Consider the following 144,179-nt stretch of genomic DNA (forward strand, 5'->3'; position numbering starts at 1 on the left):
ACTGGAAAAAAATATTTTTGCAGAAATGGAAGGCAGCAAAGGAGTGGAGTTCAATTATTTATTGAGCACAGCAAACAAGCAACGTTTCGGGAGTCAACCTCCCTTAATCATGCAATATATTGCATGATTAAGGGAGGTTGACTCCCGAGACGTTGCTTGTTTGCTGTGCTCAATAAATAATTGAACTCCACTCCTTCGCTGCCTTCCATTTCTGCAAAAATATTTGGTTACTTTTGGGTCTCTGTGGTGACCTAGGTTGGCGTGCAGTGGCCTACTGGACTGTGATTCTTTACCTATAAACTGGAAACATCCATGGTGAATAAAATAAATTTTTCACCAATATGTTTCAAACTTCATAATTCAAAAAAGAACTAATTTTTTTTTTTAATACATTAAGATTTTTGGAAATGTATTCACCATGAATGTTTCCAGTTGATATATAGATCAATCAAACACAGTAGTGGGATTGTGGCTGTAGAAAATGTATTGGAAACAAGGGTAATTTCTCAAAGGATGAAATACAATTTTTGCTGGACTTAGTATTAACTTGCATCGTAAATATTTTCTTTTTGCAGATATCTTTTATTTACAAAAACAAGTAACAGCCATGGACTCCATTGTCACCCCGACATACACCAATATCTTCATGAACAGCTTTGAGCAACACTTCGTGTATACCCATAGACTGTTCAATCTCCATGGCACCTGCTGGTAGAGATATATATATGATTTCTTTGGCATGTGGCTGGGTAACATTGGCAGCCTCATGGATTTTGTCCCAGATTTAAATAATTCTCTAATGGGTCTGATAGTTACATAAACAATGAGAGAACAGTCTGTCAATTGTTTGGACATATTAATATATAGAAAAAAAGGTGTACGTAAACGGATTTATATGTAAAGGCGACAGATAAAAACAGTCTACTTGAATATAATCATTTTCATCCACCAAATGTATTTAAGGCCTTACCAAAAAGCCAATTCATACATGTCAAGAGAATATTAATATGAAAACATGTGAGGAAAGACTAGAAGAAATGGTGTATACATTTAAAATCTGGGGTTATCCACAGAAACTGGTGAATATGCAGACATATATAGAACAAGAAAGGAAATTGGAATTAAAAAGACAAAATAAGAGACTGGATCGGCTGTTTTCTTCTAGAAGATATGACGAGTCCACGGATTCATCCTTTACTTGTGGGATATTATCCTCCTGCTAACAGGACGTGGCAAAGAGCACCACAGCAGAGATGTCTATATAGCTAATCCCTTAACTCCACCCCCCAGTCATTCTCTTTGCCTACTCTAAGTACTAGGAAGGGTAAAGTGAAAGAGTTTTTTATTTTAAATGGTACCGTTGTGTACTATTTTCTCTCAGGCAGCAGATGGATAAAGACTTCTGCATGGAGTCTGATGATCTTAGCATTTGTCACTAAGATCCAGAGCAGTTCCCACAGAATGGCTGAGGAGTACTTAAGAAACTTCAGTGTGAGGAACGTTTTTCATGCTATATAGCAGTGAGGTATGTTCAGACATTTTTTTCTGGAGAGACTGTGGTATTTCAGAATTGGCTGACAGTATCCCCATGAGGGAAAGGGTAAGCAGTAATCCTAACAGAAGAGGGGTATTACTAAGCTTGCATATAGGGGCTAAGAAAAAATGGTTGACACTGAGTTTGAATGTTTGTGGGCAAACGTTTATTTAACTGGGAGTTCTGATAACGTTTTTTGAGGATCTGGATCAAGGGACCAGAGACTCTCTTCTTTGGTGGTTGTCACAGGATCATCTGTCCCAGGGAATGTGTTTCCGCAGGCCAGCATGGGTCATAGTGATGACGGACGCCAGCCTACTGGGCTGGGGTGCAGTCTGGAATTCCCTGAAAGCACAGTGTGTAGACTCAGGAGGAGGCTCTCCTCCCGATAAATATTCTAGAACTGAGAGTGATATTCAACGCGCTTTAGGCGTGGCCTCAGTTGGCTTGGGCCAGATTCATAAGATTCCAGTCGGACAATATAACGACTGTGGTATATATCAATCATCAGCGGGGAACAAAGAGTTCTCTAGGGATGATAGAGGTTTCCAAAATAATTCGATGGGCAGAGACTCACTCTTGCCATCTATCAGCAATCTATATCCCAGGAGTGGAGAACTGGGAAGCGGATTTTCTGTCGTCAGACTTTTCATCCGGGGGAGTGGGATCTCCATCCGGAGGTGTTTAAACAATTGATTCGTCAATGGGGCACACCAGAATTGGATCTGATGGCATCTCGTCAGAATGCCAAACTTCCTTGTTACGGGTCCAGATCAAGGGATCCTCAAGCATTACTGATATATGCTCTAGCAGTACCTTGGTAGTTCAACCTGGTTTATGTGTTTCCACCATTTCCTCTCCTTCCTCGTCTGAATGCCAGAATCAAACAGGAGAGAGCTTCAGTGATTTTGATAGCACCTGCGTGGCCACGCAGGACTTGGTATGCAGACCTGGTGGACATGTCATCTCTACCACCATGGACACAGACGCTCAGACAGGACCTTGTCATTCAAGGTCTGTTCCAGCATCCAAATCTAGTTTCTCTGCGGCTTACTGCCTGGAGATTGAACGCTTGATTTTATCCAAGCGGGGATTCTCTGAGTCGGTCATAGATACCTAGATTCAGGCTCGAAAGCCTGTAACTAGGAAAATCATAAGATATGGCATAAATATCTTTATTGGTGTGAATCCAAAGGCTACTCATGGAGTAAGATCAGGATTCCTAGGATTTTGTCCTTTCTCCAAGAAGGATTGGAGAAGGGATTATCAGCTAGTTCCCTAAAGGGACAGATCTCTGCTTTATCAATTTTACTGCACAAGCGTCTGGCAGATGTTCCAGACGTTCAGTCGTTTTGTCAAGCTTTAGTTAGAATCAAGCCTGTGTTCAAACCTGTTGCTCCGCCATGGAGTTTGAATTTAGTTCTTAAAGTTCTTCAAGGGGTTCCGTTTGAACCTATGCATTCCATAGATATTAAGCTTCTATCTTGGAAAGTTCTGTTTTTAGTTGCTATGCGACTCGCCTTATCTTGTTTTTCATTCTGATAAGGTGGTTTTGCGTACCAAACCTGGATTTCTTCCTAAGGTTGTTACTAATAAGAATAGTAATCAGGAAATTGTTGTTCCTTCCCTGTGTCCTAATCCTTCCTCTAAGAAGGAGCGTCTGTTGCACAACTTGGACGTGGTTCGTGCTTTGAAGTTTTACTTGCAAGCAGTGGCGACTCTAGGAACAATAGATAGGGGGGGCACATAAGATACCACAGTCAAAACTGGGGGGCACTAATAATTTTCACCACAAAATAATACCACTGCAAATAACACATACACACACACACACACACGCATGCATATACACATAAACACATACACACACACACAAACACATACATTATATATACATACACAAGCACACACATTATACATACATACACACAGTTGCACACACACAGTTGCACACACATCATACATACACACACATACATAAATACACACACATACATACACAGTTACACACACACACACACAAACACACATTACACATATATACTTACATACACATACATACATACACAGTTACACACATACACAGCTAAACACACATTATACATACACACACAGTTACATACACATACACACACAAAAAGAAAAAAAATATTATGGCTCCCTCACTTCCTATCCTTTAATCACTTCAGTTCTACGCAGTGGTGGCTGGTGACATTTTGATTCAATGGGGCACCTAGGTTCCTCCCAAATTTAACCCTGGTGTGAAAACTCACCCAGTGCTTCCAACATGCAACAAACATGTTTAATATACTTACCTTTTTACATGGTCACACACACACATGTACAAACATACACAATAACATGGACACACACAAATTCTCACAAGCACACTCATACACACATGCTTATGCACACACACATGCTTATGCACGTGTGCACTCTCACACAGGTTTGTGCTCACACATGCACTCATAGTCTTATGCACACAAATGCACTCTTTCACACACATGCACATATACTTAAACACAAAACAGAAGTTATATATCTGGCTCAGGTGATTTGGCCATTAAGTATACTTAAAACTGTACTTGTGTGGGATGTAGTACACCAGCTTTCATTGCATTTCTAGCATCAGTATCAAACAAACTGGGTACCTACCAGTGGTCCTAATGAATAGAGGACACTGGTGCATATACTATATATATATATATATATATATATATATATATATATATATATACACATACATACATACACACACACATATACACACACATATACACACACACATACACATACACATACACACACACACACAGTATATATATATTGGTTAAGGTGCCTCTGCCCAGTCTGCTTAGTTTAACATATTTAATCTTTAAATAGAGCTAGTGTTTAAAAATATGTTCCAGCCCCATTGGAAGCAAGCAGACTAAGCAATGCCTGCTTTCATAGTAAAATAGTTACCAATGGCATTTAGATTATGGTAACCAGTATTGATGTGATAATTGATACCAATCATGTTCATTAACCATGTCTGCCACAAGGTGTTAAACCAACCATTTTAGGAAATAATGAAATTAATACCTCAGTCATCCCCATCTAATCTTTTGATATGAGTCAGTAGCTAATTTCTTCTGGCAGCAAACTAGTTAACACAGGGAGATAAAAAACAACACACTCCCCTTGCCCTGTCCTGGCCATTAGTTTTATGGCTGCACTCAGGAATGTTAGGGCTCATTTTCAAAAGACCTGTGAGAGGCCATCATTACTGTCAGGGGCAGGGGCTGTTTATCATTTGTCAAAGGCAGCGATCGGCATCTTTTCACTAGCTTACTTCTCTGAATGTACTGAACATGCCCGGACTGCACAAGCTCAGCTGCTTCTCTGATTGATTCAAGTCTCCCGCCTGAGAACTGCCTTACTCTGTGACCGGGTGTTGAATATGAGATGCAGTCAGTGAGTCACTGTATAGTGCACTGCACAGGGCAAGCCAGGCTCAGCTACTAGTTTAAAGTAGCGAGTGGAGTTAGTTACACAGTGCTGAGAAGCTGCAGACAGGGGAGCATGAGAGACAGGCAGGTGTTAATAACATAGCAAGCATATGGTGACCTAATTAAGAACTAAAGGAGAGGGAATCCTGGAATATAACAACTCACCCCCAATAGGTCCGCCCCTGCAGTCACTCTATCTAAAACAGTGAATCATCATCATGTATTTTCTCTTACCCCAGAATCAGATGATGATTTTCTCTTCTCTATCACGGACCGGTCTTTCTGTGCCACTGCCAGACACTGTAGTTGAAGACAGTCAGTCAGAGACAGCACAGTGCCAGCCCAGCTCCTTCCCCCGCGCTTCTGCAGAATCTACACAGTCACACACATCACCTGCTGCTGGCTTGCTCCTCCCTCTTCCTCTCCAGAGTCTCCGATCATGTTCCTTCTGCTGTGAAGGAACGTGACCACTGGAGCTGATCTGGAGGAGCAAATAACGCCAGCACAGCATAATACATGCCAATGCCATTACATGGGGTAATATTGGAGTGAGTCAGTGCCACCCGCGGCCCGTCCATGGAGGTGCTGCCGCGTGTTGAGCTGGCATGAGGCACATGCTGTGCTGTGGTGTGCGGGACTTGACTACTTACAAATATGAATAATTTAAATTGAAGCCGGTCGGTCAGGGACTTCACTAGGAGGCGCGCTGCCTTTACACTTTGGCTGCCGCTTAGCCTCATCATCATATCTCTCAGTGAGTCACGTGTCTCAGCAAATCAAATGACTCAAAATAAAAATTGAACAGTAAGTATCATATACACAAAATAAACACAATTTAAAAATAAATACTTTGTCTCTCACACATATACTCCTGACTCTCACTCATCCCAGTCCCTCCTGGTCCTCCAGAATTATAAAAGTGCCGGGGCTTGTAGTTGTGGGGGGGGGGGCAAGCCATTTTTGTGGGGGGGCGAATGCCCCCCCTAGCCCCCCTGTAGTGATGCCACTGCTTGCAAGCACCAAAGATTTCCGTCAAACATCTTCTCTGTTTGTTGTCTATTCTGGAAAACATAGAGGTCAAAAAGCTACGGCTACCTCTCTTTCTTTTTGGCTGAAAAGCATCATCCGTTTGGCATACGAGACTGCTGGACAGCAGCCTCCTGACAGAATTACAGCTCACTCTACTAGAGCGGTGGCTTCCACATGGGCTTTTAAAAATGATGCTTCTGTTGAACAGATTTGTAAGGCTGCGACTTGGTCTTCGCTTCATACCTTTTCCAAATTTTACTAATTTGATACTTTTGCTTCTTCAGAGGCTATTTTTGGGAGAAAAGTTCTTCAAGCAGTGGTGCCTTCTGTTTAGCCATCTGTCTTGTCCCTCCCATTCATCTGTGTCCTGTAGCTTTGGTATTGTATCCCACAAGTAAAGGATGAATCCGTGGACTCGTCGTATCTTATAGAAGAAATGTAAATTTATGATTACCTGATAAATTAATTTCTTCTATGATACGACGAGTCCATGGCCCGCCCTGTCAATTTAAGACAGATTATATTTTTTTGATTTAAAACTTCAGTCACCTCTGCACCTTTTAGTTTCTTCTTTTTCTTCCTGTACCTTCGGTCGAATGACTGGGGGGTGGAGTTAAGGGAGGAGCTATATAGACAGCTCTGCTGTGGTGCTCTTTGTCACTTCCTGTCAGCAGGAGGATAATATCCTACAAGTAAAGGATGAATCCGTGGACTTGTCGTATCATAGAAGAAATTAATTTATCAGGTAAGCATAAATTTACTTTTTTGTTACAATGTATAATACATTCAGTAATAGATTTATGAAAATAATAATATTAATATTAGAACATTGGCATATACTTAGTGAGCTAGATCCTTCAGTGGAATCATTTAGACAATACCCCATTGCCTGCCTACAAAATAAATAGTTATTTAAGGGATAAGTTGATGCAAGCTGATATTGGTAGTAATATGATTAATATACAGAGGACAATATGAGGATCGAGAACAGCCTGTTACCCATGTCTTGGATGTAGTAACTTTAATTACATGGTATATGGTAAATATTTGTATTATCCTAGAAAGGGCACAGCATTTTTTTCTATCATGTAGATCCATCTATATAATATACCTCATAAAATGTCCATGTAGCCTGGTTTATATTGGAGAAACCTCTGGGGAAGCTAGAGAAAGAATCACAGAACATGTGTCCAATATAAGATGTGGTAATAAGGATGCCCTGTCTCCTCTCATTTTTTAAAGGATGGGCACAACATTAGTCAATTAAGATTTGAAATGATTGAAAATGTGTGTTGCTCAAGAAGGGGTTTTGACAGGGAGCATATTTTGAAGATGTAAGAGATGTGTTGGATATATAAACTTGAGACATTAAAGGGACAGTATACACTCATTTTCATATAACTGCATGTAATAGACACTACTATAAAGAATAAGATGCAGAGATACTGATATAAAAATCCAGTATAAAACTGTTTAAAAACTTACTTAGAAGCTGTCAGTTTGGCTCTGTTGAAAAGGTATCTGGAAAGCCCGCTGCAAGTGGGAAATAAGACACTCTCCCCCTCCCCCTTCTTTTACATATGAAAAGACCCTTTACACAAACAGGAGCAAGCTGGAGAAGGTAGCTGACGGTATTCACATAAAACTTTGGGGCTTGGTTAGGAGTCTGAAAATCAGAGCAATGTTATTTAAAAATAAGCAAAACTATACATTTATTAAAAAAAAAAAAACTTTATGGGCTATATAAATAGATCATCTACAAAACATTTATGCAAAGAAAAAATGAGTGTATAATGTCCCTTTAATCCCTAAAGGGCTTAAGAAAGATTTTGACTGGACTTTATTTCTATGAATAATTTAAAAACTGTTTAGGGTAATCATATTGAAATAGATAAGATTTGTATTGAATACATTTTATAGAATAGTTTTTATACAAACACATTTTAATGATTATTCAATAGATGCAATATATTTTATTATGTTCACATAATCGCAATGTTGGGCCAGAGGAAGTAGATTTTTTTTTATCAATCTAGGGTATAAAAGGCAAAATTGTCTATATGCAAACATGACTAAGGGCTGATCGTAGGCCCGAAACATTGTTCTTTTTGTTTGGATCCTGATATGCAAAAAGTCCCTTTTTAACAAGACTGGAGACAATTTCTTTTCCTAAAAAAAAAAAGGCTTTGTCAGCTGTATACTATAATAAATAATTATATGTCCACTTTTGTGTTTAAATATATCTGATTTATTTTTATAAACTCTTATTGTTACAGTATAAATATACAAATTATTAACAATGTGTTCAAACTTTTCATAACTTTTTTTAACTCTATTTAGAAGGAATGTTTTAATTTGCTAATTTCTCAAAAGTTATTCGACTAGATTACGAGTTTTGTCGGTAAGGCTGTGCGGTCCTAACAAGCATTTTATGCTCACCGCTGACCTACAAACAACGCTGGTATTACGGGTTCTTACAAACCCGGCATTAGCCACAGAAAAGTGAGCGGAGAGCAAAATTTTGCTCCACATCTCACCTCAATACCAGCGCTGCTTACGGTAGCGGTGAGCTGGCAAAACGTGCTTGTGCACAATTTCCCCATAGGAATCAATGGGGCAGAGCCGGCTGAAAAAAAATCTAACACCTGCAAAAAAGCAGCGTAAAGTTCCTAACGCAGCCCCATTGATTCCTATGGGGAAATAAATGTTATGTCTACACCTAACACCCTAACATGAATCCCGAGTCTAAACACCCCTAATTTTACACTTATTAACCCCTAATCTGCTGCCCCGACATCGCCGCCACCTACATTATTTTATTAACCCCTAATCTGCGGCTCCGGACACCGCCGCCACCTACATTATAGTTATGACCCCCTAATCTGCTGCCCCCAACATCGCCGACACCTACCTACATTTATTAACCCCTAATCTGCCGCCCCAACGTCGCTGCCACTATAATAAACATATTAACCCCTAAACCTAAGTCTAACCTTAACACCCCCTAACTTAAAGGGACACTGTACCCAAAAAAATTATTTCGTGATTCAGATAGAGCATTACATTTTAAGCAACTTTTTTCTAATTTACTCCTATTATCAAATTTTCTTCATTCTCTTGGTATCTTTATTTGAAATGCAAGAAAGTAAGTTTAGATGCCGGCCCATTTTTGGTGATCAACCTGGGTTGTTCTTGCTGATTGGTGGATAAACTCATCCACCAATAAAAAAAGTGCTGTCCAGAGTTCTGAATAAAAAAAAAGCTTAGATGTCTTCTTTTTAAAATAAAGATAGCAAGAGAACGAAGAAAAATTGATAATAGGAATAAATTAGAAAGTGGCTTAAAATTGCATGCTCTATCTGAATCATGAAAGAAAAAATTTGGGCTCAGTGTCCCTTTAAATATAATTTAAATAAATCAAAATAAAATTACTACAATTAACTAAATTATTCCTATTTAAAACTAAATACTTGCCTATAAAATAAACCCTAAGATAGCTACAATATAAGTAATAGTTAAATTGTAGCTATTTTAGGATTTATGTTTATTTTACAGGCAAGTTTGTATTTATTTTAACTAGGTAGAATAGTTATTAAATAGTTATTAACTATTTAATAGCTACCTAGTTAAAATAAAGACAAATTTACCTGTAAAATAAAACCTAACCTAAGTTACAATTACACCTAACACTACACTATAATTAAATTAATTAAATCAATTAACTACAATCAAATACAATTAAATAAAATTATCTAAAGTATGGAAAAAAAAACACTAAATTACAGAAAATAATAAAATAATTACAAGTTTTTTAAACAAATTACTCCTAATCTAATCCCGGTAATAAAATAAAAAAGACCCCCAAAATAATAAAAAGCCCTACCCTATACTAAATTACAAATAGCCCTTAAAAGGGCTTTTTGCGGGGCATTGCCCCAAAGTAATCAGCTCTTTTACCTGTAAAAAAAAGTACAATACCCCCCCAACATTAAAACCCACCATCCACACACCCAACCCTACTCTAAAACCCACCCAATACCCCCTTAATAAAACCTAACACTAACCCCTTGAAGATCACCCGACCTTGAGAAGTCTTCACCCAACCGGGCCAAAGTCCTCAATGAAGCCGGGCGAAGTGGTCCTCCAGACGGGCAGAAGTCTTTATCCAAGCCAGGAAGAAGAGGTCCTCCAGACGGGCAGAAGTCTTCATCCAGACAGCATCTTCTATCTTCATCTGGAGGACCTCTTCTTCCCGGCTTTGATGAAGACTTCTTCCCGTCTGAAGCACTACTTCGCCCGGCTTCGTTGAGGACTTGAGCAACCGGTTGGGTGAAGACTTCTCAAGGTAGGGTGATCTTCAAGGGGTTAATGTTAGGTTTTATTAAGGGGGGATTGGGTGGGTTTTAGAGTAGGGCTGGGTGTGTGGGTGGTGGGTTTTAATGTTGGGGGAGGGGTATTGTACTTTTTTTTCCAGGTAAAAGAGCTGATTACTTTGGGCCAATGCCCCGCAAAAAGCCCTTTTAAGGGCTATTTGTAATTTAGTGTAGGGTAGGGCTTTTTATTATTTTGGAGGGCTTTTTTATTTTATTAGGGGGATTAGATTAGGTTTATTAGTTTAAAAAACTTGTAATTATTTTATTATTTTCTGTAATTTAGTGTTGTTTTTTTCGTACTTTAGATAATTTTATTTAATTATATTTAATTGTAGTTAATTGATTTAATTAATTTAATTATAGTGTAGTGTTAGGTGTAATTGTAACTTTGGTTAGGTTTTATTTTACAGGTAAATTTGTCTTTATTTTAACTAGGTAGCTATTAAATAGTTAATAACTATTTAATAACTATTCTACCTAGTTAAAATAAATACAAAGTTGCCTGTAAAATAAAAATAAATCCTAAGCTAGATACAATGTAACTATTAGCTATATTGTAGCTATCTTAGGGTTTATTTTATAGGTAAGTATTTAGTTTTAAATAGAAATAATTTAGTTAATTGTAGTAATTTTATTTCGATTTATTTAAATTATATTTGTTAGGGGGGTGTTAGGGTTAGACTTAGCTTTAGGGGTTAATAACTTTATTATAGTGGCGGCGACGTTGTGGGTGGCAGATTAGGGGTTAATAAATGCAAGTAGGTGTTGGCAATGTTAGGGACGGCAAATTAGGGGTTAATAAAATGTAACTAGTGTTTGTGAGGCGGGAGTGCAGCGGTTAAAATATTTGGCGGTGATGTCCGGTTCGGCAGATTAGGGGTTAAAAATTTTATTTTAGTGTTTGCGATGTGGGGGGGCCTTGGTTTAGGGGTTAATATGTAGTTTATGGGTGTTAGTGTACTTTTTAGCACTTTAGTTAAGAGTTTTATGCTACGGCGTTAGACCATAAAACTCTTAACTACTGACTTTTAAATGCGGTACCAGGCTTGACAGGAGAGGGTCTACCGCCGGAGCTCACTTTTTGGAAGACTCGTAATACCAGCGTTAGGCAAATCCCACTGAAAAAATAGGATACGCAATTGACGTAAGTGGATTTGCGGTATTTTCGAGTCTGGCCAAAAAAGTGAGTGGTACACCTGTCATTTCAAGACTCGTAATACCAGCGGGCGTGAAAAAGCAGCGTTGGGACCTCTCAACGCTGCTTTTTAAGGCTAACGCAAGACTCGTAATCTAGGCGATTGTTTTTTTAGAAGATTCTGATAGGGCAAACGCATGAAAAACTACAAGAAATTAGCTTTTTACAGCGTTTCCAAAGGGACATTTTCACATTGTTTTCTACAAACCTACAAGGAAGCAAAAGAAAAAAAATCTGTTTTCAAACGCATTAGACAGTCATCATCAACACTAAATGAAGTAGCTGCAATGTTTAACTTAACTTTTGCTTTGGCTCCAAATAATTTTATTCTGTAAAGAATTGTTAATACCCTTGAGAAATGCCCTGCAGTACACTACTTTCTTGTAATTTTTCATGTGTTTAACTAGATTTTCTTGTTATATAATTTACTAATTCTAGTGGTTTTGCTGATTCATATAGTGTCAATTCAAACATATTGAAATGTCTTAGAAAAAGGCTGAGAAATGTATTTTGAATTGTTTTGCTCAGGAATGTTGTCCATGGATTGGAACAGAACCCATTGAGGCTGCAGACATAGGGCTAGATTTATCAAAGGCTAGGCGAACTCTGTATGTTCTTCGCCTGTAACTGCGCCCCAGCTCGCCTCCGGAGAGGCGCACATGTGCGCCTAAATTTATAAAAAAAATAGACGTAACTTTGCGCAGGCGAGCTGGGGCGTAGTAATGATAAATTGCGCCTGTTGGGAACAGCATTTACTCCCTATTTACTCCCTATAAATATTTGCGCCGCCATGTTTTGATTATTAAAAAAACGTTTTTTAGGTAACTAATTAGCTAATATTTATATTACACAATGTTTCTGTGCTCTTTGTGCCATAAGTTGACACAAAAATGAATATATCAATATATCGATATATACATATAAAACTTTTAGTACCATGCGCCTGTGGAAGCGCAAATTACTGGGAATAACAGTATCTTCTTTGCGCTGAACTTTTGAAAAATTAGTTGAAAGTGTAAAGTACTGCATCACAAGATGTAAAAGCATGTATTATAATGGTGTTCGACTGAGTCTGTATGGCGAAATATACAACACGCAATTACAGCCGGAATTATCGGTGCAAAGCAATGATGAATAAGCAACTGGGCGTATTTGTAGGTCGGGCTGTTAAATTACGCCCATTACTAATGTATATTGGTGCACTAGGGAGCGCGCCCGTGCGCCTAGGCGAATGCAAGTGAAGTGCGAAGAAGTTTCTTTCAGATTTGCGCAATTATAGGCGCAAAGTGCTTTGATAAATATGAGGATCCGTTTGTATGCGTTATTTTGGACGATATTAGAGGAGAATGGCTTTGATAAATCTAGCCCATAATACTGGTTCTCAAAGGGACATGATGATAAGAAGCATCATTTCTCATTTGCCCTTGATGGAAGTGTGAGGAGAAAAAAAACATTTTATGAGAGAAAAGGGTGACTGTGTCTGCCCAATTAGCTTGCTCTTGCTACATGGTTTCTGGTTGTAAAGCATTTCAACATTGAAGTTACTATAACATCCTATCTATAAACAAAACTGTTCCTGAAGAAAAGGAAGATTTCAGTAATTATGTATCTGTATTTGTATTTTATACATGTAAAAGTGTTTAAACTATCATTTTGTTGGCACAAATTGGCATTGTTTTGCAGTCTAATGACACACTCTTTGAAAAAGCTTTTTAGGTGTTTATCTTATGGGCTGTGCTCATAAGTCAGGGTCCGAAAAAATGCTCCTGGACTACTCAGCCAATCACTTTGCAGCATGTAGGTGAGTCAGGGTTCTGGCTTCCACAGTATGTATGGACTCTTTAGGGCAAGGATGGGGAACCTTAGCACTCCTGATGTTTCAGAACGACATTACCCATGATGCTTAGGCACTCTGAAGTCCAGTTCATGAGTATCATGGGAAATGTAGTTCTGAAACATCTGGAGGGCCAAGGTTCCCCATCCCTGCTCTAGGGGGATGAGTAGAAAACTACAATTTTAAGATTAAAGACACAGATTCCACATTCTCTTTCATGATTCAGATAGAGCATACCATTTTAAATAACTTTCTAACTTATTTCTATTGTTTTTATGCTTTGTTGAATGAGGAGAAATACACCACTGGGAGCTAGCTGAACACATTGTTAAGCCAATTACAAGAGACAGATATGTGCAGCCACCAATTGGCAGCTACCTCTCAGCTCCTGAGCCTACCTTGTTATGTTTTTGAACAAAGAATTCCAAGAGAACTAAGCAAATTAGATAATGAAAGTAAATTGAAAAGTTGTTTAAAATGGCATGCTCTATCTGAATCACAAAATACAACATTTGGGGTTAATTTCCCTTTAAATTACGCAAGCAAAATAAATAATGAAAGCTTTTTTTCCCCACTAAGTATAAATTCAAATATTTAGGGCTAGATTGTAAGTGGAGCGCATATTTGCTCTCAACTTAGTAATACCAGCACACGTAAATGTGCTCTGGTATTACAAATTAGGTGTAATCTAGCCCTTTATGGGTGATTAGATTTTCCCTTTAATCCTACTTACAAACTGATCAATTCTTGTAAGAAATGACCATCTAAGCTAGTAGTTTAACAGCCTATAATACAGTTATCAAGCACAGAATTATATTTGAAGGGATTAAAAACAATGAATATTTTATTAACCATATTTACTTGTAATTGATCATAACATGTCATTTGTAGGTGTATCTTTAACCCTACAAAGCCCTACATCAACATGATTTAGCTTAGCATTTCCTGAACACAATAGAATGAGAATCTACTGCATAGAAAAAAGAAGGGTTTATGTTGATAAAGTGATAATAATAGGCTATGTTGACTACCTCATTAAAGAGATAGTCTAGTCAAAATGAAACTTTCATGATTCAGATAGAGGATGCAATTTTAAGCAACTTTCTAATTTACTCCTATTATCAGTTTATCTTTGTTCTCTTGGTATCTTTATTTGAAAAAGCAAGAATGTTAACTTAGAAACTGGCCCATTTTTGGTTCAGAGCCTGGGTAACGCTTGCTGATTGGTTTCTATATGTAACCACAAATCAGCAAGCACTACCCAGGTGCTTAACAAAAAATGGGCCAGCTCCTAAGCTTACTTTCAAATAAAGATACCAAGAGAACAAAGAAAATTGATAACAGGAGTCAATTAGAAAGTTGCTTAAAATGACACCTTCTATCTGAATTATGAAAGTTTAATTTTGACTAGACTATTCCTTTAATAAACTTTACATTTAAGTTTTATACACACTGATACTAAGACAGTTCATAAAGTTAGAGCATTGTAAAGTTGGGGTTAACACCAATATCATCTTCATCTTCATCATCATCATCTTCTCTATTATTATATCCATTGTCTTCAAAATCATCTACTTCGCCTTCCTCAGCTCCTTCAATAAGTACAACTTCTGGTTCTGAGTTCTCCATGAACCACACTGATTTATATCCTGCATCTCCCTTGAACTCCTTTGTAAGGATGGACTTTACTTCCTTTTTGTCGTCTGGGTCAAGAGCGTCTCCTGGTGCCTCAGAACGAGGAGGATCTGTTGACTGGAGACTGGCTACAGCTGCCCCTGAACTAGAGGATGGACTTCCTAGTGGCTCTTCATTAATTGGATTGATCGTATCATAGTTCCCATTGTTGGGAGAATCTGTATTTGGGCCTTGACTACGGTCCTCTCCCAACTCATCATCAATGAGGTGTTGAAGTCGATCATTTGAACCTCCAGAATCCTTTGAGAAAATAAACATAGGATAATAGTTATCAAACAATAATCTTTTATCCATAATATTGAGATGTTAACTCTATCTATCTATCTGTCTGACTGTCTGTCTGTCTGTATATATATATATATATATATATATATATATATATAGTTGTGTAACAAAACAAAATCCAGCTGTTGAATTGTCCTCAAGGACAGTATAGGGGGTTTCCCACTGTGCAATGAAGCATTTGAAAAGCTTTTAATTAATACGTTTTCGTAAAGGACTGGAAATATGAAAAATCCTTGAAACCCATCTAAGGGAACTTTGCATGGAAATTCTGATTAGAATGAGGGGAGCCTGTGTCTGTCTTTCTGTCTGCCTGCACTTATTAAACTAATCTTGTACTGTCAGTTCTAGGTTTTTTCTAGGGATTGTTACTTACATTTTTTAAACTTTTTCCTAGACGTCGTCTTATACTATCTCCGTGGAGCTTGTAAATTAGGAATCCAAGGCCAGCTAAGCATACAGCCAAAACTGCTCCCAAGGAGGCCCCTAATGCAGCCATATCCCCAGTGGTGTAAATCTTGTTTGACTGTGGCCCACCAACACCTAGAGAACATGGTAACAATATAAAAAGAGTAGTCATATATGGTAAGGAGAGACAGTGTGGATATAATACAAAGGCACAAGAACAACAGTATATGGTGACAAGGAAAATTGATCAAATGCACCATAATCACCATGTCCCTTCATAGAACTCACCAGCAAAGAGCAAAGATTTTGGGTAAAAAATCCAAAGCCCAAGATCATAACTTTTCTGTGTAGAAAGCTCCACTCTGTGTTATTTAATAAAATTATAGGACAGGATTGAGTGGGAATAACATTAAAGGGACAGTCTACACCTTGGTCAACTTAAAATCTTACCTTAGATTAATCTGCAAATAGCCTCCTGCACCTTTTTCTATATCATGCAGCTGGAATGGTAAAAAAGTTATTTTAAAATTAATATTGTTTCTGGTCACTTTGAAATGGCTGCCAAGCCCCACCCACTGATGACATCATGACCTGGGCTGCATATGGCATCCAATCACAAAAAGCTCACTAGTTGGATTTAACAGACTGTCAATGCTATTCAGCAGAGTGCCTAGATGCTGCCCAGATCCTGATGTCATTGGTGGGTGGAGCTTGGCAGCCATTTCGAAGTGACCAGAAAAAATAATAATTTTAAAATAACTTTTTTACCATTCCTGCTGCATGATATAGAAAGGGTGCAGGAGGCTATTTGCAGCTTAATATGAGGTGAGACTTTAAGATGACGAAGGTGTAGACTGTCCTTTTAAATGTTCCTGTTTCCTTTTTATTATTCTCACATGGGCCCAATGAGCTCTCTGCTCAGACAAGATGATCTGAGAAATCTTGTGAGTATGGTGAGGGTCTCTCAAAACATTTTACAAACTCATATTTTACATTGAGAGAGATTTATCTCATTAGTCAGGATTTTGTATGTGAAGGAGAGGCTCATATACTCCAATATCAATAGGTTATAATTACAGAATTATATTTTTTCATGGTACAGAAATTGTCACTAGCTCTGTGACTTGAGAGAGGAAGTGAAAAGAGAAGTCTTAAATGTATTATTTGTTGTGTTATTTTTCTCTTTATATTTATAAAAATATAAGCATATATATAACTGCACCCCATATAGTAACATATAATACAAGGGCCATACAAGAATTTATCAAATGTGTAAATACTATCTCATGCCAAATTGCTTTGTTTCAACTGGGCTTTAGACAGCTTAATACCCCCAAAATGCTGTACTATGCACACATATTAATCAAAGAATAAGTATTTAAAAAACAAATGTATATACCCATGTGCTCATACAGACTCAGATGTATTTACATGACAAGGGGGCCGATTTATCATGGCCCGAATGGGGCCAAATACCCCTGTTTCCATGCGAAGCTTAACTCGTCCCCAGCCTTTGAGGGTGCAGACATCAATCTTCCTGATCGCATACGATCGGGTTGATTGACATCTCCTGCTAGCAGCCAATTGGCCAAGAATCATCCAAATACCTGACCACAGATATACATGAAAGTCCTTAAATAATAAGGGGAAATAAACATAATGAACCAAACATAGATAAAAGGAGAAAAAAAAATCACATTATATCCTAGCTAAGGTTTATGTCCATTTTATCCAAAGAAATAAGATATTCTGAGACCTTTATATTCACTAGATAGGTTGGGATCTTAGGCTTTGGGTTTTCTGTCTGCCCCTTCTTAAAGGGACATCTTTATTGGTGAGATCTAGGATGGTAAGCAAAGATAATGGATTAGAATCTAGAAAGAGACACATTTGATTAAAGTATAAGACAGAGATATAGGGAACAAATTTGCATAAATAATGTATAGCTGTGGAACAGGCACCACCTTGTTCATGTGTGTGTGCATGTGTGCAAATACACATGTATAATGTAAATGTGATTAAAACTGCATGTATTTCTCTGCTACAGCCTAAGGGCCCGTTTAAATCTTAGTTCTGACTTCCTGTTGCTGGTTTTTGGCTTTCCCCTGTCTATGAGTTTGAATTGTGATTGTGCTTCTGCTGCCTGGCTACTGCTGACCTTCTGCTTGAATTCTGACTATGCTTTGTGGATCATGGATACCAGCCCGGGGCCAGTCTGAGTACTCTACCAGCTACAGAGGTACCAGCCTCCTGCCTACCAGCTACAGAGGTACCAGCCTCCTGCCTGCCTACCAGCTACAGAGGTACCAGCCTCCTGCCTGCCAGCTACAGAGGTACCAGCCTCCTGCCTACCTACCAGCTACAGAGGTACCAGCCTCCTGCCTACCTACCAGCTACAGAGGTACCAGCCTCCTGCCTGCCTGCCAGCTACAGAGGTTCCAGCCTCCTGCCTACCAGCTACAGAGGTACCAGCCTCCTGCCTGCCAGCTACAGAGGTACCAGCCTCCTGCCTACCAGCTACAGAGGTACCAGCCTCCTATCTGCCAGCTACAGAGGTCCCAGCCTCCTGTCTACCAGATACAGAAGTACCTGCCTCACTGTGGTTCTAGTCCTGCCTACCTAAGGAAGCTATCACAGACCAGCCTACTATAGGAACCTGTCAGGAATCAGCCAACCAGCGATATCTGTCACAGACCTCTCTATCAGAAGTACCAGCTCTACAGTCACTCTGTGTCAATTCTCAAGACTCCTCTGCATCCTGTCGAAGATTTCAAGTCCTGTATCCTGTCGCAGACTCCAAGTCCTATGTCCTATTGCAGACTCCAAGTCCTGTGTCCTGTCGCAGACTCCAAGTGCTGTCTCCTGTTACAGACTCCAAGTCCTGGGTCAAGTTCAGTGCGTCAAGCTCGGTGTATCCTTTCAGATCTGCCTGCATACCTTTTTATTTTCACTTAATAAAGTATATTCAGTACTCTTGCCTAAAATGGGTAGAAGGAATGTAAAACGCATTTCACTGGGCCCTTTTAGCACCCAGGAAACACCTAAGAAACACCTAAGTCTGATAGCTCCATGACACCACACAAGTTAAATAGTTGCCCTAGCTCCAACTGAAAAATGTGTGAAATGCATAAGCAGCTTTTTTTACTCCATGATAACCACATAGAGAAATAAACAGCCATGCAGAATGCTATAGGGAAGTTTTTCCCCAAAAAATATAATTTAGGGCCAGATTACAAGTGGAGCGCAAAACATCGCTTTCGCTAAAGCGATATTTGCGCTCCACTTTGTAACATTTGCGCTGGTATTCAAGGTGAGGTGCAATGCGAACATGAACTTGTGTTCGAATTGCACTGAAGCATTGCGATCACAAGAGTGCGGTTCCATAAGCTCCAATGGGAAAAGGAAAAAGACAGAGAGCGCAACCCACTCTAAGAGTAATACAGCTTTAATAGACCAACATACAACTTTGAAGTGAATACACGTACAATGTTAAAAACATAATTAAGCACAGTCACCACTCCTCCGTTTCAGTCACCGGCATCTGTTATGTCAAGATGGTAATGAAGAAACAGAGAACAGGGGCAAACAGAGTGTAGGATCCAAAGATATATGAGACGGAATTAAATCCTTTTCTGGGTCTTATAAGAATGCTCTCCCTCCCCCCTTGTATTAGTTCTCAAGCAGTAAACTTGTTCACAGCAGGGAAATCTATGAACTTTCCGTGTGCGCTCTTGATAGAAGATATACAAAGTTCAACATACCTCCGGTGCACATTTGCACTGGCATCTAACACTGGGTATCGCGTTCCTCCTAGACCGAGAGCATCCTCGGTAGCTGCACTCCGCTTATTCGGAACATCCGGCGTGAGCCCTGTAGTGCTGTATGCGCTGTATGCAGGTCCGGGTAATGGATTGCGGCAACGTCAGAGGTGACGTCAGAGATGACGTGTCTTCAGGGGAGGAGAATGGACTAAGCCCAGCGTCTTAGCGAAAATGCGATAAAGCAGGATATACAGTGGTTCCAAATTCTGGTGGCAAAATAATCCAAAAAGAGAGGTAGAGCCACTGTCGTGAAAAGATAAAAGTCCTTTATTTTAATAACATTAAAAAATGAATAAATGTACAGCAGGGAAGCATCCTAGCACAAGCGTAGGTGTAGCACAAATGCATTTGTGCTACACCTACGCTTGTGCTAGGATGCTTCCCTGCTGTACATTTATTCATTTTTTAATGTTGTTAAAATAAAGGACTTTTATCTTTTCACGACAGTGGCTCTACCTCTCTTTTTGGATGTCAAGATGGTAGTCAGACTTTCACGCTCCTTCATCCGGCTTCCGGAAAGCCTCAGGACGTCGTGTAAGAGAGAAAGAGTCCACAGCAGTATATCCAGGCGTCGTCGGGCTTGTGGGCTCAAGAGTTAGTATAATCATTATACTAACTCTTGAGAAAGTCAGGCCAGAGCCTGACGAAACGCGTAGAGGTTGTCAGTTCCTTGCACACCACACGTCGACGCCCGGATATACTGCTGTGGACTCTTTCTCTCTTACACGACGTCCTGAGGCTTTCCGGAAGCCGGATGAAGGAGCGTGAAAGTCTGACTACCATCTTGACATAACAGATGCCGGTGACTGAAACGGAGGAGTGGTGACTGTGCTTAATTATATTTTTAACATTGTACGTGTATTCACTTCAACGTTGTATGTTGGTCTATTAAAGCTGTATTACTATTAGAGTGGGTTGCGCTCTCTGTCTTTTTCCTTTTCACAGCATCTTTGAGAATCAGGAGCACAGCCCTGATCGTTACATGAGAGCAGCACCCACAGGTCCTAACACCACTTGGGAAGTATAGTATTTAACAATATATTATACTCACTTTAACACTTTGGGGTGATAAACAGCATAAGTGGTTGCATGTAATACTATCAGTGTATATGTATATGGTACATTTGGTGTTTATACCACATTCACGTATGATTCACTGAGTATGTACATATGATTTATTGAGCTGCGTGTTTATGTATTTTAAATATTTGGCTATAAGAAATTGATTTATTTATTATATTCCCGCATAGTCACTTATATACACGGTAAGAAGCGCAGCTTCACCTATTGTGTTTGTAAGCTCCAATGGGAGCCTAGTTCTCATGCCGTGAGACACAGAATGAAAACGTAGCGCCGCGAAAGAGGTAAGTCACGCAGCAATGGGCAGCAAATGTAAATATATAGGAATATATTCAGTACCGTTTTTTTTTTTTAAATCTTCACGGCCGCTGACTTTAGCCCAAAAAAGTGCAGGTTTTTTATTTTTTAAATGTTACATAAAAAAAAGAAAAGAAAACTAATACAGTAAGTTTGGGGGCATTTGGGGTACATTTATAAAATTAACCAGAGATCTGATCTCTGATTAATTTTATAAGCGCTAATTTCTACCGCAAGTTCGTGGTAGCAATTAACAGCCACTTGTAATGGCTGGTTATTTATCTCATGCCCGCAAACGGGAGAATTTGCCCATTTGCGGGCGCGTGATAAATTAGCGCTCCACTTGTAATCTAGCCCTTAAATGTTTAGCTAATATGATATTTCAACTGTTGTTGTTTTTTTTAAACAAAGATTAGCATTAGATAATCTAAGTTAAAGAGACTCCATTTCTTTCTTTAGTTAATCTAAAAAGAATTATATTCAAATGCATGACAGATAATCGTTTAGTTTCTGTCTTCTGAATACAACCAGTTTGTGTTGCAGGCTTAAAGGGACAGTACACACCTTGTAATCAGAAAACATATCTATTGTGTTGCTATAGAATAAAATATAAGCCAAGTCTTAAAGGAACACTGAACACAAATTTTTTTCTTTTATGATTCAGATAGAGCATGCAAAATTTTTTTTGAAAAGCAAGAATGTAAGTTTAGAAGCCAGCTCATTTTTGGTTCACAACCGGGGTTGTGCTTGCTGATTGGTGGTTAAATGCACCCACCATTAAACAAGTGCTGTCCAAGGTTCTGATCCAAAAATTGGCTGGCTCCTTAGCTTAGATGCCTTCTTTTTCAAATAAAGATAGCAAAAAATGAAGAAAAATTGATAATAGGAGTAAATTAGAAAGTTGCTTAAAAGTGCATGATCTATCTGTATCATGAAATAAAAAATTTGGGTTTAGTGCCCCTTTAATGTTTTTAAAAAGCCAATCTGGGTTTTAGTCCACAGAGAAAAAGGCTAGTGACAGTCATAAAGTTAGTATAAAGTACTCTGTTTTGCAGTTGCTATCAGTGAAATCCAATTAGATAGAGATATGTAACAGAATTAGCCTTGAGAATTTAGCAGGGTACTTTCTTTCCTATGACATGGAGAGTCCATGACGTCATTCCAATTACTAGTGGGATATTCAACTCCTGGCCAGCAGGAGGAGGCAAAGAGCACCCCAGCAAAGCTGTTAAAGAGACACTAAACCCACATTTTTTCTTTAATGAATCAGGTAGAGAAAACAATTTTAAACATTCCAATTTACTTCTATTATCTAATTTGCTTATTTTTTTTTAGATATTCTTTCATGAAGAAATAGAAATGCACATGGGTGAGCCATTACCAAGAGGCATCTATATGCAGCCACCAATCAGCAGCTTCTAAGCCTATCTAGATATGCTTTTCAGCAAAGGATATCAAGAGAATGAAGCATAATAGGTCATAGAAGAAAATTAGAAAGTTGATTAAAATTGCATACTCTGTCTAAATCATGAAAGAAAATATTTGGGTTCCATGTCCCTTTAAGTGTAACTTCCCTTACCCATAATCCCCAGTCATTCTCTTTGCCTCTGTCAATGGAGGTTGTGCAAGCAAGGATTGGGGTCCATGTCAATCTCTTGAGTAAGAGCAGTGGGGTTTTTTTTAGCAGTTAAAAGGTGGCGAGGTTATCTTTGCTTTACTTTTAACACTTTGCTACCCCTTTGTGGAAAGCCAGAGTTAGTTACTCTGCTCTTTCTTTTCCTACAGGTCCATGACAGGGAGCAAAGTGCCTGCCACACCTAAGGATCAGCATCTATTGTGCAGTTGGATCTAAGGTAAGTGCCTTTTCCTTCTAGGTACAGAAGGACAGCAGCACTTAAGAGGTTAACCCTCTTTTTCTTTTTATCTAAGGGACATAATAATCCTTATTTAATTAAGGATTCATATGTGGACAATACAGTATATATTGGCACACTAAATATGGAAACAGTATATTTAATCTTTATTCAGTATGAGACTTGAGGGAAAGAGTTCTTTCATTTGGCTAAGGGATGTAAGGAGTTAAATAGTAAGGGATACTCTTTATTATTTACTTATGTGTCTTATGTATGAGGCTTTGGACTGTTTAGGACTTATTGGTGTGAAACTTTAAAAACGTTTTTAGACTGTTTTTTCACTCGCACATTTTTTCTCTGCATAGAAATGTTGGGCACTTTATTTTAAGCCCCGCTCACGTGACACCCGCACTTCCGGTTTAGCGGAGCAGTGGCATTGCGACCTCAGTAACTTTTGCATACGGAGGAGAGAATCCAGCTCTTTTAGGTTCGGCTGTATTTGCATATTCTACCTGGATCATTCAAGAGGAGAGGGTCTCTTCAAGAAGTCCATTTTCCCTCTTACTAGTGGGGTATTACTTTTGGCGGTAGGAACCTCAGGCAGTCTGAGGTGTTTTTTGTTCTAAAAGTTTCCTTATATGCTTGTTATTAATATGTAATATTTAATATATTAATTTTCTTTTATAATGTTTTTGAATCATTTAATTTCTGTAATTTTGCAATTACTTGTGGGACGTTAACTCTTAGCCATGAACTCAGAAAAATATCAGTCCATCGCCATGGATAAATGTTTACTTTGTTTAGAGGCCCAAATTGTTTTACCTATGCAATTTGGCTCCTCTTGTTTAACCAAGACTTTAAAATTTAAGGATAAATTACTCCCTTCTGAGCCAAGTGTCTCTCAGGATAATGCTGTGCGTGACATGCCTCAGCTTTCTCCTCAAACGTCCCAAGCCTTAATTGTTTCTCATACTGTGCCTTCTGTGTCCTCTCATCCTCTTGGGGGTGTTTATTTACTTGGGGATTTTGCCGCTCAGATTTTTTCTGCAGTAACAGCAGCTTTGTCAGCTTTCCCTTCATTGGGTAAGCGTAAGAGAAAATCTAAACATCTGCCTGATACTAAGACTATTGACTCTAGGTCTGCATTAGCCATTCTTTTTTCAGATGAGGAGAATACTTCAGTAGCTTCTGAAGGTGAGATCTCAGACTCTGACACTTAAGCAGAAAAATCTTCAGATTCTGAAGAGGTTCATTTTAGATTTAAGCTTGAACACCTCCGGTTACTATGAACCTTCGGTTGCTGTCAACCCCACAAAGTCTTCTAAACTGGATAGAGTTTATGATTCTCCATCTTCTGAGGAGGTTTTTCCTGTCCCAATGAAGATGTCTGAAATTATTGCTCAGGAATGGGATAAACTAGGGGTTCATTTTTCCTCTTCCCCTGTTTTAAAAAGATGTTTCCTGTTGCTGACTCTATTCGCGACTCTTGGCGCACTGTGTCTACTCTGGCTAAGAGAACTACCATTCCTATAGAGGATATTTGCTCTTTTAAGGATCCCATGGATAAAAACTAGAGGCTTACTTAAAAAAGATGTATATACATCAAGAATTACAGTGGCAACCTGCAGTGAGTATCACCACGGTTGCAGGAGCAGCATCTTATTGGTGCAATGCCTTGTCTGATCTTATTACTGAGGGAACTTCGGTAGAGGAGATCCAAGATAGGATTAAAGCTCTCAAACTAGCCAATACCTTTATCTGTGATGTCAACATGCAGGTAATTAGACTGGGAGCTATGATGTCTAGCTTCACAGTACTAACTTGCAAGGCTCTTTGGTTAAAGTCCTGGTTGGCAGATGTTTTTTCTAAGGCCAAGCTTTTGGCTTTACCTTATAAGGGTAAAACTCTGTTTGGACCTGGTCTGGCGGAAATCATTTCAGACATTACTGGTGGAAAGGGTTCTTTCCTACCTCAGGACAAGAAGAATAGACCCATTGGTCGGCAGACTTCTAATTTTCGTTCCTTTTGCAAATTTAAGGAACAGAAGTCTTCCTCTTCCAAACTAGACCAATTCAGGTGCACTTGGAAATCCAGCCAGCCCTGGAATAAGGGAAAGCAGATCAAGAAGCCTTCCGCTAATTCTAAATCAGTATGAAGGTTCCATCCCCGATTCAGGTTTGGATCAGGTGGGGGGCAGACTTTCTCTTTTTCATCAAGTCTGGATACGTGAGGTGCCAGATCCTTGGGCTGTGGACATAGTATGCCAGGGTTACAGAATGGGATTCAAGTCTTGCCCTCCAAGGGGCAGATTTCTCCTTTCAAGACTATCCTCAAACCAGATAAAGAAGGAAGCCTTCTAAAATTGTGTAAAGGACCTATCCTCCCTGGGAGTTATTGTACCAGTCCCTCTAAGGGAACAAGGTCTAGGATTCTATTCAAATCTATTTGTGGTTCCCAAAAAGGAGGGAACTTTTTGTCCAATCCTAGATCTCAAGTGCCTCAACAAATTTCTCAGGGTCCCGTCCTATTCGTTCCATTCTTCCTTTGGTACAGGAAGGTCAATTTATGATGACTATAGACCTGAAGGACGCATACTTTCATGTTCCCATTCACAGGGAACATAACAAATTTTTGAGGTTTGCTTTTCTGGGCAAACATTTCCAGTTTGTTGCGCTTCCATTTGGTCTGGCAACGGCTCCCAGAATATTCACAAAGGTTCTGGGGGCACTATTGGCAGTGATCAGATCCCAGGGAATTGCTGTGGCACCTTATCTAGACAACATATTGGTTTAAGCGTCATCTTTTCAAGTAGCTCAATCTCATACAGAGATGCTGTTGTCATTTCTACGTTCCCACAGGTGGAAGGTGAATTTGGAAAAGAGTACTCTAATTCCATCTACAACAGTGTGTTTCTTAGGGACAACAATAGATTCCATGTCCATGGATATTTTCCTGATGGAGGTTAGAAAATCCAAACTTCTTGCTTCCTGCCTTTCTCTCCAGTCTGCCTTTTGGCCATCAGTGGCTCAGTGCATGGAGGCGATTGGTCTGATGGTGGCATCCATGGGCATCATCCCTTTTGCTCGGTTTCATCTGCGACCGCTGCAGTTTTGCATGCTCCGTCAATGAAACGGAGACCATTCAGATTTGTCACAGAGGATAAATCTGGACCCCTAACAAGAGATTCTCTCTTGTGGTGGATGTCTCAGGAGCATCTGTCTCAGGGCACTTGCTTCCTGAGACCTTCCTGGGAGATTGTGACTATGGACAACAGCCTGTCAGGCTGGGGTGCTGTTTGGGATTCTCTTAAGGTTCAGTGTCTGTGGTCTTGGGAAGAGTCCTCTCTTCCCATAAACATCTTGGAGTTAAGAGCTGTCTTTTGTCCGGTTTATCAGATTTCAGTCGGACAACATCACCTCAGTGGCTTACATCAACCACCAAGGAGAGACTCGGAGTTCCTTAGCCATGAAGGAGGTGACTTGCATTCTGCAGTGGGCAGAAGCTCACGATTGCCTTCTATCGACCATCCACATTCCAGGTGTAAATAACTAAAGTGGCGGACTTTCTGAGCAGACAGACTTTTGATCCCGGGGAGTGGGCTCTCCATCCAAAAATGTTCTCTCAGATAACCCTCAATGATTGATCTCTCAGGTGGGGAGTTCCAGAGTAGGATCTGATGGCGTGCCGCCAAAATGCCAAAGTTCCAAAGTACGGTTCAAGGTCAAGAGATCCTCAGGCTGTTCAGATAGATGCTCTAGCGGTTCCTTGGATGTTCTCTCTGGCATATCTATTTCCTCCGTTTGCTCTTCTTGCACAAGTCATTGCTCGTATCAAACAGGAGAGAGCATCGGTGATCCTAATAGCTCCTGCATGGTCTCGCAGGATCTGGTACGAATGTTATCTCTACCTCCTTGGAGGTTACCTCTGAGGAAGGACCTTCTAATTTAGGGTCCTTTCCTCCATCCAAACCTAGATTCTCTGAAGCTGACTGCTTGGAGATTGAACCCCTAGTTCAGTCTAGACGTGGTTTTTCTGAAGCGGTCATTGAAACTATGCTTCAGGCTCGCAAACCGGTTACTCGCAAGATTTACCAAAAGATATGGCATAAATATCTTTATTGGTGTGAATCTAAAGGGTTCTCCTGGAGCCGGGTGAGGATTTGATCTTTTCTTCAGGATGGCCTGGAGAAGGGTTTGTCGGTCAGTACTCTAAAGAATCAGATTTCTGAGTTATCTATCCTTTTACACAAACGTCTGGCAGACTTACCAGATGTCCAAGCTTTTGTTCAGGCCCTGGTTAGAATCAGGCCTGTGTTTGAACCTGTTGCTCCCCCGTGGAGCCTTAACCTAGTTCTTAAAGTTTTTTCAGCAGGCTCCGTTTGAGCCGATGCATGCTGTGAATATACAGTTGTTATCTTGGAAGGTTTTGTTTCTCCTTGCTATTTCTTCCGCTCGCAGAGTCTCTGAGCTTTCAGCTCTGTAGTGTGATTCCCCGTATCTTATTTTTCATGCAGATAAGGTGGTCCTTCATACTAAATTGGGTTCATTCCTAAGGTGGTGTCAGATCGAAACGTTAATCAGGAAATTGTTGTTCCTCCTTTTTGTCCTAATCCTTCTCATAAGGAACGTCTTTTGCATAACTTGGATGTTGTGCTGGCTTTAAAATTTTACTTATAAGCTACTAAAGATTTTAGGCAGCATAAGGGTCAGAAGGCCTCTTTTATTACTCTGTCTCTTTGGTTGAGAAGTTTGATTCGTTTGGCTTATGAGACTGCTGGACAGCAGCCTCATGAGAGAATTACAGCTCGTTCCACTAGGGCTGTCTCCTCTTCTTGGGCTTTCAAAAATGAAGCTTCTGTGGAACAGATTTGCAAGGCAGCAACATGGTCCTCTACATACTTTTTCCAAATTCTACAAATTTTATACTTTCTTCAAGTGGTGGTGTCTTCTGTTTAGGTCCTCCTGCCTTTTTCTCCCTCCCTGTTCATTCCATGTCCTCTAGCTTGGGTATTGGTTCCCACTAGTAATTGGAATGAAATTGTGGACCCTCCATGTCATAGGAAAGAAAAGAAAATGTATGCTTACCTGATAAATGTATTTATTTCTGGACATGGAGAGTCCACGACCCCGCCCTCTTTTTTATTATAATCAGCAGGGTTTTTTTGAGTAAACCTCAGGCACCCTTTTACCCTTGTGTTTCTTCGTTTACCATTTTCCATCGGCTGAATGACTGGGGATTATGGGTAAGGGAAGTTACACTTAACAGCTTTGCTGGGGTACTTTTTGCCTCCTCCTGCTGGCCAGGAGTTGAACCTCACTGGTAATTGGAATAACGTCGTGGACACTCCATGTTCGAAAAGAAAGAAATTTATCAGGTAAGCATAAATTTTGTTTTTCATATTATGAGAATTAGAAATTGCTCAATTTTCAGAGCTAAATTACATTAACAGGGGCAAAATAAATAATAAATGTATAACGCAAAGCTGTTTCAGTAGATTTTATATACAATCTTAAGTTGTTTACTGTCTATGTCCATCCACAAAAGTGAGGGACTTGTCTTTATTAGTAAGTGAGCAATTTTAAATACAAACAGCTTTTAATTACTGTTTTTTCATAAAACCCTATTCATGGGTACTCTTTCATATGACTGATAGAATAAAATGTGTACAATGTCCCTTTAAGGACTTTCCCTTAAAGATATAATTTGGTTAAAGGGATAATGAACCCAATTTTTTATCTTTCGTGATTCAGATAGAGCATGCAATTTTAAGCAACTTTCTAATTTACTCCTATTATCAATTTTTCGTCATTCTCTTGGTATCTTTATTTATGAATGCTGGAATGTAAGCTTACGAGCTGGCCCATTTTTGGTCCAGCACCCTGTATAGTGCTTGCTTGATTGGTGGCTGCATTTATCCACCAAACCCAGCAAACACAACCCAGGTGCTGAACCAAAGATGGGAGAGCTCGAAAGCTTACATTCCAGCATTTATAAATAAAGATACCAAGAGAATGAAGAAAAATTGATAATAGGAGTAAATTAGAAATTTGCTCAAAATCTGAATCGTGGAAGAAATTTTTTTTGGGTTCAGTATCTCTTTAAGGCTATTACGTCTGTATCCTTTAATAGCTAGTTTTGATTTTGATGAGTGAACTCTTTGCATCTATTTTTATTTGTTATTCTGGTCCTGAATGGACATACCTAGAACTGTATTTTCTGCTTTTCCTGGTGTTCAGGTACCAGGATACTTAGGGGGTGGCTGACATTCTAGAGGACATACCTGTAGGCTGTGATCCTGTTATATGAGTCAACGTTGTTCCACTTCCAGGAGGTGCAGATGCAGTTGGCTTTGGGGTACCTGTACTGCCTATAGGCTTGTGTGTTGTACCTGTTGGAGTAATTAAAGAGTGCCCAGTACCTGGGTTTAATGATGTACCTGAAGCCTTAGATGTGGAAGAGCCTGTGTTAGGGGAGATGGTTGCTTTTGAAACTGTTGTGGGATCTAAAAAGACAAGTTGATGATTGTGTTAAATGCATACAACATTTATACTGCAATTTAATGAGTAGAAGCCTTGATGAAGTAGACTAAACTGTGGTACTTACTAGGGGTGCCTATCCCATGGGTGGTACCTGACCCATGGGTAGGTCTTTGGGTGGTGCCAGTTCCTGGGATGGTACTCTTGGTGGTGCCTGTCCCATAGGTGCTTCTATGAGTAGTACCTGTTCCAGCAGTAGTACTTATAGTTGTTCCTGTCCCAGGAGTGTTGGTTTGTGTGGTACCTGTCCCTGGGGTTGTGCTTTTAGTTGTACCTGTCCCAGGAGTGATGTTTGCTGTGGTGCCTGTTCCTGGGGTTGTACTTCTAGTAGTACCTGTTCCAGGAGTGGTGCTGGTTGTGGTGCCTGTCCCTGGGGTTGTTCTTGTAGTAGTACCTGTTCCAGGAGTAGTGTTTGCTGTGGTGCCTGTCCCTGGGATTTTACTTGTAGTAGTACCTGTCCCAGGAGTGGTGGTGGTTGTGGTGCCTGTCCCTGGGGTTGTTCTTGTAGTAGTACCTGTTCCAGGAGTGGTGGGGGTTGTGGTGCCTGTCCCTGGGGTTGTTCTTGTAGTAGTACCTGTTCCAGGAGTGGTGGGGGTTGTGGTGCCTGTCCCTGGGGTTGTTCTTGTAGTAGTACCTGTCCCAGGAGTGTTGGTGGTTGTGGTGCCTGTCCCTGGGGTTGTTCTTGTAGTAGTACCTGTTCCAGAAGTGCTGGTTATTGTGGTTCCAGTTCCTGGAGTTGTGCTTTTAGTAGTACCTGTTCCAGGAGTTGTTGATAGACCTAAATGCAATAACAAATATACATTTTGAAACTATTAATGATCTACAACTCTCAAACTAACAGCATTATCAAAATATATTTACAGACATTGAAAAAGAAACCTGCATGAAAATGTAAAAATTCCTGCAACTACTATTAATGATTAATATTGGATTCAATATATACTGTTAAAAACATTGTTTATATGTTGAATACCTTAAAATATCCCTACTGCTTTGTAAATTACTGATCCTCTGTTCTACACATGTAAAATCTTCCTCTAGATAACACATATTGGAAAGGTTTATTAATTCAGACAGGAGTGTATTTTGGCCTAGGATAACAAAGACTGTGCCTAGGGTTACATGATTAAGGAAGAAGCACATTTTGAGGGGTAGTTCAATAGGATGATGCCTTTCAACACCTATGATTTACAAATGTTTTATCGTATTACAAATCAATGGTCCCTGGCTGTTTAGTGAAATTGCATGACCATTTCATGGGTCCCTAGTATCCATATGCAGGGGCGGACTGATCAGCTGGGCAAATAGGACCTGGACCGAGGGCCCAGCATGTAAGGGGGCCCAGAAATGGCATCTCCAGCATGGCTCCTGGTGTGCTGCGTAAGCTGGGGCTGACACCTGTCCTATCCACAACTAAGCAGTTAAGTGTTGGTTTAGGGGGGCCTTGTGTCTGGATGTGGGGTTTGTTGCTCGATGGGCCCTAGAGTAGGAGGGGGGGTCTGTCTCTGTGAGAGCCATGGAGTATGGGGTCTGACCCTTGAGTTTGGGGCACTGTCTCTGGCCCTTGACATTGGGAGTCCTGACGCTGGAGTTTGGGGGCAGAACAGGGAGGCTACTATGTTAATTTGTATAAATTGTAATACATTTGGGTCAGTGTGAGATAGTGGGGGCCCTTCCCTAATTATTGCCCAGGGCCCTGATTGGTCTTAGTCTGCCCCTGTCCATATGTGATAAATATATGAGGAAAACATAAGTTTAAGAGTGGGGTGTAGGAGTATGAGCAACAGATTTCCCAGTGCCAACAGAAAACTAAATACAACAATGAATTCAGCTCACACTGGTTTTGCTTTGTAAACTCTTAAAATCCTATTTTTTCTGGGTTGATCCAATAAGATCCAGCTTATTTTTTATCACTTCAAATCAAAGGATCCACTATATTTCTCTGTGAAATTTTGGATAGGGATACAGCAAATAAGATTCTTACCTGGGGTGATATTCACATTGACCAAAGTTGTGGCCACTTCTCCAGTTGAGGTATCTGTTGCTGACACCTGAGTAGGAGAGAAAACATAATTTGGGAATTGTTGTATATGCAGGCGATAGGTTGTTTATTTTCTGTGGTTTAAAGGGACACTAAACCCAATTTTTTTCTTTCATGATTCAGATAGAGCATGAGATTTTAAGCACCTTTCTAATTCACTCCTATTATCATTTTTTCTTTGTTCTCATGCTATCTTTATTTGAAAAAGCAGTACTGTAAGCTTTAGAGATGGACCATTTTTTGTTCAGCACCTGGGTAGCACTTGCTGATTTGTGGCTAAATGTAGCAAACCAATCAGCAAGCTCTACCAAGGTGCTGAACTAAAAATGGGCCGGCTCCTAACCTTTCATTACTGCGTTTTCAAATCAAGATAGCAAGAGAACAAAGAAAAATTGATAATAGGAGTAAATTAAACAGTTGCTTAAAATTGCATGCTCTATCTGAATCATGAGAGAAAAATTTGGAGTTAGTATCCCTTTAAGTAATGTACCAAAATTTTACTGAGAAGATATTTTCTTTAAAATGAATACCCTATGTCTGCTATCAACATAATTTCAACATAACATTGCAAAGCATAAAATTCTGAATCATATTTTTCAATAATAATTAAACATAAAGAGCTATATTGCAAGTGGAGTGCTAATTTATTGCGCACCCGTAAATTGGAAAATGTGCCCGTTTACGGGCGCGATAAATAACCATATCTGCTATCAACATAATTTAAAAATAACATTGCAAAGCATAAAACTATGAATCATGTTTTTCAATAATATTGAAATATAAAGTGATAGATTACATGTGGAGCGCTTATTTATTGTGCACCAGCAAATGGGAAATTCACCCGTTTATGGGCGCACGATAAATAACCAGCCATTACAAGTGCCTTTATATTGTGGGCTATGGGGAACTGTGTATTCCCTGTACATTTATATGTATATGCTTATATACATATATATTTATGCGTTAACATGTGTATATACACATATAAACACAAATGTATATATTCATATGTATATATACATATATTAAACATTTGCTGCCCAATACTGCCCGACTTACCACCTTTACTGAGCTAGGTTCTCTGACGTGTCTCACGGCATCAGAACAAGGCTCCCATTGGAGCCTATGGAAGCGATTTTGTGAGCACAAAGATTCCATGGGAACGTAAGGTTGCGCTCTCATTGCGGCTAACTAAGTGGAACACAAATATCGCCCTCGCAAAAGTAATATTTTGCACTCCACTTGTAATCTAGCCCAAAATGTCTAGTCTATTAATTCTTGACAAGACTATAACAGCGGCATCCAGAGTATGATACATACCGCAAACACTATGGTAGTTGGAGAGTTGATAACTGCATTAGTAAAGATATATCCTTCCCGAGAGATTCTAAAGTCGCTACTATTCTGAATCCTGTATGTGACAGCTGGGTTGACTGTCTGCAGTAACAAAAAATTAGATTATTTCATTAATTGTTAGGCTTTATAAAATATTGTTCGATAATAGTGTTTTTAAAATTAAATTAAAATATATTTTTTAGTGCTAAAATGTTTTCACAGGCCTTGGAAATATATTAAGGATACTTACATCGTCAAAATCATCATCTTTAGCAAATACACGGAGTGGTTTGCCTGAGCTGCCAAACTCGTTTATGAAAGCGTCAACAGGAGCGTTAACAAACGAATCACCCTCATAAAAGTTGCTGGTAAAAATTGGTGGATGTTCATTTCTCTCCTTCACATGAATTTGTACTGTTGTTAATGCATATTTGGTATTATCATTATTCTGGTAAGCCTGGAATGGACATAGTATATTAGTTAAATACAGAGTTAGCCAAAAGTTTCCTGTTCATCCGTCAGGGGCAGAGTTACATCTGTGAATCACATGGACAGAGGTTGGAGTCTTTGGGGCCTATTTATCAAGTATGGAGCTTGATGCCCACCGCTGCTCCATAACTAAGTGGGGGAATGATGAAGAGTAGTTTCCTGTTGTCGGAGGGTCCTTTGGGTGTCAAGAAAGTTTGACAGGCTCAGTACAAGGTGTCGGGGCAAGATAATGGGGCTGGGTCAGGCATAGATAGGTAAGGACCGGTTAGTATTGGCAAGGAGACCAGGTCACAGATAAACGTTACTGCAGTGGAAAAAGGTTCCAGTTGGCAGTAACAGTGGTATATTTATAATATAGTTGCTAGTTTTAAAGTGACCGAGGTCATAGCAATGAGCCTTAAGACGTAGCAATTCAGTAACACACACAGAAAGTGGTCACTAAACTGTAGTGATGTCAGCATTGCCCATTCACTAAAATGAAGGTGCTATAAAAATGTTCTACCACTAGTGACAAAAAAGGACATAGTCCTTTTATCTTTCAGCCATCATACCTACCATAACCTGCAGGATTATTGTCCCGAGATTATCTGCAGCCTTTGTCATTGTTATGTTTCCATTAGAAGCATCCACTGCAAATATATTATCAACATTTCCTAGAGAAAAAGAGAGAGCGAGAAACCTATAAATATATTTTTTGGGCCAGAGTGTTACTAAATCCAAGAAATACGGTAATACAGAATTTAAGTAATATATATATACAGATACAGTCACACATGCTCGCTTTCAACCAAACATACTGAGATACAAACAAGGGTGAAACAGACATATGTGGCTGTAGGTTAGGAACACAGGGAGGAAAAGATCTTGATGCACTCCTGGGCCAATCACCGTTTGGCTAAATGTAACTAACTCTTTCATTTTGCTTTGTGTATGTGAGTGCTAGACTTTGTATGTGTACGTGTATACTGTGTATGTATGTGGGAAAAACGAGCCTTCTGGCCTGTCTAGATTTGTTAATGAACTACACAATTAGTTATTTTCCCTATATTTTGTGCGTAGTGGAGGATTTTTAACTCACTTTTTTCCTCCCCCTAATTTTAAATGTTGTATTTTGCCCAGAAATCAACTTCACCCAGCAGTGATTCAAACCTTCTCCTAGCTGATGAGTGGCAAACACCACAAAACAGTCTGTCCTGGGATGGTTTTGAATCACTGCACTAAACCTAGCTAAGCTTATAAGCTGTGTGAACAGCGATGCTTTGTCGTAAAGGGAGTCTGTGTAAAAGCACACTTGAAGTAAAAAAGTGTCTCCTTCTGAACCTCATTTGCATATCTTACCCACAATCCTTTGCTGCATCGGAAACAATGAACAATGTAATTCAGAGGTTTTCTGTGGGAAAAACAAGCCTTCTGGCCTGTCTAGATTTGTTAATGAACTACACAACGAGTTTCTCTATATTATGTATATATATATATATATATATATATATATATATATATATATATATATATAAATAAAGAAGATGGTAGAAGCACTCCTGATGTAGCAGTAAGGCCCAAAATGGCCTGCAGTGCACTCCAAGTCTAAATACAAAACAATGGAAGGAGTCACTCACAGGGTCTTAAATCCAAAAATACTGATGTATTTATTAAATACATCAGTATTTTTGGATTTAAGACCCTGTGAGTGACTCCTTCTTCCATTGTTTTATATATATATATATGGCGTCCAGTCAACAGCCCAACCCTTCAGATGCCAGCTGCCTGGGTGCAAAAATGTAATAAAATATATTCAAAAAACGAATGCACTCTCAGGACTTGCATAAAATCAAACCAAATTTAATGGAACGTTTTCGGAGAGATAATCTCCTTCATCAGTATGTGATAATATGCTAATGAGGGAGATTATCTCTCCAAAAACGTTCCATTAAATTTGGTTTGATTTTGTGCAAGTCCTGAGAGAGCATTTGTTTTATAAATATATATATAGATAGATAGATAGATAGATGATAGATAGATAGATAGATAGATAGATAGATAGATAGATAGATGATATATATTTCAGGTCTACAATTTCTGTTCATGCTGCCCAGAGAACAGAATACAAATGAATATCCGGTCTGTTAAGGGTCTTGATGACTGAGTTTGGGAAACACTGCTTTAAATGAAATGCTCTGAATCCTTTTGGTTCTTCCATGTGGCAGGTATTAAAATGAAGAAGCGTACTACTTATAGCAACAAATACTTACCACCAATAATTCTGTACATTATCATTGCATTAATACCCACATCTCCATCCACAGCATATAAAGGACCTGGAGTTAAGTGCAGGGGCCCAGTCTAAAACAGAAAAAGAGCATGCGTTATATTCACTGTCCTGCACAGGAACTAAATTATCATAAACAAAATTCATGGATATGATTGCTAGTATTAAATGGGTCACCTTTTAGTGGGGTTATTTAAGCTTAACTGGAGCTTTTTTGTAAGTATTTTAGATTTGTATAGGTTGAACTCGATGGACTTCAGTCTTTTTTTAACCTTATCTACTATGTTACTATGTTACTTTGTTATATAGACATTGTCATCAAATTCTAATATATAGAAATGATACATATGAAATAAAGCAAACACCTCTAATAACAGCTAATGCCATTAAAATCTTGATTATTCAGACATATAGACAAACACAGGGGTCTATACATTAGTGCTCTGCAGGCTAACAGCTCATAGACTTCCCAGAGACCGTGCTTTGATAATATTATTATCTACTTTCAAAATGAATATGAGAGCTCTCAGCACTTCTCAGTGTGAAGTGGATACATATAAAACTGCACTGTTTAAAGGGACATTAAACCCTCTTGCTTCTGTGTACAATTGTGCTTGTAGAGACCGAAAAGCAAATTAGTAGCCTACGTTTTCTTTAAAATGCTGTAAGCTGCCCAAACCAGCTACAAAATGCACAAATTGATTAAGAGCAGTAGACACATTCATTTCCCAGCCCTACCTGATATAAAGGAGATAAGATAAACAAACTCACTGCAGTTCTTAATAAATTTTGATCATTCATGAAGGGATAGTTTTTAATGCTTCTGTATATAGTTTTTTTTTTGCAATTCAGTACTTATTTGGCTGATATATATCTATGTAATAATATTATTCTAATGTCCCTTTAAAATATATATTTATTTTTTCGTTATTTAATATCCTACAGATAAGTTTGTTTTCTTTTGTGATGCAGACAGAGCATACGATTTTAAAAAAGTTTCCAATTTACATCTATTATCAAATTTACTTTGTTCCTATGATATTCTTTGTTGAATCGATAACTAGGTATTCATCTGAAGCACTACATTACAGGAAATAGTGCTGCCCTCTAGTGCTCTTGCAAATATATAACAGTGTTCCTGAAATGGGCCGGCTACTAAGCATATGCTCCTACTTTTCAACAATAGATACCAAGAGAACAAATACAAATTTACAATAGAAATAAATTAGAAAGGTGTTTAAAATCACATAATCTATCTGAATCATGAAAGAACAATTTTGGGTTTCATATCCCTTTAAAGGGGTAAATATTTTAATAAGGGATGTAAGAAGCTTACTCGACTCACACAAGCTGTCAGTCACATTTTACATAACTGTTCCAGAAGATATTTGTTTTTATAGTTTTTACTGAATGTTTTAAGATTAATGAAAACTGCAATACTTGAGATACATTTCCAAAATGGAATATCACAGAAGAAAATTTGACACATCAATCTCTTACTACTAACATACGGCCAGATTACGAGTTTTGCGTTATGAGCGGCTCAGTACTAACTTACAAGTTATTTCCACCGTTCACCTCGCTATAGCGCTGCTATTACAGGTTTTCAAAAACCCGGCATTAGCAGGCAATATAGCAATGTTGAGCTCCATTGAGCTCCATACCGCACCCAAATACCAGCGCTGCTTTGAGCTGGTTTTACGTGCTCGTGCACGATTTCCCCATAGACATCAATGCAATAAAGGAGCGTAAAGCTCCGTAACGCAGCCCCATTGATTCTTATGGGGAAAGAAAATGTATGTTTACACCTAACATAAACCCCAAGTCTAAACACCCCTAATCTGCTGCCCCCGACATCGCCGATACCTACATTACACTTATTAACCCCTAATCTGTCGCCCCCGACATCGCCGCCACCTACACTTATTAACCCCTAATCTACTGCCCCTAACATCGCCGCCACATACATTACACTTATTAACCCCCTAATCTGCCACCCCCAACGTCACTGACACTATACTAAAGTTATTAACCCCTAAACCTAACCCTAAGTGTAACCCTAACACCCACTAACTTTAATATAATTAAAATAAATCTAAATAAAAATTACTATCATTAACTAAATAATTCCTATTTAAAACTAAATACTTACCTATAAAATAAACCCTAAGCTAGCTACAATATAACTAATAGTTACATTGTAGCTATCTTAGGTTTTATTTTTATTTCACAGGCAAGTTTGTATTTATTTTAACTAGGTAGACTAGTTACTAAATAGTTATTAACTATTTACTAGCTACCTAGTTAAAATAAATACAAATTTAGCTGTAAAATAAAACCTAACCTGTCTTACACTAACACCTAACATTACACTACAATTAAATAAATTACATTAATTAAATACAATTAACTAAATTACAAAAAAACCACTAAATTACACAAAATAAAAAAGAAATTATCAAATATTTAAACTAATTACACCTAATAGCCCTATCAAAATAAAAAGCCCCCCCAAAATAAAAAAAACCCTAGCCTAAACTAAACTGCCAATAGCCCTTAAAAGGGCCTTTTGTGGGGCATTGCCCCAAAGAAATCAGCTCTTTTACCTGTATAAAAAATACAAACAACCCCCAAACAGTAAAATCCACCACCACCCACACAACCAAACCCCCCAAATAAATCCTATCTAAAAAAAACTAAGCTCCCCATTGCCCTGAAAAAGGCATTTGGATGGGCATTGCCCTTAAAAGCTCTTTTTCAGCCCAAAACCCTAAGCTAAAAATAAAACCCACCCAATAAACCCTTAAAAAACCTAACACTAACCCCCGAAGATCCACTTACAGTTTTTGAAGACAGGACATCCATCCTCAACGAAGCCGAAAGAAGTCTTCTTCCAAGCGGGCAGAAGTCCTCAACGAAGCCGGGAGAAGTCTTCATCCAAGTGGCAAGAAGTGGTCCTCCATGCGGGCAGAAGTCTACATCCAGGCGGCATCTTCTATCTTCATCCTTCCAACGCGGAGCGGCTCCATCTTCAAGACATCCGACGTGTAGCATCCTCTTCTGTTGACGGCTACTGAAGAATGAAGGTTCCTTTAAGGGACGTCATCCAAGATGGCGTCCATTGAATTCCGATTGGCTGATAGCACTCTATCAGCCAATCGGAATTAAAGTTGAAAAAATCCTATTGGCTGATTGGATCAGCCAATAGGATTGAGCTTGCATTCTATTGGCTGTTCCAATCAGCCAATAGAATGTGAGCTCAATCCTATTGGCTGATCCAATCAGCCAATAGGATTTTTTCAACTTTAATTCCGATTGGCTGATAGAATTCTATCAGCCAATCAGAATTCAAGGGACGCCATCTTGGATGACGTCCCTTAAAGGAACCTTCATTCTTCAGTAGCCGTCAACAGACTTCTTGCCGCTTGGATGAAGACTTCTCCCGGCTTCGTTGAGGATTGATGTCTGGTCTTCAAAAACTGTAAGTGGATCTTCAAGAGTTAGTGTTAGGTTTTTTTAAGGGTTTATTGGGTGGGTTTTATTTTTAGCTTAGGGTTTGGGCTGAAAAAGAGCTAAATGCCCTTTTAAGGGCAATGCCCATCCAAATGCCCTTTTCAGGGCAACAGGGAGCTTAGGTTTCTTAGATATGATTTATTTGGGGGGTTTGGTTGTGTGGGTGGGGGATTTTACTGTTGATGGGTTGTTTGTATTTTTTTTATAGGTAAAAGAGCTGATTTCTTTGGGGTAATGCCCCGCAAAAGACCCTTTTAAGGGCTATTGGCAGTTTAGTTTAGGCTAGGGTTCTTTTTTTATTTTGGTGGGCTTTTTTATTTTGATAGGGCTATTAGATTAGATGTAATAAGTTTAAATATTTGATAATTTCTTTTTTATTTTGTGTAATTTAGTTAATTGTATTTAATTAATGTAATTTAGTTAATTGTATTTAATTAATGTAATTTAGTTAATTGTATTTAATTAATGTAATTTAGTTAATTGTAGTGTAAGGTTAGGTGTTAGTGTAAGACAGGTTAGGTTTTATTTTACAGGTAAATTTGTATTTATTTTAACTAGGTAGCTAGTAAATAGTTAATAACTATTTAGTAACTAATCTACATAGTTAAAATAAATACAAACTTACCTGTGAAATAAAAATAAAACATAAGCTAGATACAATGTAACTATTAGTTATATTGTAGCTAGCTTAGGGTTTTTTTTTTACAGGTAAGTATTTATTTAGTTTTAAATAGGAATAATTTAGGTAGTAATTGTAATTTTTATTTGGAATAATTTAAATTATTTTAAAGTTAGTGGGTGTTAGGGTTAGAGTTACGTTAGGGTTAGACTTAGGGTTAGGTTAGGTTTAGGGGTTAATAACTTTAGTATAGTGGCGGCAATTTTGGGGGCAGCAAATTGGGGTTAATAACAGTAATGTAGGTTGCGGCGATGTTAGGGACAGCAGATTAGGAGTTAATAATATGTAACTAGTGTTTGAGATGCGGGAGTACGGCGGTTTATCGGTTAATATGTTTATTATAGTGGCAGCGATGTCGGGAGTGGCAGGTTAGGGGTTAATAATTTTATTTTAGTGTGTTTGCGATGCGGGAGGGCCTTGGTTTAGGGGTTAATAGGTAGTTTATGGGTGTTAGTGTACTTTGTAACACTTTAGTTATGAGTTTTATGGTACAGCTTTGTAGCGTAAAACCCATAACTACTGACTTTCAGTTTACGGTACGGATCTTGTAGTTATGGGCTGTACCGCTCACTTTTTGGCCGGACAGACAAACTCGTAATACCGGCGCTATGGAAGTCCCATTGAAAAAGGACTTTTTGAAAGCTGCGGTAGTTACGTTGCATTACGGCCAAAAAAGTGTGAGGTACAGATATACCTGCAAGACTCGTAATACCAGCGGTAGTGAAAAAGAGCCATAACGCTACTTTTTCACTCATAACGCAAAACTCGTAATCTAGCCAAAAGATTTTCCAATCTAGATGCATGTCCAAGTAAGAGCAAGGGAGAATGCATCTGGCATGTGCAAACACATACACTTTATCTTCCACCTAATTTACTCTTGAAATCTCATGGGGTCACAGTGAAATCCCACTAGATTATGGAAAAATACACTAGATTATGGAGAAATACACGAGATTATGAAGAAATACACTAGATTATGGAGACATCTAACAAATTGTGAACTCTAATGATGTTGATTGGCTGTTCATTATTTTCATTATGCTGATGAACGTCTGAAGAGGAGTTGAATAGTAACTGCTCACAGAGAGGTTAATCTGGTGATCTGATCTTAGTTTTAAATAAAAAGACAAACAGAGGTATAAATAATTAAACTTTTTCTTTTGCACAGTTACATCATAGATGAAGGAAAATTTATTTTGAGTAACATGTCCCTTAAAATTGTAGACAACACCCCTAAATGTTATGTAGTAGATATGGAAGGAGAGGGGACAATTATAAATTGAGAAGATTAGAAATATAAAAAGGGGAAGCATGAAGATTTTAATTGTATTTCTTTACAATATGTACATACTAAGGGGTTTATCTATCACAAGGCAAATTATATTTATGCAATTCATATTTATGAAGCAAAAGTTTAAACCGCTGTTTCCTAAACTTTCTTTGTCAACTTAGAGTTGGCGGATGAAAATCACCCCGGACTCATTTGACCTGAGTGATCGTCAAGCCCTGCTCTTGCTCAATTGGTTGAACTTGTCAGGGGGGCGTTCACCTGTGCAATGCTAAATATGGGGAGCAGATGCTTCTCACAATTTGCGATCAAATACAGACAGGTTCATAAAATGTAAAGCTTATCCATCCAATTGTTGATAATTCTAGCTCAAAGTATAGCCAAGGATAGAAGAATATTAAACTTACATTTAAAAATTGGAGTTATAAAATGAGAGCGCCACTTGTAAATTATATAAATATATGTGATAATAAAAAAATATTACTAAGCTGCTGTTGTATATTTCCATTTTGTTTTTTTTATATATCAGACACTAACAGTCCTAATAAAGTCAATTGCAACAAAGGATAAATAATAAAATACAGAGAACACTGTAAGATGTAAAAAACACCAAACAAATGGAGAGGTGTGTACAATTTGAAAGCTCTAGGCCGAGTAAACAATCCCAGCTAAATAAAACTAGGAACTTGCTTTTTGCACACTCGTGAAAAAAGTGTCATAAAAATCTATACAGGTAAGTTAAATGCAATGAATAAACTGCAATAAAAACAAAGTTAAAAGTGAAATGTAAAATAACAGCAAGCCGCAAATTACTGGCCTGGCCAGACAAAGCTTACTGATACTCACCACGCGTTTCTGGGTCTTGCACCTTCATCAGTAAGTTGTGGCTTGCTGTTATTTTACACTTCACTTTTAACTTTGTTTTTATTGCAGTTTATTCATTGCATTTAACTTACCTGTATAGATTTTTATGACACTTTTTTCACGAGTGTGCAAAAAGCAAGTTCCTAGTCTTATTTAGCTGGGATTGTTTACTCGGCCTAGAGCTTTCAAATTGTACACACCTCTCCATTTGTTTGGTGTTTTTTACATCTTACAGTGTTCTCTGTATTTTTTATATACCAATAAATATTTTATTATTTATCCTTTGTTGCAATTCACTTTATTAGCGCTGTTAGTGTTTGATATATATTTACATATAGCTTAGCATGCTAAGGCATTGTGGCTCTGTAGCAACCCAAGGGTTGCAGGTTCGATCCCAGGCAATGACCACTCAGCCTTTCATCCTTCCAAGGTCGATAAAATGAGCAGCGCCTTGAGACCCTTACGGGTGATTAGCCGCACTTTACAAGTACCCAATACATACATACATTTAAAAATGTAGATTTAAGTTAGAAAATAGTTTTCTGTGATATTTAAATATGCAATAATTGGAAAAAAAAACACATTAAATCTAAAATAAAATAAAAGTGAAGCTTTTGTATCAAAAACGAAAAGTCATTACTTCATTTACTTTGTACATTTGTAATAATATTTAATAAAGCTTGTTTAAAAAAATCCATGGATAATGTTAATATAGTGGAAATAGGAAATATATTAAAAAATTAAGGGGAAGCTGGAAAGTAAAAAAGAAAGTAAAATAAGAGGAATATTGTTATGGTGGTAGCCAGGAAAACACAAAAGTCCACCTATACACAATTCCTAATTTTATAGGCTGTCTCTCATCATTTTATAACATAGTGTGCATTGCCTTTTCTGTGACTTGGAATCTACAGAGGACAAAGTCTAGGAATTTTATTAGTCTAATATGACTAGAAGCAATCTTCTGTGGATAACTAGGAGATAACATTTAACCAGCCACACCTGAAAATAGTCTTGTTTATAATCATTTCTGTCGTCATATGATGACATAAATAGCACTGACTAATGATTTATAGAATCTGTATTTCCAGAGCTGGGTTTTGCTTCAGGAAACATAGAGAGTTGGCTAGGGTTTAGATGTTTAGAGGTGCAGGAGCGTCATCAGGAACAACATATAGAGGGCACACATTCAAAAGTGGAGGGGATCTAATAATTGCCAGTGCTAAAGTCCTATTAACCCTTTGAGTGCTAAGCACTTTCCCACCTGTGTGCTAAGGTTTTCTTAAAGGGTTTTTTATTTAATATTTTTAAAAATATTTTTTTTTTACTTTTATTTATTTATTTCAGATCCCCAAGACTTACACCGTTGGAAAGGTTAGGCGATTAACTTTCCAACAGTGGGTCTTGGGGGTCTGTAGCTGCTTAGATGCCTGAGATACAGGCTTCTAAGCAGCATGCCCCCTGCTCCTATATTTAACATTGTTAATGTTAAATAAAGTTGCGCGGTGACGTCATCACGTTTATAGCGTGTGATGTCACCACGCAAAAAGGAAGCCCCGGCAATGCCTTTCATTATGCAGCACCGATTGCCGGGGTAGGAGCGGGTGGGAGCCCCCAGATCTCCCTCAAGTTTGGAGAGTGCTAGTGCTCTGAGTCGTCATTAGCACCAGAGTGGGAAACTCTGTGATGGCTCAGAGCCGTCATTAGCACTCAAGGGGTTAAAGGGACACTAAACACAATTTTTTTCTTTCATGATTCAGATAGTGCATGCAATTTTAAGCAACTTTCTAATTTATTCTTATTATCAAATTGTTCTTCATTCTATTGCTATCTTTATTTAAAAAGCAGGAATGTAAAGCTTAGGAGCCGGCCCATTTTAGGTTTAGAACCCTGGATAGAGCTTGCTTATTAGTGGCTACATTCTGAACCAAAAATGGGCTGGCGTCTGCACTCTCACAAACTTCATCCACTTGCCAGGATGCTGAATGGTAGATAAGATACAGTCAATAGAAGACAGCACTCTCTGGGCTTGATAATAGGTGCAACAAGTGCCTTTTATTCAGTGACGTTTCGGGTAGAACACCCCTTCATCAGACCAACAACAACATAGTGAGCAGCAAACATTTATTCCCTATTAGACCCAGCCCCTGTGGAAAAAAAAATGCCAAACTGGTTGCCATTGTTACAGTGAACAAATAATATATACATCAAATGTGTTGAATAAACATACATAGTGCAAATAAACTATCTAATAATCATAGGAGTGGCTACCATGGGGCCGAATTACCATTGTGCGAGCGGACATGATCCGATATGGCGGATCATGTCCGCTGCACACCGATAAATGCCGACAGCATACGCTCTCGGCATTTATCATTGCACCAGCAGTTCTTGTAAACTGCTGGTGCAATACAGCCCCCTGCAGATTCGCTAGCAGGAGGTGTCAATCAACAGCAGCGGTCTTTAGGCTCGCCAGAAACACGGGCATCAAGCTTCATACGGAGCTTGATAAATATGCCCCCATGTATCACAAAACAAGTGAATAAAAGATTAAATAGATACCAAATATAAAAAACAAAAACCAAACAATATATATCCCCAATGATCGTGACATCATGTAAACAGATCTGCGCCGATATTACCTACACGCTTGTCATCCAGAAGTATGTTCTGCATTTTCCAGTGTATTACTATGGATATTAATTGCTAGTTTCCAACATGGTTTAACATTATTATATACTTCCTATTACCAGGTATTATGTTTATGTTTTCCTGCTGATAGTTTAAACATTTTTTGGGTGCTACAGATCTGTTTACATGTGACAATCATTATGGGATATATATTGTTTTTTGTTTTTCTTTGCAATTTGGGGGTCAATTTATCATTGTGCGGACTGACATGATCCGCTATAGTGAACCATGTCTGCCGCACATCAATAAATGCCGACAGCATACGCCAATCGGCCGCTAGCAGGGGGTGTCAATCAACCTGATCGTATTTGATTGGGTTGATTTGTGGCGATGTCTGTCCGCTACCTCAGAGCAGACAGACAGGTTATGGAGCAGGCTCGCCAGAAACATGGGGCATCAAGCTCCATTCGGAACTTGATAAATATGCCCCATAGTATCTATTTGATTCTTTTTTTTTCTATAGATACTTTATTTTCACTATGTATATATATTCAACACATTTGATGTATATATTATTTGTTCACTGTAACAATAGCTGTTTGGCCAGTTTGGCTGTTTTTTTGCACAGGGGGAGGGTCTAATAGGGTACAAATGTTTGCTGATCACTATAATATCACTGAATAAAAGGCACTTGTTGCACCTATTATCAAGCCCAGAGAGTGCTGTCTTCTATTGACTATATATATATATATATATATATATATATATATATATATACTGTATATAAGCAACTGTAAGAGTCCATTGTATTCAATACAGCTACAGGAACACCCTTTCAAATGGGCTTGACTCTCTGAGAAGCTGATCTTTTTTTCTGCTGCCTATTTTTAGATCTTTTCTGTAGACATTGTTACAATACTATAGTGCTGGGATTTTCAGTATAGTTGATGGTTTCAATAGGCAAATTCAGCTATTTTTAAATGGAAAAAAAATGAAGGTAATTGAAAACAATTTAATACACTCCAGCAGGCAAATTGGAGGGACATTAAAGGAAATAAGTTTATTTTACTTTACAATGTTTTTACTTTAACCCCTTAATGACAACTGACGTATTAGGTACGTCATGCATTAACAAGCAGTTAATGACAATGGACGTACCTGGTACGTCAGTTGTCTAACAGAGTGCTGGAAGCGATCACAAATGCTTCCAGCAGCTCTGAGGGTATTGCAGTGATGCCTCGATATGGAGGCATCCTGCAATACCACTTTACAAGCCTCCGATGCAGAAAGAGCCACTCTGTGGCCCTCTCTGCACCGGTAGCGATAGTGCCAGTGTCCGCCGGGTGCACGATGCGCGTGCGCGTGCACGATGCGTGTGCGCGTACACGATGCGCGAGTGTGCACGTGAGCGTGCATGTGCGTGTGCACGGGGCGCGCGTGCACCCATTAGCCACACTGACACCAATGAATGAGGGCAGAAAGGGGAAAAAAAGGGAATTTTTTTTTAAAAAAATATAAAAGAATCTGGGAGGGGGTGGGGGTATTGTGGGGGGCTGCTACACTACAGAAATAGTTTTTTAAGTAAAAAATAAAATAAAAATGCTTTTTGGGGGGTTTTTGGGGCCAAACTGGGTACTGGCAGACAGCTGCCAGTGCCCAAGATGGCGGCAATTAGGTAGGGGAGAGGGTTAGAGAGCTGGAGGGGGGATCAGGGAGGTTGGGGCTAAGGCAGGGGTCCATCACAGCTAAAATACTTTATTATTTTTATTAAAAAAAAAAAAAAAAAAAACTCTTTTATTTAGTACTGGCAGACTTTCTGCCAGTACTTAAGATGGCGGGAACAATTGTGGGGTGGGGGAGGGAAGAGAGCTGTTTGGGAGGGATCAGGGGGTGGGATGTGTCAGGTGGGAGGCTGGGGCGCGATCCGATATAGATCGCAGTTTGCGGCGCAAGCGAGGGAACCGGCGTCGCCCGCAGTTTCAGCTCGCAACTCGAGCCATCCCATATAAGTCGCCGTCAGATGCTAACGTGCCGTAAGTCTCACAAACCAGCGATGTCCAGAAATCTGCGCAAGTACAAATTTCTGGCGTCGCCAGTGACTTGCGGCACGTTAGAATCTGCCGGCGCCTATAAAACCTGACTAAAGTTTAAAACACCCGCACTGTCTAACACGCCTCCCTAACATAGCCCGCACTGTCTAACACGCCTCCCTAACATAGCCCGCACTGTCTAACACGCCTCCCTAACATAGCCCGCACTGTCTAACCCTCTATCCGCTATCCCCCCTCACTAGCCTAACAATAAAAAAGCTATTAACCCCTAAACCGCCGCTCCCGTACCCCGCCGCCAGCTATATTATATCTATAACCCCCTAAAGTGAGCCCCTAACACCGCCGCCATCTATATTAAAATTATTAACCCCTAATTTAATCTACCTACCCCGCCGCCAGCTATATTATCTATATTAACCCTAAGTATATTATAGTTAATATAGGTATTACATTATATATATTAACTATATTAACCCTAATTATATTAGGGTTAATATAGTTACTATAGTATTTATATTAACTATATTAACTCTATCTAACCCTAACTAAATTTATATTAAATTAATCTAATTCATTTATAAACTAAAATATTCCTATTTAAATCTAAATACTTACCTATAAAATAAACCCTAAGATAGCTACAATATAATTAATAATTACATTGTAGCTATGTTAGGGTTAATATTTATTTTACAGGTAAATTGTTAATTATTTTAACTAGGTATAATAGATATTAAATAGTTATTAACTATTTAATATCTACCTAGTTAAAATAATTACCCAATTACCTGTAAAATAAATCCTAACCTAAGTTACAAATACACCTACACTATCAATAAATTTAATAAACTACAAACATCTATCTAAAAATACAATTAAATTAACTAAACTAAATTACAAAAAAAACCAAACACTAAATTACAAAAAATAAAAAAAAGATTACAAGATTTTTAAGCTAATTACACCTATTCTAAGCCCCCTAATAAAATAATAAACCCCCAAAATAAAAAAAAAATCCCTGCCCTATTCTAAATTAAACAAATTTCAAAGCTCTTTACCTTACCAGCCCTTAAAAGGGCCTTTTGTGGGGCATGCCCCAAAGAATTCAGCTCTTTTGCATACAACAAATACAATCCCCCCCCCCATTACAACCCACCACCCACATACCCCTATTCTAAAACCACCCAAACCCCCCTTAAAAAAGCCTAACACTACCCCCCTGAAGATCTCCCTACCTTGTCTTCACCACACCGGGCCGAACTCCTGATCTGATCCGGGCGATGTCTTCCTCCAAGCGGCAAAGAAGAATTCTTCCTCCGGCGACGTCTTCCTCCAAGCGGCAGCAAAGTCTTCATTCTTCCGGCGGCATCTTCAATCTTCTTTCTTCGCTCCGCCGCCGCGGAGCATCCATCCCGGCCGACTGCTGAACTTGGAATGAGGTACCTTTAAATGACGTCATCCAAGATGGCGTCCGCCGAATTCCGATTGGCTGATAGGATTCTATCAGCCAATCGGAATTAAGTTAAAAAAATCTGATTGGCTGATTGAATCAGCCAATCAGATTCAAGTTCAATCCGATTGGCTGATCCAATCAGCCAATCAGATTGAGCTCGCATTCTATTGGCTGTTCCGATCAGCCAATAGAATGCGAGCTAAATCTGATTGGCTGATTGGATCAGCCAATCGGATTGAACTTGAATCTGATTGGCTGATTCAATCAGCCAATCAGATTTTTTTAACTTAATTCCGATTGGCTGATAGAATCCTATCAGCCAATCGGAATTCGGCGGACGCCATCTTGGATGACGTCATTTAAAGGTACCTCATTCCAAGTTCAGCAGTCGGCCGGGATGGATGCTCCGCGGCGGCGGAGCGAAGAAAGAAGATTGAAGATGCCGCCGGAAGAATGAAGACTTTGCTGCCGCTTGGAGGAAGACGTCGCCGGAGGAAGAATTCTTCTTTGCCGCTTGGAGGATGACATCGCCGGAGGAAGAATTCTTCTTTGCCGCTTGGAGGAAGACATCGCCCGGATCGGATCAGGAGTTCGGCCCGGTGTGGTGAAGACAAGGTAGGGAGATCTTCAGGGGGGTAGTGTTAGGCTTTTTTAAGGGGGGTTTGGGTGGTTTTAGAATAGGGGTATGTGGGTGGTGGGTTGTAATGGGGGGGGGATTGTATTTGTTGTATGCAAAAGAGCTGAATTCTTTGGGGCATGCCCCACAAAAGGCCCTTTTAAGGGCTGGTAAGGTAAAGAGCTTTGAAATTTGTTTAATTTAGAATAGGGCAGGGAATTTTTTTTATTTTGGGGGTTTATTATTTTATTAGGGGGCTTAGAATAGGTGTAATTAGCTTAAAAATCTTGTAATCTTTTTTTTATTTTTTGTAATTTAGTGTTTGGTTTTTTTTGTAATTTAGTTTAGTTAATTTAATTGTATTTTTAGATAGATGTTTGTAGTTTATTAAATTTATTGATAGTGTAGGTGTATTTGTAACTTAGGTTAGGATTTATTTTACAGGTAATTGGGTAATTATTTTAACTAGGTAGATATTAAATAGTTAATAACTATTTAATATCTATTATACCTAGTTAAAATAATTAACAATTTACCTGTAAAATAAATATTAACCCTATCATAGCTACAATGTAATTATTAATTATATTGTAGCTATCTTAGGGTTTATTTTATAGGTAAGTATTTAGATTTAAATAGGAATATTTTAGTTTATAAATGAATTAGATTAATTTAATATAAATTTAGTTAGGGTTAGATAGAGTTAATATAGTTAATATAAATACTATAGTAACTATATTAACTATATTAACCCTAATATAATTAGGGTTAATATAGTTAATATATATAATGTAATACCTATATTAACTATAATATACTTAGGGTTAATATAGATAATATAGCTGGCGGCGGGGTAGGTAGATTAAATTAGGGGTTAATCATTTTAATAGAGATGGCGGCGGTGTAAGGGGCTTACATTAGGGGTTAATAATATTAATATAGCTGGCGGCGGTATAGGGGGATTAGATTAGGGGTTAATAATTTTTATATAGGTGGCGGCGGTGTAAGGGGTCAGATTAGGGGATAGATAAGGTAGATGGCGGCGGTTTTAGAGGCTCACAGTAGGGGGTTAGTTTATGTAGATGGCGGTGGGGTCCGGGAGCGGCGGTTTAGGGGGTAATAACTTTATTAGGGATTTCGGGGGGGGGGGGATCGCGGTTGACAGGGAGATAGACATTGCGCATGCGTTAGGTGTTAGGTTTATTTTAGCAGATCGCGGTTGACAGGGAGATAGACATTGCGCATGCGTTAGGTGTTAGGTTTATTTTAGCAGATCGCGGTTGACAGGGAGATAGACATTGCGCATGCGTTAGGTGTTAGGTTTATTTTAGCAGCCAGTTTAGGAAGTTACGGGGCTCCAATAGTCAGCGTAAGGCTTCTTACGGCTGCTTTTTGTGGCGAGGTGAAAATGGAGTAAGTTTTCTCCATTTTCGCCACGTAAGTCCTTACGCTGCATATTGGATACCAAACTGCGCGGGTTTGGTATACCTGCCTATGGCCCAAAAAACTGCGGGCGACGGCAGAAATATACGGGCGTAACTTCTAGGTTACGCCGTATATGTGATACCAAACCCGCGCAAATATTGGCGTCGCCGGCTTTTGCGGGCGACGATTTATATCGGATCGACCCCCTGATCTCTAAAATTAACCCTGCAAGCTCCCTACAAGCTACCTAATTTAACCCCTTCACTGCTGGGCATAATTAACGTGTGGTGCGCAGCAGTATTTAGCGGCCTTCTAATTACCAAAAAGCAACGCCAAAGCCATATAAGTCTGCTATTTCTGAACAAAGGGGATCCCAGAGAAGCTTTTACAACAATTTCTGCCATAATTGCACAAGCTGTTTGTAAATAATTTCAGTGAGAAACCTAAAATTGTGAAAAATATAAAGTTTTTTTTTTTATTTGCTCGCATTTGGAGGTGAAATGGTGGCATAAAATATACCAAAATGGGCCTAGATCAATACTTGGGGTTGTCTACTACACTACACTAAAGCTAAAATTAACCCTACAAGCTCCCTACAAGCTCCCTAATTAACCCCTTCACTCCTGGGCATAAAACACGTGTGGTGCGCAGCGGCATTTAGCAGCCTTCTAATTACCAAAAAGCAACCCCAAAGCCATATAAGTCTGCTATTTCTGAAAAAAGGGGATCCCAGAGAAGCATTTACAACCATTTGTGCCATAATTGCAGAAGCTGTTTGTAAATAATTTCAGTGGGAAACCTAAAGTTTGTGACAAATTTTGTGAAAAAGTGAACTTTTTTTTTTTTTATCGCATTTGGCGGTGAAATGGTGGCATGAAATATACCAAAATTGGCCTAGATCAATACTTTGGGTTGTCTTCTAAAAAAAAATATATACATGTCAAGGGATATTCAGGTATTCCTGACAGATATCAGGGTTCCAATGTAACTAGCGCTAATTTTGAAAAAAAGTGGTTTGGAAATAGCGAAGTGCTACTTGTATTTATTGCCCCATAACTTGCAAAAAAAGCAAATAACGTGTAAACATTGGGTATTTCTAAACTCAGGACAAAATTTAGAAACTATTTAGCATGGGTGTTTTTTGGTGATTGTAGATGTGTAACAGATCTTGGGGGTCAAAGTTAGAAAAAGTGTGTTTTTTTCCATTTTTTCCTCATATTTTATTATTTTTTTTTATAGTAAATGATAAGATATGATGAAAATAATGGTATCTTTAGAAAGTCCATTTAATGGTGAGAAAAACGGTATATAATATGTGTGGGTACAGTAAATGAGTAAGAGGGAAATTACAGCTAAACACAAACACTGCAGAAATGTAAAAATAGCCATTGTCATTAAGGGTAAGAAAATTGAAAAATGGTCCGGTCATTAAGGGGTTAATATCCCTTCCACCAGATCACCCTGGCTCACACCCGGCTCTATTAAAGGGACATTAAACACTTTGAAGTTTTTTAAAATGATAAATTGTATATATTTAAAAAAAACTCTACAATTTACTTTCATTATTTATTTTGTCCCCTTTTCCTGTAATTAAATTCTGAAATTGTGAATATTTCAGTTTCTGTTAGAAATGAAAGTGCAGAACACTGTTATTGTCCACACATTCATTGGCTGCACACTCTAGTGACCTAATTGGCCACAGCAGAGAAGGTAACTTGAAAGCCCTGTTTTTAAAAATACTATTAAAAACAGGGGCACTTTTATTCATAAAAGTTTACATTGAAGTTGTTCTTTTCAAATACTTACCTTTTATTCCTAGCAAGCGTGGAACACCAGAGCAGCGATTCCCACGCTTCCAGGTAGTCTCTTCCTACATCAGAAATGACACATCCGGCTTCCTCCAAAAATGGCTTCCCCCCCAGAGCAAACGTTGCCTGAGGCCACGTTGTGACTGGAGGAAGCTGGATTTGTAATTTCTGAAGTAAGAAGAGATGACCTGGAGGCGGAGGAATCGCTGCTCCGGTGTTCCACACTTGTTAGGAATAAAAGGTATTTTAAAAGAACGGCTTCAATGTAAACTATCATGAATGAAAGTGCCCCTGTTTTTAATAGTATTTTTAAAAACAGGGCTTTCATTCGTGAAAGTTGACATTCACTTTAAGTTACAACATGGCAGCTCCCATTGTTTTATAGACACTAAAACTTTACTTATTTTGTCAATATTTTAACAGCTAATGAAACTTTAAAAAATACATCTACATGTTCTTCACAGACTAATCTTTTCTTTTAATGCATCATTCTATCTAGCATTTTAGTGTTTAATGTCCCTTTAATATAACACTCTGACTCCTCCCCTATCTGTCGTGACTCCACCCACAGGTTGCCATAAATCCGCTTACATGTCTCACAGCCTTCTGTTCCAGGATAATGTCCTGGAAATATAGGGGGAAACTGATCTTACCAAGCAGAGTCTCAGACAAATAGAGTCATACCACATAAGATTTTTCCTTTCCAAAATAAAATGTTATAAAGGCTTACACGGTTGGAAGATATATAGTATTTTCCTCGCCAAAAATAGAAATATATCAAAATAGACAAAAAATGCTATCTTAATGTTCCAAGACTCACCACTTGTTCAGTACGGTTAATTTCTCCTCTATAACCATCGCTGATGCAAACTTTGTTTCCATAGTCTGTACAGGGCAGAAATTGTGGAGGTTTATCGTCTGAATCTTTAATGGTAATATTTATGGTGGCAGTTGCTGTATGGCTTCCAGGTGCTCCAGCAGTTTGTGTATCCTAAAAATAATATTTATTTGTAATCTTTGTAATCTTATCACTATTAAATTCATTAGTTGGATCACAGCAAAAATATAAAGTTATCTTTTCACAGAAAACTATTAGAATACTGTACTAAAAGATATAGAAAGACTGACTGCTCCTTAAAGGGACAGTCAACACTAAAATTGTTATTGTTTAAAAAGATTGATAACATCTTTACTACCCATTCCCCAGCTTTGCACAACCAACACTGTTATATTAATATACTTTATAACCTCTAAATTTCTGCCTGTTTCTAAGCCACTAAAGACAGCGTCTTATCACATGTGATCAGGGGGCAAGTCATGTGATCAGGGGGCTGTCAGAAGATGCTTAGATAGAAGGTAATTACAGAGGTAAAAAGTATATTACTATAACTATGCTGGTTAAACAAAACTGGGGAATGGGTAATAAAGGGATTATCTATATTTTAAAACAATAACAATTCTGGTGTAGATTGTCCCTTTAAGGTTTGCATGCTCTATCTGAATCATGAAAGTTTAACTTTGACTAGACTATCCCTTTAAACCAGTTTGTGAAACTGATATCTCATAGGGACAAAACTCACTGCAGCATTGCAGCCTGAAAATTTCAAATGTCATAAATCATATTATAATATTTAAAGTGGAGCCACGTGTACAGTGGTGCAAAAAAGTATTTAGTGAGCCACCAATTGTGCAAGTTCTCCCACTTAAGAAGATGAGAGAAGCGTGTAATTTTCATCATATGTATACCTCAACTATGAGAGACAAAATGTGGAAACAAATCCAGACAATCACATTGTCTGATTTGGAAAGAATTTATTTGCAAATTATGGTGGAAAATAAGAGGCTCCTCTGTCCTCCACTCATTACCTGTATTAATGGCACCTGTTTGAACTAGTTACCAGTATAAAAGACACCTGCCCACAACCTCAAACAGTCACACTCCAAACTCCACTATGGTGAAGACCAAAGAGCTGTCGAAGGACACCAGAAACAAAATTGTAGACCTGCACCAGGCTGGGAAGACTGAATCTGCAATAGGCAAGCAGCTTGGTTTGAAGAAATCATCTGTGGGAGCAATAATTAGAAAATGGAAGACATACAAGACCACTGATAATCTCCCTCGACCTGGGGCTCCACACAAGATCTCACCCCGTGGGGTCAAAATGATCACAAGAACAGAGAGCAAACATCCCAGAACCACACGGGGGGACCTAGTGAATGACCTGCAGAGAGCTGGGACCAACGTAACAAAGGCTACCATCAGTAACACACTACACTGCCAGGGACTCAGATCCTGCAGTGCCAGACGTGTTCCCCTGCTTAAGCCAGTACATGTCCGGGCCCGTCTGAAGTATGCTAGAGAGCATTTGGATGATCCAGAAGCAGATTGGGAGAATGTCATATGGTCAGATGAAACAAAAGTAGAACTGTTTGGTAGGAACACAACTCGTTGTGTTTGGAGGAGAGAAAATGCTGAGTTGTTGCTGTTTCTCTGCAAAGGGAACAGGACGACTGATCCGTGTACATGAAAGAATTAATGGAGCCATGTATCGTGAGATTTTGAGTGCAAACCTCCTTCCATCAGCAAGGGCATTGAAGATGAAACGTGGCTGGGTCTTTCAGCATGACAATGATCCGAAACACACCACCTGGGCAACGAAGGAGTGGCTTCGTAATAAGCATTTCAAGGTCCTGGAGTGGCCTAGCCAGTCTCCAGATTTAAACCCCATAGAAAACCTTTGGAGGGAGTTGAAAGCCTGTGTTGCCCAGCGACAGCCCCAAAACATCACTGCTCTAGAGGAGATCTGCATGCAGGAATGGGCCAACATACCAGCAATAGTGTGTGACAACCTTGTGAAGACTTACAGAAAACGTTTGACCTCTGTTATTGCCAACAAAGGATATATAACAAAGTATTGAGATGAACTTTTGATATTGACCAAATACTTATTTTCCACCATAATTTGCAAATAAATTCTTTCCAAATCAGACAATGCGATTGTCTGGATTTGTTTCCACATTTTGTCTCTCATAGTTGAGGTATACCTATGATGAAAATTACAGGCCTCTCTCATCTTCTTAAGTGGGAGAACTTGCACAATTGGTGGCTGACTAAATACTTTTTTGCCCCACTGTATATTGTAATTGTTGAGTTACACTGTTAAGGACACTGAAATCACAAAAAGGTCTTCAAAAATTTTAAAGCAAACCAATTAAAACAATATTTATTTATTTTTTATTTTTTGTTAACATTAGGCTTCAAGCGAAAGATCTAGTCATAGGATGTTGTGCCCCTTATTAGACACATTCTCTGGTAATTCTGAAGAATCAAAATCAAATCAGCCAATAGGATGTAAGCAGCTCTCATCCTATTTACTTGATTTTAATTTTTCAGTCAATAGGAATGCAAGGATACCCCTATATAAAAGGGGTTCCTTGCATTCAATCTTCAGTGTGTGGTGGCAGATCGCATTAAGAAGACCTCCATGTCAGATGGATAACCGCTCCGCCTCCACACCACTGCCATGAAGAAAGAAGATGGACCCATGATGGATGAAGATGGAGCTGCCTGGATGAAGACCTTTGGCCGCCGGGATGAAGATTGATCGCTGGAATTCAGCAATACTGAGTACCTTTTTTGGGGTTAGTGTTAGGTTTTTTAGGTGTTTTGGGGGGTGTCTTTTTTTTTAGATTAGGGCTTTGTTTATTTTTTGCAATGGGTAGATTAGTTGTTTTTTTTTAGTTAGGTTTTTTTAATTTTGGGGGGTTGTAATGTTAGGGGATACTTTGCTGATTTTTTTTGCAAAAGAACTGTGAACTTTTAGGGCAATGCCCTACAAAGGGCCCTTTTAAGGGCTATCTGTATTTTTTTTGTAGGGTTTTTCATTTTGGGGTGTTTTTTGTTTTTAAATAGGGTATTGGAATAGGAATAACTTTTTTTATTTTGGGTAATTTACGCCTAGATTTAGAGTTTTGCGTTAGCTACGCATCTTTTTTTTCTAGCGCTGCTTCTAAACAACACTGGGATTTAGAGTTCTCTGAAGGGCTGCGTTAGGCTCCAAAAAGGGAGCGTAAAGGCATATTTATCGCCACTTCAACTCTCAATACCAGCGTTGCTTACGGTAGCGGCTAGCTGGAAAAACGTGCTCGTGCACGATTCCCTCATAGGAAATAATGGGGCAGTTTGGGCTGAAAAAAAACCTAACACCTGCAAAAAAGCAGCGTTAAGCTCCTAACGCAGCCCCATTGTTTCCTATGGCGAAACAGTTTCTAAGTCTGCACCTAACACCCTAACATGAACCCCGAGTCTAAACACCCCTAACCTTACACTTATTAACCCCTAATCTGCCGCCCCCGCTATCGCTGACACTTGCATTACACAATTAACCCCTAATCTGCCGCTCTGGACACCGCCGCAACCTACATTATCCCTATGTACCCCTAATCTGCTGCCCCTAACATCGCCGACACCTACATAATATTTATTAACCCCTTATCTGCCGACCAGACCTCGCCACTACTCTAATAAATGTATTAACCCCTAAACCGCCACACTCCCGCCTCACAAACACTATAATAAATTGTATTAACCCCTAATCTACCCTCCCTAACATCACCGCCACCTAACTTCAAGTATTAACCCCTAATCTGCTGACCGGACCTCGCCGCTACCCGGCTGGGTGAAGACGACTCAAGGTAGGGAGATCTTCAGGGGGTAGTGTTAGGTTTATTTAAGGGGGGTTTGGGTTAGAGTAGGGGTATGTGGGTGGTGGGTTTTAATGTTGGGGGGGTTGTATTTTTTTTAAAGGCAAAAGAGCTGATTACTTTGGGGAATGCCCCGCAAAAAGCCCTTTTAAGGGCTGGTAAAAGAGCTGGTTACTTTTTAATTTAGAATAGGGTAGGGACCTTTATTATTTTGGGGGGCTTTTTTATTTTATTAGGGGGCTTAGAGTAGGTGTACTTAGCCTAATATTCTTGTAATCTTTTTTTATTTTTTGTATTTTAGTGTTTTGTTTTTTTTTAATTTAGTTTAGTTCATTTAATTGTATGTAATTGTAGGTAATTTATTTAATTAATTTATTGATAGTGTAGTGTTAGGTTTAATTGAAACTTAGGTTAGGATTTATTTTACAGGTAATTTTGTAATTATTTTAACTAGGTAGCTATTAAATAGTAAATAACTATTTAATAGCTATTGTACCTAGTTAAAATAAATACAAAGTTGCCTGTAAAATAAATATAAATCCTAAAATAGCTACAATATAATTATTCGTTATATTGTAGCTAGTTTAGGGTTTATTTTACAGGTAAGTATTTAGATTTAAATAGGAATACTTTAGTTAATAATATTTAATTTATTTTGTTAGATTAAAATTATATTTAACTAAGGGGGGTGTTAGGGATACGGTTAGACTTAGCTTTAGGGGTTAATACATTTATTATAGTAGCGGTGAGGTCCGGTCGGCAGATTAGGGGTTAATACTTGAAGTTAGGTGGCGGCGATGTTAGGGAGGGCAGATTAGGGGTTAATACAATTTATTATAGTGTTTGTGAGGCGGGAGTGCGGCGGTTTAGGGGTTAATACATTTATTAGAGTAGCGGCGAGGTCCGGTCGGCAGAGTAGGGGTTAATAAGTGTAGTTAGGTAGCAGCGACGTTGGGGGCAGATTAGGGGTTAAATATTATGTAGGTGTCGGCGATGTTAGGGGCAGCAGATTAGGGGTTCATAGGAATAATGTAGGTGGCGGCGGTGTGCGGTCGGCAGATTAGGGGTTAAAAATTATTATTATAGTGGCGGCGATGTGGGGGGACCTCGGTTTAGGGGTACATAGGTAGTTTATGGGTGTTAGTGTACTTTATAGCACAGTAGTTAAGAGCTTTTTTTTGCGGCTGGAGTCTTGTCGGTAGAGGGTCTACTGCTCACTTCAGCCAAGACTCTAAATACCAGCGTTAGGAAGATCCCATTGAAAAGATAGGATACGTAATTGGCGTAAGGGGATCTGCGGTATGGAAAAGTTGCGGCTTGAAAGTGAGCATTAGACCTTTACCTACCCGACTCTAAATACCAGCGGGCGGCCAAAAGCAGCGTTAGGACCCCTTAACGCTGCTTTTGATGGCTACCGCAGAACTCTAAATCTAGGCGTCTGTTTGTTATTTTCTGTATTGGTAGATGTTTATTTTTTCTGTAATATTAGGTTGTTGTTTTTTTGCAAGGGTAGGTTGTTTTTTTTTGCTTTTTTTATTTTCTGTAATGTTAGGTTGTTGTTTTTTTAATTTAATAGTAGGGTTTTTTGTAAATTAGGTTTTCTATTTTTTGTAATTTATTTTTAATGTAGTTAGGGGGTGTTAGGTTAGGGGGCTTAGTTTTTAGTTTAGTACTTTTGCGTTCTTGGGGGTTGGAGGTTTAGGGGTTAATAGTTTTATTAGGTATTTGTGATGTGGGAGGGTGGCAGTTTAGGGGTTAATAGTTTTAGTAGGTATGTGAGATGTGGGGGGTTGGCGGATTAGGGTTAATAGGTAAATTAGGTGTTTGCGATGGGGAATGGTGGATTAGGGGTTAATAGCTTTATTTTAGTAGTTGCGATGTGGGGGGATGGTGGATTAGAGGTTAATAGGATTATTTTAGTAGTCGCGATGCGGGGGGATGGCGGATTAGGGGTTAATAGCTTTATTTATTGTTGCCGATGTGGAGGGATGGCGGTTTAGGGGTTATTAGACTAGGGGTTTATGTTAGGGATTTAAGTTTTTTTTTTAATTTTCTTTTCTCCATAGACTTCAATGGGGAATGTGAAAATGTGATTGCGATTTTGCAATCGCAGGTGTTAGTTTTTTCCAACACTTTTTCTCTGTTGAACTCTATGGGGAAATACGTGCACGAGCACACCAAGTTGAAACTTTGTTTTTGTGCGGTTTATAGCTTGCCGCACCACAAAAAAACTTTTTTTGTTACTTGTAATGGCTGTGCAATGGAAATTGCAGTACGGCCAGATTTTTAGTAGTGTTTACGCAACAGGTTTTCAGCACAACTTGTAATCTTGCCCAATGATTCTTTTGCTAAACAGACCTCTTTAGGGCATATGATAAATCTTACCTGTACAATCAAATAATATTATATTAAAAGATAATAAAGATAATATTCATAACAGGGGTCATTTAGTGTACTGTAGGAAGTGTTACTGACCATTACTAAAGGATCTCACTATCCCACTAACCAGACTGTGGTCCAGCTCCTCCAACCAGAAGCAGCAGTGTTTATTGAAGTGTTTCTGTTGTTTGTCCAGAGGGAACTTAGTTCCTCCTGTAAAAATAGTGCTGGAACTCCGTTCCCATGCATTCCCGTTCAAATTGACCCCTGCTCCTTAGAGAACTTTCAGTGACTGCTATCATCTAAATGTAGTCATCACAAGCACAATACAATGCCCCAACAGCTCTATGAGAAGTAAAAGCTCTAGTAAAAGCTCTAACCTAAAACAATGATAGCTTTTACTAGAAGAGATTTTACTAATGAAAATATATTCCAATACTGATTATATTCAAGAGTGAAATACACTGATGTACATTTCACTTTTAACAGGAATGCCTCTATAATTATGGTCTCGATCACAATCTATCATGAGAGCTTCTGGGCTATTTCTTTTACAAGATACGATGAGTCCACGGATTTCATCCTTACTTGTGGGATATCGCCTCCTGGTCAGAGCACCACAGCAGAGCTGTATATATAGCTCCTCCCTTCCCTCCCACCCCAGTCATTCTCTTTGCCTGTGTTAGTTAGATAGGAGATGGCAAATTGAGGTGTTAGTAAAGATTCTTCAGTCAAGTGTTTATTATTTTTAAAGTGGTGCCTCTGATTACTACTTTGTGCTAGGGTGTAGCCTAGACCAGATCAGTCTCTTCAGTAAAAAGATAAGCATTTTTCCCATAGGCTCCATCTTTTAGTTGGCCGCCCTGGAGTTTTCTGTCTGATACGCCCACGATGGGCGGGACTATGGTATATGTTCAGGAGGCCCCAATTTTACTATTTTGCCGCCCGGGAGTTTTTCAGCCTAATACGCCCACGATGGGCGGAGCTAGGCTATGTTACTGAAAGTTGCGCGATGCAGTCCCGGTACGCAATGTGAAGCACTCCGTGGCTGAGTCTTGTCATAATGTTGCTATGGCAATTTGCAAAAGGGTTTAATATGGAACATTGTCTGCCTTTTGTCGGTCAGTCTTACATTTAGTTGACACGTAGGGGCAACGATTGCAATTGTATTGTACTTAACATGGAACAGGTGTACTCATGGAATGAGGATATTTTTACACCCACATGCGGTGCTCTGCGATTCCTTACAATTTTCATAGGGAATTGTGTGCACACGGCAGGGTTGCTTTTCTGTACATAGCAATGTCTATTACCAGCAAGGTTAACATGATACAGGATCATTTCTGACACAGAAATAAGATGATTTAAAGTGACAGTACCGTTTGTGTGTTTATTTTTATTAAAACTTTACAAATGATCATCTTATGCCACAAACCTATAGTGTTCACCAGCTGTTTGAGCACAAATGCAATGCCCTGCGCTTCTTTGTATACTCCGTACGGAGTCATTCTTTACATATCATGCATTCTAGGGTTTTACCATGTGGAAACTTACCTTACTAGAGGAATTATTTTCACCTTAGCGCAGGTGTATTCTATCCTAGTACGCCCTGTGAGTCATACGAAATGGAAAGGTCCGTATTCCCTATACTTCAGGAGAAGCCAGCTGTAGTAGCCTGATGGTTAGCTTAGCTCTCTAGCAAGCGGAAGGTTTGCAGTTTGAAACCAGCTGCATCTATTTGCACCTTGTATGGGTGCTAGCAAGCTGTTCAAAACATTACCTTGGGTGATAGGAGTAGTTCCCAACTTAGCTAGAGAACTACTTTCTTGTTTGAGACTAGTTAGATTCTCTAGGGATATCTCAAAGATTGGGAAAGGGATGTACGCCTAAGTTTACCTTGACTTACAACAATGTATTTTCTACCGTCCTTAGCGGGTGGTATTTTGGTTTGATGCTTTGGGGGGTAGTTATCAACGTGTCAACTTTCCTGCCTTCGCCGGCCCAATACGCCCGCCTAAGCTCGCCTCACATCGCCGCCGCGGACTGAAAAAATTTGCCTAAGTTATCAAGTAAAGCTGTCAAAAAGCCGCGGGGCGATGAGCAGCGGACTGTGATAGTTATCACTCATCCGATCTCGCTGCTCTTCGGCTGTTTGACAGCTTTCTTGCTAGCCTGTCACTAAGCACTCACACTAAACTACACTGTTATACCCCCTATACCGGCGCCCCCGGAGCCCCCCGCAACTAAATAAAGTTATTAACCCCTAAACCGCCGCTCCTAGACCCCGCCGCAAGTCTTATAAATGTATTAACCCCTAAACCACCGCTCCCGGACACCGCTGCCACCTACATTATACCTAGTAACCCCTATCCTGCCCCCCCATACCGTCGCCCTCTATAATAAAGTTATTAACCCCTATCCTGCTGATCCCGCACCTCGCCGCAAATAAATAAATAGTTTAACCCCTAAACCGCCGCTCCCTGAACCCGCCGCAACCTATATTAAATTTATTAACCCCTATCCTGCCCCCCCTACACCGTCGCCACCTATAATAAATTTATTAACCCCTATCCTGCCCCCCACTACACCGCCGCCACTGTAATAAAATTATTAACCCCTAAACCTAAGTCTAACACTAACCCTAACACCCCCCTAACTTAAATATTAATTAAATAAATCTAAATAATATTTCTATTATTAACTAAGTTAATCCTATTTAAAACTAAATACTTACCTATAAAATAAACCCTAATATAGCTACAATATAAATAATAATTATATTGTAGCTATGTTAGGATTTATTTTTATTTTACAGGTACCTTTCAATTTATTTTAACTAGGTACAATAGCTATTAAATAGTTATTAACTAATTAATAGCTTACCTAGCTAAAATAAAGAGAAATGTACCTGTAAACTAAAAACTAACCTAAGTTACAATTACACCTAACACTACACTACTTTAATAAATTATTCCTATTTAAAACTAAATACTTACCTGTAAAATAAACCCTAAGATAGCTACAATATAATTAATAATTACATTGTAGCTATCTTAGGATTTATATTTATTTTACAGGTAACTTTGTATTTATTTTAGCTAGTTAGAATAGTTATTAAATAGTTATTAACTATTTCATAACTACCTAGCTAAAAGAAATACAAAATTACCTGTAAAATAAATCCTAACCTAAGTTACAATTAAACCTAACACTACACTATCATTACATTAATTAAATAAATTAACTACAAATAACTACAATTAAATACAATTACATAAACTAACTAAAGTACAAAAAATAAAAAAAGCTAAGTTACAAAAAATAAAAAAAATAAGTTACAAACATTTAAAAAAATATTACAATTTTAAGCTACTTACACCTAATCTAAGCCCCCTAATAAAATAACAAACCCCCCCAAAATAAAAAAATGCCCTACCCTATTCTACATTAAAAAAGTTCAAAGCTCTTTTACCTTACCAGCCCTTAAAAGGGCCTTTTGTGGGGGCATGCCCCAAAGAATTCAGCTCTTTTGCCTGTAAAAGAAAAATACAACCCTCCCCCAACATTAAAACCCACCACCCACATACCCCTAATCTAACCCAAACCCCCCTTAAAATAACCTAACACTAATCCCCTGAAGATCATCCTACCTTGAGTCGTCTTCACTCAACCGAGCAGCGATGGAACCGAAGAGGACAAGAGGATCATCCAAGGGGCGCTGAAGAAATCTTCCATCCGGGCGAGGTCATCTTCCAAGAGGCGCTGAAGAAGTCTTCTATCCAGGCGAGGTCATCTTCGAAGCCGGGTCTTGAATCTTCATACCGCCGACGTGGAACATCCTTCTTTCCCGACGGACTACCGACGAATGAAGGCTCCTTTAAGGGACGTCATCCAAGATGGCGTCCCTTCAATTCCGATTGGCTGATAGGATTCTATCAGCCAATCGGAATTAAGGTAGGAAAAATCTGATTGGCTGATTGAATCAGCCAATCAGATTCAAGTTCAATCCGATTGGCTGATCCAGTCAGCCAATCAGATTGAGCTTGCATTCTATTGGCGGTTCCATCGCTGCTCGGTTGAGTGAAGACGACTCAAGGTAGGATGATCTTCAGGGGATTAGTGTTAGGTTATTTTAAGGGGGGTTTGGGTTAGATTAGGGGTATGTGGGTGGTGGGTTTTAATGTTGGGGGGGGGTTGTATTTTTCTTTTACAGGCAAAAGAGCTGAATTCTTTGGGGCATGCCCCCACAAAAGGCCCTTTTAAGGGCTGGTAAGGTAAAAGAGCTTTGAACTTTTTTAATGTAGAATAGGGTAGGGCATTTTTTTATTTTGGGGGGGTTTGTTATTTTATTAGGGGGCTTAGATTAGGTGTAAGTAGCTTAAAATTGTTGTAATATTTTTTTAAATGTTTGTAACTTATTTTTTTTTTTTTTTGTAACTTAGCTTTTTTTATTTTTTGTACTCTAGTTAGTTTATGTAATTGTATTTAATTGTAGTTATTTGTAGTTAATTTATTTAATTAATGTAATGATAGTGTAGTGTTAGGTTTAATTGTAACTTAGGTTAGGATTTATTTTACAGGTAATTTTGTATTTCTTTTAGCTAGTTAGTTATGAAATAGTTAATAACTATTTAATAACTATTCTAACTAGCTAAAATAAATACAAAGTTGCCTGTAAAATAAATATAAATCCTAACGGCTAGATTTGGAGTTTGGCGGTAAAAGGGCTGTTAACGCTCCGCGGGTTTTTTTCTGGCCGCACCATAAATTTAACTCTGGTATCGAGAGTTCAAACAAATGCTGCGTTAGGCTCCAAAAAAGGAGCGTAGGGCATTTTTACCGCAAATGCAACTCTCGATACCAGAGTTGCTTACGGACGCGGCCGACCTCAAAAACGTGCTCGTGCACGATTCTCCCATAGGAAACAATGGGGCTGTTTTAGCTGAAAAAAAAACCTAACACCTGCAAAAAAGCAGCGTTCAGCTCCTAACGCAGCCCCATTGTTTCCTATGGGGAAACACTTCCTACGTCTGCACCTAACACTCTAACATGTACCCCGAGTCTAAACACCCCTAACCTTACACTTATTAACCCCTAATCTGCCGCCCCCCGCTATCGCTGACCCCTGCATTACACTTTTAACCCCTAATCTGCCGCTCCGTAAACCGCCGCCACCTACGTTATCCCTATGTACCCCTAATCTGCTGCCCTAACATCGCCGACCCCTATGTTATATTTATTAACCCCTAATCTGCCCCCCACAACGTCGCCGACACCTACCTACACTTATTAACCCCTAATCTGCCGAGCGGACCTGAGCGCTACTATAATAAAGTTATTAACCCCTAATCCGCCTCACTAACCCTATCATAAATAGTATTAACCCCTAATCTGCCCTCCCTAACATCGCCGACACCTACCTTCAATTATTAACCCCTAATCTGCCGACCGGAGCTCACCGCTATTCTAATAAATGTATTAACCCCTAAAGCTAAGTCTAACCCTAACACTAACACCCCCCTAAGTTAAATATAATTTTTATCTAACGAAATAAATTAACTCTTATTAAATAAATGATTCCTATTTAAAGCTAAATACTTACCTGTAAAATAAATCCTAATATAGCTACAATATAAATTACATTTATATTATAGCTATTTTAGGATTAATATTTATTTTACAGGCAACTTTGTAATTATTTTAACCAGGTACAATAGCTATTAAATAGTTAAGAACTATTTAATAGTTACCTAGTTAAAATAATTACAAATTTACCTGTAAAATAAATCCTAACCTAAGATATAATTAAACCTAACACTACCCTATCAATAAAATAATTAAATAAACTACCTACAATTACCTACAATTAACCTAACACTACACTATCAATAAATTAATTAAACACAATTGCTACAAATAAATACAATTAAATAAACTATCTAAAGTACAAAAAATAAAAAAGAACTAAGTTACAGAAAATAAAAAAATATTTACAAACATAAGAAAAATATTACAACAATTTTAAACTAATTACACCTACTCTAAGCCCCCTAATAAAATAACAAAGACCCCCAAAATAAAAAATTCCCTACCCTATTCTAAAATACAAAAATTACAAGCTCTTTTACCTTACCAGCCCTGAACAGGGCCCTTTGCGGGGCATGCCCCAAGAATTTCAGCTCTTTTGCCTGTAAAAAAAAAACATACAATACCCCCCCCCCCCAACATTACAACCCACCACCCACATACCCCTAATCTAAACCAAACCCCCTTAAATAAACCTAACACTAATCCCCTGAAGATCTTCCTACCTTGTCTCCACCATCCAGGTATCACCGATCCGTCCTGGCTCCAAGATCTTCATCCAACCCAAGCGGGGGTTGGCGATCCATAATCCGGTGCTCCAAAGTCTTCCTCCTATCCGGCAAGAAGAGGACATCCGGACCGGCAAACATCTTCTCCAAGCGGCATCTTCTATGTTCTTCCATCCGATGACGACCGGCTCCATCTTGAAGACCTCCAGCGCGGATCCATCCTCTTCTTCCGACGACTAGACGACGAATGACGGTTCCTTTAAGGGACGTCATCCAAGATGGCGTCCCTCGAATTCCGATTGGCTGATAGGATTCTATCAGCCAATCGGAATTAAGGTAGGAATTTTCTGATTGGCTGATGGAATCAGCCAATCAGAATCTAGTTCAATCCGATTGGCCGATCCAATCAGCCAATCCGATTGAGCTCGCATTCTATTGGCTGATCGGAACAGCCAATAGAATGCAAGCTCAATCGGATTGGCTGATTGGATCGGCCAATCGGATTGAACTAGATTCTGATTGGCTGATTCCATCAGCCAATCAGAAAATTCCTACCTTAATTCCGATTGGCTGATAGAATCCTATCAGCCAATCGGAATTCGAGGGACGCCATCTTGGATGACGTCCCTTAAAGGAACCGTCATTCGTCGTCTAGTCGTCGGAAGAAGAGGATGGATCCGCGCTGGAGGTCTTCAAGATGGAGCCGGTCGTCATCGGATGGAAGAACATAGAAGATGCCGCTTGGAGAAGATGTTTGCCGGTCCGGATGTCCTCTTCTTGCCGGATAGGAGGAAGACTTTGGAGCACCGGATTATGGATCGCCAACCCCCGCTTGGGTTGGATGAAGATCTTGGAGCCAGGACGGATCGGTGATACCTGGATGGTGAAGACAAGGTAGGAAGATCTTCAGGGGATTAGTGTTAGGTTTATTTAAGGGGGTTTGGGTTAGATTAGGGGTATGTGGGTGGTGGGTTGTAATGTTGGGGGGGGGGGTATTGTATGTTTTTTTTTACAGGCAAAAGAGCTGAAATTCTTGGGGCATGCCCCGCAAAGGGCCCTGTTCAGGGCTGGTAAGGTAAAAGAGCTTGTAATTTTTGTATTTTAGAATAGGGTAGGGAATTTTTTATTTTGGGGGTCTTTGTTATTTTATTAGGGGGCTTAGAGTAGGTGTAATTAGTTTAAAATTGTTGTAATATTTTTCTTATGTTTGTAAATATTTTTTTATTTTCTGTAACTTAGTTCTTTTTTATTTTTTGTACTTTAGATAGTTTATTTAATTGTATTTATTTGTAGCAATTGTGTTTAATTAATTTATTGATAGTGTAGTGTTAGGTTAATTGTAGGTGTAGGTAGGTGTCGGCGACGTTGTGGGGGGCAGATTAGGGGTTAATAAATATAACATAGGGGTCGGCGATGTTAGGGGCAGCAGATTAGGGGTACATAGGGATAACGTAGGTGGCGGCGATTTGCGGTCGGAAGATTAGGGGTTAATTATTTTAAGTAGCTTGCGGCAACGTTGTGGGGGGCAAGTTAGGGGTTAATAAATATAATATAGGGGTCGGCGGGGTTAGGGGCAGCAGATTAGGGGTACATAAGTATAACGTAGGTGGCGGTCGGCAGATTAGGGGTTAAAAATTTTAATCGAGTGGCGGGCGATGTGGGGGGGACCTCGGTTTAGGGGTACTTAGGTAGTTTATGGGTGTTAGTGTACTTTAGGGTACAGTAGTTAAGAGCTTTATAAACCGGCGTTAGCCAGAAAGCTCTTAACTCCTGCTTTTTTCAGGCGGCTGGAATCTTGTCGTTAGAGCTCTAACGCTCACTGCAGAAACGACTCTAAATACCGGCGTTAGAAAGATCCCATTGAAAAGATAGGCTACGCAAATGGCGTAGGGGGATCTGCGGTATGGAAAAGTCGCGGCTGAAAAGTGAGCGTTAGACCCTTTAATCACTGACTCCAAATACCAGCGGGCGGCCAAAACCAGCGTTAGGAGCCTCTAACGCTGGTTTTGACGGCTACCGCCGAACTCCAAATCTAGGCCTAAGATAGCTACAATGTAATTATTAATTATATTGTAGCTATCTTAGGGTTTATTTTACAGGTAAGTATTTAGTTTTAAATAGGAATAATTTATTAAAGTATAGTGTAGTGTTAGGTGTAATTGTAACTTAGGTTAGTTTTTAGTTTACAGGTACATTTCTCTTTATTTTAGCTAGGTAAGCTATTAAATAGTTAATAACTATTTAATAGCTATTGTACCTAGTTAAAATAAATTGAAAGGTACCTGTAAAATAAAAATAAATCCTAACATAGCTACAATATAATTATTATTTATATTGTAGCTATATTAGGGTTTATTTGATAGGTAAGTATTTAGTTTTAAATAGGATTAACTTAGTTAATAATAGAAATATTATTTAGATTTATTTAATTAATATTTAAGTTAGGGGGGTGTTAGGGTTAGTGTTAGACTTAGGTTTAGGGGTTAATAATTTTATTACAGTGGCGGCGGTGTAGTGGGGGGCAGGATAGGGGTTAATAAATTTATTATAGGTGGCGACGGTGTAGGGGGGGCAGGATAGGGGTTAATAAATTTAATATAGGTTGCGGCAGGGTCAGGGAGCGGCGGTTTAGGGGTTAAACTATTTATTTATTTGCTGCGAGGTGCGGGATCGGCAGGATAGGGGTTAATAACTTTATTATAGAGGGCGGCGGTATAGGGGGGCAGGATAAGGGGTTACTAGGTATAATGTAGGTGGCGGTGGGCTCCGTGAGCGGCGGTTTAGGGGTTAATATGTATAGAGTAGCTTGCGGTGGGCTCCGTGAGCGGCGGTTTAGGGGTTAATCATTTTATTTAGTTGCGGCGGTGTAGCGGGGGGCAGATTAGAGGTGTTTAGACTCGGGGTACATGTTAGGGTGTTAGGTGTAGACAGCTCCCATAGGAATGAATGGGATGTCTGTCAGCAGCGAACTTGTACTTTCGCTATGGTCAGACTCCCATTGATTCCTATGGGATCCGCTGCCTCCAGGGCGGTGGATTGAAAACCAGGTACGCTGGGCCGTAAAAGTGCCGAGCGTACCTGCTAGTCTTTTGATAACTAGCAAAAGTAGTCAGATTGTGCCGCACTTGTGTGCGGAACATCTGGAGTGACGTAAGAATCGATCTGTGTCGGACTGAGTCCGGCGGATCGAAGTTTACGTCACAAAATTCTACTTTTGCTTGTATCTAGCCTTTGATAACTAAGGCGAATCAGCCTCGCCACAAATACGCTGCGGAATTCCAGCATATTTGAGGTTGACGGCTTGATAACTACCCCCCTTTGTCTGATACTTTTCAGTCAGACGTTCTCCTGTATATGATACAGGATAGGATAAAGGCTGTCAATTGACTAAGTTCCTTTAGTTCCATTTCTTTCCTTGAAGTTTTACAATGGGAGCGTAGGTTTCAGGTTTCTCTGTCCCAGCTCTCTGAGCCACATGGTATAGGACTTGTTATATAAGTCTACATTTTTAACGGTTCATTACAAGAAGGCCTTGTTGGACCTGGCTAGCTGAAGATGTTTTCTTCTGAATTTAAAAAAAAAATATATATATATAGAATAGCCTGCTGTCGGATCAAGGACAACATGAAGAACATGTCCCTGATCTTGGATCAGATTTTATAGGGGGCAGTCTTTTGGTTTTCATTCAGGCTTGGATTCGAGACGTTCAGGTTCCCTAGACAATGAAAAATAGTTTTTCTGAGAACACAGTTGACTGGTTTCTGATTTCAAGATCTTTGTAGACCAGTTCAAAGAGAGGCGTTCTTACATTGTGTAAGAGATCTCCCTTCCATGGTAGTACTTGGCCTGCTCCGATACAGGGGCAGGGTTTTTATTCAAATCTGATTGTAGTTTCCAAAGAGGAACCTTCAGACCTATTTTAGACTGATTCTAAACAAGTTTATCGGAGTGCCATCTTTCAGGATGGCAACTATTTGTACTATCCTTCCTTTGATTCAGGAGGATCAATATATGACGGCAGTGGATCTAAAGGATGCATATCTTCATGTTCCTATCCACAAAGATCATCACAAGTTCCTCCGGTTTGCCTTTCTGGACAAATATTTTCAGTTTGTGGCTCTTCTTTTCGGTCTGGCCACGGCGCCCAGAATTTTCACAAAAGTTCTGGGGTCTCAGCTGGCGGTTCTCAGACCGCGGGGCATTGCAGTGGCGCCTTATCTGGACGATATTCTGATCCAGGCATCGTCTTATCAGCTAACAAAGTCTCATACCAACATTGTTCTCTCCTTTCTAAGGACTCACGGGTGGAAAGGGAATCTGGAAAAGAGTTTGCTAGTTCCACAGACAAGGGTTCCTTTCTTGGGAACTCTAATCGACTCTCTATCCATGAAGATCTTTTTGACGGAAGTCAGAAAGTTAAAGATTCTGAATACATGCCGAACCCTTCAGACCAGTCCACGGCCATCAGTGGCTCAGTGCATGGAGGCAATTGGATTGATGGTAGCAGCAATGGACATCATTCTGTTTGCTCGTTTTCGTCTCAGACTTCTGCAACTGAGCATGCTCAGACAGTGGAATGGAGATTATACAAATTTGTCTCCTCAAATAGATCTAGATTAGGAGACAAGGGACTCTCTTCTATGGTGGTTGTCGCTGGATCATCTATCCCAGGGGACATGCTTCCGCAGACCCTCATGGGTGATAGTGACAACGGACGCCAGCCTGATAGGATGGGGAGCAGTCTGGAACTCCCTGAGGGCTCAGGGTGTATGGACTCGATCGGAGTCTCTACTTATCATAAATATCCTAGAGTTGAGAGCAATATTCAATGCGCTTCAGGCTTGGCCTCAGTTGGCTTCGGTCAAATTCATTAGATTCCAATCGGACAACATTACGACTGTAGCTTACATCAATCATCAGGGAGGAACAAGGAGTTCCTTAGCGATGACAGAAGTAGCCAAGATAATTCAGTGGGCGGAGGCTCACTCTTGTTATCTGTTGGCGATCCACATCCCAGGTGTGGAAAACTGGGAAGCGGATTTTCTGAGCAGACAGACTTTTCATCCGAGGGAATGGGAACTCCATCCGGAGGTATTTGCCGACCTGATTCTCAGATGGGGCAAGCCGGAGTTGGATCTTATGGCATCTCGTCAGAATGCCAAGCTTCCAAGATACGGGTCCAGGTATCCCCAGGCCGAGCTGATAGATGCCTTGGCAGTGCCTTGGTCGTTCAGCCTAGCTTATGTGTTCCCTCCATTTGCTCTCCTTCCCCAGGTGATTGCTCAAGTCAAACAGGAAAGGGCATCGGTGATCCTCATCGCTCCTGCCTGGCCTCGCAGGACTTGGTATGCCGATCTGGTTGACATGTCATCTCATCCACCATGGAAGCTTCCATTGAGGAACGATCTTCTCATTCAGGGACCCTTCCATCATCCAAATCTAGTTTCTCTGCAGCTAACTGCTTGGAGATTGAACGCTTGATTTTATCTAAGCGAGGGTTCTCTGATTCGGTCATTGATACCTTGATTCAGGCACGTAAGCCTGTTACTAGAAATATTTACCATAAGTTATGGCGTAACTATCTTTATTGGTGCGAATCCAAGGGATACTCATGGAGTAGGGTTAGGATTCCCAGGATTTTGTCTTTTCTCCAAGGAGGATTGGAGAAAGGGTTGCCAGCGAGTTCCTTAAAGGGACAGATTTCTGCTTTGTCTATTTTGCTACACAAGCGTTCCAGATGTCCAATCTTTTTGTTAGGCTCTGTCTAGAATCAGGCCTGTGTTTAGATCAATTGCTCCTCCTTGGAGTTTGAATTTAGTTCTTAATGTTCTTCAAGGGGTTCCGTTCGAACCTATGCATTCCATAGATATTAAGTTATTATCTTGGAAAGTTTTATTTTTGGTTGCTATTTCTTCTGATCGCAGAATTTCTGAGCTTTCGGCATTACAATGTGATTCTCCTTATCTTATTTTCCATTCCGATAAGGTGGTGTTACGTACCAAACCTGGTTTCCTTCCTAAGGTTGTTTCTAATAAAAATATTAATCAAGACATTGTTGTTCCTTCCTTGTGTCCTAATCCTTCTTCTAAGAAGGAGCGGCTTTACATAATTGGGACGTGGTCCGTGCTTTCAAGTTTTACTTACAGACGACTAAGGATTTTCGTCTTCCCTGTTTATTGTGTTTTCTGGGAAGCGTAGGGGTCAGAAAGCTACGGCTACCTCTCTTTCATTTTGGCTGAAGAGTATCATCCGTTTTGCATATGAGACTGCTGGACAGCAGCCTCCTGAATTACGGCTCCTTCCACTAGAGCTGTGGCTTCCTCATGGGCATTAAAAAATGATGCTTCTGTTGAACAGATTTGCAAAGCTGCAACTTGGTCGTCTCTTCACATTTTTTCCAAATTTTACAAATTCGATACTTTTGCCTCGTCTGAGGCTGTTTTTGGGAGGAAAGTTCTTCAAGTAGTGGTGCCTTCCATTTAGGTTCCCTGTCTTGTCCCTCCCGTTCCATCCGTGTACTATAGCTTTGGTATTGTATCCCACAAGTAAGGATGAAATCCGTGGACTCATCGTATCTTGTAAAAGAAAAGGAAATTTATTCTTACCTGATAAATTTGTTTCTTTTACAATACGATGAGTCCATGGCCCACCCTGTTTTTTATGAGACAGGTCTTTATTTTTGTTAAACGTCAGTCACCTCTGCACCTTAGCTTTTCCTTTCTCTTCCTAACTTTGGTCGAATGACTGGAGTGAGAGGGAAGGGAGGAGCTATATATACAGCTCTGCTGTGGTGCTCTTTGCCTCCTCCTGCTGACCAGGAGGCGATATCCCACAAGTAAGGATGAAATCCGTGGACTCATCGTATCGTAAAAGAAACAAATGTATTAGGTAAGAATAAATTTCCTTTTTTCTGTCTGAAAAGACCACTTTTCTATCTGATGGAATAACAATAGCGCCTTTTCTGCTATTTTCAGCATCCGCAATTGTGTTTTAAAATCCTCGCTAAAAGTCATATTTTTAACATGGGACCAAAAAGTTCACAGCAATCACAATCCATTTTCAAGTAATTTTTCACCTTTTCAAATACAATTTTCTAACTTTTCAAATTCAACAGCTCAAGGTACTTGATAAAGCTGTGGAATAACATTGTTTTCTCTTATCATGTGCAAAACACTCTGCAATGGTATTGTAGAGGTCTCTTAACATACATGGTATTGATTCTTTAAAGCTCTATTTGTCACTATTGTATAGTCTTTATATAGTAGACAAGGCACACATTTATGTATATATATATATATATATATATATATATATACATTATATATATATATATATATATATATATATATATATATTATCAGGTATTTGTAGAGCACCAACAGATGTATATGTGTTGAGTATGTAATATCTTGTACAGAAAAAGTCTCATATGAGGACCCCAACATCTTCAAATGGCATGGAGTTATCTCTTAAAGTAAATGTTTGTTTTTTAGGTGCCTGATGATTAAGAACTCACTGTAATGTTGTTAAATCATGCTAAATATTTGTAAGTATTATATTGTAATGTAGGCGTATCTCCTTCAAATCCAGACCACAGCATGGCCAGATAAGTTGCACTTCAACTAAAATGTACATTTTTTAAATTATTTGAGCATCCTTGCAGTACTGTTGAGACTTCTTAGATAATTTAGAGTGGAGAGCTTTAGATCACCTGGCCCTATGTCACACTTGCGCTGTCGTGATTTTGGCTAACAGTAAAGGCATCTTCATAACTGACCTTTAAAAAAAGAGGATTGTACAATTGCGACTTTCATAGGAACTTATTGCAATCTGTTTCCATCCGCACTACTGTTTAACCATCGGAATGCCAATTGTATGTTGGCATGATGGCCATTTTAAGCACCATTTGTATAGATGGTCACTTTTTATCTTAAACATGTATTGTTTTTTATAATATTTGTTTTAATTTTTTCTTAAAGCTCCATTTACATTTTGGCATGATCTGCAAAAAAAGATGGAGACTATGGGGTAGCTTTAACAAACAGCGAATGCTGCTTTCTACCCCCAAAGTTTCAGGTCCGCCTGAAACCTAAGTTAAGAAGCAGCAGTCATAAGACCGCTGCTCCTTAACTTCTCCACTACCTTTTAGGTGCGAACTGCAATCATCCTGATCCGTTTCGATCAAAATGATTGACACCCCCTGCAAGCAGCCGATTGGCCGCAAATGTGCTTGGGTGGTAAATCATGTCCGCCTGGTACTTTATAAATATGCCCCATGATTTTCTATTGATAGGATTTATAATATCTTTTTATAATGGATTTTAACAGAACTGAAACAATAAAGTGTCAACACGCTGCCTTGCAACATTGTATATGCCTAGGATACCTTTAAATGAGATTGTACCAGACACGGTCACGAAAGTGTGTTTCAAAGTGCTTGTGTCTACAGAATTGAACTCACATTCACAAAGGTGTATCCTAGTTTAATACTGTAGAGTAGACACAAGTACTTTGAAACACAATCTTGTGACCATGTTTGTACGAAATATTGTAAAAAAAAAAAACACCTTTACTGATAGTGACAATAACAACAGTACAAGTGTGATTTAGAAATAAACATTAAATAAAAATATTAAAAGACGCGATTTGTAGATGGTCCTGATGTGACTATTGATGTATGCCCATCATGCCATACTGCATGCTAACGAAATAAAATAAATAGGAAAACTTCCAGAAAGCACAAGGAGATAACTTACCCGCACTGTAAGTATCAGCTGTATGTGTTGGTAAACGTCATAGTCTAGGCGCTTGTTCACTAGAATTGTAGGGTTACTTTGAGAAGCCAACCTGAAGTAATCCACTGCATTCTAGAAAATGTGAGAATGTTTGTGAACATTAAAAATAATACTTGTTTTTAAGAAAAAGAAGAAAAAAAATAGCTGTAGTTTTGTGTGGACATATTAAAGCGATATTAAACAGTAAATAAATGTTCAAAGCAAAGATTAGTCTTAGAATAGTATGTAGGTGTGTTTTTTTTACAGTCATAAGGTCTATTACAATTCTGTAGAAAAGTTTATCAAAAGATGTATCTACAAAACTCCCCATAGATGTTAATTGGAATTTTCTGAAAATGATTAGATAATTTTTTTTAAAGTCTGTGTTCAACCTATATATAAGCTGTTTAAACATGGAAGATAAAAGTGAAAAGGGTTAGTTTGAATACTATAAAGTAATGGGCGCCACCATATAGTTAATCCAAGACAAAAGGGTATGCAGCCGCACAAATTTAAAGGGCCATAATACCCAAATATTTAAACACTTGAAAGTGATGCAGTATAGCTGTAAAAAGCTGACTAGAAAATATCACCTGAACATCTCTATGTAAAAAAGTAAGATATTTTACCTCAAAAGTTCCTTAGTAGCCACATCCCATTGTAAAGGATTTCTAAGCAGCATTTTAGTGTGTCTGTCCTGGGACAGCTGAAAGGATGAGCCTCGTGAATTCCATATTATTTCACAAATCAGGTAAAGGAAGCTTACTATGAAATCTCATGAGAGATAAGTCAAATCTCATGAGATCACAGTAAAAGAGTTCATGACCTCAGCACTGCTGATGCTGATTGGCTGCTGTTCATTTCTTCATTTTTGTTTTTTTTACCTGCAGCTGGGAGCAGCTGAGTATAACTTTTTACACAGAACTTACTCTGCTGAGATGAGGAGATTGTGAGGTAAAATATCTTCCTTTTTTACATAGAGATGCTCAGGTGATATTTTCCTGTCAGCTTTTTACAGTTATACTGCATCAGTTTCAAGTGATTTAGCATATGAGTATTATGTCCCTTTAAAAGAGGCACCAATGGTGGTATCGCCTTATCAATTACCTTTACTTTCATGTTGAATACATTTGTCATATGAAACAAGTCAGGACATTTTTGGCTATGTACTTTGGTTTTTAAACCTAATAAAGTTGTTTTAGTTTTAACAGCCTTTTTTTCTTGGTGCCTCTTTTACATTTGTGCGGCTGCAAACCCTTTGTCTTAGATTTTCATATTTTGGCTGCCTGGCCATTGCAGCGTGCACCCCTTCCAGCTGGAGCCTTGTGGTTTGTTCCACTTCCTCTCTTTCGTTACACACAGTGTTCTGAAGGCTGCAGCGGCGAGGACTGTTTGTTTGCCACCATATAGTTCCCTTATTTATCATTCCTGCTGTGGATAATTAGGGACATATATAAAACAGGCAATAAAAAAGAATGTGCAAACAAGATGAGCACAATGTCTCCAAGCATCGCCCTTGCGATTTTGTGCTCTACTCGTAACTAGTCCATAAATAGATACAAATATACAAAAGCGTAAAATAAACATTTCCTAAAAACTATCCAGTGAAAAAAGACTGATATTGCAGTGATTTAAAACAATTACTTGTCACTATTTCCTCTGAGGTGGGGCCAAAATGATTATTTTTTTTTTGTGTGGCTATTTTATTAATTGTTTACAATAAGACCGGTCAGTTTATTTTTAATTAACTTAAAAATTGACATAGGGGTCGATTTATGAAGCAGCGGATGTTAAGAACGACCGCTGCTTCTTAACTCGTCCACCACCTCTGAGGCGGCGGACAGCAATCAGCCCGATCGGATACGATTGGGTTGATTGACACCCCCTGCCGCGAATGGCCTGGCCGCGAATGTGCAGGGGGTAGCATTGCCAAGCATTTCGCTAGAAATGCTTGTGCAATGATAAATGCTGACAGCATATACTGTCTGCATTTATCAATGTGCGGCAAACATGATCCGCTACAGCAGATCATGTCCGCCCACACATTCAAAAACCTACCCCATAGACTTTAATATGACTGTTTAGCTTTTCAGTCTGGTTTTTTTTTATCATGCATCTGTTAATTATGCAAATCTATTGTTATTAATGGTTTGTCATTGTAAACCTGTACATTCCAGAAAAGATATACAGTAAATTGTATGAAATAAATTATATTAATAGCTTTTAATGATAATAGCTATCGGACACATTTTAAGTGATGGTAAGATTTATAGATAGTGAAAGTAGATCCTGACTTTTTTAAAATAGTACTTTCATTCATAACATTTTATCATAGACGCTAAAAAAAAATGGTGTTGCAGAGTGCTCTGATTTCTGTGAGCCAATCGTTCCTTGTACGTGTGCGTGTTTTACACATGCACATTCATTTCCAAAGGGAATTCCCTATCACAACACTGCAAACTGATTCTATCTTACTAATTAAAACTGCTCGTTAATGCATGGCAATCACGCTCATGATATTTCTATCAATGCTTGCTCTGCTCTGCTGCTCACCTCGCCACAAGTAAACAATAAAACTCGTAATGGCGAAGCATATGTGCACACGTATGATTACCAGTGCCGGGAGCGCACATTGTTGTCTATGGATGGGACAGCTTTCTACATCACTACACTACATTAATATTTGGGACAATTTAGTTAAATTTAAAAAGTTAGTGCTTTACCTTAACATGTAATGTATATGTAATTAATATATTTTAATTAATTTAAATTTACCATCACTTTAACATCCCCTCACTAAGTTGTCAAGAAACAAAGGATGTACAGTATATATATATCATATGAGCTAATGTACTTAGTGAAAACATTTTGCCATCAGATGATTTTTGGGTGCTTCTCATTGTTTTTGCTCCCTGTGGGCACTGAACAATGTCTGCTGCAGTGCATGAGGATGTACTAAATACCTGCTATCTATTACTTTATGTGCATAGTAATTGCTGGTCTATAATCTTCCTAAAGTACCAGCTGGTCTGTTATCTGCTCATAGTACCTGCTTCCCTGTTACCTGACTGTAGTAATTACTGGTCTGTTATCTGTCTATAGTATCAGCTGGCCTTGTTACCTACCTATAGTACCAGCTGGCCTTGTTACCAACCTATAGTACCTGCTGCCCTGTTAACTGACTGTAGTATTTGCTGGTCTGTTACCTACCTATAGTAACAGTTGGCCTTATTACCTACCTATAGTACCTGCTGCCCTGTTACTGGACTGTAGTAATTACTGGTCTGTTATCTGCCTATAGTACCAGCTGGTCTGTTATCTGCCTATAGAACCTGCTTCCCTGTTACCTGACTGTAGTAATTCCTGGTCTGTTACCTGCCTATAGTACCAAGTGACCTTGTTACCTGCCTATAGTAACTGCTGCCCCGTAAACTGACTGTAGTAATTACTGGTCTGTTACCTGCCTATAGTACCAGCTGCCCTGTTACCTGACTGTAGTAATTGCTGGTCTGCTATTTGCCTATAGTACGAGCTGGTCTATTATCTGCCTATAGTACCAGCTGGTCTGTTACCTGACTGTAGTAATTGCTTGTCTGCTATTTGCCTATAGTACGAGCTGGTCTATTATCTGCCTATAGTACCAGCTGGTCTGTTACCTGACTGTAGTAATTACTGGTCTGTTATCTGCCTATATTATCAGCTGACCTTGTTACCTGCCTATAGTACCTCTGGTCTTGTTACCTTACTGTAGTAATTTTTGGTCTGTTATCTGCCTATAGTACCAGCTGCCCTGTTACCTAACTGTAGTAATTACTGGTCTGTTATCTGGCTATAGTACCAGCTGGTGTGTTATCTGTCTATAGTAACAGCTGCTCTGTTACCTGACTGTAGTAATCACTGGTATGTCATCTGCCTATAGTACCAGCTGGTCTGTTATCTGCCTATAGTACCGGCTGACTTTGTTACCTACCTATATTACCTGCTTCCCTGTTACCTGACTGTAAAAATTACTGGTCTGTTATCTGCCTATAGTACCAGCAGGCCATGTTACCTACCTATAGTACCTGCTGCCCTGTTACCTGACTGTAGTAATTGCTGGTATGTTATCTGCCTATAGTACCAGCTGCCCTGTTACCTGACTGTATTAATTTCTGGTCTGTTATCTGTCTATAGTACCAACTGACCTTGTTACCTTCCTATAGTACCTGCTTCCCTGTTACCTGACTGTAGTAATTACTGGTCTTTTATCTGTCTATAGTATTAGCTGGCCTTGTTACCTACCTATAGTACCAGCTGGCCTTGTTACCTACCTATAGTACCTGCTGCCCTGTTAACTGACTGTAGTATTTGCTTGTCTGTTACCTGCCTATAGTAACAGTTGGCCTTATTACCTACCTATAGTACCTGCTGCCTTGTTACCGGACTGTAGTAATTACTGGTCTGTTATCTGCCTATAGTACCAGCTGGTCTGTTATCTACCTATAGAACCTGCTTCCCTGTTACCTGACTGTAGTAATTCCTGGTCTGTTACCTGCCTATAGTACCAGCTGACCTTGTTACCTTCCTATAGTAACTGCTGCCCCGTAAACTGACTGTAGTAATTACTGGTCTGTTACCTGCCTATAGTACCAGCTGCCCTGTTACCTGACTGTAGTAATTGCTGGTCTGCTATTTGCCTATAGTACGAGCTGGTCTATTATCTGCCTATAGTACCAGCTGGTCTGTTACCTGACTGTAGTAATTGCTTGTCTGCTATTTGCCTATAGTACGAGCTGGTCTATTATCTGCCTATAGTACCAGCTGGTCTGTTACCTGACTGTAGTAATTACTGGTCTGTTATCTGCCTATATTATCAGCTGACCTTGTTACCTGCCTATAGTACCTCTGGTCTTGTTACCTTACTGTAGTAATTTTTGGTCTGTTATCTGCCTATAGTACCAGCTGCCCTGTTACCTAACTGTAGTAATTACTGGTCTGTTATCTGGCTATAGTACCAGCTGGTGTGTTATCTGTCTATAGTAACAGCTGCTCTGTTACCTGACTGTAGTAATCACTGGTATGTCATCTGCCTATAGTACCAGCTGGTCTGTTATCTGCCTATAGCACCGGCTGACTTTGTTACCTACCTATATTACCTGCTTCCCTGTTACCTGACTGTAAAAATTACTGGTCTGTTATCTGCCTATAGTACCAGCAGGCCATGTTACCTACCTATAGTACCTGCTGCCCTGTTACCTGACTGTAGTAATTGCTGGTATGTTATCTGCCTATAGTACCAGCTGCCCTGTTACCTGACTGTATTAATTTCTGGTCTGTTATCTGTCTATAGTACCAACTGACCTTGTTACCTTCCTATAGTACCTGCTTCCCTGTTACCTGACTGTAGTAATTACTGGTCTTTTATCTGTCTATAGTATTAGCTGGCCTTGTTACCTACCTATAGTACCAGCTGGCCTTGTTACCTACCTATAGTACCTGCTGCCCTGTTAACTGACTGTAGTATTTGCTGGTCTGTTACCTGCCTATAGTAACAGTTGGCCTTATTACCTACCTATAGTACCTGCTGCCTTGTTACCGGACTGTAGTAATTACTGGTCTGTTATCTGCCTATAGTACCAGCTGGTCTGTTATCTACCTATAGAACCTGCTTCCCTGTTACCTGACTGTAGTAATTCCTGGTCTGTTACCTGCCTATAGTACCAGCTGACCTTGTTACCTTCCTATAGTAACTGCTGCCCCGTAAACTGACTGTAGTAATTACTGGTCTGTTACCTGCCTATAGTACCAGCTGCCCTGTTACCTGACTGTAGTAATTGCTGGTCTGCTATTTGCCTATACTACGAGCTGGTCTATTATCTGCCTATAGTACCAGCTGGTCTGTTACCTGACTGTAGTAATTTGCTTGCCTGCTATTTGCCTATAGTACGAGCTGGTCTATTATCTGCCTATAGTATTAGCTGGTCTGTTACCTGACTGTAGCAATTACTGGTCTGTTATCTGCCTATATTATCAGCTGACCTTGTTACCTGCCTATAGTACCTCTGGTCTTGTTACCTTACTGTAGTAATTTTTGGTCTGTTATCTGCCTATAGTACCAGCTGCCCTGTTACCTAACTGTAGTAATTACTGGTCTGTTATCTGGCTATAGTACCAGCTGGTCTGTTATCTGTCTATAGTAACAGCTGCCCTGTTACCTGACTGTAGTAATCACTGGTATGTTATCTGCCTATAGTACCAGCTGGTCTGTTATCTGCCTATAGTACCAGCAAACCTTGTTACCTGCCTATAGTACCTGCTGGTCTTGTTACCTGACTATAGTAATTACTGGTCTGTTATCTGCCTATAGTACCAGCTGGTTTATTATCTGCCTATAGTACCAGCTGCCCTATTACATGACTGTAGTAATTACTGGTCTGTTATCTGCCGATAGTACCAGCTGACCTTGTTACCTGCCTATAGTACCTGCTGCCCTATTACCTGACTGTAGTAATTACTGGTCTGTTATCTGCCTATAGTTTCAGCTGGTCTTGTTACCTGACTAGTAATTACTGGTGTGTTACCTACCTATAGCTGGCCTTGTTACCTGACTGTAGTAATTACTGATCTGTTATCTGTCTATAGTACCAGCTGGCCTTGTTACCTACCTATAATACCTGCTGCCTTGTTACCTACCTATAGTACCTGCTTCCCTGTTACTGGACTCTATTAATTACTGGTCTGTTATCTGCCTATAGTACCAGCTGGTCTGTTATCTGCCTATAGAACCTGGTGCCCTGTTACCTGACTGTAGTAATTACTGGTCTGTTATCTGTCTATAGTGCCAGCTGGCCTTGTTACCTACCTATAGTACCTGATTCCCTGTTACCGGACTGTAGTAATTACTGGTCTGTTACCTGCCTATAGTACCAGCTGACCCTGTTACCTGACTATAGTAACTGCTGCCCCGTAAACTGACTGTAGTAATTACTGGTCTGTTACCTTCCTATAGTACCAGCTGCCCTGTTACCTGACTGTAGTAATTGCTGGTCTGCTATTTGCCTATAGTACCAGCTGGTCTATTATCTGCCTATAGTACTAGCTGGTCTGTTACCTGACTGTAGTAATTACTGGTCTGTTATCTGCCTATAGTACCAGCTGCCCTGTTACCTGACTGTAGTAATTACTGGTATGTTATCTGGCTATAGTACCGGCTGGTCGTTTATCTGCCTATAGTTCCAGCTGCCCTATTACCTGACTGTAGTAATTACTGGTATGTTATCTGCCTATAGTACCAGCTGGTCTGTTATCTGCCTATAGTACCGGCTGACCTTGTTACCTACCTTTAGTACCTGCTTCCCTGTTACCTGACTGTAGTAATTACTGGTCTGTTATTTGCCTATAGTACCAGCAGGCCATTTTACCTACCTATAGTACCTGCTGCCCTGTTACCTGACTGTATTAATTGCTGGTCTGTTATCTGTCTATAGTACCAGCTGACCTTGTTACCTTCCTATAGTACTTGCTTCCCTGTTACCTGACTATATTAATTACTGGTCTGTTATCTGTCTATAGTACCAGCTGACCATGTTACCTACCTATAGTACCTGCTGGTCTTGTTACCTGACTGTAGTAATTGCTGGTCTGGTATCTGCCTATAGTACCAGCTGCCCTGTTACCTGACTGTATTAATTGCTGGTCTGTTATCTGTCTATAGTACCAGCTGACCTTGTTACCTTCCTATAGTACCTGCTTCCCTGTTACCTGACTGTATTAATTACTGGTCTGTTATCTGTCTATAGTACCAGCTGACCATGTTACCTACCTATAGTACCTGCTGGTCTTGTTACCTGGCTGTAGTAATTACTGGTCTGATATCTGCCTATAGTACCAGCTGACCTTGTTACCTACATATAGTACCTGCTGCCCTGTTCCCTGACTGTAGTATTTACTGGTCTGTTATCTGCCAATGGTACCAGTTGGTTTATTATCTGCCTATAGTACCAGCTGCTCTATTACCTGACTGTAGTGATTACTGGTCTGTTATCTGCCTATAATACCAGCTGGTTTGTTATCTACCTATAGTACCAGCTGCCCTATTACCTGACTGTAGTAATTACTGGTCTGTTACCTGCCTATAGTACCTGCTGGTCTTGTTACCTGACTAGTAATTACTGGTCTGTTATCTGTCTATAGTACCAGCTGGCCTTGTTACCTACATAAAGTACCTGCTGCCCTGTTTCCTGACTGTAGTAATTACTGGTCTGTTATCTGCCTATAGTACCAGCTGACCTTGTTACCTACCTATAGTACCTGCTGCCCTGTTACCTGACTGTAGTAATTACTGGTCTGTTATCTGCCTATAGTACCAGCTGGTTTGTTATCTACCTATAGTACCAGCTGCCCTATTACCTGACTGTAGTAATTACTGGTCTGTTACCTGCCTATAGTACCTGCTGGTCTTGTTACCTGACTAGTAATTACTGGTCTGTTATCTGTCTATAGTACCAGCTGACCTTGTTACCTGCCTATAGTACCTGCTGCCCTGTTAAGTGACTGTAGTAATTGCTGGTCTGTTATCTGCCTATAGTATCAGCTGACCTTGTTACCTACCTATAGTACCTGCTGCCCTATTACCTGACTGTAGTAATTACTGGTCTGTTATCTGTCTATAGTACTAGCTGGATTTGTTACCTACCTATAGTACATGCTGCCCTGTTACCGGAATGTAGTAATTACTGGTCTGTTATCTGCCTATAGTACCAGCTGGTCGGTTATCTGTCTATAGAACCTGGTGCCCTGTTACCTGGCTGGAGTAATTACTGGTCTGTTATCTGTCTATAGTACCAGCTGGCCTTGTTACCTACCTATAGTACCTGCTTCCCTGTTACCGGATTGTAGTAATTATTGGTCTGTTATCTGTATATAGTACCAGCTGGCCTTGTTACCTACCTATAGTACCTGCTGCCCTGTTACCTGACTGTAGTAATTACTGGTCTGTTATCTGCCTATAGTACCAGCTGGTTTGTTATCTGCCCACAGAACCTGGTGCCCTGTTACCTGACTGTAGTAATTACTGGTCTGTTATCTGTCTATAGTACCAGCTGGCCTTGTTACCTACCTATAGTACCTGCTGCCCTGTTACCGGAATGTAGTAATTACTGGTCTGTTATCTGCCTATAGTACCAGCTGGTTTGTTATCTGCCCACAGAACCTGTGCCCTGTTACCTGACTGTAGTAATTACTGGTCTGTTATCTGTCTATAGTACCAGCTGGATTTGTTACCTACCTATAGTACCTGCTGCCCTGTTACCGGAATGTAGTAATTACTGGTCTGTTATCTGCCTATAGTACCAGCTGGTCGGTTATCTGCCTATAGAACCTGGTGCCCTGTTACCTGGCTGGAGTAATTACTGGTCTGTTATCTGTCTATAGTACCAGCTGGCCTTGTTACCTACCTATAGTACCTGCTTCCCTGTTACCGGATTGTAGTAATTATTGGTCTGTTATCTGCCTATAGTACCAGCTGGCCTTGATACCTACCTATAGTACCTGCTTCCCTGTTACCGGATTGTAGTAATTACTGGTCTGTTATCTGTCTATAGTACCAGCTGGCCTTGATACCTACCTATAGTACCTGCTTCCCTGTTACCTGACTGTAGTAATTACTGGTCTGTTATCTGTCTATAGTACCAGCTGGCCTTGTTACCTACCTATAGTACCTGCTCCCCTGTTACCGGAATGTAGTAATTATTGGTCTGTTATCTGCCTATAGTACCAGCTGGTCTGTTATCTGCCTATAGAACCTGTGCCCTGTTACCTGACTGTAGTAATTACTGGTCTGTTATCTGCCTATAGTACCAGCTGGCCTTGTTACCTACCTATAGTACCTGCTCCCCTGTTACCGGAATGTAGTAATTACTGGTCTGTTATCTGTCTATAGTACCAGCTGGCCTTGTTACCTACCTATAGTACCTGCTCCCCTGTTACCGGAATGTAGTAATTATTGGTCTGTTATCTGCCTATAGTACCAGCTGGTCTGTTATCTGCCTATAGAACCTGCTTCCCTGTTACCTGACTGTAGTAATTACTGGTCTGTTATCTGCCTATAGTACCAGCTGGCCTTGTTACCTACCTATAGTACCTGCTGAACTGTTACCTTTATCCTGGATGTGTTTAGTCAAGCCTCTGACAGGCAGTTTCCTAGTTTTAGGGCAAAAATCTCAAATTCTTTTGTCCATTCTTGGTGTAGTAACACAATGTTGACCGCAAGTGCAATTTGATTTTAGGTTCAATTCATCTCACAATCCATTTTTTTCTTAATATTCTTTACAGAACTATGTGATACACCTACAATTTCAGCAATCTTGTACTGTAACATGTTTTTTGCATTCAACAATTTGACCGACTTTTGTTTAACTACAAGTCACTTTGTTTACCCATCTGCAAAAACACACCTATATATATATATTTGCTAATTTACCATATATTTTTGTAAATATTACATCAAATTACATGTAAATATTTATTGCAGATATGGCCAATATAACATGTAATAACAAATGGGTACAAAAAAAATAAAAAATAACACGATTAATAACTACAATTAATATCAAAATTATCATTTTTGACCAATGGGTCTAATAGTTTGGCAAACTACTGTAGTATTATTATTGTTGTGTCCTATATTTTATGTAACCAACCCCCAGCCTCTTTATTCATTGCAATATGTTTATTATTGAGGGGATAACATAGTTACTCATTATTATATACAAAATATTTATTATCAAAATCAGTACATTTTTTTGCATCTTACCAGGTCTGGCCCAGTCAGTTCATAAATCAAGACTTCATTGTCAGCATCCTTTGCTTCAATTGCAGCACCAAGGGTGGTGTTCACTCTTTCATCCTTAACATAGAAATGAGATGGAGATTTTTTAGTATAATTTCTGGATACCCTAATACTGAACTGGGGGGGGGGGGGTTGGTAGGAATTATATGGCTGCCAGACAATGTAATTATGCCAGGAATGACACAGCTATCTTTTTGCAATTGGCATTTAACATGATACTATAACACAGCAAAATGTACTGATAAGGGGAGTTATCTAATATACTTACAAATAGCTCCAGTTGAGCTTAAATTAATCCCACTAAAAGGTGACCCATTTAATACAAGCAATCATATCCATTAATTTTGTTTCTAGCCAGAAATGTATCTAAACCATTTTTAAATGTATCTAGGGTATTAGCATTTACTACCTCCTTTAGAAATGAGTTCCACCATTTTATTGCTCTGACAGTGAAAAAATGTTTCCGTTGCAGGAGATTAAATCTCCTTTCCTCCAACCTTAAATTGTGACCTCTTGTCACAAACAATTTTTTTGGAATAAGCAGAGCTTCTGCCATCTCTTTATATGGGACTTGAATATATTTATATAAACAATTTTCAATTAGTTTGCCATCATATAATGACAAAGGTATGAATCCAGGAAGGGTAGATTTGGTGTCAATGCAAATATGGTGATGAGGGTTGGATACTGAATTTAATGAAATGATAGTTGTGGCAGGAGGCCAGATATTCTAAGAAGTCTCATTGGTACGCTGAAGCCCATCAAAAAATGTAGACACCCAAATTTAACTTCAGAAATGTTTGTTACTATGTTGTGTTCTTTATGTAAACATAGAGTTCTACATTACAATACAAGGTCCAAAAAATATCCCAAAGATTTTGTGTGATTTCTCTCTATGCCAGCGACATTTTGAATATCAAGCCCTGTATGAGGAGGTGGTGAATTATTTGATGGTAGGTTAGAGATTGCTTGAGGTTCATTTTGCTATTTCTAAAAAACTTTTATGGGCCTGAATTTAGCCCAAACACTGAAGAAGCTCTGCAATGACTGAAGCACCATCACTGAAGAAATCCCCAATGAAAAAATGAGTAATATCCCAGACCTTAGCCCAAAGAAAACTAATTAAGTGCATATTATTATTAAACAAATGCTTATTGGTAGCTATATTAATGTATTTCTGCTCCTGTTGGTAAGCTATTTATAAGTGGCATATGCATGTAGCTGCCAAGCACCAGTAGGGTTTGGGAACATGCCTGGTATAAAAGCTTAAAGGGACACTGAACCCAATTTTTTTCTTTCATGATTCAGATAACGCATGCAATTTTAAGAAACTTTCTAATTTACTCCTATTATCAATTTTTCTTCATGCTATCGTTATTTGAAAAGGAAGAATGTAAGTTTAGAAGCCGGGCCATTTTTGGTTCACAACCTGGGTTGTGCTTGCTGATTGGTGGCTAAATGCACCCACCAATAAACAAGTGCTGTCCAGTGTCCTGAACAAAAAATTGTCTGGCTCCTTAACTTAGATGCCTTCTTTTTCAAATAAACTACAAAAAAAGGAGATAGAGGGCGCCACATGGTGCAGATCAAAATGACTCCACAGATGATAACAGTAGGACTAAAGAATCTTACTCACAAGGTGTAAAGCACTGATGTGCAATACAGGTGGTCCGGAACCACCAGTTTGTGTCTACCGGACGGTTGGTTCCGGACCGCCTGTATTGCACATCAGTGCTTTACACCTTGTGAGTAAGATTCTTTAGTCCTACTGTTATCATCTGTGGAGTCGTTTTGATCTGCACCATGTGGCACCCTCTATCTTCTTTATTGTAGATTATTTTATCCTGTGTTGTGGCGCGACACTCTAGAGGAGCGGCCTACTGTCTTGGATTTGTACCATTGAGACAATCTGGAACTATATAAGTAGGACTGTCACATCACTGACCACTATTAATTGGACTATTTGCTTGGTTCATTTATTTATATATATTTTATGTTTTTTGGGGTGTTTCATTTATTCTGATAGGTGTATATTTATACATGTCCACTAACTAATGTGGTGTGACTGCTCCCTTATTTTCATTGTCATCTTATATACATATTTTGGTGTTATTACAATTACATACCACATTTCAATCTACTAATTTAAATCAATTAGGTTACTTTTACTTGTAAATAATACATATATGGGCACCAGCCTATGAGTTGCCTATTCATTATCTTCTGTATACATTAGATTGATTGACTGATCCTTAATTTACGGTCCCTGTTCACATATTGTATGACCCATATCAATATCCTCTTAGTCTGTATATACACCTACTATTGCACTTATATCTATATCTAGTTAGTGCCTTGGCGCCTCTTACAAGTACCTGTGTGACTGCTTTTGCCATCGGTGTACTAGTTTGTTTTTCAAATAAATATAGCAAAAGAACGAAGATTTTTTTTTTAATAGGAGTAAATTAGAAAGTTTTTTTTTAAATTGCATGCTCTATCTGAATCATGAAAAAAAAAATGTGGGTTTAGTATCCCTTTAATTATGTTCCCCATGTACTAAAAGGTGGGCGTACATTGTTCCTGACCTTCTCATGCAATGCTGCCTCTGCTCAACCAATCGTTCAAGAACAGGAACTATCAATCACCCTGAACAAATTTGTTTGTGTGCTTTATCTTTGTCACCTCAGAGGTAGCAGAGAGGGTAAGGAGTACTAATCAAATGCTTCTTAGGATTGCAGAAAGCAGGTCCTGCAAGGGCTCAAACAGAAGCATCTGCTGCTTAGTACATAGGGGCCGATTTAATCAAGGGCCGAATGGCCCCTGATGCCCTTGTTTCCGCGTGAGCCTTTAGGCTCGCCAGAAACAGGAGTTAAGAAGCAGTGGTCTTAAGACCGCTGCTCCTTAACTCGTCCACTGTCTCTGAGGCTGCGGACATCAATCCGCCCGATCCTATATGATCGGGTTAATTGACACCCCCTGATAGCAGCCGATTGGCCGCGAATCTGCAGGGGGCGGCATTGCACAAGCAGTTCACCAGAACTGTTTGTGCAATGTTAAATCGCTGTCGGTATTCAGCAATGTCTGACATTGATAAATCGGCCCCATAGTGTTTAACAAACTTTTGTGCAATCATAAAATGTTGTAAAGCATTACTGCATTTTATTATTTCTATATATTATTATAGTGTCCCTTTAACTCCAAAATTACTACTAAACTCCAACCACAAACTTTTCTATGCAACACCTGGATGGGATTAGCACCAAGATCTTGTTATAGAAAGGAATATTACTGTTGTCAGATAGTTGTGTGTGTTTAAATGGATATAAAACCCAAGATTTTTATTTCATGATTCAGACAGAGAATACAATTTTAAACAACTTTCCAATTTACTTCTATTATCTAAGTTGCTTCGTTACTTGGTATCCTTTGTTGAAGAAGCAGCAATGCACAAGAGTGAGTTAATAACTTGAGGCACATATGTGCAGCCACCAATCAGCGGCTTCTGAGCCTACCTAGGTATGTTTTTCAACAAAGGATATTAAGAAAAACAAGACAAATGAGATAATAGAAGAACATTTAAAAGAAAAAAAATTGGGTTTTATGTCCCTTTAAGTCTACAATAACTGAAGTGCAACATTTTACTACGTTGTTGGCAGATATTAGTATCTGCACAAGCAAACACAAGGATATATGATGCTAAAACATTGTTGATTGGAATACTTTTTATATATACATTTAGTATTAATATATTTTCTTTGCTTAATAATTGGATTTGCTCAAAGGATCTCAGAAGAGAAAAAGAAAAGTGTGGATCCTTATGTGAAAAGGTTTATAGTCCGATTGTACAATGATATATACGTAAATCATCAGATCTATATCCCTGCATAATGTTTTTGTATGTCACATTGCACATTGTAAGTGTAGCGACCCCCTCTCATAATGCCCCACCTTAGATGCTATTGTACATGTGAACCCCCCTGCAGCCTGCCAATAAACGTTTATGTAGTATAGGGAACCCTTCCTACCAAGATCCCTTTTTTTGTAGAGATGGGGACCCTTCCCTTCCTCCACTCCCTTCCCCCTCTTGTGATGCACCACCTGCCCGCCTCACTCCTTCCCTCCTACACCACCCACAGCGTCACTGCAAGCCGATACAGACAATGACATAAAGTGTCAATGTCTGTATCAGCGATTTGCCTTCATATGGTAAAGGAAGAACATACCATATGAAGGCAGATGCCTTCTGTCTCTGGCTGCAGTCTTCGCTCTCAAAGCTGAAAGCTGGGACAGCAGCATGAGCCAGAAGAATATACGTAGGTACTACATCAACAGGGTACGCTAGGCAACCTGTGCATAGTACCTATGTCCATAGGGCTTAAGGAGTTAATAGTAGAAGTAAGTCGAAAAGTTTCTTGAAATTACATGAAAGTTACATGAAGTTAATTTTGTGTCCCTTAAATATATTTTCACTGAAATTTCAAGATGTTATTAATAATAATAATTAATATTAATGAAATCTCACCTCTGGAATTGTAAAGCTGAAAACTGTTTGACTGAACACCGGAGAGTTATCATTTAGATTCATTATTGTTATGATAATAGGCTGATATTCTACCTAAAAAAGCAACAGAATGAAAATTAGTTACATTTAGAGTCTGTTGAATCAGAGAGTACTTTGCCATGTTCATTAAAGTGACATTACATTAAAACTGAATTCCTTATGAAATATTCAAATATGCATAGTAAACAAAACATTAAAATATTTTTTCATTGTCTATTTTCCACACTTTGGGGCCTATTTATTAAAGGTCTTGCGGACCTGATCCGACAGTGCGGATCTGGTCTGCAAGACCTCGCTGAATGCGGAGAGCAATACGCTCTCCGTATTTAACATTGCACCAGCAGCTCACAAGAGCTGCTGGTGCAACGCCGCCCCCTGCTGACTCGCGGCCAATTGGCCGCCAGCAGGGGGGTGTCAATCAAACCTGATCGTACTCGATCGGGTTGATTTCCGGCAATTCCTGTCCGCCTCATCAGAGCAGGCGCACAGGGTTCTGGAGCAGCGGTCTTTAGACTGCTGCTTCATAACTGGTGTTTCTGGCGAGTCTGAAGACTCGCCAGAAACACGGGCCCACAAGCTCCGTTCGGAGCTTGATAAATGGGCCCCTTTGTATCTATATTTTACCTGTAAAAATGGTTGTTTTTTTCCATTTCCCCAGAGAGGCTGACTTCATGCAGGATTTAGATCTATGACCCTGCAACATCCTACACATACCTCCCAACATTTGTGGCTATGTATTAGGGACTCAGGAAGTTAAGGGGGGACGTTGCTGTTTTGTGGGTCTGGCCATGTCAGAAGAGGCGTGGTCACGGTGGATGTCTATTATCTGTCTACTCTTCGTGCATTACTTTACATTAAAGTGCATAGATGGCCATAATCATTATTCAGCACAACATGTCCTATTTCATTGTATATATATTTAAAGAAAATGAAAACATTCGTCAGTATTTATTATTTTTCTTAAATTAATACTTACCTTTTGCGTGCTTTAGAACCGCACTAACCTGTTCCTTTTCTTTACAAAGCCCAAGCCGTGCTAACAGGAGGCTTATTGTCATAGCTTCCAGGGCCTACACTAAAGGAGAAGGTCCTTTAGTGCAAGCCCTAGGAGCCGGCCACTCTAAGGGCCAATTTATCAAGTGTCTGGCGGACATGATACGATGTAGCGAATCATGTCCGCCAGACATCGCTAAATGCCGACAGCATATGCTCTCTGCATTTATCATTGCACAAGCAGTTCTGGAGAACTGCTTGTGTAATGCCGCCCCCTGCACATTCGCGGTCTTAAGACCGCTGCTTCTTAACTCCTGTTTCCGGCGAGCCTGAAGGTTTGCGGTAAAAAAGGGCATACGTGATAAATCGGCCCCTAAGCCTCCTATTAACTCAGCCTGGGTTCTGTGAAGCAGAGGAACAGGTTAGTGCGCTCTCCAGTGCTTAAAAGTGTATAAAGCTGCAGATGAACGGACACAAATGTAAATGTTTAACAAATATTCAGTTTTCGTAATGTTTTAAACAAAACTAATACCAAATAGGGCAGCCAATGAATATTCAGGGAACAAGTTTCATTGAATATTCATTACGAAAAAGTCGGAGAAAACAAATTTTTCGCAGCTGCACATCTCTAATAATTATACAGTGTAGTATGTTAATTTTCAGTGTATAAATGTTCAGCATTATTATGCAGCACAGAGTTCTCACCACCATTGTATAGGCACTCAACACCATTATACAGTGCAGCATATAGGTTATCAGTGTAGGGAATAGACAGAGTCCACTGCTACAAATCCTTCACATGGGGAAATGCACACTGTTCCACTGCTGCCGAAGTGGCAGAACCATGCCCTCATCACATAAATATACCATAAATAGTCGCACTCCAAAACTCCTTTAAAAAAAGCTGACTTTATTTCAAAACATTAAAATATAATAACCGGAGGATGATTTGATACAACTTACGCATTTCACGCTATAAACAGAGCTTAATCATAGATCTATGATTAAGCGCAGTTTGTATTAAAAAACACATATGATGTATCAAGCAATCCTCCAGTGATTATATTTTAATGTTTTAGAATAAAGTCTGCATTTTTTAAAGAGTTTTGGAGTGTGACTATTTATGTTGTATTTTTCAGTGTATATGTACTCTGCATTAATTATACAGGTGTATAGATACCTTGCATTATCATTCAGTGCAGAGTGGTGTGTTTATTAGTGTCTAGATGTTCATTATCATTATTATGCAGGGACACTTGTACAAAATAAGTGTGAGTTGTACTATACATATTATATTTATAAAACATAGTGTTAGGCTAGAAATACTATTTTGAATATTACATTCGAATTCCAATGTATCATTTGAATTTGAAATAGTATTTCTAGTCTAATACTGTGTTGTATAAATGTAATATTCGAATTCGAATGTCACATTCAAATTCAAAATTGTATTTCTAGTCTAACACTATGTTTTATAAATGTAATATTCGAATTTGAATGTCACATTCAAATTCATTTGTCACATTCTAATTCAAAATAGTATTTCTAGTCTACAACTGTGTTTTATAAATGTAATATTCGAATTCAAATGTCAAATTCGATTGTCACATTCAAATTCAAATGTGACAGTCGAAAACTGTAAATAACATTCAATGATAGAAATTTTATGAATATTCGTTCTTATCAACATTCGATTATGTAAATCAAATTTCTACAATAATATTCGTTCTAACATTCAAATTTGAATATAAACGCATTCGCCCATCCCTATCTGCAACCACAAATTTAAGAAACAGTCTCTGCTTTTTATCCTAGGTTCCAGAAATACAGGGAGTGCAGAATTATTAGGCAAATGAGTATTTTGACCACATCATCCTCTTTATGCATGTTGTCTTACTCCAAGCTGTATAGGCTCGAAAGCCTACTACCAATTAAGCATATTAGGTGATGTGCATCTCTGTAATGAGAAGGGGTGTGGTCTAATGACATCAACACCCTTTATCAGGTGTGCATAATTATTAGGCAACTTCCTTTCCTTTGGCAAAATGGGTCAAAAGAAGGACTTGACAGGCTCAGAAAAGTAAAAAATAGTGAGATATCTTGCAGAGGGATGCAGCACTCTTAAAATTGCAAAGCTTCTGAAGCGTGATCATCGAACAATCAAGCGTTTCATTCAAAATAGTCAACATGGTCGCAAGAAGCGTGTGGAAAAACCAAGGCTCAAAATAACTGCCCATGAACTGAGAAAAGTCAAACGTGCAGCTGCCAAGATGCCACTTGCCACCAGTTTGGCCATATTTCAGAGCTGCAACATCACTGGAGTGCCTAAAAGCACAAGGTGTGCAATACTCAGAGACATGGCCAAGGTAAGAAAGGCTGAAAGACGACCACCACTGAACAAGACACACAAGCTGAAACGTCAAGACTGGGCCAAGAAATATCTCAAGACTGATTTTTCTAAGGTTTTATGGACTGATGAAATGAGAGTGAGTCTTGATGGGCCAGATGGATGGGCCCGTGGCTGGATTGGTAAAGGGCAGAGAGCTCCAGTCCGACTCAGACGCCAGCAAGGTGGAGGTGGAGTACTGGTTTGGGCTGGTATCATCAAAGATGAGCTTGTGGGGCCTTTTCGGGTTGAGGATGGAGTCAAGCTCAACTCCCAGTCCTACTGCCAGTTTCTGGAAGACACCTTCTTCAAGCAGTGGTACAGGAAGAAGTCTGCATCCTTCAAGAAAAACATGATTTTCATGCAGGACAATGTTCCATCACACGCGTCCAAGTACTCCACAGCGTGGCTGGCAAGAAAGGGTATAAAAGAAGAAAATCTAATGACATGGCCTCCTTGTTCACCTGATCTGAACCCCATTGAGAACCTGTGGTCCATCATCAAATGTGAGATTTACAAGGAGGGAAAACAGTACACCTCTCTGAACTGTGTCTGGGAAGCTGTGGTTGCTGCTGCACGCAATGTTGATGGTGAACAGATCAAAACACTGACAGAATCCATGGATGGCAGGCTTTTGAGTGTCCTTGCAAAGAAAGGTGGCTATATTGGTCACTGATTTGTTTTTGTTTTGTTTTTGAATGTCAGAAATGTATATTTGTGAATGTTGAGATGTTATATTGGTTTCACTGGTAAAAATAAATAATTGAAATGGGTATATATTTGTTTTTTGTTAAGTTGCCTAATAATTATGCACAGTAATAGTCACCTGCACACACAGATATCCCCCTAAAATAGCTATAACTAAAAACAAACTAAAAACTACTTCCAAAACTATTCAGCTTTGATATTAATGAGTTTTTTGGGTTCATTGAGAACATGGTTGTTGTTCAATAATAAAATTAATCCTCAAAAATACAACTTGCCTAATAATTCTGCACTCCCTGTAGATAACCTGAAACTCACTTGTTCGAGGTGATTGACAAGCCCTGCTCTCACAAAATTGGTTGCCCAATAGAATTGGGCAAGATTAAACAACACAGCTCATCTGCAGGCTTAAATTTTGCCAAGTGGCAATTGCAGGTGGACAGATTCACTGCTCGAGAACTTGTCAGCCTGCAGCTTGATACATTTTCCTGTTAGACATGCTAGTATCAGTCAATATGCAGACCTCCCAACTGTCCCAATTTTCACGGGACAGTCCCAAATTTTTTTGGTCTCTCCAGCTGTCCTGGTAAGTTAGCCTATAGACTTGCATTGCCCCTCCTCTGCTTGGTTCCTCAGTACCTCTGCAGACATTTTGTTTTAAAATAAACAGTATGTTTAGCCACTTAGTAAACTGAGCTGTGGCCCAGCTCAATTTACTATGCTCACAGACAACATAACAATTGCCGGATGGTACCACTGACGGATGGTGACAGTTATCCCACACAGTTATTCAGGGTGTTTATATAAAATGACCTAACCCACACCTTAGCCAGTTAACAGCCAGCTGTGTTGTTTTCATGATGACATAGAATTGGGAGGGGCAGAGTTTAGAACTAGCTTGGCAAGATTGAAAGACAGTGTACAGTCTGTACACAGAGGAGTAGTGGACAGATTGAGTTTGATGTTTGTCCACAAGAGACAGGGATGCCTCCAGTTTCCTACTGTAGCAGAGTAGCCAGTAATTTAATGTTGGGACTGACTTGGCAAGGGCATTGTGACAATTGCCTCTCCCCCACTGTCAGTGCGGTGATTAGTGACAAGAGTGCACCATGAAGGCTGGAGAATTTGAATGGTGCAATGTAGTTTACTAGCCATGCTGTATTGGAATGTTCAGCATTCTTCCTCTTTACCTAGTCCCCGTGCTGAAGTTCTTTCCTGCCTGCTGTTCTCTAGGATACAGGAGTGGAATTAAAAGAGCAAAGACAGAAGGTACAGTGATCTTGTGGGCAAGAATTAGGCATGGACAGCATATCAGTTTTCCTATAGCTGCAATTAGTACTTTAATCTGAATTCTCGACAGAATACCGGCTGTCCATAGAGCAAACTTTTGTTTATTTTATCTGGTAGCCCTTTATGTTAGTGAGCTGAACTCCCTCTCACTTAATTCCTGCATGAACTAAATCACTAGGCTGAAACTCCAGGAATACAGCTCAACCACAATCATGAAGTAAGAAGTAATTATTTAGCCACTGCTACCTTAACTCTTACACTGCTGCATTAACACATAGGGGCCGATTTATCAAGGGCCGAATGGCCCCTGATGCCCCTGTTTCCGCACCAGCCTTCAGGCTCACCGGAAACAGCAGTTATAAAGCAGCGGTTTTAAGACCGCTGCTCCATAACTGGTCTGCTGCCTCTGAGGCTACGGTCTGCAATCCGCCTGATCCTATACGATCGGGTTGATTGACACCCCCTGCTAGCAGCCAATTGGCAGCAAATCAGCAGGGGGTGGCATTGCACAAGCAGCTCACCTGGACTGCTTGTGCAATGTTAAATGCCGACAGCGTATGCTGTTGGCAATTAGTGATGTCTGTCAGACATGATACTCTACAGCCTATATTATCTTGCTTCTCTGAAGAGGCTAGTGTGACATTAAATTCAAAGGGGCTTTAGTTTAGAATTACTTATTTGATAGGGGAGGTGCTAAAAGATAAAGGTACATGGAAACAAATGGTTTCTGTAGACCCTTTCTATTTTTATCATAGACCCGTTTTAAGATCAGGTACTGCTAAATTTAATTTTTATGCATATGTTAAATGCAGTTTTTGGGGTAGATTTATGAAGCAGCGGATGCTGCTGTTTCCGCGTGAGCCTGTTTCCGCTGCTCTCATCCGCCACCTCTGAGGTAGCCGACTGCAATTATCCCAATCGGATATGATCGGGATGACTGACACCCTCTGCTAGCGAATGATTGGCCGCAAATGTGCAGGGGTCGGCATTGCACAAGCATTTCACCACTTAAAAAGCTGTATTTAAGCTTTTATTTGGGATATCTGGCTGTGCTTTTGGTACATATAGAATGACCCATATTATTTCATTTTTACAATGTTTTGCCGGAGTCTCCACACTACGAATCGCGCAGGAGTTACTCAGCTGTTTACTAAGCTCCAGAGGGTCGAGGATCCGCTCCGGAGCAACTGAAATCGGAGGACGCTTTAGGGTGGCCTGAAACACCTGGGGATACCGCAGATAGAAGATTCAAAGCAGCGGAGAAGGTTTGGTGCCTGCTTCCATAAAAAAGTTACCCACCTGGTCCAGATCTGGCACTGTGAAGTCCCCCTGCTAAGTGTCAAGCCTTGGGTAGAAGATGGAGGTGTAGAGTGTGTGAGCGGGTGGCCCTGAGGGAATATACTTTGGGTGAAGATGCCGGAGCTCCCCTGTTCCAGATTTGGCGCGAACGGCGGCCATCTTGCGGCCCCTGGATAGAGACGCAGCACTCACAGCCCATGAGGTTGTCGCGGAGGTCTAAAAGATTAGCCCAGCTGACTGCTGCTACCCCGGTTCCTGTGTGAGGCTCCCTGTGGGGTTAAGCTATCGGTGACACAAGCTATGCTGGAAGTGCAGGGGAGCAGGAGCTCCTGGTGAGAAGCACACATTACATATTATCTGTTTTGCTTATTTCATAGAGGCCTCCTCCCCACATTCTGCATAGAGACTACCTTTGGGCCATATTCTGGGGATGTGTTGGAGGGCTCATATTGTGAACTACTATCCCAGTTTGCCCCTACGTGTGCTACATGCACCTCTCATAAGCCACGTGCTGTATCCTAGCCCAAACTGTCAACCATCACAAGACTGCAGCATTTAGTGAGGCTCTTTGGGACTTGCATACACCTGACAGCTCCCATTATTCTAAGCACTCTGAAGCGATCTTACCTATCCTCCCACAGAGTTCTGCCTGGCTTTTAGGCAGCATACAACTCCATTCTATACACAAGAGGGGCTTTTTAAACTTTGCCATTGTATAATCCGGTTTTATTTTGCTACTACCGGAGCTACTAAGGGGTACTTTTCTTATACCACCTCCACCTCCTTGCCCTCAGGGAGGACACGAGAAAGGCTCATCTAGCATCTAACACCCCCCACCCCTCCAGGGACACCTGAGTCAGAAAAAAATATATATTGAGCCCTGGGAATAGCATATAAGACTTCCAGATGTCGAAAGTTGCTTGCTACTCTGTATAGCCCCTTCACTGGGCCAGCCTAGAGGACTTTGGAACTAATATTGCATACTGGAACTTGCTCAATCCCTGGTAATTTTGGTTTAAAGGCCGAGAAAATATGCAAGGTCCTGGGTTGATCAGACCTTGTCCCACAGCTGCTGCCCCAGCTTTATTGCCTTTGGGGCTCTCCCTGAAGTGTAGTGTCATTTCATTGTTTTTCCTGCAAAACAAATCTATTGTCTCTTTACTAATATATTGTGGTATTGTAGGTAGAACCTATATTTTGCTTCCAGGGGACCCCCAGCCAACTCTTCCTTTCCGACTCAGCTTGTCTGGGTTGGTCACCTCCCTCTCCCTTTTCCCCTTCCTTTAGGTCATATCCCCAGTCCCTGGGTCGGGTGGGGGTCTGCAAGGTCTCATCTAAGTGGTTGGATTTATACTATCATAGGCCTAGATTTAGAGTTTTGTCGGTAAAGACCCGCGTAGCTAACGCAGCTTTTTTTCCCAACGCACCCTTAAGACAAAGCTGGTATTTAGAGTTGTCTGACGGGCTGCATTAGGCTCCAAAAAGGGTGCGTTGAGCCGAATGTACCGCCACTTCAACACTCAATACCAGCGTTGCTTACGGTAGCAGTAAGCTGGAAAAACGTGCTCGTGCACGATTCCCCCATAGGAAACAATGGGGCAGTTTGGGATGAAAAAAAAACCTAACACCTGCAAAAAAGCAGCGTTAAGCTCCCAACGCAGCCCCATTGTTTCCTATGGGGAAACACTTTCTAAGTCTGCACCTAACACCCTAACATGAACCCCGAGTCTAAACACCCCTAACCTTACACTCATTAACCCTTAATCTGCTATCGCTGACACCTGCATTATACTATTAACCCCTAATATGCCGCTCTGGACAACGCTGCAACCTACATTATACCTATGTACCCCTAATCTGCTGCCCCTAACATCGCCGACACCTATATTATATTTATTAACCCCTAATCTGCCCCCCAACGTCGCCGCTACCTTACCTACACTTATTAACCCCTAATCTGCCGACCGGACCTCGCCGCTACTCTAATAAAATTATTAACCACTAAACCGCCGCACTCCCGCCTCGCAAACCCTATAATAAATAGTATTAACCCCTAATCTGCCCCCCAACGTCGCCGCCACCTAACTTCAAGTATTAACCCCTAATCTGCCGACCGAACCTCGCCGCTACTCTAATAAATGTATTAACCCCTAAAGCTAAGTCTAACCCTAACCCTAACACCCCCCCTAAATTAAATATAATTTTAATCTAACAAAATAAATTAAATCTTATTAACTAAAGTATTCCTATTAAAAACTAAATACTTACCTGTAAAAAAAACCCTAATATAGCTACAATATAACGAATAATTATATTGTAGCTATTTTAGGATTTATATTTATTTTACAGGCAACTTTGTATTTATTTAAACTAGGTACAATAGCTATTAAATAGTTATTAACTATTTAATAGCCACCTAGTTAAAATAATTACAAAATTACCTGTAAAATAAATCCTAACCTAAGTTACAATTAAACCTAACACTAGACTATCAATAAATTAATCAAATAAATTACCTACAATTACATACAATTAAATAAACTAAACTAAATTACAATAAAAAAAAAAACACTAAATTACAAAAAATAAAAAAAGATTACAAGAATATTAGGCTAATTGCACCTACTCTAAGCCCCCTAATAAAATTAATAAAGCCCCCCAAAATAATAAAGGTCCCTACCCTATTCTAAATTAAAAAGTAACCAGCTCTTTTACCAGCCCTTCAAAGGGCTTTTTGCGGGACATGCCCCAAAGTAATTAGCTCTTTTGCCTGTAAAAAAAAATACAACCCCCCCTCCAACATTAAAACCCACCACCCACATACCCCTACTCTAACCCAAACCCCCCTTAAATAAACCTAACACTACCCCCCTGAAGATCTTCCTACTTTGAGTCGTCTTCACCCAGCCGGGCAACGTTAGACCAAAAGAGGACTTCCGGAGCAGCAGAAGTCTTCATCCTATCCGGGCAGAAGAGGACATCAGGACCGAAAGACATCTTCATCCAAGCGGCATCTTCTATCTTCATCCATCCGGAGCGGAGCAGAGTCATCTTCTTCCAGCCGACACGGATCCATCCAACCGACGCCTACTCGCCGAATGAAGGTTCCTTTAAATGACGTCATCCAAGATGGCGTCCCTCGAATTCCAATTGGCTGATAGGATTCTATCAGCCAATCGGAATTAAGGTAGAAAAAATCTGATTGGCTGATTAAATCAGCCAATCAGATTCAAGTTCAATCCGATTGGCTGATCCAATCAGCCAATCAAATTGAGTTCGCATTCTATTGGCTGTTCCGATCAGCCAATAGAATGCAAGCTCAATCTGATTGGCTGATTGGATCAGCCAATCAGATTTTTCCTACCTTGATTCCGATTGGCTGATAGAATCCTATCAGCCAATCAGAATTCAAGGGACGCCATCTTGGATGACGTCATTTAAAGGAACCTTCATTCGGCGAGTAGGCGTCGGATGAAAAGGATGGATCCGCATCGGCTGGAAGAAGATGGCTCCACTCCGGATGGATGAAGATAGAATATGCCGCTTGGATGAAGATGTCTGCTGGTCCGGATGTCCTCTTCTGCCCGGATAGGATAAAGACTTCTGCCGCTCCGGATGTCCTCTTTTGGTCCATCGGTGCCCAGCTGGGTGAAGACGACTCAAGGTAGGGAGATCTTCAGGGGGGTAGTGTTAGGTTTATTTAAGGGGGGTTTGGGTTAGAGTAGGGGTATGTGGGTGGTGGGTTTTAATGTTGGGGGGGGTTGTATTTTTTTTTACAGGCAAAAGAGCTGATTACTTTGGGGCATGCCCCGCAAAAAGCCCTTTTAAGGGCTGGTAAAAGAGCTGGTTACTTTTTAATTTAGAATAGGGTAAGGACCTTTATTATTTTGGGGGGCTTTTTTATTTTATTAGGGGGCTTAGAGTAGGTGTAATTAGCCTTATATTCTTGTAATATTTTTTGATTTTTTGTAATTTAGTGTTTGTTTGTTTTTTGGAATTTAGTTTAGTTTATTTAATTGTATGTAATTGTAGGTAATTTATTTAATTAATTTCTTGATAGTGTAGTGTTAGGTTTAATTGTAACTTAGGTTAGGATTTATTTTACAGGTAATTTTGTAATTATTTTTAATAGGTAGCTATTAAATAGTTAATAACTATTTAATAGCTATTGTACCTAGTTAAAATAAATGCAAAGTTGCCTGTAAAATCAATATAAATCCTAAAATAGCTACAATATAATTATTTGTAGCTATATTAGGGTTTATTTTACAGGTAAGTAATTAGTTTTAAATAGGAATACTTTAGTTAATAAGATTTAATTTATTTCGTTAGATTAAAATTATATTTAATTTAGGGGGGTGTTAGGGTTAGGGTTAGACTTAGCTTTAGGGGTTAATACATTTATTAGAGTAGCGGCGAGGTCCAGTCGGCAGATTAGGGGTTAATACTTGAAGTTAGGTGGCGGCAACGTTGGGGGGGCAGATTAGGGGTTAATACTATTTATTATAGGGTTTGTGAGGCGGGAGTGCGGCGGTTTAGGGGTTAATAAGTTTATTATAGTGGCGTTGAGGTCCGGTCGGCAGATTAGGGGTTAATAAGTGTAGTTAGGTAGCGGCGACGTTGGGGGGGGGCAGGTTAGGGGTTAATAAATATTATGTAGGTGTTGGCGATGTTAGGGGCAGCAGATTAGGGGTTCATAGGGATAATGTAGGTTGCGGCGCTGTGCGGTCGGCAGATTAGGGGTAAAAAATTTTATTATAGTGGCAGCGATGTGGGGGGACCTCAGTTTAGGGGTACATAGGTAGTTTATGGGTGTTAGTGTATTTTAGAGCACTGTAGTTAAGAGCTTAATAAACAGACGTTATCCCATAAAGGTCTTAACTACTGACTTTTTTTTGTGGCTGGAGTCTTGTCGGTAGAGGGTCTACCGCTCACTTCAGCCAAGACTCTAAATACCAGCGTTAGGAAGATCCCATTGAAAAGATAGGGTACGCAATTGGCGTAAGGGGATCTGCGGTATGGAAAAGTCGCAGTTTGAAAGTGAGCGTTAGACCCTTTCCTGCCTGACTCTAAATACCTGCGGGCGGCCAAAAGCAGCGTTAGGACCCCTTAATGCTGCTTTTGATGGCTAACGCAGAATTCTAAATCTAGGTGATAGTGTGTTGAGGGTAACTGCCATTAACCTGTACCTGGGGGGTCTCGCTTGCCTCTGCCCCTTTGTGGCGGCATTCTTTGGCAAAAACTAAGCCGGAAGAGCTCTGGTCTGTGTGTTGACCGCCGACATGAGGGGGTAGGGGTCGAGGGGGCCATCTGGCCCTGCTCTGATTGCTAATGTTCAGTACTTTTTGATTTTGTACTTATTCTGTCAACCTGAGGGATAATTGTTCTGTGCCTTAATATTTATATATATATCCTGCATTTAAGTCCTTCTTATCCTCTTACTCCACAGCATCAGAAAATGCCTCATACTTCCAGATGGCACTTGAAAAGCCCTGTGCCCATTAAAAAAACGGTTCTAGACCATTTCACACAACCACACAAGGAACCGGAGGAAGACTCAATTGATGGTCTGAGTGAATCGGAGTCCCGAGGGGAGGGATCCCAACCTGACAGTTCATTGTCCTCCCAATCCCAACATTTTATTATGGAAGCCACCCTCAAAAAAAATGTTTGTGCGCCAAACGCGCTCCATCACAAAGGAAATTCAGAGGAGTCATGCTGAGCTTAAAGAGGATATTTCAGAAATAGGGGAAAGGGTGGACTCCCATGAGAGGAAGCAAGATGACATTACCACCGACCAGACAAATCTCTTGGCGTACTCAGAAGCACTATCGGATCAATTAAACCAACTCGAATTTAAGCTTGCTGATGTTGAAGATTGGGCTCACAGGAACAATGTCAGGTTTAGAGGGATACCAGAGGATATTGCACCAGCTGAGTTGCAGACCTACTTAAAAGAGCTCTTTGGCAAACTATTAGGCCCTATTGAGGGCATGACTACTACCATGGAAAGAGCCCACAAAGAGCTCTGCACCCGAGATCTGTTTCACAAGAGAAACCAAGAGACGTCATTGTCTGCTTCCACAGCTTTCTCTTTAAGGATAAGCTTAAGGTGGCAGAGAAGTTTTAGGATGTTCAACTGCTGCCTGAACTGTCGGCGCATACCCTACAACAGAAGACAGTATCAACCGATCACAATGGTGCTTAGGCGGGCAGGTATTAAATATAGATGGGGCTATCCAAACAAGTTGATAATCTCTAAGGACAAGGAGGGGACCACTTTGCTTGCCCAGTGGGGACTCACAACTGGCAACCTACAAGAGCCCCCCGCCCATTCAGGCGAAACTGCGGGCTAATGCCCCTGAATGGTCTCCCAAGGATCAAAGACCCAAAAGGTTGAAGATGCAGCAGCTGCAGGATTCTCAACGACCCCACGCACTCCCTCCCTGAATTCAAGTTCTTACTTAAAGATAGTTTTGTTTCCCCCCATTGAGTCTAGCTGCCTCTGCTAATTCTGGTAGTTGCTTATGAGCGACAAGAGGCATTTGAATTATGCACGGCCGAGATGGCGCTCCAACAGTTCTGATAAGTTTGCTCAGCTTTATTTATACTGTTTGATGTTATGCATGTTAAATTATTATATGGAGCTGGCACAGCACAGGTTAACAGTTAATAGCCTTGATGGAGGGACGGCAATATGGATAATATTGTTGGTATTTCACTGTTCTGATATATGGTGTTGTTATTTCTAAACAAATGTTATTATAACCTCATACACCCTTCAGGTTGACTAGCATCAATGACTATTCACACGACTCGACCTCCTTATGTATGAAGTGGGGCCGGAATTCCGGCCCTTACAATTCCTATTCCACTCTTAGCTCCACCCCCCCACACATAGAGTAGCCCACGCCAGTGTTCCACCCAGGTGGACTATTTCCACCTCAACTTTCAGTACATTACCCAGAGTTAAGAACTTGACTGATCTCCCCTTACTCTTCCTTTTCCCCTCCCTCCCTTCTGCTATCTCTCCTCCATCACTTTGGACTTCCTGACAACTTCCCCTGAAATGGCTCCAGCTCCATCCTCTCCCTCTTGAACCAGTCCTTTAGGGCAGGTAATGGCAACGATCGGCCTTAGATTTCTCACTCATAATGTAAGGGGCCTCAACTCACCTTTTAAGAGGAGCCTATTGGCTCGTGCTGTTAAATTCCACAACCCAGACGTAGTATTCCTACAGGAGACTCATCGGCAGATGGGTGCCCCCCAACACGTCCACTCTTGTTCCTACAAGAGTTTGGAACATTCCCCTTTCAATAAGAAAGCTAGAGGCATGGCTATATTATTGCACAACAGGGTGGCTTATGAGCAGATACAGGTGTTTAGAGATCCGCAGGCCAGATGCACTATTGTGGTATGTAGACTTGATCATGTGCTCCATATGTTGGTGTCAATATACTTACCTAACTCTTGTCAACCCGCATGCCTTAGAAAGATACTGCCGGTAGTGGACAAATACAGGCAGGGTAGGGTCCTGTTAGGGGGGGACTTTAATATGGTCTGGGACCCTAAAATAGACTGCAAGACAGCTACATGAGGCAGGAACAATCCTAAGGCTGACCACATCTCTGCACAGTTCAGGACCATAGTGTCGCAGATTATACCCACTATTCGCATCCGCACAAAACCTACTCCCGGTTAGACCGTATTTGTTGCCAAGCGGAGACCCTTGACTCAATATCACATACTAACATTTCCCTCAGCTGATGGTCAGACCACGACTTAGTCATAGCCGACTTATGCCCCTTTGATAGCCCACAACCCAGAACTAATTGGTGCCTCCCAAAGCACATCTTGGTAGACATCCCATTCCGGGAGGAACTGAGGCAAGATATGACTGAACTCCTTAGGCAGAATAACAATATGCAGACCTCAGATTACATCCTTTGCGGAGCTTTTAAAGCAACAATTAGAGGATTTATTATCTGTAAACAGGCCCACTTGAGAAAGTTGGCCGGACTCACATTGGCGCAGGCACACACTAAACTTAGAAATTTAGAGTCTTCTAATCGTGCAACTATCACCGCAGACACCTCAGCACAAATTACTGCCATCAGGGATCATATTAACCAGTTAGAATTGCGCCGAACACAACACAACCTTACCAAGCTTAAGCAACATTTCTATCATAAGGGCAACAGGGCCGATATCATGCTGGCCAATAAATTGCGACATAAACATAGCGCTTCCCATATACACCAAATTCAGTATAATCACAAAATCCTCAGACCACCATCTTTGATAGGAGAAAGCTTTGCAGATTATTACTCCAAACTATACAACATTGAAAACGTAGAAAACTCGCAACCTGCTCCCACTTATAGCATTAGGCAGTTTCTAGCTACCTTGAATCTTCCAACACTCACAGCAGAGCAACAAGACTCCCTAACAGCGCCATTTACACTGACGGAACTTAAACAAACAGTCAAATGCCTCAAAACCTTTAAGGCCCCTGGGCCGGATGGTTTCTCTGCCCAATTTTATGACTTATATCCATTAATTATCCCCCCTATTACTCAGGTTTTTGATTTTGCGAGAGGTGAAGGGAACTTCAGAAAGGAGTTTTTGGAGGCTACCATTGTCGCGCTACCAAAGCTGAATAAGGATCCCTCTCTTTGTTCTAGTTACAGACCAATTTCCTTGATCAACGTAGATGTTAAAATATATTCTAAATTGCTAGCTAATCGAATCTGTAAACTTTTGCCGAGTCTAAACCACCCTGATCAGGTGGATTTTATCCACAACCGTGAGGGGCCCGATAATACTAGGCATCTCATTAACATTGTGAATGAGTCCTCTATGATGAATAAGCCTTTCTCGGTCATCTCCTTGGATGTTGAGAAGGCTTTAGATCGAGTTCAATGGGCCTACCTATGGGAAACTCTCAGAGTATTCAAATTCCCCCTATAATCTGTCTGGCTATCCGGGCCCTATACTCCAATCTAATGACAAGGGTCAGTGGTTTGGGTTTTCAATCTCCTCCTTTTTGCATTTCAAGTGGCACCAGGCAGGGATGCCCGCTATCCCCCCTGTTGTTTGCCCTGGTGGTTGAACCTCTGGCTGAACGAATCCATTTAGACAAGGAACTGCAGGGAATTATTTTATCGGGTACTACACATAAAATTGCCTTATTCATGGATGACATCACTATATTTACGGCGGATCCCACAAGTGCCATACCTAGACTTTTGGATATCCTAAAAGCATTTGGAGACCTCTCCTTTTATAAATTCAATGCTTTTAAGACTGAGATATATTGGTGGGGGTACCCGCAGGACTACATCCTTTACTTAAAGGATAAATTTAATTTTAAGTGGACAAGTGAGCGGGTCACACACTTAGGTGTCAGGATATCCAAAAGTGCAGCACAAATGGTCAAGGATAATTATCTCAGTCTCCTGTCTGAATTACACACCCTAAAACATACATGGGATCATAAGTCCATTTCCTGGATGGGGCAAATTGTTTCTCTTAAAATGTATTTTCTTCCAAAACTTACCTATCTCTTCCGATGCCTCCCGATTAAAATCCCCATGCACCTTTTGCTACAATTTGAGAGTGTGATATCAAAGTTCATCTGGCAAGGTAGGACCCCTAGAATTTTGGTGTATGGGCGAGTAGAGCGCTGGAACTATAAGGATCCCAAACACTCTATGAATATAAGATCCTTTGGTCTTATCAGATAAATAATCTAGGATGGGGTATATAGGTGCATTGTTACCAACTGAAGGGATCGTGTTTAGCCGTGTGGATGTGGATTTTCCAAATATATAAATTAAAAACCAAATAACCTGTATTAAGATATATCGGCAGTGATGAGTGTAATTATAGAAGCCACAGATGTATTATAAAATTATGTGTAGCAGATCACCTTAAGGTGCCAAGTGAAAATGTGATACTAGATATTTCTATTTTTGGGAAACGTAAGAAAACCTATTTATATACTGTTTAATATAAGAATTACCTATGTGTAAAAAATGAATACATAATGTGAATAAACAGTTGAAATAAACCGTGTTCAATAGTGATTCTAAATTTCTAAACCAAATAAAGTGCCTTTGCTATAAAATAGGTGTGTATATTTGCACTGATTAAATATAATTTAATTGGTGAGATTCACCATATATCCTTGTATTAGAGTGCTAAGTGCATATGCCGTGAAAAAAAATAACTATCTAAACTTAATGCGACCTAAAACTTACAAAATTGTGAAATTCTTAAAATCATAAAACAATTCTCTTATGTAGGAATAAATTCAATGTATTAATTATTATACTAAAGGACAATTCAAGGAAAAAACAATTAAAAATGATAAAAAATGGAACATTCACACATCGCTCATTGGCTAAAAGTAACTCTGGGACGTCTCCCAAAGTGTTAAAAACAAATGATGATATATATCTCGATATAGGGGTTAATAATAAAAGCTCTGAATATATATTAATGTAGTATATACAACCAATATATATTGCGATATTCTTGAAAGTTTGGAGTGAGTTGTTCAGCTTTGATTATGGAAACAATGATACCAACTGTGAACCTTTCAAATTTGGCAGTATCCGCACTGCAGTTATGTGTTAAGAGAAATAGTAAGTCTCTAAATTACAGTTATGGCTCTTATTTTTCTTCAAATTTATTACAGTTTCTCTCATTAAATAAGGATAGTCTATGATGGAACAATTCGTATTGCTGCACTTTATAGGCTGATCGAGAAGGACTGCTCTTAATGCTTTGCACGCAGTCAAAGTCTATCAGATATAGCAGCGTGTTAATGTCCGAAAAAATAAGGTGAAAAAAGGTGCTATTACACACTATTTTTAGGAGTTTACCAATTGTCTGTAGTTGTACTTACAGCTCCTTTGGCTTATACAGCTGAATTGTCAGATCCGCTTGCGATTCCTTACCGGAGTCCCTCCAGCTCTGCCGCCTCTGTTCGGCGTCTGACGTCACACTCCCCGATGGGAGGATACCTTCCCAAGGATCCGTTATTCTTGTCTCCTTAGTTGGTTACTATTTCCCAGCTACTTGGTTGTGGGTAATAGAGATGGAACTGCTCTTAGTGCTTTGCACGCAGTTCTTGGATAAATGTAAAGGTGATAATTTGGCAATAATATGGCAATGCCAATAGGAAAGTGCACAACCCGGGTTATGTGAATAAGTCTATTTTCCTAGTTAGGAATGTTTAACAGTTCATAAGTAAGTCACCCAGCTCGAGCTTTATCAAGATGCTGGTGACTTGTAGTTGCTTCCTTTTAAATATCCTACATGATCCTTATTGGTCCTTCTATGATTGTTAATAAAGGTGGACATTTTCTTCTTTATAGTAACTCCAATAGTGTGTCTAGGTTTTCCAGCTTCCTCATTTAAGGTGGACTTTACTTTATGGTTGTATATTAATATGACTGTATATTTCAATTAAAAACATCAATCAATCATAGTACTATAAAATTAGCTTTTGTAATTTGCTTTTAATAATAGTCTTAACAGGAGCCTAAGTGCCTAAAATTAATTATTTAAATCTTAAATATTTAAAATCCTATATAAAAAAAAAAATATTTTTTTTTTATAAAATACCATATACATTGTAAATAATGGTGGGATCCTGGCCTCAGTTATAGTGGATAAAAACAATCAATCTTACACGCATTCCTCCCTTTGTGCTAGAGAAGCTATATAGTGTATCTCACTATTAGAAACCATCAATTTGAAACTTTTGTTTATAACTATATTATTCTTGTGTATATTATGTGGCAAATAGAAGTAGGAAATCCTATGTAATGGGCTTGTTGGTTTGATGGTAAAAGATTATTACTCAAAGAGGAATTGAATTGAGCCCATGTGGAAATAAAGTGTTATATTGATATATTAGTTCTGCCTCTTTTATTAGCAGTTTTTTTTTCTATATTTCCTCCTCTCCAATGTCTATATACCTTTTTTATTCCCCAATATATCAGATCTTTGGTTTTGCTTTTATGTACTATTTTAAAATGTTTATAAAGGTAAGTGTTGTCAATTCCATTTTTTCTGTTGTTCAGATGTTCTCTAATTCGATCTTTAACCATTCTTTTGGTTTCTCCAAAATAAAATAAATTACAAGAGCATTTTAGAATGTAGATCACATTTTTTGTGGAGCATCTTATAGTATCTTTTATTAGAAATATTTTTTCTGAACCATTAATTTTGAGATTTGTTATTTTCTTGCTGTGACTACAGGCCTTGCAGGAGTAGCAGGGAAAGAAGCCCCTGATACTCCTGCCCATTATGTCTTTTTTTACTTTTTGACCAGTTTTGTTTTGTTTAAGGTCACTTGGGGCCAGGATTGTTTTTAGATTGCTAGCTTTTTTTAAAATAAATTTGTGATTTTCTGAAATTTTGTCCCCTAGAATATCATCCTCTTTCACTATATGCCAGTATTTCTTTATAATTTTTTTAACGATATTATGGTCTGCATTGTAGTCTGTAATAAATGGTATTGTAATTTTATCTGTATTTGCAATTTGTTTCTCTTTATATATAAGCAAGCTGTCTCTATTTATGTTTTCTGCTTTGTCAAATGCTTTTTTAGGAGTCTCAGTTTTATATCCTCTAGCAAGAAATCTATTCTCTAACTTTTCTGCCTGTTCCTCAAATTCAAAAGGTCTTGAACAGTTATTTTTTATGCGTAAGAATTGCCCTAATGGGATGTTTTGTTTCCATGTGTCTAAATGGCAGCTCTTTGAATGTATGTAATTGTTAGCGTCTGTTTTTTTAAAATGAGTTTTTGTTTCCAATTTATTTTCTATAACCATTATCTCCATATCTAAAAAGGTTATTGTATTCTTACTCCAGTTTGAGGTGAACTTTATGCCCCATGTGTTATTATTCATGTTGTTAAGCATTTTAATTAAGTCTTCCTCAGTACCTTCCCATATAATTAGCAGGTCGTCTATATACCTTTTGTAGAGCACAAGGTTTGCGCCATAGTTATTCGTTCCAAAGAAATTATTTTCCCAAGATCCCATAAAAAGATTGGCATAACTTGGCGCAAACCTTGTGCCCATAGCCGTGCCTTCTATCTGGAGGTAGAACTGTTTTTCGAAAGAGAAATAATTGTTTTCCAATATGTACCTCATACTTTTTAAAATAAAATTCCTATGTTGATCTGTCATGAGTTGGTCTGTTTTAAGAAAAGAGTCAGCTGCTAATATACCTTTTGTATGGTTGATGGAGGTATATAATGATGTGACATCTGCTGTGGCCAGAATCATATTGTTATTCCATTTTATAGACTCCAAGGTGTTTAAAACCTGCATAGAGTCTCTAAGATATGAGTCTACATTTTTTACATGTGTTTGTAGAAAATTATCTACGTATTTGGATAGGTTGGCGGATGGAGAATCTATCCCCGAAATAATGGGTCTACCGGGAGGATTGATAAGGCTCTTATGTATTTTTGGCAGGAAGTAAAAAATCGGAATTTTGGTGTTAGGAATTCCAGTTCATTTTTGTTAAGTATTCCTGATTTTTCACCTTCTAATAATAATTTATTCAAACTTTTCTTAAATTTTTCTGTGGGGTCAAGTTCTAGTTTTTTGTATGTTTTATTGTCCTCCAACAGTCTATGGGCTTCCTTTAAATAATGTTGGGTGTCCATAAGGACAATCCCTCCCCCTTTATCCGCCGCTTTTATTGTTATTGTCTAATTTTTTTGAAGATTTTCCATCACCATCTTTTCTTTTAGACTCATATTGTAATCCTTAATTTTTGGTAAATTATATTTTCTGACCTCTTTGCAGGCTAATTTTTCAAAGGTCTCTAAGAAGTTTCCTTTGGCGTGTAGAGGGTTAAATTTTGATTTGACTTTCAGGTCTGTGTGTTTGACACTATCTGTTTTCAATGGTTTTGAATTCAGCTGTCTCTCTACAGGGTTTTTTAGGAAGAATCTTTTTATGGTTAAGTTTTTTTTATATGGATGTGTGTATTAAACTTATTCATTCTAACTGTTGGGGCAAATGATAGCCCTAAACTTAGGACCCTTTTTTCTTCCTTGCTTAAGGTGGTACTACTTAAATAAAAAATTCCATTGTGTGTGTCAGTTACCTCCATCTTTTTGGATCGTTTAGACTGTCCTCGTCCTCTCTTTCCTCTTGGTTTCTTCTCTTTTTTGGGTTTATATTAGGGTTGCACCGATACCATTTTTTTAAGACAGAGTACAAGTACCGATACTTGTTTTCAAATACTCGCCGATACCAATTACCGATACTTTTTTTTTATGTCATGTGACAGTTTACCAAGCACAATACAGACTAATTATTTAAGATTCCTTCTTTATAATTATGAAGGACTGTAGCTCAAAAGACATTATGAAATAATAAAACAGGTTTTATTTGTCACAAAGTTCACAGAACATGTTTAGAAATAAAAATATTACAATAAAATATATTAACAACAACAATAAATAACAAATATAAAATTGCAACCAACCAAAAGTGCCATACAGTAAAAAATAGAACAGAATACTGTTTAATCATGGTGAACAACACTATGGGCTAGATTATATTTGACAGGTAAGCTTTACCAATGCTCTCATTACACGTCCTACTCCATTAAAGGCTATGGCGTTGGAAATGTGAAAAGAGCATTGGTAAAGCTTACCAATCAAATGTAATCTAAATCTAGTCCTATAATTGCAGGATGAGTGTTCATTGGGATTAACTTAAGTTTTCCTATGAGTACTCTTCCTGCAATTATATAAGCTAAGATGTTCCTCAGAGTACAGTATGTTTTAAACATAATTGTGCAAGATGAGAACTAGCTATATAAAAGGCAATCTAGCAATTAGAATAATTTTTCAAAAGTTAGTGGCAAGTTCTTTTTAAGGAACAGAACAGAAGCATCTCTGCATGTTCATCTATTAGTCTGTTTTTGCTATCAGTAAGGAGGTTCAACTTTCCACACTACTGCATGGGGCAGAAAGATATTTTTGGGCCATTTTAGCCAGAGCTGGAAATCTCAGTTTATTAACTGCCCAGTACTTCAGGGGTTTGTCTGAACGCAGTACAGTGATCTCTCCTACAATAAGAGCAATTTGTATTGGCAGAACAGTAGTAAACAATTTTTAGTTTAGTCTCCACTTCAGCTTTAAATGAAATGGGAACATGCAGTTTGAAAAAAACACCACAAGATAGCATATGGGTAGTAAGTGGAGGTATCGGTTTAAGTATCGGTGCATTTGCACGAGTACAAGTACTCATGCAAGTACTTGGTATCGGTACCGATACCGATACTAGTATCGGTATCGGTGCAACCCTAGTTTATATCCTTTTCTTGTCTGATCAAAACTCGTGAAGTGCCCTCCATCAGAGGGCTCTTCTCTAAAAAAAAAACACCTCATCATTGGTTAATTTCTCCTTAGTGGAGATGGGGTCTCTAGGTGTTTCAGGGCGGTTATATATTGGGTCTCTTAATTTTTCAAAGCGGTTATATGTTGGTGTAACCCAATTGTCTTCTTGTCTGTGACTATCCCATCTTTGGGTTCTTCTGGGATATTCCCAGTTGTTGGAACTATTATCTCTCTGAGGATAGTGTCTGAATGTGTTGTGTCTAAATTCTGAATAAAAATGTTCCCTATCTCTATATCTAGGATACCATGATCTATTTTCTTGTGGGTTTCTATATTGAAATCTATCCTGATCATAGTTTCTATTATATGTATTATAATTTCTCCTATTATCATATCCTGGGTTCCTATTACGGAATCTATCTTGTTCAAAATTTTCTTTATACGTACTATAATTTCTCGTGTTTTGTTCATTCTGATTGTATGAATGTGTGGTTTTGGTTGGTTTAGTTTATGTGTATTCTTCTTTCTGTTCTCTTGTATGGGAGTTAGTTGATAGATTTTCATTATCTTCAGGTTTATATGAATTATCATTTATGTCCCTCTCCATTTTACCCCATTTTGTTCTTAAAAGGTCTTTATTGAGATTAGCTAATTTGTCAATTATTATTTTTTGTTTTTCTTTATATTCATTACTATCTTTTTTGTCTTTTAATTTCTCCTTTATCTCTAAAATATTGGCTTCAATTTCTATGAGTTTCTTTCCTAGACCTTTTTAGAATATCTATTAGTGTGTTTGAGGCTTTCTTTAGAGTGTCTGTCCATTCTGAAATTTTTCAGCCAGTGGAAAAGTACAATTTTTGTTTAATTTTAGACCTTTAGGAATAATGTTTTTAGATGTGTATCTATTAAGGAAAACCAGTTCCATTTTTTGTTTTAATTCTTTTGTCATATATGTTTCTAATCTACACATCAGATCTGAGTTTTTTTCAGATTGAGTGTAACTAGCCGGTTGATTAATGTCATCCTTCATTTCTGAATAGATCTGATCTCTATAGTCAAAGATGTCTTCCATAATGGAGATGCGAGGCAATAAATGTTTAAGTTTGAGTGAGTCCTGCTGCTACTACTACTTGAAGGAAAAGGCAGTATTTTGGTGTATGGGCGAGTAGAGCGCTGGATCCCAAACACCCTATGAATATAAGATCCTTCGGTCTTATCAGATAAATAATCTAGGATGGGGGGTATATAGGGGCATTGTTACCAACTGAAGGGATTGTGATTAGCCGTGTGGATGTGGATTTTCCAAATATATAAATTAAAAACCAAATAACCTGTATTAAGATATATCAGCAGTGATGAGTGTAATTATAGAAGCCACAGATGTATTATAAAATTATGTGTAACAGATTGCCTTCAATCCCTTAATAAATTTAATGAAGTGAAAATATTCTATCACTTTAAGGTGCCAAGTGAAAATGTGATACTAGATATTCCTGTTTTTGGGAAACGTAATAAAACCTATTTATATACTGTTTAATATAAGAATTACCTATGTGTAAAAAATGAATACATAATTTGAATAAACAGTTGAAATAAACCGTGTTCAATAGTGATTCTAAATTTCTAAACCAAATAAAGTGCCTTTGCTATAAAATAGGTGTGTATATTTGCACTGATTAAATATAATTTAATTGGTGAGATTCACCATATATCCTTGTATTAGAGTGCTAAGTGCATATGCCGTGATAAAAAATAACTATCTAAACTTAAAGGGACAGTCTATACCAGAATTTTTATTGTTTTAAAAGATAGATAATCCCTTTATTACCCAGTCCCAAGTTTTGCATAACCAATACAGTTATAATAATATACTTTTAACCTCTGTTAAAAGTATATTATTATCTTGTATCTAAGCCTCTGCAAACTGCCCCTTTTTTCAGTTCTTTTGACAGACTTGCAGTCTAGCCAATCAGTGATGACTCCCAGATTACTTCACGTGCACAAGCACAGTGTTATCTATATGAAATACGTGAACTAACACCCTCTAGTGGTGAAAAACTGTTAAAATGCAATCTGAAAGAGGTGGGCTTCAAGGTCTAAGAAATTAGCATAAGAACCTCCTAGGTTAAGCTTTCAACTAAGAATACCAAGAGAACAAAGCAAAATTGTTTAAAATTACATGCTCTATCTGAATCATGAAAGTTTATTTTGGCCTAGACTGTCCCTTTAATGCGACCTAAAACTTACAAAATTGTGAAATTCTTAAAATCATAAAACAATTCTCTTATGTAGGAATAAATTCAATTTATTAATTATTATACTAAAGGACAATTCAAGGAAAAAACAATTAAAAATTATAAAAAATGGAACATTCACACATCGCTCATTGGCTAAAAGTAACTCTGGGACGTCTCCCAAAGTGTTAAAAACAAATGATGATATATATCTCGATATAGGGGTTAATAATAAAAGCTCTGAATATAAATTAATGTAGTATATACAACCAATATATATTGCGATATTCTTGAAAGTTTGGAGTGAGTTGTTCAGCTTTGATTATGGAAACAATGATACCAACTGTGAACCTTTCAAATTTGGCAGTATCCGCACTGCAGTTATGTGTTAAGAGAAATAGTAAGTCTCTAAATTACAGTTATGGCTCTTATTTTTCTTCGATTTTTGTTTTAGGGACCAGGAACTCATTAGTATATAAGACAGAGTGTATTAAAATACTCACTACACAGAGCATCCATACCTGTCAGCACCTGTGTAAGATGGAGTGTGGGCACGGAGCGCACATTTCAGAATTCATAAATATAAATATGCTGCTTAGTAGCAACTGCTGCAGGGAAAATACATGACCTACAACCTTAGCATACTACCAAGCACCATGTCCCTTTAAGCAAAAGGTGTAAATAAAGTCAAGCGCTAAAAGCACGGGTTAAATATTAGAATGAAAAATTATAAACTAATATATATATTAACGAATGTAAATAAAATAAATAGCAGATCTCAAAGTGAAGTGAATATGTGTGTATAATATTATATTCCTAAATTTGCGATGTACACCAATTCAGGTTAATTTATAAAAATGGCTAAAAGACTAAGCCCTGGGTAATGAGGATAATATGTATATAGTTATACTGTTAAATTACGCAATGTAAACAAGGGTTCATTAGTAAGGCTATGCTCTGGGAGTTATGATATATTGGTGTATTAGAAATATGGTTATTCTATATACGTTATGATGGCTTAAAGAGTTAATGAAATCTTATGTATATATATATATATATATATATGTACCAAAAGACACTTAATAGTTTTAACAAAATTTAATAAAATACATAAAACACATAAAAAAGGGGCATCTCCCTTATAACAAGAGTAAAACACAAGCGCTTTATGCGTGTGAATAGCACTGAAAAAGTAACCAATATAACCAAACCTCTGGTCTTAGCAATATAACAATAGTACCTTACAGTGTTAGTAGGTATGTCCGATAAGAAGAACCAAAGCTGTATGTTCTTGGAGGACCGACCTCACCGCTCGTGTAGCGGTTCGGCGTTACCGGTCCATTAGTGGGAGGCGGCTTTTTTAAAGGATTCTCACGTGACCCCTCTTACGTCACAGATGCGGTCCTAGCAACTGGAGCTATGTTTCGTAATAGCAAATGATCCTGGATGTTGTAATGTGATTCTGATATGTTACAATATTGCAACTTAGTAGGGATTGTATCTTTGAAGAGGTTGTATCTTTGATTTCTTAATCCCCTATTCCGTATCAAGACGAGAAATCCTGGGGGAAGTTAGAGATGTGGTCTTTGCGGTCACAGATAGTGACTTAGGATCTTCTTATACTTAGATGTGGTCTTTGCGGTCACTGATAGTGACTTAGGATCTTCTTATACTTGATGGTAAACAGGTTAACAGGTTAGATGGTGAGCTTGGCGGTCGCTAGTAGCGACGAAGGGAATTTACTGATCTCGGTAAAAAACACAGCATCAGATCCCTATTTGCAGGTGCAGTCTTGGCGGTCACTAGCAGTGACTGGGTCCACAGTAGTTTTAAACTTGGCTCACAGTAGTTGTAATCTTGGCGGTCGCTAGTGCGACTAGATAGTAAAAGGTGAAGTTGAATTGAAGCAAAACAAGATGTTAAATAACACAGCAGAAGTGTATTTAGGTGGCAACAGAATAGCAAATTCCTGTTGCAAATTTCTTTCTTTCTGTTCTTGTTTCTGTCAAGCACAGTCAATTCAAATGAATAGTACAAAGTCAAAGTACAAGTTGACAACAGTGTCAAGGTCAACGCGTTTCGCCCTTAGGCTTTATCAAGACATGTTTGTCTGTGTCACCTGAAAAAATATTTAAATGCTACCAACTGTTCTGATTGGTTACCTAGTTCAATTAATTAAAGGTGGAATGAAGAGATAGATGGTTCTCTAGTGTAAAGGTGGAGTTATCTAGATGTATATCATCTTAGAAATATTTGAAAGGTATATACCTATTTACACTGTTGTATGTCTGTAAACAATTCATCTAAATTTCATGTTAAATAAAGAGTTGGAAATATAAATTTGTTGGGACAATAAAAGGTGTAAAGAGTATATAGAATATATATAATTTAGGTATATGTATTATTCAATATTATTATAGGGATTAAAGGAATATATGAATATCTCGAATAAAGTTGAGAGAGGTGTAGGGAAAGAGGTTGTTTTGTGAAGGAATAAACATAGAGAATATTAAGAATATTTGGAATGGGGAAATCTTTTAATCTTATTCAATTGGAAGCAAAAGGGACAGGCTGTGTCACTTCACCTGTAAAGTTAGAAGAGTTATAGAATTTTAAAGCATTCTTGATCTTTCCATTGTTTTCATATATGTTTGATCTATGGCAGTCGATTGTTGTAGAACAGTTTTCCATTGCCAGCACAAAATGGTTATCTAATTACTATGTCTGTATCACTCGCAGCCAAGACATAGGGGTATATTTATCATAGTGCGAGCGGATATGATACGACGTAGCGTATCATGTCTGCTGCACATCGATAAATGCCGACACCAGTGAACTGCTGGTGCAATGCTGCCCCCTGCAGATTTGCGGCCCAATCGGGTTGATTCCTGTCCGCAGCATCAGAGCAGGCGGACAAGTTATGGAGTCCACTGCTTCATAACTTCTGTTTCCAGCGAGCCTCAAGGCTCGCGCGAAAACAGGGGGAAATCTTGATAAATCGGCCCCATAGGCTTAAAGTTGCATTGCCTCTTTTATAAATAACCCTCTGTTCCATGTATACACAAATATGCTCAGACACACACACACATTATATATATATATATATACACAGAGAGAAGCTGGTATTGATCTGGTTGATGGTTCCTGCGAGTGTGCTTCTCTCTGTATGTATTTAGTCTCCCTAAGAGAAAAAGGGGCAACCAGATGTGGACTCCTTGCTCAGTATGCTTAGAGGAATATGGCCTTGTTCCTTGTTCAGAGAGGAATTGCCTGGTATTTCGGCGCTGGGCTGACCGTAATAGGTGGGATCACACTGATATACTACAGGAAAGTTCTACTCTGTGAAAAGCATTACTGGGCTAAAAAGAAGCTGCACCCAGATAGTAAATCACCATAGAACAGGCTAACAATGGTATTGAGCTGGTTGTTCGTACCGTATAATAAAATTATAATAAATCATGCTAACAGTAAAGTATGTAATTTGATAATGGAAATCTGTTTTATTTTTCTTTATAGATAAATAATCTGCGGGGGCAGATTATTTCCTTTGCTGGATTTTTTCTTCTCAAGTTGGGATTACCTTCTTCCTGTTGGCTGGATTCCACAGTCCACTGGGCGGCTGAGAGGTCCCAGTAATGCTGATATTGCACCTGGTGGTGCTTCGCCTCCTGTAAGTGCAACTTTTAAATATTCTATCTTCCTGGCCTAAACGTTACTGGGCTATGTTTGTGCCTTTTTTCCTTCCAGGATTTAACCAATAGGCCTTTCTAAGGATTGTCTGGATTTGGATTATTAGCTGGTGGTGACGTGAGCTGGACCACGTTTTTAGTTCCAGTCTGCTACAATAGCACCATTTGGGTGCGCCTCACTTGTGAGTATATTTTATCCTGTTGGTCCTGTGTGTGTTGGTGCGCTGACGTTACTAGGCCATGTTTGGCGCCTCTGTTCCTCTTCTCTTTTCAGACTATGAAATATCAGGATGACCGTCCTATGACAGAGAGCTGCCTTTTTTTCCTCTTTTCTTCAGGATTATTGTTGTGGACTTTCTGTGATATCTGCATATATTCATATGCCCACTTCTACATATTCAGGTCTGATTTTATGATTGTATAGATTGTGTTATTGATTACAACATTTGCTATACCTTTGTATTTAGTTGTAGTTATCATACATTAGTTAGCGCCCCCTAAGAGTGCGGTGTGTACTGAGTACACACCACTCTCTCTTTTTCTAGTTATCTATAGCTGCTTAATATATCACTAGAACATTTTCTTAAGAAGCAGTAATTGCAGGGTATATAATTTTGTCGGTGGGGGGGGGAAGCAAAAGGTGTCTTCACCTGTGTAACTAAAATTCCTAGCATAGGCCCTGATAAAGATGACTTATTTCTCTATTCATTAGTGAATCAACTGTACAGAATATCATATGGACCAGTAAATCTGAAAAGGTTAGAAAACTTTTCTAGTGTGTTTTGTTCAGCTTTACTTAGATCATTGATAAGCAGACAAGTTAAACATAGTCAAATGGGTTTCCAAGGGGTATATCTCTGGACTGCTCTGAAATACTAAAACACTGCAAATATTGCTATAGTACAAAAACAGTTTTAACCCCTTAATGGCCAGCAACGTACCCTGTACGTTGCTGGTCTTTCTATGGGGGTTGCTTTTTTAATAGCGCAATCTCGTCGCCAGCAGCGAGGCCGCGCTATTTTAGGAAGCTAGCAGGAGAGAGGGAGGGTCTTATAGCGCAGTTTAAGCAGACAATCCCTTAACGACCAGCGACATAAAGGGTACGCCGTGTTTGTTGAGGTTAAATACTTTAAAACCATATAAAAAAAATATATACAGTATATAATTTAAAGTTCTTTTAAGCACAGTAGTTCGCTATGCAATACTCACCGAGCCAGAAGGTCCATTACACACAAGCTGAATGCTGAGTGTCTTAGTTGTCTGTAAAAGACAATAATATATCAGTATTTGCATTCTAGAGATGGTTTATTTATCACATTATACTCTGTGTTCTTTTTCATTTGTATTTGCTAGGATGCAAAGTTTTTGTTTTGTTTTGTTTTTTTCCTGGCTGTAGAATGAATGTTCTCTCTGAATGTATCTACAGAATAAATATGATGTTTGCTGCAAAATGTGTTCCATTTTACTTTATCACATGGAACATTCTATTTAAAAAATCCAAAAAAATCAACAACAAAAAAATCATGCAAACACAAAAAAACATTGCAAAATTAACACTTGATTTTTTTTTTTTTATTAAAAGTTACATTCAATCAGAAAAACTAAAAATAAAATTTGAGGTGCTGGAGAAAATATTGGTGGAAGTTTGTTTAAAGGGATACTAAACCCAAAAATTTTTTCTATAATGATTCAGATAGAGCATGCACTTTTAAGCAACTTTCTAATTTACTCCTATTATCAATTTTTCTTCGCTCTCTTTGTATTTTTATTTGAAAAGCAGGAATTAAAGCTTAGGAGCCAGCCCATTTTAGGTTCAGCACCTGGGTTCCGCATGCTGATTGGTAGCTAAATGTACCCACCAATCAGCAAACGCTATCCAGGGTGCTGAACCAACAAAATGTCTTTCATTCCTGCTTTTTCAAATAAAGATACCAAGAGAACAAAGAAAAATTGATTATAGGAGTAAATTAGAAAGTTGCTTAAAATTGCATGCTCTATCCAAATCATGAAAGAAAAAAATTGGGGTTAGTATCCCTTTAACCCCTTAGTGACCAGACAATTTTTAAATTTTCTTACTGACCAGGGCTATTTTTACATTTCTGTGGTGTTTGTGTTTAGCTGTAATTTTCCTCTTACTCATTTACTGTACCCACACATATTATATACCGTTTTTCTTGCCATTAAATTGAATTTCTAAAGATACCATTATTTTCATGATATTATATAATTTACTATAAAAAAAATATAAAATATGATGGAAAAAATGGAAGAAAACACACTTTTTCTAACTTTGACCCCCAAAATCTGTTTCATATCTACAACCACCAAAAAACACCCATGCTAAATAGTTTCTAAATTTTATCCTGAGTTTAGAAATACCCAATGTTTACATGTTCTTTGCTTTTTTTGCAAGTTATAGGGCATTAAATACAAGTAGCACTTTGCTATTTCCAAACCATTTTTTTCATAATTAGCGATGGTTATATTGTAACACTGATATCTGTCAGGAATCCCTGAATAACCCTTTACATGTATATATTTTTTTTTAGTTGACAACCCAAAGTATTGATCTAGGCCCATTTTGGTATATTTCATGCCACCATTTCACCGCCAAATGCGATCAAATAAAAAAAATTGTTAACTTTTTCACAAACTTTAGGTTTCTCACTGAAATTATATACAATCAGCTTGTGCAAAAATGTTTGTAAATGCTTCTCTGGGATCCCCTTTGTTGAGTAATAGCAGACATTTGTGGCTTTGGCATTACTTTTTGGTAATTAGAAGGCTGCTTAATACGGCTGCACACCACACTTGTATTATGCCCAGCAGTGAAGGGGTTAATTTTAGCTGTAGTGTAGTAGACAACACAAGCTCTATGCCACCATTTAACAGCCAAATGCGATCAAATTAAAAAAATCTTTTTTACAAACTTTAGGTTTCTCACTGAAATTATTTACAAACAGCTTGTGCAATTATGGCACAAATGGTTGTAAATGCTTCTCTGGGATCCCCTTTGTTGAGAAATAGCAGACATATATGGCTTTGGCATTACTTTTTGGTAATTGCACCACACTTGTATTATGCCCAGCAGTGAAGGGGTTAATTAGGTAGCTTGTAGGGTTAATTTACTTGGTTGCTTTGGAAGAGGTTTTAGTAGCAGAAATAGCAAGGTTCTTATGCCACTTTACAGATCATTAGTTAGACCAAATATGAAATACTGTATACAGTTTTGGAGATCATGAGGCTGAATTATCAAATGTCTTGCTGACCTGATCCGACAGTGTGGATCAGGTCCGCAAGACTTTGCTGAATGCGGAGAGCAATACGCTCTCCGTATTCAGCATTGCACCAGCAGCTCACAAGAGCTGCTGGTGCAACGCCGCCCCCTGCAGACTCGCGGCCAATGGGCCGCAGAAGGGAGGTGTCAATCAACCCGATTGTACTCGATCGAGTTGATTTCTGGCGATTCCTGTCCGCCTGCTCAGAGCAGGCGGACAGGGTTATGGAGCAGCGGTCTTTGTGACCGCTGCTCCATAACTTGTGTTTCTGGTGAGTCTGAAGACTCGCCAGAAACACGGGGCATCAAGCTCCATACGGAGTTTGATAGATAGGCCCCCATATCTTCAGAAAGATATAAATAAACTAGAAGCTGTCCAAAGGAGGGCTACTAAATTGGTACATGGTCTAAAATATAAAACGTACAAAGAAAGACTCTATGATCTAAATATGTATCTACCGTCAAATTCTATGTTTCTATGTTTCTAATTTTAGCTTTAGTGTAGAGATCAGCCTCCCATCTGACACATCCCATCCCCTGATCCCTCCCTGACCCCTTTCAAACAGCTCTCTTCCCTCCCCCACCCCACAATTGTCTCCGACATCTTAAGTACTGGCAGAAAGTCTGCCAGTACTAAAATTAAAAGGTTTTTTTTAAAAAAAATATAGATATTCTGCCCTGTAGGATCCCCCCTTAGCCCCCAACCTCCCTGATCCCCCCCAAACAGCTCTCTAGCCCTCCCCCTTTTACCTGTTTGCCGCCATCTTGGGTACTGGCAGCTGTCTGCAAGTACCCAGTTTGTTACATTTTGAGTCTTTTTTGGGGGGTGGTTTATACCCATTTTTTCTGTAGTGTAGCTGCCCGCCCTCAATACCCTACCCCCCTCCCAGATCCCTTTCCCAAAATGTATCACCCCACTCCCTCCTTCCCTTTCACAATGTTCCATAGTGTATCTGATCCCCCGTGTGCGCGCTACCTCCCACCTGCCGTGTGCGCTACTGCCTCTCACATCCACCTGGCACATATCACCGGATATCCTCCAGCGATGGGCTGCCCAACCACCTCCCTGCTATGGCTCTCACCCACCAATGATCGGCACCATCGATGGCTGATGCAGAGAGGGCCACAGAGTGTCTCTCTCTGCATTGGATGCTTAGCAAAGGGTATCGCAAGATGCCTCAATATCGAGGCATCGATTCCAATGCTTGAAACCCCAGAGGACGTACCATCTTCGTGGTCATTAAGGGGTTAAACAAAGGTGTTACTAACCTCACATACCTCCCACAATGTCAGCTATACTCTACTTCCTCTCACTCCATGTTGCACGTTTATCACAATAATCATTTACTGGGAGTTGTAGTTTCCCAGTAATAGACAACATATTGTCATGCCACGCCGCTCTAGCTGTTGCTAGGGGCACAGCGTCTCCTTCCCTGCTCGTTGCCAGGGGCTGTGTCGGGTCGGATGCGTGCGGTGCTGACGTCATCGCTGCACGCTCCCTTCTCCTGATGCTGGTCCGGACGTCTGTGGCGTGAATCCTGCGCCTATGTTAGCTTCTATCAAACGATCTATCACTGCCCAAGTATAGGTGTTACTTTGTGTACTCCTGGGAGTGATAGATAGGTTTTTTTTCTTATAGCCTTGCTTTGTATGAACCCTGCCTGTCTGACTACTCTGCTTGCTATACCCCTGAATTGCTGTATCAATACGCTGCTGCTGAACTCTGCCTGTCTGACTACTCTACCGGTTTAACCCCTAAATTGCTGGACTGATATATTGCTGCTGAACCCTGCCTGTCTGACTACTCTACCTGTTTAACCCCTAAATTGCTGGACTGATATATTGCTACTGAACCCTGCCTGTCTGACCACTCTGCTTATTAACCCCTGTTATTCTGGATTGCCTCTTTGTTGCCGAACCCTGCCTGACCATTCTAGTGGTGTGCCCTTGGACTGCTTTACCGTTGCCAAACCCTACCTGCTTGACCATTCTAGTGGTTTTTCCTTGGACTGCTTTACTGTTGCCGAATCCTGCCTGTCTGACCATTCCAGTGATTTGCCTTGCCCTGTTCTGCCGTTGTTATTGGGGACTGTCCTGCCTGTGGTGAGTGCCGCTCTCCTTATCTTACTAACTTTATCTGCTCTGAGATATTCCCTATCATTCCGGCTCGACGCTGGGATAACAAGACTACTGGCCGAGTTTGGTCTGATAGAGGGGTATCCCACGAGCATTACATTATACTTGGGCCATGGAGCCAGATGAGGTGGCACGAGCTGTTTATCTTCAGGGACAGATGTTGGGAATACAGTTAGATTATTTGTTTTAATCGTTTTCAAAAAAGGTGTTTTTTACACAGATCCGGTGCTCCTGTTCAGCTCTTTCTAACTGTATACACTGATATTGGGGCCACCGAGTGAAGCACGGATCTCACTAACACATTTGAGCACAGGATTGGCTGGTCGTTTCCACACACCCACGCATCAACCAATAGATGCCCGGACCGACTTCCAGACAAGGAGACGTCACACTCTACACGCTCTTGCCTGTGGAAAGCAGTAAGAAGTTGAGGGTATGTCTATGTTGAACTGAGAGGACGAGAAGAGGGTAAGACATTGGGACTGTAATGGCTTGTGAACAACTCCGGTGCCTGGGGAATATGTAACTACCCATCTACACTGATCGAGTGACTACACCAGCTGCCGTTATAAGGATGCATGCTATATTGGAAAAATGAGGATACATATATGTGTGTAATTTATGTTGAAACAGCTGAATGGGCTATTTGAAACACGTAGGCTAGCATCATTAAGTGGAAACATAGAGCTGAATGAAGGCCTATGGACTTTGAGATTCACAGAAATTTTATATTAATCTTGTGATCAGGGTGCATAGCCATATGCATATGTGGAATCAGTAAGCCTATATACTAAGGATTTTTTGACCCTCTTACTGAAATTGTCTCAATAAAATGAAAGTGGGTGTGGAAATTTGATTAACCTATATAAAGGAGTGGTTGGTTACGGATTGTGCATAAGGACTAACAAGATTGTGTATCTTGTACCCCCATAATAAGTTTTTCTATATTGCTCTAAACAGATGTTGGGAACCCATACCACACAGTTGCAGAATATGGATTCCAAGCTAGAGGCTATTATCGCTCAACTCTCCTTACTGGTTACAGCAAGGAATACCACTCCTGTTGTTTCACCGCCAGTCCCTGCTCCTAGTACTACGACCACTTCCTCTGCTTCTGGAAGTATATGCTGGATACCGTTGCCTGACAAATATGAAGGTACTACTGATTGCAGGGGTTTTCTTAACCAATGCTGGCTGCACTTCCGCAATGATCCTCACACCTTTCAGTCTCACCACTCAAGGGTCACCTTTATCATTTCCCTACTGAAAGACAAGGCCCTAGCTTGGGTCTCTCCCCTTTTAGAACAGAACGCTCCACTCCTGCATGATGAATACAGTCCACACTCAAGCCTTCATTGATTCAGGTGCAGTTGGAAACTTCCTGGATCACCGTTTGATGATTCAAGCTGGCTTGCCAATTTTGCAGAAAAGACATTGTCTCAAACTAACAACCCTGGATGGCACCCCCCTTGGTTCAGGGTTGATCCATTTTGAGTCAGCACCCTTAACCCTGACTGTGGGAGTCCTTCATACCGAACAGCTGCAGTTTGAGGTTATTCATTCCCCAGCACAGTCTGTCATCCTTGGTCTTCCATGACTTCGGATACACAATCCACAGTTTGACTGGGCTGAGGGACAACTGGCCTCCTGGGGTACCTCCTGTTTCCACTCATGCCTTGCTAAAGTCACTCCTCTGACCCACATCCCCATAGCCAGTATACAGACTCCTCCAGACCTGCCTTTGGTATATGACAGAGAAGAGATGGAGGCGCTTCCTAGGGTATGTTAGGACAAGTGAGGTGCTGCAAATAACAGACAAATGGCAACTCACGTGTTTACAGGCACCAAGTGCAGGTGTGTAAGGTGTAAAGTTACACATGGGCGTCGGGCCCGAACTGTATAACAGTGACTATGTCTAACATTAAAAACATAATTGTAAAAAAACAGGACTAAAGGAAACTATCGTACTAAATATATATATATAAAATGTAAATAAATACATATGCAGACTTTGCAGATGTATTTGAGAAAAAAAGCATCTGACTTGCTGCCACAGCACCATCCTTATGACTGCTAGATCGACCTCTTTCCCGGAGCCTCACTTCCTAAAGGGAAGACTTATCCACTCTCCAAAGCTGAAACCAAATCCATGAAAGAGTACATCCAAGAGAACCTAGCTAAAGGTTTTATTCGCCCTTCCTCCTCTCCTGCTGGGGCAGGCTTCTTCTTCGTCAGTAAGAAGGATGGTGGCTCAGACCCTGCATCGACTACAGGGCCTTGAACAACATAACTATCAAGAACTGCTATCCCATTCCATTGATCACCGAACTGTATGACTCGCTCCAAGATGCTCGCTTTTTCACTAAATTGGACTTATGTGGGGCATACAACCTAATTCGTATCTTCCCAGGCCACGAATGGAAGACCGCCTTCAACACAAGATCCGGGCATTATGAATACCTTGCATAATGCCCTTTGGGCTGTGTAACGCCCCTGCAGTCTTCCAGGCATTTGTCAACGACGTCTTCCATGACATCCTCAACCGCACTGTCATCATCTATCTGGATGACATCGTTGTTTTCTCTTCCACTTTAGAGGAGCATCATAAACACGTGAGACAAGTTCTTCTACATCTCAGAGGCAATTCTTTGGTAGCCAAGATAGAAAAATATGAGTTTGATCAAGTTCAGATCCAGTTCCTTCGTTATGTCATCACGAAAGAAGGTTTTGCCATGGATCCTGCTAAACTCACCGCAGTTCTAGAATGGCCTCAACCTACTTCTTTAAAGGAATTGCAGAGGTTCTTGGGGTTCTCCAATTATTACCGCAAGTTTATAAAGAACTTTTCACAAACAGTCGCTCCTCTCACTGAATAGACAAAACGGAACAAAGACTGTAAACATTGGCCTCCTGAAGCCATACACACTTTCTCTTGTCTGAAAAAGGCTTTCTGTTCTGCTCCTGTGCTCCGCCATCCTGATCTTGACCTACAGTTCACTTTAGAGATTGATGCCTCCGAGATAGGGGCTGGAGCAGTTCTAACCCAAAGGGATCCTTTGACTTCCAAGTCACACCCTGTATCCTTTTTCTCTAAACGCTTTACTATTGCTGAGAGGAATTACGATGTATGTAATCAGGAACTCTTAGCCATTAAGATGGCTTTGACTGAATGGCGTCATTGGTTAGAGGGCACCGCCGATCCCATACAGATTCTCACTGACCACAAGAATCTGACTTACCTAGAGACTGCTCATCGACTCAATCCTTGACAGGCCAGATGGGCCTTTTTCTTTTCCCATTTTAACTTTGTGGTCTCATCTTCCTGGAACCAAGAACAAGGAGGCGGACACCCTTTCTCATCAGTTCCCTCACTCAGGTGACTCCTCTGAAACTCCTATTGAACACATCATACCTCCCTCCTGTGTGGTTGCTTAACTAAATACCACCCTTCTGCAAAGATTACAATGCGCCCAGTCTAGTAAACCTCCTGGAGCTCCCGTGGCCTCCGATATCCTCTTTGTTCCTCTGAATCCACACACCCCTGTACTATCCTGGGCTGATGATAGTAAACTCTCAGGACATCCTGGTTTGACTAGGACTTTTAAGCATCTTTCCCAACACGTATGGTGGCCTACTATGTAGTCTGATGCTCAGGAATATGTGAAAGCCTACACAACTTGTGCTGCCAACAAAATTCCTCTATCCTTGTCTCCTGGCTTGCTCCAACCATTGTCCATTCCCAAACAGCCATGGACACCTTCCTCCTTCTGACCGCCATACTGTTATCTGGTTTGTGGTCGCTTTTCCAGACTGGTTCATTTTGTACCCCTAACCAAACTGCCTTCTGCCCAAGAATTGTCATCTCTTTTTCTCTTGCATGTGGTACGACTTGGCATTCCAGTGAACATTGTTTCCGACAGAGGTCCACAGTTCATCTCCACCTTTTGGAGAGCCTTTTGTAAATTGATTAGAACCACTGTTTCCTTGTCTTCTGGCTACCATCCTCAGACCAATGGACTAACTGAGAGAGTAAACCAGGATCTTGAAGCCTACCTTAGAGCCTTTGTCAACGCTCGCCATACCAACTGGTCTGAGTTGTTACCCCTAGCTGAGCTGGCAAGAAACACTCATTGGCACTCTTCTCTTAGATATTCTCCATTTCAAGCCAAAGCAGGGTATCAGCCTTGTGTCTTCCCTCTTTCTGCTCAGTTCACTGGGGTTCCTGCTGCAGACCGACATGTCACTGGACTCACCACTCATTGGCAACGTATTCGCTCTCAGCTACATTCGGCTGTCTCTAGATAAAAAAAGTTTGCCGATCGTCATAGAGCTTCTGTACGTGCCATCCCAGTGGGTGACTGTGTTTGGGTCTCTGCTCGACATATTTGTCTACGTTAACCCTGTCACAAATTGGGGCCTAGGTTTATTGGCCCTCACAAGGTCCTGAAGAGACTGTCTCCTGTTGCCTATAAAGTGGCCTTACCCAAAACCCTGCGCATACACCCAGTCTTCCACATCTCAATACTCAAGCCTTACATCAAGAATAGATATACCCGGCTCTAAACTCCTCCTCCTCCGCTCCTGGTCCGTGGTGACCCTGAATATGAGGTAACTAAGATTCTGGACTCCAGATACAGGCACAGACAACTGAAGTATCTGATACACTGGAAGGGTTACTCTGTGGCAGATCGTTCCTGGGTTCCTGCCCGTGATGTGCATGCTCCATCTTTGGTCTCCAGATTCCATGCTGCTCATCCTTTGAGACCGGTTCTGGTTCCCGGAGGGAACCCTTAAGACGGGGGCTATGTCACGCCACACAGCTCTAGCCGTTGCTAGGGGCGCGGCGTCTCCTTCCCTGCTCGTTGCCAGAGGCTGTGTCAGGTCAGATGCGTGCGGCGCTGACGTCATCGACGCACGCTCCCTTCTCCTGATGCCAGTCTGGACGTCTGTGGCGTGAATCCTGCGCCTATGTAAGCTTCTATCAAACAATCTATCACTGCCCAAGTATAGGTGTTACTTCGTGTACTCCTGGGAGTGATAGATCATTTTTTTCTTATAGCCTTGCTGTGTTTTGAACCCTGCCTGTCTGACTACTCTGCCTGCTATACCCCTGAATTGCTGGATCAATACGCTGCTGCTGAACTCTGCCTACCTGACTATTCTACCTGTTTAACCCCTAAATTTCTGGACTGATATATTGCTGCTGAGCCCTGCCAGTCTGACTACTCTACCTGTTTAACCCCTAAATTGCTGGACTGATATATATTGCTGCTGAACCCTGCCTGTCTGACTGGCTTATTAACCCCTGTTAATCTGGATTGCCTCTTTGTTGCCGAACCCTGCCTGCCTGACCATTCTAGTGGTGTGCCCTTGGACTGCTTTACCGTTGCCAAACCCTGCCTGCCTGCCTGACCATTCTAGTGGTTTTTCCTTGGACTGCTTTACTGTTGCCGAATCCTGCCTGTCTGACCATTCCAGTGATTTGCCTTGCCCTGTTCTACCGTTGCCATTGGAGACTGACCTGCCTATGGTGAGTGCCGTTCTCCTCATCTTACTAACTTTCTCTGCTCTGGGATATTCCCTATCATAACGGTTTGACGCCGGGATAATAAGACTACTGGCCGAGTTTGGTCTGATAAAGGGGTATCCCCCAAGCATTACACATATAATATGGCTAGCAATATGTTTGTAAAATGGCTGATGTATATACACAACATGGATGTATTTAGTTAGATTCACTTTCTAGTAATTTCTAGAATCAAAGCTTCATTGACACACAATTCCCCTCCTCCTTTTTTGGAATGTGTCTTGGAATGTGGCCCGATTCTAAAAAGATCCCTGAGCTGGTGAGATTCTACAAGAATGCTCACCAGCCCTTCTATTTCCCTGGTGGGATTATATAAAGTCACGTTTTACCCTAAAAACAGGGTATTCGCTAAGAAAAATAGTAATTTAAAAATCATAAATTGTATTGTTAAGGTGCATCAAAATTTGTAACAAAATTGTTCACCAAAAATCATATTTTAGCAAAAATTTAAAATTTGTAGGTAATTTACACAGGAATAAATCATATTAACTATGCACAGCATAAATCGTAGTTTAAGTACACTGGATGTGAAAAAAAAAACAAGAAATTCGTATTTAGAACTACAAAATACAAAGTGTAATTGTTGTTTTTTGTAAAATGGGCTGAAAATGGCCATTCCATAGGTTTTTTATAGAACTCCATGAGGGCTGCCGCTGCGAGTGTTGGAGTGGAAAACCACGTTTAGACTGGCGAATGTTTAGAATTGGGACCTTAGTACCAGGCTTTGTTTAGATTTGAACAAGTCTTCACTGCTTTAATGTTGTATGATACAAAATGTATCTTTTGTTTAACACAACTATTTTATTCTACACAACTTATTTTCAATGTAGAATGTAAGAGAATATTCTAGAACTTGGTGTATATGTGACAACCCTAGTCAAAAATGATGATATTCCTGGAGTCATTCTGAAGTAATCGATGAATCCAGACTAGTCATCAGAAGCCATGCTAAAGTATGCCCCCAGGCCAAAATATTCAAATGAAATGACTCTAGAGTCATTCACTGGCTGTTCATGCTTGTGAATTAATCAGTAAGGTAATCTGCTAATTATTCTGATGTCATCCCCCAGAATTTTGTTACCTTAGCTGATGACTTCACAAGCCTGATGATGTCTGATGATATGCAAATGACTTCTAAAGTAGTCTCATGATCATTAAATGACTCCAGGATGGTCTCTAAATAATCCTGTTTGTTATGGGAAGCAGCCTCTGCAGAAACACTTTCCATCAGTAATCACTTTGCGATCTCTAGGTGTCTCACTGCCTGCTGTATTTAAATCTATTATTTACTTTAACCTGTTACTTGCCATTCAAGGAAGAAATATAATAACATTGTTTACTTATATCTTTGTGTCTGGGAAGTTCCTGTAACTCCAGGGACAGCCTAGAAGGTTGTAGTGGACCAATCTCCAATAAAACGGGGCTATGTGCAGCAAGTAGCAGCAGAATGAACAGGGGTTGGGTGCCATTGATTATTTTTGATTGGTGGTTCATGATTCTCATTTACATGACCTAAAAATGAATTATTCTACATAAAAAAATGTACTTTTTTAATATAACTATTACAACCAAATAGATTGTTTTAATGTAATCTGTTCATTGCAGTAAATGTTTTTGTAATTTTCTTGGTATAATGGATTGTGCTTTTAATTAACAGAAACGGCTATATCATAAAAAGAATATACATAAATGAACAATTTCCGATACATTTTAAACTCTGAAGCTGGTATAAGTCATTAGAAATACATTAAGGAGAAACCAATTTTATAGTACACTGTCCTTTAAATAATGTCATTTTCTTGACACAACCAGTAAGTTTTCATTTTTCATGTAAATGAAAAAATGGTGTCCCAAACTTATTACTGAATAACACAATGTAACATAAAAAATATAATCACTTACCTCATAATCCACAGATGAATTCAGTATTAATTTTCCCTCCGTAATATAAAATAAATTGGCATTAGGTCCATTTATAGTTACAGATACACCTGAAGTTATATTTGCCACTGTGTAAGGGACTGGATTATTTTCCTCAACTCGCTGTACATTATTGTCTATGGCACAACCTGAAATAGAAAAAAACAATGCATAACACATTTATGTGTAAGAGAACATATAGCTTGATTTTATTTAAAATTGGTTATTTCTGTATAAAGCAAAGAGAGGGCACAATAGACAGCTATACTGAAAACAATTACAGGGACAGTCTACTCCAAAATTGCTATTGTTTAAAAAGATAGATAACACCTTAACTACCCATTTGTACAATCAACATTGTTATATTAATATATTTTAAAACCTGTAAACCTCTAAATTTCTGCCTGTTTCTAAGCCACTACAGACAGCCTCTTCTCACATGCTTTTTATTAGATTTTCCCAAGATACTGCTAATTCATGTGTGCTATAAAGATAACTGTGCTCACTCCTGTGGAGTTATTCATGAGTCAGCACTAATTAGCTAAAATGCAAGTCTGTCAAAAGAACTGAAAAAGGGGGTCAGTCTGCATGGGCTTAGATACAAAAAGTATATTAATATAACAGTGTTGGTTATGAAAAACTAGGAAGGGGTAATGAAAGAGATTATCTATCTTTTAAAACAATAACATTTTTTTAAGTAGACTACCCTTTTAAAGAGATTATTGGTGAATACATAGTTCCTTACATTTAAAGGAATTCAGTGTTTAAGAACAGCATTAATACCAAATATTTCAAATGATGTTAACCTTATAATATTGCTGAACAAGAGCTATTTAAGTATAGGATTGAGTACATGTAATTAAAGGGCCGTGCTAGTGAAAAAATACATACTCTAATTTGTTTTAAGGCTTGTCATGTTAACAACAGAGACACTGCAAGGGGTTAAACACTTAGACCTAGGGGCATATTTATCAAGCTCCGTATGGAGCTTGAAGCCCCGTGTTTCTGGCGAGCCTACAGGCTCGCCCAAAACACCAGTTATGAAGCAGCGGTCTAAAGACTGCTGCTCCATAACCTGTCCGTCTGCTCTGAGGAGGCGGACAGACATCGCCGCAATTCAACCCGATCGAGTACGATCGGGTTGATTGACACCCCCCTGCTGGTGGCCGAATGGCCGCGAAGCTGCAGGGGGCGGTGTTGCACCAGCAGCTCACAAGAGCTGCTGGTACAATGCTGAAAATGGAGAGCATTCAGCGAGGTCTGTCGGACCTGATCCGCACTGACAAATGTGCGCTGGTATTACAAGTTAAGCGCAATGTGAACGCGACCTCGTGTTTGCATTGCCTTGAGCATTGCGCTCACAAGAGCGTGCTTCCATTGGCTCTCATGCCGTGAGACACGGCAAAGAACCTAGCGCAGCAAAGGGGGTAAGACACGCAGGGTTGGGCAGCAAAGTATAAATATATATGTATATGAATATATACATATATATGTATGTGTTTATATGAGCATATACACATAGTAACACATAAATATATATGTATATAAGCATATATACATATATATGTATGTGTTTATATGAGCATATACACATAGTAACACATAAATATATATGTATAATATATATGTATATAAGCATATATACATATATATGTATGTGTTTATATGAGCATATACACATAGTAACACATAAATATATATGTATATAAGCATATATATGTATGTGTTTATATGAGCATATACACATAGTAACACATAAATATATATGTATATAAGCATATATATGTATGTGTTTATATGAGCATATACACATAGTAACACATAAATATATATGTATATAAGCATATATACATATATATGTATGTGTTTATATGAGCATATACACATAGTAACACATAAATATATATGTATATAAGCATATATATGTATGTGTTTATATGAGCATATACACATAGTAACACATAAATATATATGTATATAAGCATATATATGTATGTGTTTATATGAGCATATACACATAGTAACACATAAATATATATGTATATAAGCATATATATATATGTATGTGTTTATATGAGCATATACACATAGTAACACATAAATATATATGTATATAAGCATATATATGTATGTGTTTATATGAGCATATACACATAGTAACACATAAATGTATATGTATATAAGCATATATATGTATGTGTTTATATGAGCATATACACATAGTAACACATAAATATATATGTATATAAGCATATATACATATATATGTATGTGTTTATATGAGCATATACACATAGTAACATAAATATATATGTATATAAGCATATATATGTATGTGTTTATATGAGCATATACACATAGTAACACATAAATATATATGTATATAAGCATGTATATGTATGTGTTTATATGAGCATATACACATAGTAACACATAAATGTATATGTATATAAGCATATATATGTATGTGTTTATATGAGCATATACACATAGTAACACATAAATGTATATGTATATAAGCATATACATATATATTTACAAGGAACACACAGTTCCCATACACTGCTATGTAAAGGCACTTTTCAGTGCTGGGTTTTTATTTTGTAACACCCCACATCCACTCACTTTGACCCCATATAATTGTTTTGTGCCGTTATTTATTTATTTATTTATTTATTTTAGTGCTCCACTTGTAATCTAGCCCATAGCTAACATTTTACTTGGGAGCCACAGACAACTACTAGTCCTGTGCGGAAACTGCCAATGACCCAATCAGCAGAGGCAGTTGTGTTGCAGGGTTGTGCGCCAAGTGCTGCTGCTTGGTTTCCGCTCCGGACATGTATGTCATTTTTTTATACTAGAATGGCCTTTTTAGTTTAATATCATAGTTTAAGACACTTTAACATTATTCAAGATGCAGCTGGCCTTGTCACGCCCTTAGCATTTTTTTAATCTGTGTCATGACAACAGGCAACCAATAGGAAGCGTTCCATCACCACTATGGAAATCTAATGCAGCAAGCTGCTGCTATTGAGATGAAAGTACATTTCAATTCATTAAACTTTATAGACATTCCTGCAGCGGGATAGACCTCAAAAGTTCACAATTACGTTATTTAATAACAATTTAGCAATATCCTAAGTCAATTAATTGATTCTGGTTTCATCTAATTAAAGGGACATGTTTTATGATACAGATAGAGCACTTAGCAAACTCATCTGCCAGGGTGCTCTATAAATCTTCTTATAAATCCAAATATAAGCACTCACTGGACAGCGTATAGCGAAATTCTTTTAATTCAAATGTGTGACATTTCAGGACATGCTTGGCACAATGCTATATCACAAGTAAACGGATTGTAAGCCGATCCTACACGCTACGCCACCCCCAACACTTGTATTACCTGCTTTAAAAAAAATAAAAATGAATTATAGATATTGTTGTGGGAACATTTATTTTCATGCCACCAGTTGTATAACAAATGCGATTATGTATAAAAAAAAATTAAAATTACGTTTTCTCTCTGAAATTATTTCCACACAATGGGGCCCATTTATCAAGCTCTGTATGGAGCTTGAAGGGACGTGTTTCTGGTGAGCCTTCAGACTCGCTAGAAACACCAGTTATGAAGCAGCGGTCTAAAGACCGCTGCTCCATAACCTGTCCGCCTGCTTTGAGGAGGCAGACAGAGATCGTGGGAAATCTCAACCCGATCGAATACGATCGGGTTGATTGACACCCCCTGCTGGCGGCTGATTGGCCGCGAATCTGCAAGGGGCGGCACTGCACCAGCAGTTCACAAAAGCTGCTGGTGCAATGCTGAATGCGGAGAGTGTATTGCTCTCCGCATTCAGCAACGTCTGTCGGACATGATCCGCTGATTGGATCATCTCGGACAGACATTTCATAAATATGCCCCAATCTATGCAATCATAAGACAAATGGTCATAAAATCTTTGAGGGATATTATTCAGCAATGATACATTTTACTGGTCTCATATTTCATGAATAATACTAACAAGTGTCTTGTCTTGTATGTGTATGAATGGTGATAAATGAGTTAACTTTAAATGTGTAGCAGGACCCCATAGCATTTAGGATTATTATCAGGGTAAAATATGTATGGTTATCTTACTTTTGGAGGGGGAACAGAACTATAATAGTATAATAAATAACAGGCTAGCTATCACCACGGTTTGATAGTTGAGGAAAGAAAGATGGTTTCCAGATGCAGATGATTTATAAAACATATAAGAATTAAAAACTGCCAACTGGATCATAGTCTGCAATCTTTTTGTACCAGATTTTGGTGTTTCTTACGGCAAGATTTGGCTTCTTCATCTGATCAGACAGATCTATGAGGCAAACTGTTTTTGTAGTTAAGCGGCTCATGCCACCTCTTGTCTTGGTGCACTTGTTATATATGGTCGACAACATACAGGACTGGACTGGGACCAAAAATAGGCCCAGGCATTTAAAGACGGAGCACCCCTCATCATTACACCTCTGTCAGCTAGGCAGCCATAATACACCAGATCTCTCGTCCTGCAGCACCCCTGCTTAACAGCCAGACAGAAAATGTTTTACAAAATAGGCAGATTGTAACAGCTTTCCTATTTTTACCCTTATTGAAAGAGGGTGTTATTTAGCAGCAAGGCCCACATAATGGCCCTGCCGACCAGGCATTTGCCCTCATTGCCCTATGTCTAGTCTGGGCCTGACAACATGTGAGCAGCTTGTTTGTCAGTAAGTTTTACTGCTGGGAGTCCTTCACTGCCTAAAGCTGATGATTCACAGAATGTCACAGCAGCAAAAAATATTGAAAAGTGGGATACTGGTGTGGTAATTGTCTACATAAAGATGGTACCCATAGCCCAACATAAGATGAATATGGTCCCAGATGATTTTCATTCTTAGGCAAGGTCGATAGCCAATTGGCTTCCGTTTACAATCCTTCCCTTCTAAAATACTGGATGTATCCTGTAGAACTCACACATTTTATAAAATGTTATACCATAACCTGCTTGTTTAAATAATATATATATATATATATATATATATATATATTGTTTAAAGTGTAATCTTCCTTTAAATAGCATCAGGGTCTCATTACATATATTTCCTGAGATATTTACCTCAGCAGATAATTTGTTATTCAATAAGGGTTTGATTTTATACAAACTGTATAATCTGGATCATTTAAAGGTAGGGCCTGTGTAAATTATATTACAGTGGGGGGGGGGGGGGGGGGGGAACACAGATTATCTTAAAAGGACAGTAAAGTCATATCTAGACATTAATAATTTAGACAGATCATACAAATTTAAACAACATTCCAATTTACTTCTATTAATGAATTTGCTTTTTTGTCTTGTTATCCTTTGTTGAAGGGTTTATCTAGGTAAGCTCAGGAGCAGCAAAGCACCTGGGTGCTAGCTCCTGATTGGTGGCTGCATATTCAGGTATATACCTATTGTCACTGGCTCACACTATGTTCCGTTAGCAACCAGCAGTGCATGGTTGCTCCTTCATCAAATGACACCAAGGGGTAGATTTAACAAGCTGTGAATGCAGCTGTTTCTGTGCGAGCTTTCAGGCCACCTCCGCTTTTCATACGCCACCTCTGAGGACATCCCTGCTAGCGACCGATTGTCCGTGAATGTGTAGGGGGCGGCTGTCAAGCCACTTCTGATGGCTCCTGTGTCGCCGCTCCTGTTGCCATGGCCGTTGCCATGGACACGGCACTTCCATTCTGTTCCCCGGACGGATCACCTGGGGGGCCTCTTTTGGCGCGGATCTGCGCCTATGTAAGTTCATAAATTTCTTTCTTCTGTGCCCATGTATAGGTTGTCTTGTGCTCCCTAGGTGCTAGTGTTATTGTTCTTGAACTGCTGATTGCCTTATTGATGCTGAACTCTGCCTGTCTGTGACCACTCTACTGATTAACCCCTGAACTGCTGATTGCCTTATTGATGCTGAACTCTGCCTGTCTGTGACCACTCTACTGATTAACCCCTGAACTGCTGATTGCCTTATTGATGCTGAACTCTGCCTGGCTGTCTGTGACCACTCTCTGATTAACCCCTGTACTGCTAATTGCCTTACTGTTGCTGTATCCTGCATGTCTCTTATCATTCTTCTGTTTAACCCCTGAACTGCTGGTTCTCTGGACTTCCTTGTTTTTGCCGAACTTTGCTTGCCTGACTACTCTCCAATTAACCCCTCTGATGCCGTGAAGGATTGCCTTGTGTTGCTGAACTCTGCTTGCCTGACTACTCTCCTGTTAACCCCTCTGGTGCCATGAAGAATTGCCCTCTCTGCTGTAAGTACCACTTACCTCATTTAATTATCTGTTCTCTTAATCTGGGATATTTCCTTATCCTTCCACTTTACGCTGGGATAAGAAGACTACTGGCCACGTTTGGTCTGATAGGGAAATATCCCACGAGCATTACAGCGGCATTGCACAAGCATTTCACCAGAAATACTTGTGTAATGTTAAATGCTGACAGCATATGCTGTCGGCATTTAGCGATGTCGGCGGACATGATTCGCTACAGCGGATCATGTCTGCCCAACAGTTGTTAAATCTACCACCAAGTGAATAAAGCAAATTCGATAAAAAAGTCAACTTGAAAGTTGTTTAAAATTGTATGCTCTACCTAAATCATGAAAGAAAAAAGTGAGTTTACTGTCCCTTTAAATAGTTCATCTTCAATTTATCTCCAAAACTTAATTGTAAATCACCACTACTTAAGCTCTGATAGACTGGATATCTATGAGATGATTCTTGAGATGTGGCATACAGCTACCCCAAAGAAGCAAAACTCCTGCTAAACACGTTACATTTTTTACCTAAGACCACGATATGAACAAGTTCTACTTGATGATGTTTCCCATGTTTATTCCTCCGCAGGAGAAGGATAGGAACGTTTAACAAAAAGGTGGTCAGAAACTTTTATTTTGTTCCTACTACAGTTCAGAACTAACACCTTATAGAGCTCATCTACAGACTCACAGATCCATGGAGGCCCTAGAAAGCCAAAACTCTAAAGGCAATCGTTAAAAGGACACTAAACCCAAATTTTTTCTTGCGTGATTCAGATAGACCATGGCATTTTAAGCAACTTTTTAATTTACTCGTATTATCAAATTGTCTTCATTCTCTTGGTATCTTTATTTGAAATGCAAGAATGTAAGTTTAGATGCCGGCCCATTTTTGGTGAAAAACCTGGGTTGTCCATGCTGATTGGTGGATAAATTCATCCACCAATAAAAAAAGTGCTGTCCAGAGTTCTCAACCAAAAATGCCTTCTTTTTCAAATAAAGATAGCAACAGAATAAAGAAAAATTGATAATAGGAGTAAATTAGAAAGTTGCTTAAAATTGCATGCTCTATCTGAATCACGAAAGAAAACAATTGGGTTCAGTGTCCCTTTAAACACTTGTTTGTATTATCTTTTTGCATAGTTTTCAACTATATTGAATTGTAATATATAATGTCTTCTTTCTAATGGGTTATTTTATTAATCTTTTGTTATTGTGAATTGTGAGATTTCAATAAAGTTTTTTTTTTAAAAATTTAAAAAACAGATTAGCTTTAAAAAACGTCTCTTTTTTTTTTTTACGTGTGATCACTGCTCTCATTATGTCTCCTGGTGTGACTCAGTAGTACAGTGACCAGATCACACTGGCCTCTATGTATGAAGACGTCTACTTAGCTGCAGAGGCGTAACTAGAAGCCTCAGGGCCCCGGTGCAAGAATCCATGAAGGGCCCCCCCAACTTGCAATATATATATATATATATATATATATATATATATATATATATATATATATATATATGATATATTATAATTAAAAAAATATATATTATATTATTTATCCCTCTTTAAAAAAAAAAAAGAAAAGAAAACATTTTTCTCTTTATTTTTTTATTTTAATGTATATTTTCCTTTTTTTGTTTTTTAACATCTTTATAACAAATCTATTGCAAAGGCCATACTATGAAACAGCCCAAGAGTTCATCCACTATGATATAAATAAAAAATGGAACTGTCCTAATTTTGTAGCCAAGAGACAAACACACATACACACACACACACACACATATAATATATATATACACACACATGTACACCCAAAGACATACATACATACTCACACAAGCACACACACTCACACATGCGCACACACGCACTTACTCATACATTCATACATTCACACACTCAAGCACACACATACACACACAGACACAGACACACATGCACAGAAAAAACACATATACATACATAAGTATACCTAACATACTAAAATGATGAGGAATTCATAACACATGCAAGCAGGTATGCAAAAAACAAAATGGCATAAAAATAGACATAAGTGCAGTAATATAAATAGTGGGAAATAATGAACATAACTTTATTATAAATGTATCCTTGTATTGTAAATAACAATATACTTTAAAGAAAAATAAAAAGGTTTGCATGAGCTTTATCTATGCTGGCGAGATTTAGTACCAACAATTATTAGTTGCCCATTATAGAATAAAATTGAAGACCTGTTTTGTTAGCCCTACATAAGCATTGACATTATTGAAAGAAGTAAAATCCTTTTGTAAGTAAATAAGAGCGACATACAGACAGGTATAACTTTATTGGATACAACTGAAAGCTTTCAGGACACTGAGGTCCCTTCCTTAGGCATTCTAATAAGGCCTGACAAAGGACCTCAGTGTCCTGAAAGCTTTCAGTTGTATCCCCTATTAGCTATTAAACGTGTCACCTGTTTGCCGCTCTTATGTCTATCTTCTACTCCCACAAACAATTTTGTCACACTTTATGCCATCCCACCAGTCTACATATTAACCCCATATAACCCGTGTGGTGCCAAGCAGATTTTCTCCCTCCCAGCCAGCGCACGCAAAACACGGCCCCCCTGCGACCAATGGCCCCCGCGCCCCCCCCTCAGCCTGAGCTTACTGTGGCTGCCACTAGAGATGTCTCTCTCTCCACAGCTTCTAACTCACTAAGTCACTTCTGCCGCCACCGCCACACTAGCAGACTCAACGACGACTCCTACTGACTGCACGTGCAGCCACAAGATGATTCAAATACACATGCAGCCAGTCAGGAGGGAGGGAAGAGGCAGACTCTCTAGCCTATGCGCGGCAGGCCAAAATGGAAAGTTCCCGGGGCAGCCGGCGGCAGGTCACACAAACATAAAATAAAGAAGACAGTGTGTGTGACTGTGCAATTGTGCTGCAGTGCTTGCCCTGGAAATTACAATCAAGTTTTATTTGGTTGGAAATTAAAATAGTAATTACATTTTTTTTTTTATATAACCTGAACTTTTGGGCCCCCCTGTGAGAGGGACCTGATGGGCCCGGTCGCAATGGCGACCCTCGCATCACTGCTAGTTACGCCCCTGCTTAGCTGCATTCACCGGCCCAATACGCTCGCCTAAGCTCCCCTACCATCGCCGCAGCGGACCTGAATACGTTTGCGAAAGTTATCAAAAAATCTGTCAAGAAGCTGCGCACCAAGTACGGGGCGATGAGCAGCGGACTGTTGTTAACTAACAGTCATCGATCTCACTGCTCATCGGCTTCTTCGCAGCCTGACACTAAGCACCCACACTAAACTACACTGTTTTACCCCCTAAACCGCCGCTCCTGGAGCCCCCCGCACCTAAATAAAGTTATTACCCCCTAAACCGCCGCTCCTGGACCCCGCCGCAACTATAATAAATATATTAACCCCTAAACCACCGCTCCCGGACCCCGCCGCCACATTATACCTATTAACCCCTATCCTGCCCCCCACTACACCGCCACCACCTATATTCAACGTATTAACCCCTATCCTGCGGATCCCGGACCCCGCCGCAACTAAATAAATTGTTTAACCCCTAAACCACCGCACCTGGAGCCCACCGCCACATATATTAAACTTATTAACCCCTATCCTGCACCCCACTACACCACCGCAACCTACATTAAACTCATTAACCCCTAAACTGCCGCTCCCGGACCCTGCCGCAACTAAACTAAATGTTTTAACCCCTAAACCGCCACTCCAGGACCCCGCCGCCACCTATATTAAACTTATTTACCCCTAAGTCTAAGACTAATACCCCCCTAACTTTAATATTATTTTAATAAATCTAAATAAAACTTACTCGTATTAACTAAATTATTCTTATTTAAAACTAAATACTTACATATAAAATAAACCCTAAAATAGCTACAATATAACTAATAATTACATTGTAGCTATTTTAGGATTTATTTTTATTTTACAGGAAACTTTGTATTTATAATAACTATTTAATAGCTACCTAGTTAAAATAATTACAAAATTACCTGTAAAATAAATCCTAACCTAAGTTACAATTAAACCTAACACTACACTATCATTAAATAAATTAAATAAATTACCTACAATTACCTAAAATTAAATTAGATAAAATAAACTAAACTATAGTACAAAAAAACCAAACACTAAATTACCAGATTCTATCAGCCAATCGGAATTAAGGTAGGAAAAATCTGATTGGCTGATTCAATCAGCCAATCAGATTGAAGTTCAATCCGATTGGCTGATCCAATCAGCCAATCGGATTGAGCTCGCATTCTATTGGCTGTTGAACTTCAATCTGATTGGCTGATTGAATCAGCCAATCAGATTTTTCCTACCTTAATTCCGATTGGCTGATAGAATCCTATCAGCCAATCGGAATTCGAAGGACGCCATCTTGGATGACGTCGCTTAACGGAACCGCCATTCGTCGTTAGTCCATTGGGGAAGGTGGATGTTCCGCGTCGGCGGTCTGAAGATGGAGCCGGAAGAAAGAAGATAGAAGATGCCGCTTGGAGGAAGACATCGCCCGGATGGAGGACCTCTTCTTTGCCGCTTGGATGAAGACTTTTACCGGATGGAGGACCACATCGCCCGGATTGGATGAAGAATTCGGCTCAGCTGGGTGAAGACGGCTCAAGGTAGGGAGATCTTCAGGGGGTTAGTGTTAGGTTTTTTTTAAGGGGGGATTGGGTGGGTTAGAGTAGGGGTATGTGAGTGGTGGGTTTTAATGTTGGGGGGGAGGTTGTGTTTTATTTTTCAGGTAAAAGAGCTGATTACTTTGGGGCAATGCCCCGCAAAAAGCTCTTTTAAGGGCTGGTAAAAGAGCTGGTTACTTGGTAATTTAGAATAGGGTAGGGCATTTTTTTATTTTGGGGGGCTTTATTATTTTATTAGCGGGCTCAGATTAGGTGTAATTAGTTTAAACTTCTTGTAATTCTTTTTTATTTTCTGTAATTTAGTGTTTGTTTGTTTTTGTACTAGAGTTTATTTTATTTAATTTTAGGTAATTGTAGGTAATTTATTTAATTTATTTAATGATAGTGTAGTGTTAGGTTTAATTGTAACTTAGGTTAGGATTTATTTTACGGTAATTTTTTCATTATTTTAGCTAGGTAGCTATTAAATAGTTATTAACTATTTAATAGCTATTGTACCTAGTTAAAATAAATACAAAGTTGTCTGTAAAATATAAATAAACCCTAAAATAGCTACAATATAATTATTAGTTATATTGTAGCTATCTTATGGTTTATTTTATAGGTAAGTATTTAGTTTTAAATAGGAATAATTTAGTTAATACGAGTACGTTTTATTTAGATTTATTAAAATAATATTAAAGTTAGGGGGGTATTAGTCTTAGACTTAGGGTTAGGGGTTAATAAGTTTAATATAGGTGGCGGCGGGGTCCGGGAGCGGTGGTTTAGGGGTTAAACATTTAATTTAGTTGCGGCGGGGGTGCGGGAGCGGCGGTTTAGGGGTTAATGAGTTTAATGTAGGTTGCGGCAGTGTAGTGGGGGGCAGGATAGGGGTTAATAACTTTAATATAGGTGGCGGTGGGCTCCGGGTGCGGCGGTTTAGGGGTTAAAAAATGTATTTAGTTGCGGCGGGGTCCGGGATCCACAGGATAGGGGTTAATAAGTTTATGTAGGTGGCGGCGGTATAGGGGGCGGCAGATTAGGGGTTAATATGTATAATGTAGGTGGCGGCGGGGTCCGGGAGCGGTGGTTTAGGGGTTCATATATTTATTTAGTTGCGGCGGTGTAGGGGGGGACAGATTAGGGGTGTTTAGACTCGGGGTACATGTTAGGGTTTTAGGTGCAGACCTTTCCCATAGGAATCACTGGGATATCGGGCTGCAGCGAACATGAACTTTCGCTATGGTCAGACTCCCATTGATTCCTATGGGATCCGCCGCCTCCAGGGCGGCGGATTGAAAACCAGGTACGCTGGCCCGGAATAGTGGCGAGCGTACCTAGTAGTAGTTTGATAACCACCAAAAGTAGTCAGATTGTGCCGAACTTGCGTTCGGAACATCTGTAGTGATGTAAGAATCAATCTGTGGCAGATCGAAGCTTACGTCACTATATTCTACTTTTGCCGGGCAGTAGGGGTTCCACAAATAAACTGGGGAATTCCAGCGTATTTGCGGTTGACGGCTTGATAACTAGAGGCCTATATATGTTATTAAAATGTTATCAGTAGATGATACGTTAAGAATGTCACATCCCTATGAAGTGTATTTGCATACAGAAATGGAATGTGCACAGGTAATCTCTCCTGGTGCTCACACAATGGGCTCTTTATGGCTTACAATAAAAGAGATGTTTAGATATTACATAGGTACATGACTTCCTAGTAATATAGTTTGAAAAAAGACTCAAGCCCATCAAGTTCAACCACACATTCCTTTTAGTACATTGGATCAAAAGAAGGCAATAAAAAAAGTATTTCTTGACCCCAAAGGAGAGACGAGATTTCTCATTGAATCAACACGCTGCTCCTATACTGTCATTACTGTTATGTTCCTGTATGTAATGGTTTCCAAAAAAACACACACAAAAAGCATCTAGACCTTTTTTAAAAGCATAGAGAGAATTTGCTAAAACAACCTCATTAAGCAGAGAATTCCATATTCCTATTGTTCTCACTGTAGAAAAAAAAAAAACGTACGCTACTGTAGGTGAAATTTCTCATCCTCAAGTCTCAATGTATGAACTCTTGTCCTTTGTATAGTCCCATTCATAAACAGATCATCTTATAATTGGTTATATGGGCCCTTTATATATCTGTATAATATAATCATATCCCCTAAGAGATGCCTTTTTTCCATTGTAAATAATTGCAACCTTCCTTTATAATGCAAAACTTCTATTCCCCATACCAATTTTGTCATCCTCCTTTGTACTTTTTTTCTAGTTCTTCAATGTCCTGCTTAGAAACTAGCAGCCAAAATGTCCCTGCATATTCAAGGTTGAATTATACCATTACCATTGAATTATAACACAGCAAAATTTTATTTTCATCAAGCAAATTACTCCCCTTTATACATGGCAGTACCTTATTAGCCATTGCAACTGCTGGCTGACATTGCTAAGTCTGTTATCTACAGCCATGTACAGCCTTAACTCAAGATTATATGTTGCATGTTTATTTTTCCTTCAAAATGCATAACTTTGCATTTATCTAGACTGAATCTCATCTGCCACTTGCCTGCCCAGTCCCCCAATGTATACAGGTCTTTCTGTAGAGAAGTAACAGCCTGTTCAGACTGTATTACCTTACTTAATTTTGTGTCATCTGCAAACACTGACACATGGCCTTCAAAACCCTTTTTTTTTAAGGACAAATGGACCCAGAACAGAACCTGATGTACACCACCAATCACTTTTGCCTAACTTGAGAATTTTCCATCAACAACATGCATTCTATCCATAAACTCCTTTTCAGTACAGTACAAGCATTTTTCTCCAAA

At 39.4% G+C, this 144,179-nt stretch overlaps 1 protein-coding gene across 1 annotated transcript; it reads right to left on the reverse strand.

The window, feature by feature from the left end:
• Positions 1-14,935: 14,935 nt before the first annotated feature.
• On the reverse strand, positions 14,936-90,505 carry CDHR5 (cadherin related family member 5). Its single transcript, XM_053689291.1, has 13 exons — positions 90,452-90,505; positions 89,409-89,501; positions 84,851-84,943; positions 74,041-74,151; positions 52,708-52,878; positions 35,546-35,636; positions 33,852-33,949; positions 33,058-33,264; positions 32,793-32,909; positions 31,416-31,482; positions 29,634-30,209; positions 15,813-15,979; positions 14,936-15,394 (listed from the first exon to the last, which is right to left on the reverse strand). Exons 1-13 carry the CDS (start codon positions 90,503-90,505, stop codon positions 14,936-14,938), a joined length of 2,304 nt encoding a protein of 767 aa, XP_053545266.1.
• Between the last annotated feature and the right edge of the window lie 53,674 nt (positions 90,506-144,179).

The sequence above is a fragment of the Bombina bombina genome, chromosome 7, assembly GCF_027579735.1.
Source record: "Bombina bombina isolate aBomBom1 chromosome 7, aBomBom1.pri, whole genome shotgun sequence".
NCBI lineage: Eukaryota > Metazoa > Chordata > Amphibia > Anura > Bombinatoridae > Bombina > Bombina bombina.

Bases quoted from the DNA above. Each gene is read 5' to 3' on its own strand.
- CDHR5 (XM_053689291.1), bottom strand. From the start codon at position 90,505: ATGACAATAAGCCTCCTGTTAGCACGGCTTGGGCTTTGTAAAGAAAAG. The intron at 84,944-89,408 runs GTGAGATTTCAT...TTCTATGTTAAG, and splicing joins TCAGCTTTACAATTCCAGAG to GATGAAAGAGTGAACACCAC. The intron at 33,265-33,851 runs GTAGGTATGATG...TGTCCATTCCAG, and splicing joins CAATAATCCTGCAGGTTATG to GCTTACCAGAATAATGATAA.